Source organism: Podarcis liolepis (genome assembly GCF_965112155.1).
Source record: "Podarcis liolepis genome assembly, chromosome: 12".
Lineage (NCBI taxonomy): Eukaryota > Metazoa > Chordata > Lepidosauria > Squamata > Lacertidae > Podarcis > Podarcis liolepis.
Window position 1 is genome coordinate 21,405,776 of NC_139563.1, and position 121,869 is coordinate 21,527,644.

At 43.8% G+C, this 121,869-nt stretch overlaps 2 protein-coding genes and 2 long non-coding RNA genes across 15 annotated transcripts; 2 read left to right on the top strand and 2 right to left on the bottom strand.

Moving 5' to 3' along the window:
* Positions 1 to 3,441: 3,441 nt before the first annotated feature.
* Positions 3,442 to 4,968, bottom strand: LOC310689721. Its single transcript, XR_014517620.1, has 2 exons — positions 4,874 to 4,968; positions 3,442 to 4,426 (listed from the first exon to the last, which is right to left on the bottom strand). It is a non-coding gene; the product is annotated as an uncharacterized lncRNA (long non-coding RNA).
* Positions 4,969 to 6,602: 1,634 nt separating this feature from the next.
* ABI1 (abl interactor 1) lies at positions 6,603 to 103,600 on the top strand. 12 transcript variants are annotated; one of them, XM_083467515.1, is made up of 12 exons: positions 6,609 to 6,956; positions 43,471 to 43,638; positions 72,578 to 72,754; positions 77,284 to 77,298; positions 77,969 to 78,069; positions 81,311 to 81,451; positions 86,058 to 86,158; positions 88,106 to 88,189; positions 91,317 to 91,493; positions 94,558 to 94,644; positions 98,507 to 98,692; positions 100,948 to 103,600. In XM_083467515.1, exons 1-12 carry the CDS (start codon positions 6,840 to 6,842, stop codon positions 101,121 to 101,123), a joined length of 1,530 nt encoding a protein of 509 aa, XP_083323641.1. In that variant the 5' UTR covers positions 6,609 to 6,839; the 3' UTR covers positions 101,124 to 103,600. The 12 variants fall into 12 exon arrangements, with proteins under 12 accessions (XP_083323651.1, XP_083323642.1, XP_083323644.1 ...); XM_083467521.1 differs by lacking the exon at positions 94,558 to 94,644; XM_083467520.1 differs by lacking the exon at positions 88,106 to 88,189.
* Positions 94,651 to 96,478, top strand: LOC310689720. The gene is made up of 2 exons (XR_014517619.1): positions 94,651 to 95,530; positions 95,874 to 96,478. It is a non-coding gene; the product is annotated as an uncharacterized lncRNA (long non-coding RNA).
* On the bottom strand, positions 103,399 to 120,713 carry PDSS1 (decaprenyl diphosphate synthase subunit 1). Its single transcript, XM_083467503.1, is given in 12 exon segments — positions 103,399 to 103,878; positions 104,831 to 104,911; positions 105,375 to 105,488; positions 106,055 to 106,135; positions 107,900 to 108,009; positions 108,103 to 108,214; positions 111,438 to 111,579; positions 113,697 to 113,827; positions 113,952 to 114,072; positions 116,593 to 116,657; positions 120,119 to 120,500; positions 120,502 to 120,713. Coding segments are annotated over 12 exon segments (1,677 nt in total). The 5' UTR covers positions 120,699 to 120,713; the 3' UTR covers positions 103,399 to 103,737.
* Between the last annotated feature and the right edge of the window lie 1,156 nt (positions 120,714 to 121,869).

The following is a 121,869-nucleotide window of genomic DNA, read 5'->3' on the forward strand; positions in this document are numbered from 1 at the left end:
TTTCATTGGGATGGTTTTCGTTGCTGCCTCCTGTATAATGTTACGAGCCTCCATCCATAGTTCTTCAGGCACTCTGTCCACCAAATCTAAATCCTTAAACCTGTTCCTCACTTCCACTGTGTATCCCTGCCAAGATAACTCCATGTACAAAGACAACAGGCATATAAAAGTTATGACACTGGAAGATGAGCCCCTCAGGTCGGAAGGCGTCCAACATGCTACTGAGGAAGAGCAGAGGACAAGTACAAGTAGATTCAGAGCTGATGAAGCGGCTGGGCCAAAGCCGAAAGGTCGCTCAGTTGCGGATATGCCTGGAAGCGAAAGGAAAGTCCAATGCTGTAAAGAAAAATATTGCATAGGAACCTGGAATGTAAGAACCATGAACCTTGGTAAGCTGGATGTGGTCAAAAATGAGATGGCAAGAATAAATATTGACATCCTGGGCATCACTGAACTAAAATGGATGGGAATGGGCAAATTCAGTTCGGATGACCATCATTATCTACTACTGTGGGCAAGAATCCCATTAAAGAAATGGAGTGGCCCTCATAGTCAACAAAAGAGTGGCGAAAGCTGTACTGCGATGCAATCTCAAAAATGATAGAATGATCTTGATATGAATCTAAGACAGACCTTTTAACATCACAGTAATCCAAATTTATGCACCAACTCCTGGTGCTGAAGAAACTGAAATTGACCAATTCTATGAAGACTTACAACACCTTCTAGAAATGACACCAAAGAAGGATGTTATTCTCATTATAGGGGACTGGAATGCTAAAGTAGGGAGTCAAGAGATAAAAGGAACAACTGGCAAGTTGGGTCTTGGAGTTCAAAACAAAGCAGGGCAAAGGCTAATAGAGTTCTGTCAAGAGAACAAGCTGGTCATCACAAACATCTTTTCCAACAACACAAGAGACAACTCTGCAGCCAAAGATGGAGAAGCTCTATACAGTCAGCAAAAACAAGACCTGGAGCTGACTGTGGCTCAGATCATCAGCTTCTTACAGCAAAATTCAAGCTTAAACTGAAGAAAGTAGAAAAAATCACCGGGCCAGTAAGATACAATCTAAATCAAATCCCTTATGAATATGCAATATTACTTGTCTCTTATCCAGTCTAAACTTACCAAATTCCTTCAACCTGGCAGAAGCATGATTCAGAAATGCCAATTTATTTAAAAACAAAACAAAACCCATTTACCTCTGATAAAAATGAATCCTTAATCTCCGTTTTCCTCTATATCTGACTTACTGGCACAGAGAACCTGTTGACCTCCAGAATTTTGTTGGACTGCAACTCCCATCATCCCTCACCACTGGCTGTGCTGGCTGGGGCTGATGGGAATTGGAGTCCATCAACATGGGGGATGGTTCACTGTCCCTGTTTTGTAATAAAACATGGAACCTCATCCGCTTCTTGACTTGGCGTTTGTAGACAGATAACATTCCTCCACACAGCATATTCGAAAAGGGGGGTGGAAGAAAACCCAGAAGTGTCTAGACTTATATTTATTTATTTTAAGGCATGAATATAGAAAAGATAGGAAAAGGAAAGATTGGTACAGAGATGGCAAACAATTGCAGTATTCATTGATTAGGGGAGATAGGGCAAGTTACATAATGAAGCGCTGTCACACAGCTTATTTTTGTCCTTTCTGTTTTTTGTTCCTTCTCAGACCAGCAATCTTGCATTTATTTTTGGGCTCCCCACCAGCTTTGGCTGCCTAGCAATGCCTGGCTGGAGTGTGCTTGCTCCTGCTACTGCAAAATGCTACAGGCTGCCTAGCAACAGGCAATCAGAGTGGGCTGCCTTGCCCATTTAGAAAGCACACCCAGCAGGAAGTCAGAAAAGGTGGGCTCCTTTCCTTCCCAGGCTGGCAACCTTGAATAAGCAGAAGCTTTTTACTGAACTAGAACCCAAATCTCTGTACACTAAAGCCCTGGGGCTGGACACACACACACACACACACACACACACACACACACACACGAGAGACGGAACCGATTGCCTTACCAATACATACCTGTTCTGCAGCATTTATTGGATGAAAAGATGCAACATCGTATCAGCTTCCCCCAAGCAAATAAGAATGAATGTTCAATAAATAGCCAATCTCATCTAACCTCCCCGCAAACTTTGCACAAACTAATCAGAATGAACGCTCAATAAACAGATCATCTAGAAGTGACCTTCATTGTTGTGAAACTGGAGCTATATCTGTTATTAATGCCCTCTTATACTGCAATTTGTATTATTAGGGGAAGAGACTGATTCTTCATTTATTATGAACTCTAACTGGAGGACCCACTGAAACATGAATATCTTTATTATTCTAGTAACGTTCAGCTAAATTCCCTCTATCTTGAGTGAAAATATAAAGCATTGAGAACTCCCATTTAACCTCCCCTGTAAATTTCTCTAGTATTCTTTTTGTGTTCTGCACAGATAAAATCTTACTGATCTGTGACAGTAAGAAATTAATTAGTTCAGTTGCAGGTATCAACACACCTTTCAATTACTGCTGTGTTTTCCAGACTTTATATTTCAGTGGCAGTAATCCAGGAGCACACCAAAGTTTGTGGTTTCACCTGTCAAGCAAAGCAGGGTGTAGCTATAGACAGTACCTGTGTTTCAGGCCATGTGTGCTTAGGCTTCACGAGTGCCTATATCTAGCAGAGCTGCCAACTTTTCCATTAGTCCCCACAGTGGTGCTTTTAACTGCGGCACAATCGGGGCAGAGGAAGGGGTGTGTGGTGGGGGTGGTTCGCCCCAGGTGTCACCACTGAGGGGGGTGACAAAATGCCAGGCGGCACTCAACACGGGGCCTGCAGTGCGCCCGAGCCACGCGTCTTTCCTGGGAGTGACGCAGTGGCTTGGGTACCCGCAGGCTCCACACTGCCCCAAACGGTCTGCCCGTGGCCTCCCCCTCAGCTATAGGGTGGCTGAGTGGGAGGGGGCAGGCAGACTCCTTGGAGGCCCCGCAGAACGTCCTGCCCCCTGGCTGGCCCCTCCCCTCCCAATGAAGCTTTCTACAACTTGGAAGCAAGCATCATAATTGCTAATCCCAACCACCCTTAAAATGCAAAGCTGCATGGTCCAGCCAAAAGTTGTCAATTTTGGGCTGCATCCGCTGTTACTCATCATCAGAGCAAACCCACTGTAATGAATAATAGGCACAAGTAAATTAGGTCCATTCATTTCAATGGGTCTACTTTGAGCAGAACATAGCTGGATACAACTTCTTATTTGTATTTCTAAAATTCCACTGGTTTAACATTCTGAGTGGCTGAATGTTCCCCTACCCTGGGTCAGCATTAAGGGTCAGCACTACTGGGCAGCTGGTAAGGTGCACACTGCCAAAATCTGTACCTACCTTATCCACCTAGTTGTCACACTTCCCGAAACAATACGTGAACAGAAACAGTCATGGTTCCAAAGTCACACTTGTCTGAATTTTGTAATGCAGTTTTCCAATATATAAGTGCATCTATTAGTGAAAATAACATGCAGACTGTACTAGATAAAAAAATTCCTTCCAGTAGCACCTTAGAGATATCTGAAGAAGTGTGCATGCACACAAAAGCACACACCAGTGACAAACTTAGTTGGTCTCTAAGGTGCTACTGGAAGGAATTTTTTTATTTTGTTTTGTCTGCAGTAGACCAACACGGCTACCTACCTGTAACTAGACTGTACTACAGTAGGAGAAATAGCTTTGCAAAAATGCGTATAGTAGGAAAAATTGCAAACAAACGTTAGGAGAATTTTGCATTAAAATGCTGCTGGATTTTTATTAAAACTTCCCTCCCCCGCCCCCAAAAAGATACAAACCACAGGCTGATGTGAAAATGTGGAGAACCAAACTTAAGATCAGAAAAATGTGAATCTGAAAGGAAGTAAGGTTGTTCACCCATCCCTAAAGTAGGTGCTGTGGCACCTACCAGCTACAATTTGAAATGATATTCCTGGTTTTAGGACTGCCACGTTTAAGGAGGGTACATTGAGCTCTATGTTACACATTATTATCATCTTTGCAGTTGGCACTAATTGGCATTCTTGCTAGTGACTTCTGCAGGAAAAGAAGCAGCAGCAGAGGATTCTGGGACTGCCTTGAAACGGAATGTCCTGTCACAATCCCTTTGATGTTCTTTCCATATGAAAATCAATCAGCATGAAGCCATAAGCAAAGCAGATGGTGAGGTTTCATAATCAAGGCTTCCATCCTAAAATTCATTTGTGCCAGCTATGGAGAAGGGAGATGCTTTGCTATAAAGTCCTATAATGATGTGAGTGTCAGAATCCTCAGTGCTTTCCTCTTTCACGAAGATAACATTTTACATATTCGTACTATTATTTCTGCCCTTCTCACATACTAGCCTTCTGCAGTACATCCACAGTGTCTTTCAGGTGATCCACGGTGTGTCTGTAATAAATATTCATATTGATTATTTAATTGCATTTCTATTGATTCTTTTATCTTTATATTGCATTTTATTGTATTACAGTTTGAATTCTATGGAATTTAGATTTCAATACAATGACACCCACTATAAAAAATAAAAGTAGCAATAGAAATACAATTAAAAATCACACAGCATCTAGCCCAGTGCATTACAATTGCTACAACCAGTAGCAAAATTGTGACCTGCCAAGCAATTTTCAAGTGGCTGGGGGCGGGGCGAGCCTGGAAACCACTGCAGAGATCATATACATACATGTATATAGCTGTTTCATAAAATTTGTACACTGTTTGATTGTAAATAATAATAATAACAGAGTGGTTTACAAAAGATAAACCAGTAAAAGCAAGAAAAAATTACAATTCTACTTTTAAACTTACATGTTAAACTACTAAACAGACTAAAATTACCTCAACTTCCTAAGCATATGAGTAGGCTTGTCTGAACAGGAATGTCACCGTAAAGAGTATACAGTGGTACCTTGGGTTACATATGCTTCATGTTACATACACTTCAGGTTATACACTCCGCTAACTCAGAAATAGTGCTTCAGGTTAAGAACTTTGCTTCAGGATAAGAACAGAAATTGGGCTCCGGCGGCGCGGCAGCAGCAGGAGGCCCTATTAGCTAAAGTGGTGCTTCAGGTTAAGAACGGTTTCAAGTTAAGTACGGACCTCCAGAACAAATTAAGTACTTAACCTGAGGTACCACTGTAGTGAAGGCACCTGCTTGATTTCAATAGGCAGGGAGTTCCAAAGTGTGGGTGTTGCCACACCAAACAACCGAGTTTGCACAAACGTAGAGCCGATATTATGTGGCACCTATAGTAGTGCCAACTGCTGATCAAAGTGGTTGACTGGGCACATGTAGGGTAAAGCTATCTCATAGGTCCCAAATATTTTTATTTAGCTGTACTCCCATCTCTGTTGCAGAATGAGATGTCCTGAAAGCCCACTGATGTCAGGAGGCTTAGGCCCATCAAATTCTGTACGAATTGCAACTATGGCTGCATAGTCCTGCCCAACCCGCTTGTGTACTGTGGAAACTTCACTTTTGGAGGTTTGGGTGGGTGCACCTGGCTGTCTACATCATACACGTTGCTGTTTCCCCCCTGTAATCATAAGGACTAAAGGTAAAGGGACCCCTGACCATTAGGTCCAGTCATGGACGACTCTGGGGTTGCAGCGCTCATCTCGCTTTACTGGCCGAGGGAGCCGGCATACAGCCTCCGGGGCATGTGGCCAGCATGACTAAGCCGCTTCTGGCGAACCAGAGCAGCGCACGGAAACGCCATTTACCTTTCCGCTGGAGTGGTACCTATTTATCTACTTGCACTTTGATGTGCTTTTGAACTGCTAGGTTGCCAGGAGCAGGGACCGAGCAATGGGAGCTCACCCTGTCGCGGGGATTCGAACCGCCAACCTTCTGATTGGCAAATCCTAGGCTCTGTGGTTTAACCCACCTGTGTCCCAATCATATATATATATATATATCTTCTCTATATAGAATCATCATTATTCTTATTTATTAAATTTGTGTATCTCTTTTCATCCGTAGATCTCCGGCCGGTTCACAACAGAATCACAGAGTCGGAAGAGACCCAGAGGGTCATCTAGCCCAACCCCCCCTGCACTGCAGGAACCACAACTAAAGAATTCCTGACGGGTGTCCAGTTTGTGGGGGGATGGGCCTGGAGGCTAATATTTATATTTTGCTAGGCTTGGGGGGTGGGGAAACCACAGTATTTCCGGCACGCGCATGTCAGCACTCAAAGCTTTCTGCCTCTCAAGGGCAGCTTAAATCGGTTAGAGCGCGGTGCTGATAATCCCGAGGTTTGCAGGTTCAATCCCCGCACGGGACAGCTGCGTATTCCTGCATTCCAGAGGGTTGGACTGGTCCGACTGGATGACCTTCAGGATCCCTCCCAAGTAATTCTACGCTCCCTGAGAAACCCTGCCGGGTTCGCCCGCGCGGATCCCAGGGAACGAAGCCACTGCCCGAGCGCAAGGATCTGCCGGCGGCCCCGTCCTATTAACGTAGACTGAGCAAAGCGGGTAAGAGGAAGGGAGGGCGGCAGGAAAGAGCCGTGACTACATCTCCCGGCGTGCCTTGCGCTCGCCTTTTCCTGCGGGGCGGGGGGGGGAGGGGGACGGCGGCTGAGAAGGAAGGCGGGCGAAAAAGGAGACAGGCGAGGGACGGGCGAGAGCGAGAGTGGCTCGGTGTGGGTGGGAGGCGGGGGGAAGCGAAGTCTCTGTGGCGAGAGCGAGGCGAGGAGAAGGAGGAGGAATCCCACAATACCAGGCGGGCTTGCTGGAGAGCTTGCGGAGCTCCCGCTGTCTCTTTAATGCAAGAGGAAGCGATGCGGAGGGGTGGAAAATGGCAGAGCTGCAGATGTTACTAGAGGAGGAAATCCCTTCTGGCAAGCGGGCTTTGCTCGAGAGCTACCAGAACCTCACCAGGGTCGCCGACTACTGCGAGAACAACTACATCCAGGTAGGTAGGAGGGAAGGCAGCGCCGGCGGGGAGACCTCGCTTGCCTTTCCTGGGGGGGGGGGCGGCGGAGGGGGAAGCCAGTCGCCTCCCTTCGCCTTCACGGCTGGGGGAAGGGGGGGGAGGACCTCCCCCAGACACACACACACACTCGCCCTCTTGCGCGCACACACACACAGGAAGTGGGCAAGGGCTGTTGCGAAGGGGAGAGAAGCACCCAGCCCAGACACTGGGCAAGCCTCTCCGGGCACATTGTAGCGCCCAGCCCAGGCTGCGAGACATGGTGTCGCCCTCTTCTTCCCCCCACCCCGACCCTCCCCCAGTCCAATCCCTCGGCGTTTCCCTTTAAACTTTTGAACCAAACGAGGGCTTCCTTTCCACCCACCCAGCTCCACCTCGGGGCTGTGTTTCACTTGAAGCGCCTGGGGTGGGGTGGGGTGGGGGTTTAATGGACGGTGGCTATTCCGTCTGCTCCGATCTGAGGGTGTGTCTGTAAGGGTATCTTCTTCTACAGCCCTCCCTGTGTTTCTGTGAACGTCTGGAGGCAGAAGTGGCTGGCTGGGTGGGGGATAAATGGTTCATGGGTAAGAGCCCTGCCTGTTTACCTTCAGACTGCTTCCCCTCATATATATATCTTCTCTGCCTCTCTCCATTAGTTTCCCTTTGGGGTTCTGATCATATCTCAATTTGTATGTGTTTGTGTGCAGTTTAAAAGCCATTGAGAAAACTGGAAGTAGAAAGAGAGAGTATATTACATCAGACTTCTCTCAGGGTTATTTTTCTGAGGGGTGGGAGCGGCGTGGTGTGAGGGATATGCCTCCCCCCCCCCACTTCAAATATGTCGAAATGAATACAGCGAAATCACTTTTGAAGTGAGGCTTGTTTACTGTAGTAATGTGAAATCCTGAATTTGTGAAAGAAGGGAAGGGGGTGGGGGCAGGGCGGGGAAAAACCACCCCAATCTCACGCTTGTGTATGCATGTGCACGCCGCGCACACTTATAAATTACTTAATGTAATTTAATAATGCAAGCGAATTCTCTGTGGACGCTGTTTATTTAATATTTGGTGTGTAATTCATACCAAGTCCAAATGAATTGTGTTCCTGGCATGGTGCTAGATTGTTGAAACGATAAGTTCTGAGAGAAGGGAGCTGCAGTTATGCAGCCAGGAAAAGTAAAGCATTATTTTTTAAAAAGGATATGCTGGTTCTCCTCAAAATGGGCTGACCTGCTTATTTCATATAATTAATACATTCTGGAGTGAAATATTTAGGCTCCATGAAAGGTAACCTGTGTCTAAGGCCTCCATCTGCACTACTTTAAACAGCCATGGTTTCTCCCAGACAATTTTGGGAACTGTCATTAAGGCTGCTGAGAGTTGTTAGGAGGACCCTTCTTCCCTTCCCAGAACTGCAGTTTCCAATGTTCCCTAGGGAAAGGGATTGACTATTAAACTACACTGAGAAATGTAACACTGTGAGGGGAATGGGGGTCTCCTAACAATTCTCAGCACCCTTAACAAAATACAGGTCTCGTGATTCTTTGCAGGAAGCCATGCCTGTTTAAAGTGGCTTGTTACTGCTTTTAAATACATAGTGCTGATGGGGCCTTTACGTTACTCAGGAAAGAATCTTATTTGTTACTCCTTTTTCCAGTCTATCTACTAGCCTTGTGTATGTGTGGGTGCTTCAAATGCATTTCTACCCTTCTAAATGATCTTTGTAACTTCTAAAGGCCTTAAACAGCACAATCCTTTGTGTGTGTCTACTTGGGAGTGCAGTCCTACGCTAGGTGCTCATAGGTTTGCAGCCACTGTCCCCACTGATTATTTACACACATTTCTGTGGGGATAGTATTTAGGAAAAGGCTACAGCAACTTCACTATTTTTTTAAACTAGATAAAAGTACTGTGGAACCTGTTGCATGCTGCATATGTTTGCCTGGCTACAATCTAGGCTTCACACTGCTTCCTCCCAAGTACCTTTCCTTAGGCTTGCCTCCAGCATTAACTACCCTTCCTAACTTCTGCATGCAAAGTTATGTAGTGGTAAGTATATACAGTGGTACCTCTGGATGCGAATGGGATCTGTTCCGGAACCCCATTCGCATCCAGAAGTGAATGCAACCCACGTCCATGCGTCTGCGCATGCGCGTGACGTCATTTTGACCGTATGCGCGAGCCGCGAAACCCGGAAGTAACGCACTCCGTTACTTCCTGGTCGCTGCAGCGCGCAACCCGAAAATACTTATCCCGAAGCTACTTCAACCCGAGGTATGACTGTACAGTAGATGTCTCTCCCTCTCATACCCATTTTTTTTTATTATGGCAATCACTGAATTCGAGAGTGGTTTGGTATCACTATCTGAATGTTCTCCACGTTGCCTTTACTTGGAATATTTATCTGCATCCAAGTAACATTTTTCATTGAAACGTTGAGGCCCAAATTAGTTGTGACTATGGCAGATCTATGCGCTTAAACACTTACCTTCCCCATTCGCACAGAATGAAGGGTGTTGGGGATTCATGTTTGAGCAGCAAATGGAGTACGTGGATGAGTGCAGAACCTATGCCTGCCTGCCTCATCACAGTTTGTCCTCCTGTGGTGTTTTTCTCCTCAGCTGAACTCTTGTAGCAATGTGTGCTTGGCTAGAAGAAAAGTGTCTGTAGAGACAGGCTGTGGGGTAGGCTGGGAGGAGGAATTTGCTTTGAATGGATTTATAAACACAATTGGCAGTTCTGACACGATCAAGCTTTGGACCACCTCTTTGCAACAAGTACCCACTCATACCCAAGCTGCTTGTGCATTGTCAGTTTTCTAAAAAGCCTAAGTATATATAAAATTATATACAGAAGCATGTATATAATATGTGGTGTTTTTATGTAGTTGGATTTAACAGTGTACTTTAGGAAGCCTGGAGTGCATAAAATATTAAATGTATGACATTTTAAAGCACAAAATAAAACCCCCCACTCTTCTTACTGATCAAGGAGTGGGATGAGAGTTGGAAAAGAAACAGTGTGCAGATAAGCTTAATATTAAGATTTTTGGAAAATTTCTTTTCTACCTGTGGGAAATAAGCAGGAAGTCATCCTTTAACTGTGCACTGTTTTTCTGAAAAAGGAATCCACCATTCTAGATTTTGGGGTCAGATCTATGCTTAAACACATCAATCTGCTGTCATCAGTAGTTGAGAAAATCAAATGTGAGTTTATTAATTAAGTGCTCTTTCTCCCTTAATGTGACCAAACTTTCTGCTTCTCCCACATCACCACCTGGTGTCAAGTGAGGATAAGCAGCAAAGAATTTTCTGCTTCCCACTGAGTCTTCAATATTTTGTTCTTTAGAAAAGCATGGACTAGCCGTGTTTTAGAGGCTGTACACTATGTGATATATTCTAAAAGGAAGTTCTGACTCCCAAGTGGCTTCAGATGTTACTCATCAGGGCTGCCGGCTTTGTGTTTGTGTTCGCCCACCCCCAAAAATAAAAAAAATCAGCTTGTGGCACTTGTTGGTAACATCTAAAGGGGAACTTCTGTAGGAAACTCTGCATCTGACATACTACAAGGATCAAGTGACTGAGCCTATAGTGGGAGTGACCCGGGTTAAAATCTCACTTCTGCTGTGACTTCACTGGGTTCTGAGTAAAATCCTATTTCTTGGCCTCTTCTATCCCACTCCCAAACCCTCCACCCCCGGTAATGTGGGGATAATATTAACCTACCTTCCATGTCTGTTGTAAAGACATGGAAGACTTATGAAAAGTGCTATTAGTGGGGAAATGCGTTTTGAATATAATTCCTGTTGTTCTGCCCTGTGCAGTTGTGGTAGGAGGGGCTATAGTCTTAGTCAATTTATTTATATACCGCATTTCCCACAAATATATTATTTATTTGGATATCTAATTGGCTCTAGTGCATATCGTGCCAAGGTCTTGGCAATCCACCAACGCTAATTGGGCCCTTCACTCATGATTCAAATTGCGCTCAAAGCAGTTTGCATAAAAAGGGAAAACAAAACTTAGAGTAGGTCACCTTGCCTCAGATAGTTAAGCATTAGTTCCAAGCAAGAAAGATGCTAGACTCTCTGGTGAAGCTACACAGTGACATACAGATGCATGGCTGGTGTTCCATTCTGCAGCTAACAGGCTTTTTGCAATGATGCTCTGAATCTTCTATAACTAAGCATGACTCTCCTGAGGAAGAGCTCACAATGCATTGGGACTCTTGGGATAGCTATTGCTTTGCACCATTTGTTGCCCCCCCCCCCTTTTCTGTTGCTTCTATAAATCCTCGGGAGACCACAATTCTTGCATTAGGTTTCATAACTTCTAACGAATCCATCAACTAAAAGCTTGGGGAGCACTTATTTCATGCTGCTGATGTGCCTGCCATATGACCTTAGCATGGATCCCTCTCAGGATTGCTTGGAATTTGCTGCACATTTTTTCCACTTTAGTTTAACTTGGATCTAATTTAGGATGTGTGGGAATTCTAGAGGGGCATGGCTGTGTCAGCAATACGACTTAAGGGCAAACCATCCTTGCAAATGTACCCACATTTGTAATATTATATGAACCTTCATAGTGGTTTCCCCCATAATTCCCCATAAAAGCTGTCTTCTTCTTCGTTTACCAAGCAAGATGTAGCCTGAATATGATTTGGCATGTTGTTCCTGTTTAGACCACACTGGCGTTTACACATGAAGTGCTTGAGGAGAACAGGTTTTACGTCTTGGCACTGCCAGCAGCTAAAAGTTTGACCTGCCTTTCCACAACCGTAAGAGTTAAGCAGTTTCCTTGCCCCCCCTTCCACCTCCTGCTTCAGAGTTTTCTTGCTCCACCCAAAGAAAGCTGCTGATACAAATGCTTGAAAAAGGCGAGGTTGCTTTTACTCATGGGAAATATGACACATACTGTGGTGTTGTAACTGCAGCACATGTTTTGACCTGTTGGTTGGTGTTTGTGTATGTGTTTGTGTGTCATTATTGTTGTGGCAAACCTGTCCAGCACTGTGCTTTTTTCAAATACAGTAGCTTGTAAATACGTTTACCCCAGTGTGGATAAGTCCCCCCCCCCCCCAATTATAACTAGCATTCGCTCATATAAGCTCACATAACCTGCTTTTAAAACAGAACTGAATGTCAACAGCTGGGGGTGAATGAGGGGTGAAAAGGTATTTCCTCATGCTAAGGTGTAGAAGGAAGAACTCGTGGGTTTTTTGTTTTTTTTTAGGTTAATACCTAATTTTTCTGCTTTTATGTGGATTTAGCCCAATTCAGTATAAAGTGATAAACAAGTTGATAATACTGATTTGATTTTTAGTGTAAGGCAGAGTTATACCAGCAGTTGTACAAAGCCATCTGCTCTGCAGTTGGACTAGTGTAGAGATTACTTTGCTAGGGGATTGAATTTGCTAGTAGTGTCAATGTCTATGGTCCTGCTGCCCCAGGATTAGAGAATGTAACACACAGGGCAATGTAGGGCTATGTGTGTGTGTGTGCCTGTGTGCATACAAGCTGGGGGCTGGGAAAGAAATCTCTGCAGTTGGTGTTTGCATCGGATTCAAACTGAGTTTCCAGTGCTTGTTGAATTGCATGTTCTTGTCTCAACTTCCTTCCCTGTGGAAAGCAAGTCGTAGCAGCTCAAGATGCATGACTAAAAAAAAAGGAGGCATGAGGGAGATGCATAGTTAAAGAATACAGTGGTGCCTCGGGTTACATATGCTTCAGGTTACATACGCTTCAGGTTACAGACTCCGCTAACCCAGAAATAGTGCTTCAGGTTAAGAACTTTGCTTCAGGATGAGAACAGAAATCGGGCTCTGGCGGCGCGGTAGCAACAGGAGGCCCCATTAGCTAAAGTGGTGCTTCAGGTTAAGAACAGTTTCAGGTTAAGAACAGACCTCCAGAACGAATTAAGTACTTAACCCGAGGTACCACTGTAGATGTGTTTGCTTAATTTTTTTGAAAAATGCTTTGCTCCCACTTCACTTTAAAAAACCACACCCAGTATACCTACAAGAACGAAAGCAACAACCATAACATGTGCTTTAGTGGTTAGACTGTTTGAGTTTGTATCGGGGAGGTCCACAGTTGAATCCTTGCACGTCAGTGGAGTTCACTGGGCGATCCTAGTTCTACTTCTTGGCTTAATCTACCAAAAGAATTTCCACGTATGAAAGCTTTAAGCAGGGATGAGCTGCCTGTGGGCCTCCATCAACCTTAGCAAGCATGACCAGCGGTCAGGGATGTTCAGAGTTGTATCCTCAACAACATCTGGAGAGCTGTAATTTCCTTTCCCTGCCTTAGAGCTCTCAAAATCACGGCGTGCCTTTAAGAGAAAGAAAGCGCGGAGTGCATCCTATAGAAAGGGACTGGCTTGTCTTCTGTCGCCACCTCCATACGGCTGAGCGGATATGGAACAGGTTTTGTCTCTCAACTGTCTCCTGATCAGAGCACATGCGGATCTTCTGGCGACGCCTAACCTTGAAAGAGCCATTTGACATCTTGCTTTTCTGTGTGTGTGCATGTGCTTGGACAAGTGTGGCTTAAACCAGGCTGCCAGTTCTCATTCTGAAAGTCTAAATTTAATCACTGTAAAAGACAAAGGGCTACTACGTCCAAATCTTCTGGATTTGAATCCTATTTCTGTCTTCCTTTGCCTCCCTCCGACTGCCGAAGCTGTAGCTGCCAATATTGTATTGTACTGGAAAGTAAGCTTCTGGCTACCATGTGCAGTGACGCAAGCAGCAGCAGCCAAACAGAATTCTAGATAGTAGCCTCCCCTAGCCCTCTGGGTCAGATAAGCCTTCTAGGTAATCAGCACTTTATCTGAGAGAAATGAAAAGGGGACGATGGTGGAAGAGACTTGAAAGGAGCCAGTGAGGTTCAAAGCATGGAGGAAATTAAAAGTGTGTGTCAGCTGCTGGATGCAGAGAAGGCATGAGGAACTGAATATAAATAAAAGGAAGCTAATGCAAATACTGCGGGGATTTTAGGATTTGACTAATGGGGGGAAGATCGCACAGCTGAATTATTGCAAATCTGTCTTTAAAATTTCCAAATCTTGTTTTGTAGGCTTCACTGCTGTGAAAAAAGAGAGATAAAAACATGTCTAGATGAAATGGAGTGAGGTAATTTATTTTATAACCAGGCTGCTTTAGAATAGAGAACCTTAGCTGCTACTTCTGTGATGGACATAGATAGAGAGAAGTGGGTGTCTTGATCAGTTTTTCTACACTGCCCAGCCTGATATTCAGTCAGACCATTTGACCACCTTACTCAATATCATCCATGCTGTCTTGCAGTGGCTCTCCAGGGTTTCAGACAAGTAGATCTTCCAGCCCTACATGGAAATGCTGGGGAATGAATTTGTGACCTTCTTTATGCTCCTTTTTGCTTGTGATATATATATATATATATATACACACACACACATACATACATACATACATATATATACACACACACACACACACAGTTGTATGGATTATTACCATATTGGCCTGAATATACCATATTTTTCGCTCCATAGGACGCACTTTTCCCCCTCCAGAAATGAAGGGGAAATGTGTGTGCGTCCTATGGGGCGAATGCAGGCTTTCGCTGAAGCCTGGATAGCGAGAGGCATCGGTGCGCACCGACCCCTCTCGCTCTCCAGGCTTCAGGAAGCTATCCGCAAGCCTTGCTAGCTCGGCGGGAGTTCCCGCGGGCTCACAAGGCTTGCAGGCAGCAGCCTGCAGCCCCGGCAAGTGTCCGCAAGCCTTGCGCGCCCGGCAGGAGGTCCTGCCGAGCGCGCAAGGCTTGGGGCGGCAGCCTGTCGCCCAAAGCACGGGGAGCCCCCAGAGGGCTCCCCGTGCTTCGGGCGAGTGTCCGCAAGCCTTGCGCGCCCGGCAGGAGGTCCCACCAGGTGCGCGAGGCTTGGGGCGGCAGCCTGTCGCCTGAAGCACGGGGAGCCCTCCGGAGGGTGCCCTGCGCTTCAGGCAGGTGTGCGCAAGGCTTGGGGCGGCAGCCGCGGTGGGGGGGGGATAATTTTTTTTATTCATTCCCCCCCCCCAAAAAACGAGGTGCGTCCTATGGGCCAGTGCGCCCTATAGGACGAAAAATATGATAAACATCACTTTTCCCCAAAATTCCCACTGTGAAAAGTTAAAGTGCAGCAGCTTATATTCACAACCTTATGGTATGCAGCCAGGAGCGTGGGGCAGACAGCTGATTTTGTGGAGTGCTCTGGGTGGAAGCTGGACCCGTGTAAGTATATGTAGCACTCAGTGGATTTTCTGTATAATAAGGTGGTGCTTGTGTGTCATTATGTAGCTGCAAAATAGTGTCCAGAAACTGAGCCGCTTGTGTGGACTTGTTCTAGGCTCAAGGTTGATGGTAGATGATATTCCATCTGTGAGCAGAAGTCCTTAGGGGAATTCCTGTCTCTTAAAATACAAGTCACAATTCATCATTTTGGTCCTCGATTTCTTAAGACATGGCTAAACAGCATAGCCATTTAATTATATTAATCAGATTGGTGGCGAATTACAATTCTATGAAGATGACTTGGTTTGCATAGCAGTTTTCAGTTGAGTATTGTCTCACCTGGCTGCAGGAGATTGGGTAATATGTTGGATCCTCCTGCAACAAGTCTCATTAAGAGCTAATTAATATAAGTATAAGTAAAGACTTAAGGAAGCACTTGCCATTTCTCCCTCTCTCTCTCTCTCTCTCTCATGCTGGGCAGATGCATTATTTGCTTCAGTGTTCTGCAGTTTGCCTAAGGAAATTCTACTAATTAGATCAAATGTAAACTTAGGGTCATATTCAATTCTAGATTCAGTCGGGTTAGAATAACGTGACACTTTTAAACAGATCAACCTCAGTACATGAATGACTGCTGTTATTGGTAATACTACTTTAAAACTTGTGAATCCCTGACTCGTATGGGATGTGTATGTTCATGAATGGGGTATAGGTTTATCCAGTCCACTGTATAAATAATGAACATTAGAATTTGGGGGATGGGGCAACAACTTCCAGCCTTTTCCTCACATTTTATGAGGGTCTACAGTACTATCCTCTTACAGCTGGCTCCACTCTGACTTTTGTCATCCTTTTAAAAGAAGCATGTATGGCTAGACCATCTTAGAGGGTATCACTGAATAAATATTCTGTTTGCAGTGACCATGGATGAAGGTTTGAAAGGCGGGGTAAAAATGTTTTAAACAAATCAGGTGTGGGACACGCCTGGTCTGGCTGTGCAAGTTCCTCACACGGAGCTCACTTGCGCAGCAAATCTTTGCAGAACTCCCTGCCTGTGTACCATGGGTGGGGAGCTGAAGGCAAGCCTGCTGAACAGTAGTGCTTCAAAGCACAGCACAGGGCTCTTTGCAAGCCCTGCATGGTGCTTGAAAGTCATTGCTGTCCCCTTATGAAGTCATATGATTGAGAAAAAGGTGGTTCCACCTACCTGTCAAATTTGGCTTGCAGGGATAGGCGGATATAAAGATGTAACCTGCCAGGTCTAAAAGGCTTCCCATCAACTGCTGGTATAGGAGGAGTAGGTCCCTAAGCTATTTGGGACCTGAACCATCATCAAGGCCTTTAAAAGTCATCATTCTAGGCACTTTGAGCTGTGCCTAGAAGCAAATTTGTTATCCGTATAGCCCTTGCAGAACAGGTATTATGTAATCCGATAAGGGAGTGACTGCCAGCATCCTTGCTTCTACCTGTACTGTTGCTTTAAAAACATGGCTTGGGCTTGGGATCAGGCCAAGACCAATCTAGCCCAACACTCGGTGCTCTAAGGGAATCTGGTTATTGCCCATAGACTGTCTTCTGCTGACCCATGATGTAAGAGATGTAGAGAATATGTAAGGGAATGCTATGTTAGCGTAGAAGTCTTGGCTTTTTTGGTACGCATTCTTGTTGGTAACTCTTTACTAATTTCCCCCGACAGCATTAAAAACGCTTCACTTTTGAATCCAACACATTAATTTCATGGGGGGGGGGGAGCCCTTTCGTAGGTCAGGTCTCCTTGGACTGTGTGCAGCAGTATGGAAGGGACTGTAGTGCACTAGTGAGCAAGAGACTTCAAAAGATACTAAAATTTTAATCTAAGCCTACATTCAGTAGATTTCCTTCCTAACAACAAATCAACGTTTGTGTTTAGTATGACTCGAGATCTTTCCTCCTTCGGTATCAATGACTGTTTTATCACTAGTTTGAAAGAGAGCAGTTCATTAAGGGTACATCTGTGACAGTTCATTTTCAAATGAGCTGTCTGTGAAAAATGAGTGCAGTCGGCATCTCATCCCTTATCCTATCATAGATGATCCCTGGTTTGAAACACACACAAAAATTCCTTCCAGTAGCACCTTAGAGACCAACTAAGCTTGTTATTGGTATGAGCTTTCGTGTGCATGCACACTTCTTCTGGTTTTTAGGGCCAGGGGATGGGGGGGCTGCATTGTCTCCCCTTCATCCAAAAAATGACTTGCCTTCTTCCTGTGATATTGGAGTTGTTTTTTCCTTTTAAGTTAGATCCAGTTCTCTCTGCATGGAGAAGGGTGTTCATTTTCTTATGGGTCCCCATTGCTGACTGGCAACCAAGGGAGGGGTGAAGGAAAGCCATGCCAAGCTGATTAGGTTTGGCTAAAGCATTAATCAGAGTCTAACTTTGAAGGCATCACTGGGCATCTGCAATGGCTATCTGTACTCTAGTGGCAGCAATGTGATAACCTTGTTGGACTCTTCCCTTGATCATAATCCACAATGGCTGGGGCTGATAGAAACTGTAGTCCAACAGCGTTTGGAGGACTACAGGTTCCCTGTTCCTATTCTGCATGCTTGACTCCTGTACCTACCATCGCGAGGAAGGGCTCCATAGTTGTGTTTGCATTCCAAACTTTAAAAACTCTCATGACAGATGAACTCCCAAGGTCTGTTTATAGTTTAGTGGCAGTTAGAAAACTTGATGTGTTCTGAAGTTGGTGCAAGCTCTGCAAACAATCCTCTAGCTAATTCACAAAGTGATGCATCATCTTCCATTATTCCTAGGCACTTCCTCATGTTTTATGGTCTTAAATTATTCACATCCTTTAAATAAAATCTCCCAAAGTTTATTCCATCTAGAGTTTCAGCAAAGGTTAAAGAGTTGGTGATAAAAATGTGTGTGTAAGCGTGCCACAAAGGAGTGTGGGTTGTTGCAAATGAGTGAGGGTTGAAAAGGGTTGCAAAGGGAGCCCTGCCATGAGGCAAGGTGAGGTGGCCATTTTGAATGAGAGACTTGGGTGCTGTGAAGACTGGCAGGCTGGGGTCACCTGTGGGTCACAATCCATCAGGGCATTATCCTATGCAAGCCCCATTTGAAAGGAATGGAAACACTGGAAAAACATAATGGTGCTCTTGCCCAAGTCCTGGAAACATATGGAAATCCTCTAATGTTGGGAACCTTTGAACTATAACTCCTAGCAGCCCTAACAAGTGTGGCCAAGGATGATGGGTAGTTCAGCAATATTTGGAGGGCCAAAGTTTCCCCACACCTGCTATAAAGTATGGGCTATTTCTTCATCCAGCCCATTGTGTCTACTTTGACTGGCATTGGCTCCGCAAGGTATCAGGCAGTCTTTCCCATCACTCGCTACCTGACCTGGACACCCCACCAACTGAGCCTCGGACCTTCTCTGTGCTAGGCATGTGCTTTGCCACTAATCTGTAGTCCCTTCCTTATAATCTCATTTCAAATAATGATAATAAAGGCTTATGTATTTAATCAAAAAATTATTTATCCAACTCTTCAACCCAACAAGGCTCCTGGAGCAGCTTACAGACCAGGGAAAATAGAAGACCAGTCCCTGTACACTGTAGAATGTCATGACACAAAAGGAAAATGGGTTGAAGAGGAGGAGGGTGGAGGAAAAAGCAAACAAGGGGATGAGTTTTTAGTTATAAATTCTAATAATCAGCTTGGTTGGAGGGGTTCAAGGAGAGGAAAAGTTGCTGTTTTCTCAGCTGTGGGATGGTCCTGTATATCTTCCCTCCTCTGTGGCTGCCTGATATAATGGCTGTTGCCAGGCAACAGTTGATGGAGGGGGGAGCAGAGCTGATGATGGTCTTGCATCCCTTCTCTCCCCTTCTTCTGTGACAGCCTAATGTAATGGCTTGCATAAGGCAGCTTCCTGATGGTAGATGTTAATTGCTATGGGAGAAGTTCATTTGGCTTTTTTTATCACCCCCCCATCAAAGTGTCTTGTTCCTCCCTAGTCTGGAGCATAAGATCCTTTTCAAGAATTCTGGTACTGTTCCCATACTCAGGCTGTGTTGCTGCCTCCTGAAGAAGATGGCATTCCTTCTGATTCCTAGTGTGCTAAGAACCACTGTTCTGATGGCTTTCTTCTGGTAGGCCCTGACAATAGAGTAAATGTGGAGGATTGCACTATAAGTTTAGATCCAACCCAATTGGAGCTTAAGGTAGTCGTTACTATTCACAATGGGACTTTCTTGGAAAGCACGTGTTCAGAAAGTCACAGTGCAAACTGATGCATTTTTACTCCCATTGTATGTATTTATTTTCTGCACTACACTTATCCCACTCCCCCTCCAAGGGTAGAGTATGTTGTACCCCTCTCCCTGTTTTATCATCACAATAACCCTGTGAAGAAGGTTAGTGTGAGAACAGCGCATGACCCAAAGTCATCAAGTGAGCTCACTAAGTGAGTGGGAATTTGAACCCTGCTCTCCCAGATCCCAGCTCAGCACTCAAACCACTACACCACACTGGTTTAATTGAGCTTACTTCCAAGTAAGTGTGCCTCTGGGTGAAGCTGGAAGATACGAAATTTAAAGTTGAAGATCCTATGTGATGTTGCTAAGCCAAGGTGTGCTGGTTCCTGAAGGGCAAACAGGCATAGTAGTCGAAATAGAAAGTGTCCTTATTTTTGCCAGTCATCTAGTGAGGCCTGCCAATGTTTCTTTGTAATCACTTGTACTATAATTAATTTCCAGATGAGTAAAGGGTAAGGTTGATGATTAAGTGTGAGTCATTGAGGTTGGGAAGGGAACCAAACTTTTGATTCCTACTCCTCTTCCAAATGCCTCATATTTGGAAATGAATGTACTATCATTCCTGTTTTGAGTGATCACAGTAGAAAAACAAGCTTTGTACTAAATCAGTCATGCTGTAGCCATCTTGGCCATTTTATATTTCCCGATTGAACCTTGTACATATTCTCACAGAAATTCTCCACTCCGACTTTTTGACATTTGCCATGTTACTAAGCATAGTTTGTTCGCCTTCGTACTTGTGATGCACTATTCAGTATACAGATAGGTGCTCCTTAAGGATTTAATTTTTCATGGAACAGGACCTTTTAGTGGTCAGGGAAGGGCATTCATACTTTTTTCCAGGTTGAACAACAAACGGTAGGGCTAATGACTGTGTGAATGAATAATGTGGAAATAAATGTTCGCTGTTGCCTTAATGTAATTTCTCGGTGCTATTAACAGTTTTACGGAATTTCTTATCGTGAACCAGAGATGTGAATTTGTTACTATGCTGCACGTGTGCTCTCCCTTTCTTTAAAAAAAGGCTAGCCCTGCAATAACTAAGAATCCCAAGTGCACTGTTTCTTTTAAAAATATAAATAACGGCTAACCACACGTGTGGTGTGCCACCAATGTTTACTAGGTACAAAAAAAGGGAACTACAAAACTCAGTCTCAAATGATCAACCAAAATGCAGTCCTCAAGAGCCCAGCCTGCCTGGGCCCTGAGATCATAATCTGAGGCCTTTCATTGTGTGCCACCACAAGGGAGGTCCGGAGGGTGGCAGTATGGGAATGGGTCTTTTCTGTAGTAGCCCCCTGTGTATAGAAATTTCCCCTCAGGGAGGCCTGCCTGGCACCAACCTTGCCATCATTTTGGATCCAGGCAAATACATTTGCCTTTCCCCAAGAATTTGCGAAGCACAAATGATATGATATTGTGCTGTTTGAATCTGTTTTTTTAATCTGTTTATGTGAGTTTGTCGTGGATTTTTTTCTTTCTTGGTGATGAATTGATTCCAGACTTCTTTTAATGGGAGGCAATATATACATGTAATAAACGCTACCTAATCACTGGTGGGTGTTAGGCTGCAATGCTCGTATGCTCTGCAGCCTGTTATTAGTAACTTCATCAGTGCAAGCGCATGCTAGAACACAAATTAAATCTTACAAAGTAACCTTTAAAAGTGTCGAAATATCGCCTCGTCCCCCTTGTAAGTCTTCCAGGACAGCAGAACTTTTGAAGCTGGAATGCAGTTTAGCCTTTTCTGTTCAAAGTGGCACCTCCCCAGATAGGTTTCCAGCTGCTCCTCTGTTTTGTCTACAGAGCAAAGCAAGCATAAACAGTAGTAAAACTTATTTTCATTGGAAGTGCAACAAGAAAGGATGGGTTTGTCAGGAACGCTCTCGCTGAGTATAGAAGCAGTAATATTGGCATCACACAACATGGGCAGATGTTCTGAGTGAGGGAGTGGACTGCAACTTTCAAGACAGTTATTTACAATAGAAAATGCACCCGCATGTTGCATGATGCTGTTTGCTGCTTGTTTCCTAAACTTGCTTACAGTAGTACCTCGGGTTAAGAACTTAATTCGTTCTGGAGGTCCATTCTTAACCTGAAACTGTTCTTAACCTGAAGCACCACTTTAGCTAATGGGGATTCGTGCTGCCAGGGCACGATTTCTGTTCTTATCCTGAAGCAAAGTTATTAACCCCAGGTACTATTTCTGGGTTAGCGGAGTCTGTAACCTGAAGCGTCTGTAACCTGAAGCATCTGTAACCCGAGGTACCACTGTATTTTGCACCTTCAATAGAAAATGTTCCGAGGTAGCCACAGGTGATAAAGATAGATCTGATAGCGCTTCCAGACTGCGCACTTGATCCTTTGTGCCAGGTGGCTCGCCTGTAGCCCTGTTGGACTTCAACTCCCTACCAGGCCCCCATTCATTGTGACAGGTGTTGGGGGTGATAGTGGATGATAGGGTTACAGCCTCTGCAACATCTGGAGGTCTCTCCTGCTCTAGGGAGAATGCAGGTATCACCAGGACTGGTTGAAGCACCCACCAGCACATCTCTGCCTCCTCAGGATTGAGTTTCAATTTATTGCCCTCATCTAGTCCATTACTGTTCCTTAATACCTGACTGGCCCTTGGCTGGAACTAGTAGCATATCCCTCTCATTGGAGAGCTTTCAGTCCAGTCTTGTCAAATGCAATCATTTGGAAAAGGCAAGTTGGTGTTATCTCCTGGTTTAAGGACCCAGCTGCTATGCCTTAAACTTCTTGGTCCTATGATTGCCTTGGGGATACCCCCCATCCCAGTCTAGTTTTGGAAGGTCCTATAGTAGTTGTGCTGGCTGTCCGGGAGGGCAAGACTCCTTGCCGGGGCTCAGATGGATAGCTCAGTTGGTGGAGCATGCGACTCTTAATCTCAGGGTCGTGGGTTTGAGCCCCATGTTGGGCAAAAGATCCCTGCCTTGCAGGGGTTGGACTAGTTGAGCCTTGTTGTCCCTTCCAGTTCTACAATTCTATGATTATGTGTCAACCTGGTGCCTGGCTTTCACTGCCCCTATTTGTTAACTGCAATACCATTTTTTAAAAAACACATACACAGGAGTCAAATGGAAAATCTAAACCTCTTCTGCTCCTTTTGCCTTGTATATTGGCACAAATGCAAAACTAAATGGAAGACTTAATAGGATTCTCTGGGAATCCTGCCCCCTCCTGCCCCCCAGTACCCTTGGAGAGCAGTTGCTGTTTACAGCTATCGGTATGAAAGCAACTGTTTTGCCTGCTTTTAGAAATCTATGCCTCTTGAGCAAATCAACACTTTCTAGGGTAAAACAAACTGTGTGTTTAACACTCCTGGCAGGAAAAACACAGACACCTGTCCATTGGGACTCCTGATTAACTTTTGCATTGTGCTGGGAGTGAGGATGTTGTGTAGTCTCGCTCGCTCGCTCGCTCGCTCGTAAGTCAGGCTCCATGCATCCACATTTTGCTTTTGGGTCTGTAAGTCCCACCTTCCTTTGCAGGCTGAGGGTTATGCAGAGCCTGGAGCAAACAGAAGACTGTTTGTTGAACTTCAGTGATGGGGGCGAGCAAGTGGGGTGTGATGTACATTTTAAGGAAGGAGTGCAGCAGCAATGCTAATTGAGAACAAAATCCTGTGTCTCACGGGGGTCATTAAGCGACGGCAAAAGGCTGCAGCGGAGTTGCGTCTTTGGGAGTGGTGGTGGAGATGATGTGAAACGGAAACCTCCATAGACACTTAATGGAATGGGCAAGATTGTAGGGAGAAGGTTACAGAGACTGGGCACGGCCACATGGAACTGGGTGGAATGATGGAGTGAATGCCATGGGCCAAGCAGTTAAAATGACAAATTTCTGATGGTAAAAAGTGATGGGGAGGAAGGATAACATCAGCAACAATGAAGGATGTACCTGCAATTCCACCTAGACCTCATAACTGCATCCCTGTTTTTCTGCTTTATTTGTGATTGAGTGCCAAAACAGTTCTAAAAGTTCTGGACAGAGATTTAACCCCTTGCCCGTATCCGCGACAGTGTTTCAGTGACTATTAAAGATTCACATCTTCACCCACACATTGCTGGGGGAGGGGTTAATAAAAAAATAATACCCAGCTTCTGGTGATGGATTTTTAAGAACTTGTTTTGCTACCATGGATTATTGTTACTGTTGTAATTTGGTGGGGTTTTTTAATAAAAAAATTAATGTTATTTTAACTTTGGATTTCAATGCACTTTTTTCTGCTGTTTTCTTGTATATCGCCCTGATGGAATTTTCTTTAAAAGGGGAAGAGTGGTTGTCAGGGAACTGCCATCGGAAGGACAGGAGGTGGAGGGGCTCACAGAGGTTGGGAGAGACTCAGCAGCTGAAGAGGGAACCAGCAGGGGGAGAGAAGGAGCTCCGAGGGAAAGTGAGCGGGAGGGATGGCTCAGAGACACTTCCAGCAAAGGTAGTGGGGAGGTTTCAGGACCTCCTATAGGGACACCCACTCCGCGCCGGAAACTGTCGCGCCGTGAGGCCAGGAGACGCGTTTCCGTCAAGGAGCTTTTATGTTGGAAGAGATTCCGGAAGCAACCACTGTCGGAATCTGCCAGCGACTGATGGAGCCATGCTTAAGGGGCTCCGTTACGCACAGAGGTTTGCGGAGTTAGTCAGACTCTGAGGGACTAGGATTTTACGCACAAGTAGCTCATCATCCCATCACAGTGGTATATAAATGTTTTTAATAAATGATGGGGGGAAACAAACCATCCCTGCCCCCACAGGCTTTCACTCTTAGTAAACAGGAATGAACAGGCAGGAGGAAAGATTAGATTCCAAACACGCAGGGACTGATTCTTAAAAACTGATCCGATAGTGACCAGTTGGAGTGGCCACAGAGGAGACACGTTTTGGAGGGTAGTAGCCTAGGGCTTGCCGATCAGAAGGTCAGTGGTTCGAATCCCCGCGATGGGGTGAGCTCCCGTTGCTTGGTCCCTGCTCTTGCCAACCTAGCAGTTCAAAAGCACATCAAAGTGCAAGTAGATAAATAGGTACCACTCCGGCAGGAAGGTAAACGGTGTTTCTGTGCGCTGCTCTGGTTCGCCAGAAGTGGCTTAGTCATGCTGGCCACATGACCTGGAAGCTGTACACCGGCTCCCTCAGCCAATAAAGCGAGATGAGCGCCCCAACCCCATGACTGGACCTAATGGTCAGGGGTCCCTTTACCTTTACCTAGCCAAATGGCATTTGGACTCAGAAGAGGTTTCTGCTCTCCGTCCTCTTCCTCATAAATTCATTTTAGAAATGCAGAAGAAAGATTGATACCCCCAAACTCTGGTGTTAGAAAGCTTCAGTGATTTCAAAATATGTTAGCTGTCTTACCAGTGCTTGGCACAATGCAGGGTGCTGGTTTTGAGCCAGAATGCCCAAAAAGTTCAGGGACTGGCGTAAGGACTTCCTGCTGCCATATGATATGAACATACCTAATGGATAGGATGTTCTGTGCGCTCGCGCTCTCTCTCTCTCTCTCTCTCTCTCTCTCTGTGTGTGTGTGCTACCTCACCAGAAACAGACATTTTTCTATTATGGAACTCTCTCTCTTCAAAAACCTGCCAATCATCAACATTTAGTATTTAGGCACCAGGTTAATTTCCCCACTTCTTCCCCCTGCCCAAGCGTTTCCAGTTTTAACTGTAGGTTCGTGGTTGCCAGATTAATGTGGTCCTTTCTGGGGATTTTTGTGGTCAGATCACAGGATAAAAGTCTGACTTAAGTGGGAGGCAGGCATGGATAGCCATGCGTGGCCATGGAAAACCTAGAGATATTTTGCAAAGATGAACAGAGGAAATAAAGCAGCTGAAAGAACTAAAATGGGAGGGAGGATGAAGGAAATGAATTATTTAATATTCTTGTATCTTATTAAATTATTACAAGAATTGAACCATATAGCCAATAATGACACATAGGCAGTAAATCTAATGGAAAGGCAAGTGCAACGTCATCTTCATGACAAGGGTATAATTTTTGAGAACCGTAAGGTTCAAATTTCATAAATTACTGCTATAGGCCATCCTCACTACTTCATTGATAGAAACAAAGTAGAGGCGGAATGTTATTTAGGGGGACACCATTTATTTCTGCCAAGTGGTTGTTTGTGACTGGAAATTTGTATCTGCTTGGTGCTGATGTACTGGGTTGGGACTTAATCTGAAGTTTTTCTGCCTCTCCACTGAATTGAGAGCTTTTAATTTTAATTTAGATGCCCCTATTGTACACAAAGGGACACAGGTGGTGCTGTGGGTTAAACCACAGAGCCTAGGGCTTGCCGATCAGAAGGTTGGTGGTTCGAATCCCCGCGACGGGGTGAGCTCCCGTTGCTCGGTCCCAGCTGCTGCCAAGCTAGCAGTTCAAAAGCACGTCAAAGTGCAAGTAGATAAATAGGTACTGCTCCGGCGGGAAGGTAAACGGCGTTTCCGTGCGCTGCTCTGGTTCGCCAGAAGCGGCTTAGTCATGCTGGCTACATGACCCGGAAGCTGTACGCCGGCTCCCTCGGCCAGTAAAGCGAGATGAGCTCCGCAACCCCAGAGTCGGTCACGACTGGACCTAATGGTCAGGGGTCCCTTTACCCTTTACCTTTATTGTACACAAAAGTGACCATGATGATCAGTGGGGAGCAGAATATGTTCATTTTTCTTCTTACCACACCATGTAAGGTTGGCTGGAATTTAAAGATAGCTGCCCTCAGTGCTTAAGGCTCATCTTAGAGAAACTAAGTTGTTCTTTTGGTCTATCGAACACTGTTCTGGTTTAGATGAACATGCCATTCGGTGATGATGATCGAATGAGCGTAGGTCTTGTTCTGACACTTATGCCATCAAAGGCCCTGTTCTGATAGAAGCTGATAAATGAATGATGACCTGCCATGTGCTTAGTGTCACTGCGAGGCTCTGTAATCTCTTAACAGTGGCTCAGCTGTGCCAGCAGGCTACGGAAGTGCATGGCAGCCTTAAGGACAACTTACTCAGCATGTCTACTCTGCCCACCCCCAACCTCTGTCTGCTGTAGCTGTCTCTTCTTATTGAGCTCTGTGTAATGCTGTGGTCTTTGCAACTGTCATTAAATGGAATAGATCACAGGTAAGGGAACGTGACCTTCCAGACCAGACTTCTCTATCTGGCCCTTTCCCCCAACTCAGGCTACACCTGCTCTGTGTCATGTTAAGCTTGCCTCTTTCTTGCCTGATGAAGTATGTGTTTGTAGAAAGCGCAGACTTTTGCACGGCTGGAATGTAGACTCCTGTACAAAGGCAGGAGCCACATCTATTGCCCTGCTCACTTTTGCTTCTGGTCCCATTCACTTTTTGCTCTTCATCCCTGGCCCCCCAAAAGGTTGCACACTAAGGGAAGGTGGCCCTCAAGCTGAAAAGGGTACCCACCCCCAGGGTAGAGAGAGTGCTTAGTTAAATTGGGCCAAGTGCTTGTAACTCCCTCCAGAATACTATTATATGTAATGGATTGAGTGGCTGAGGCAACCCAGTCAGATGGGCAGGGTACAAGTAATAAATTATTGTTGTTACTATTTTTATTTATTATAACTATTGCTATTATTTGTGGGCATATGCACATGTGAAGGAAGCTGCTCTCAAGACACTGCAGTTGTGGTAATTAGTGTGTGGGTAGTGTTAACTTGTTACAAAATCAAAAGGCTTTGCCTTTAGCGCAGAGAACATAAAATATTTATTATTGTGTAATTAAAACTACAGAAACAGGAGACTCAAGAGCAGAATATAAACCACTCATAGAATATTGCTTTCAATGGGTTTAGAAATTGGTGTATTAACAGATATGGGCCATATTTCCCTATTTTTGGAAACTTACAATATTACAAGAGCTACTACTCTTTGAACATCTTGTTTAATGGGAGTTTTATGACCCAGGGTTTTGAAAAGTGAACTTTATTTTTTAGTCTTTAATTTAGCCAGATGTATGTTCTCTAAATAATATATATTGTTACTCAGGTCAGCTCTGCTAGGCTTAAAATTTTGTTTGTCTTCCATTATCAGCCAAGAATAACATGCGTAAAGATGGCGGAACAAAGCTAAGCTTATGCTGTTGCTAGTTTTTGTGATGGCTACTTGGGTACTCTTTCGGGGGAGGGAGTACGTTGCACCGTGGTTAACTAGAAGTTGAATAATCTTAAATCAAGTTTTTATTAATCCCGTGTCATCAGGGTTCGAAATTAGTAGGGCACCAGGTGCATTTTGCGCCTAAAGATTCTCCATTTACAAGCACCTCAAAAAGTCTGGGTGCCATTTTTTGTGCCTGGCCGACCCTCAAGGATTACTGAAATGTATGTGCTTTGAAGCCTTGAAGTAAATGTTAAGGATAGACAATATGTTAAGGAGTTTAACAATAAAGAGCAGGGTGTTTGGAAAACTGAAGTATGGTGCCAATATTTTTATTGTAAACACCATGTTAAACATGCATTAACAATTTCTGCTTAAAATGTGATATTAACAAGGTGCCACTTATGTGAATTGGATATTAATTCATGCTTATCAATATAATAAATAAAAAGTGTTGTTGACCACCCCCGTCCCGTGGCGACTAGACATTCTGTTTCGGCACCCACAACCCAGGACCCAGAAGTCATTTGGCTCCTAGCTCTTCTACCCCAGTTTCTAACACTGTGGGTCGTTTCTGCAACTCCACAATCAAGCCCCAGAACTTATGAGAATCTTAATACTTTTATAGATGCAAAGTGCCATATAAACAATACATAAATAATGGCAATTGCTATGGAATACTCAATTGTCCATTTTTCCACAAGAAATTAGGGCTTTGTCATACTAACATGATAAAGACTACGTTTAGTGGAAATGGACCATTACTGGTTATTCCATGGTAATTGGCATGGCTATTTTTTTATTTGTATGGCACATTGCAATTTAATCAACATTTTATACGTTCTGTTTGTATTTTGTGTGTTTTGTTACATTTCTCTGCGATTCTGCTGGTAAACCGGATTGACACTCTAGATAAACTCTGATCCTGGAGACAATCTTGTGTTATGGATGGCGGCCTGCAAGCAAAGTAAACATTAAGCTGTTTTAATTTCAAGCCCCATTAGTAACAGACAACAATGGTAACAGGAAAAAAAATAATCAATAATATCTAGACAGTCTATAGGGAAACCGTTTTGTAAATAGTCTCTGAGAAATCGCAGATGGAGAATTAAAAGTAGATGCATACATAATTAGCAGCGTATAATCCAACCTTGAGTCTCCCAATTACTGCAGGCTTATTATAAACATACCTGTTCCTGCTCAAAAGGCTTCTTTTAATAACTCTAGATCTTCTTCCCAGACCTAATTGTAAACATGGTAAGTCTGTGTCTCGCTTTCCAGTCCACTGAGACTGCTCTTGATGGCTTGTGTGTCGTCTGATGCTAGATAGTCGTGCTGAACAAATCTGTCTATAAACTGGCTGAACACAGAAGCAAGTAATTGCTTGGTAATTTGGCAATGATGGTGAATGACCATGTTGACATATTCCTGTAATAAGTGTCCTTGGTGTGCATCAGATAGTCCAACTTACCTTAGTTTGAACCCCAGTGTATATATATATATTTCCAATTGGATAAACCACTTTCAAATGACTGAAATGTTTACCACTAGATGTGAAAATTATTCTTGTAGATCACTGCCTACAAGAATAATCTTCACATATAGTGGTAAACATTTCTGTCATTTGGAGGTGGTTTTAAAAGCCTGAAGTGATTGCTCTGCTTTATCCAATTGGAAAAATATCCTTATATTTCTTTCTTGAGTCAGTCTTTGTTTCCACGGTCCTCACTTTCATTTTCTAATGTGGGTTCTCCAATTTTTTAGTAGTTTCTGCTATTCAGTAAGGAAATTCATGCAGTTCTTCATTCTGAAAGAAGTAGCAATATTAAAATGCTACAGATCCCCAATGCTGTGTAACCATGGTTTGTTTGTTTTTCCTTAACCACAGTTAGGCTTAAGGTTAAGCATTGGTTTCACATGTTACTGCATGTGTTCTGGGATGTCAACAACATTTAAGGCACCATACTATGGTTTCTACCTAACCATGGTCTAGTATTATGACACCAGCAGGCCTTATTTTATTTGGGAATAATTTCTTATTGGGAACTTTTCATGTTGGTGACACACTTTTTAGATACGCATCATTTCATAACACAGTAATTCAGTTTTGCTAGCAAACCGGAGGTTAAACTAACTCCTTTTCAGCCCTGAGAGGAGCACAGGGAGCGTTCACAAAACTCACCTACACACTGTAGCTGACACACTGACCTGTCACGACACACAGTTTGGAAGGCTCTGCTATAAGCAATGCTCTTATCTGGTGACAGTATTTATCAGGATGGAGTACTGGCTAGGCTCACACCAACCTATTAGCAACCATTTTGTGCTGGCACCCACAACACTTCACATGAAGAGCACCAGCACCTTATTTTTTTTACCAGAAAAAGCATTGCCTTTTCATGTCTTTGAAATCCATACAGTATTACTCCCATTCCCCCCCACTAAATGTATGCTGCTGGGCCTTTGTGTAACTGAAAGAGTGGTTTTTTTATGGCTAATAGCTTTCCTTCCATCCATACCAGTATGATCCTTTGTAAGACATAAAGGGGAGTACGTATAGTTCGTTGTCCCAATCTTAAGGGCCCACTAAATTAACAGAGCAGTCTCTCAACTCAGTTACACTTTCAAAATCCCCTGCCATTTTCTTTGCTCTGAATTTCCATGGACACAGAAATGGCACAGGTTGCCCCTGCCAAACTTAATTATTTGAATAACTGTGTGACTAAGATAGTTGTTTCTCTTCACTCCCCCCCCCGGACTTTGTTTATCTTTTTGATATATTATATTTATAAGTTTTTAGCCTTGGTTACTGAAAATCTCTCTATATATCGTTGGAATATAAAAGCTTACACTTCAGACTTCCATCGTTGCTTTCACTGGAGACTGCATGTGTGTTGATATTTTTTCTTGCTTGCTAGATTTTTATTAGTCGGCTCTACCAGTAGTTAGTTGCGGGGGGGGGGGGGAGGGATATGTTGAATTTTAGATTGAGTCCCAACATTTTAGTCAGTACGTTTTTGGGCAAAAAAAAGCTGTATGTAACCTAACCTTGTAGCCTCCCAGAGCCTTGGGCAATTTATGGCTTCTTATAGTCTGTTGCAGAAGAAACTCCCCACCCCCTGCAAACATGATATATTAAGAAGGGTACATTAAAAATCACATAAAGGTGCTTCTTGGCTTGTTTAGTAGACCTGGAATATGGCCAAGCAACTGTGATATTTCACCACCCACATGCAGCTCTGTTCCTGGGCAGGCTTTCCTGGACTGACTTATGTTTTGAATATTTTTGAAAACTGCACTGATGATGGGCTTAACAGGACTTTGAGCAAGGTACCCCCTGGAGGTCCCCCTTGCTGCCTAGCGATTTCCCCTCTTGTAACACACTGCCCACCCCATTTCACCTGTTACTGTTCTGCCTTCTGCTCCCCACTGGGCACCCCATTGTAGCTGCTCCACTCTCTCCCCACATAGGCTTGCCAAGCATTGGGAAGAGGTCTTCTCCCCCCCCCCCAAAAAAACACACCTTCCCATACGTTGGCTGGGCCTCTGGCATTGTTTCAAGGCCTCTGGGCAATGGATTTCTGCCCTGAAGCCCAAACCTAACCATCCATCTAGGCTCAATTTCCTTGGCTTCTCATTTGATGATGGTTCCATAGCCATGCTGCTGTAGGCCCCTTGAGCCAGTTCAGCTATACCTACTTTATTCCGCAAGACGTCTGTTAGGAGGTTTCTTTCTGGGTTTTTTACCAATTGACCGCTATGTACTCGGTGGTTAATAGCAGGAGGTTTCCAACTTTCTTGGGGGTTCACGTTTGCAAATGGGAGAAACTGTTGCAGGCACCATGTGTACACCAGGTGTATTGGCTGCAATAGATTGTCTACACTACAACTCTCAGCACCCTTAACAAACAGAATTGTCTGGAGGAAGCCATGTGTGGCGATCACACAGGGTCCCCGGGGGTTTCACCGTCTATTGATCCCTGTGCCACAACTTTATTTATTGCTGCCACCACCCAGGCCCTACCTGGTACAATACTGAGTCCAGTCAGGGTTAAATTGGAACATAAACTTCTGTTTATTTATTGCAGTTTAACAAGCGTGTGGTTTCATAAACGGTATCGGTCCATTACAACGATGGGTTGCCTGTCCAGACCTATAACTTCTGCTACGTGCTCTCTCATTTAAACCACCTCTCAGATATTTACTTGTCTTCCTAGTTCCTAACTGTTCCTGACTCAGCTTATTTTGCTACACTAACTCAACCTACTCACAGACTCTATTCCAATTCACTCCCACTCCAACCAACCACCCAACTCCCAATGAACTCCTCCCTTCGCCCCTCCCAGAGCTGGTTTTATAGTCCCTCTGACTCTGCCCCCTAGGTTCTGATTGGGTAACATGTTTAACTATTTCACCTGCAGCACTCTCATATGTTAACATAACACCATGTTGTCTATCACAGGGCTTTAAATGAAGGGTGTGAATGTGGTCTAATTTCAGTGGTGGTAGGTGAGGCTTGGTGCCAGTCCAGTTCTCTGTGGGTGCACCTTCTCACTGAGACTCCTGCCTAATAGCATAGTTCCTGCTTACCATCTCCTGTTCTGATAAGGCCAGTAGACTCCCAGCTTTGTTATCAGGCTTGAGTTGCTACTAACTAAAAAATGCAAACAGTTAAAGAACTTGGGATCTGAGATTGTAAGACACAGCAAAATAGGAGATAAAGCCAAGATCCTCAGAACAGGATGTTCTGTGTAATTTGCATTGCAGTGCAAGCTACAAATTTGATGTTTTGTGCCGAATTCTGCATCCTGTGGACTTCTTACATTATAAAAGCAAGTTTCTAGTTACCAATGGCTCTGAAGTTATGCTTGACAGTAGAAGATACTAGGAAGGAAGGATTCCCAGTTTTAACAGGGGTTAAAACTTAAGGCCACTCATTTCCCCCACCCTTTTCTCATGACTGGCAGAAACATAATACAGTAAGGGAGTGGGGAGGTTGTCAAGTTGGCTAATTTACATAATTTATGCTGATTGTATAATTAATGGTTCATGATTGAGAATTCTGCTCTACTTGGGTGCCGAGTTGTTTTCTTTTTATTAGCTGAAGGGCATAAACAGCCATGCACACAATTCTTGAAAATTACTTTTGCTTTCCCTTGGTTAATGCTGTACTTCTCTGAAATTAACCAGTGTGGAGTTAACCCGCTGTTTTCACATTCTTGTGGTCTAAATGCATATTGTTTAGCTTAATGACCTGAACTTCAGTCCTCTCAAAAATTGCAGTTATTATGAATCAGCATGACTAAGCAAATGTAATCACTCTGAGCTGAAATGTAAACATTTTCCTAAGGCAAACTTGGCATGCTTTTCTGTTCCTTTCCCTTGTCTTCCTATCTGCCTTAAACTATTAATAGTATTTTAAGCACAGAAGAATATAGAATTGTAGAGCTGGAAAGGGATCTTGAGCAACCACCATTTTGTAATCTACATTCATCCTCAAGTGGACATCAAAATGATTCTTTCCCCTGTCACATTTTAATGGTCATTTTACAAGCAGTTGTAGCAGCAAAAAGCTGGAATGTCCAAGCTGGCCTGTTGCCTCCTTCCTCCTTTCCCAGGATCCTGAGAGACCCTTTCCCACATTCTGTGGGGCGAACAAACACACACTACAAAGCAGAGCCAAAAGTGTAAATGTCTCTCTCTCATCAGATCTCCCGTTCCCCCCCCCCCCCACTCCTTTTCAGGGAGCTAAATTTTTATGTCTGGCATTTCCACTTCAAAAAGAATCTTCTGTAGGGCAGCTAGAAAAAAAATAAATCTGTGCTTGAGGCCTGAGAGATCCTTATCAGTCAGAAGAGACAGTGGGGAACTAGATAGACTAACAGGCTGGTTCAGTGGGGTGCTGGCCTGGGGAGACCCAGGTTTGAATCCTCACACAGCTGCAAAGGAGCTGAACGCTTCAAGCTCGCCTCCTTCCCTCTGCATGACAGTCCCTCCAACCAATCCTTGCTCATGGCAAACCTTGCTCAAGCTGCGGTTTGCTCTTGATCCTGACTTGCAGCTATGTGCTCAGGAACTGATCTCGTGGGCCTTTCCCAAACAACAGAATTGGTGGACCCTCCCAGCAGGATGCTGAGCTCATTGTCTTGTTTTTTGGGCCCCACCCATGTGTGGGTGGCTGGGCCATTTAACCATGACCACAGCTGCAATGGAGTTGACTTTCTCAGGAGCTGCTGCTCTTATATAGCCAAAACAGTGTTTGAAAGGTTCTGTAATGCTTCCCAGTGCTGGCAGGGCCTTCTGTCTGGATCCCTTAATCCCCCCAACCCCAGAGATCCGGTGTGGGAGACTTCCTGATATTGCAGAACTACAACTCCCATCATTCCTGGCCATTGACCAACTCCATTGCTGGAGTTGTAGTTCAGTCACATCTGGCGGGCCGAAGGTTCCGCACGCCTGCTATAGATCTTTCTCCATTATAGGCTAGGTCTGTAGTCCTCTGTACAGAGCAGAGTATTTTAAGAGCAGACTTACGTAGCTATGTTTCTGTTCTGCCTTGTTAAATATTAATCTCCAGACTGTTCCCCACGGTGCAGAGGAGTTCTGTGGCTGCTGCCTTAGTGAGTGCTGACCTGGCGTTCTTCCTTCCTATCTTATGTATTGAGGTCATGGCGGACCTGCTCCGGGGCCATAATGGCAAGAGCTGGGCTCCTGCTAAGCGCCTCTTAAAAGCTTTGTGGAAACGTGAAGGAACGGCCGGCAATATCTCAAGCCCCCCACCTCAAAAACCAAAAACCCACAACCCTCACTCGATAGGTAGCTCTCTCGTAATTATTTTAAATGACCTCTGGATTTACAGTTCTTAATCGTTGCTGCAAATTGGACTCTTGGCTCGTAGTCTGTAAACATTAGCTAGCGCAAGTGGGATAATTAAACCTCTGGGACACATTATCACAGATCACGTGTGGAAGGCTTAGACTGAGCTGAACAGGAACTCGAGGGGAGCTTGGAGAAACTGCGACCTGTTTCTACAACAAATAACGTAAATAGTTGAATAATGCCTTAAAAGTGCAGGCCAGCCTTCCAAGTTCTTAAAAAAAACACCAAAAACCAAACACCAAACATGTGAGGTGGACGGATAACACTTTTGAGCAGCCTTTCTCAACCTTAGGTTCCCATATGTTGTTGGACTACAACTCTCATCATCCCTGGCCATTGGTCCTGTTAGAGAGGCATGATGGGAGTTTTAGTTCATTGTCATCTGGGGACCCAGGGCTGACACAGGCTGCATTAGAAGGTTACTTCAAACTGCTGAGAGACACCAAGGAGTCTCTTGTGTTATATAGGGCTGCTGCTTGGAGTGAAGCAGTCAGGTCCTGCATCCATAGCAGTGACCAGCGGAGGAATGACCTTTTGGAGGAACATAGAAGAATTCCCATGGTGTATCTGCCAGTAGCGCAAGCAGACGCCTTCATCTGCCCCAGCTGCAACAAAAAAAGTATCTCCCATATCAGTCTCTACACCAGTGGTCAACAAACTTTTTCAGCAGGGGGTCAGTCCACTGTCCCTCAGACTATATTGGGGGGGGGGGAATGAACAAATTCCTATGCCCCACAAATAACCCAGAGATGGATTTTAAATAAAAGGACACATTCTACTCATGTAAAAACACGCTGATTCCCAGACCGTCTGTGGGCCGGATTTAGAAAGCAATTGGGCCAGATCCAGCCCCCGGGCCTTAGTTTGCCTACCCATGCTCTACAGCCACAGCAGGCACTGTAACTCTCAAACAGTTTGACTCCACCCCAAAAGGCTCATTCCTTGTCTTCCAAGATAGACAGATGCCAGTAACTGGCTGTATAGAGTTTATCTAACCACTTACTATAGGGAGGAGGCTTTCTCTCTCTCAGTGATATTAATTGTATATGTAGGCACTGATTAATAAAGGAAGCTAATGCTCAGTATTGGGGATTAGCAGAGGAAAGGCACTTTCCTGGTTGGTGATCTGAATCAATATAACTTCTTCTCAAAATAATTCCACGGGGAATGTTGGAAATGCCCTCCCCATCTGTGACTCCGAGCAACTGGTGTTTAGAAGCATAGTGTCTCCCAACAGTGGAGCTTAAAACATGACCATTGTGTTTAAGTAGCCATCACAATAGCCATATCTTCCATGAATTTGTCAAACCCCCTCATGCTTTTGAAGCCATCCAATATCTTTTGTGCTTCTGCAAACCTTGGGCTTCTCCCAAGTTTGCTGAGACCTTCCTCCTGTGCCTTAGTGGTGCTGTTTTGGCACTGGCAGTTAGTTGCAGCCTGAAAATTGTGGAAGGAATGAGAAATGAAATGTCTACAACTCTCTTGCTATTTCCTGCTCTCCCCCTCCTCTTTCAAGAGTCTTCCCTTGGCTGCTTACCAGATGACTCCAGCTGAGTTAGAGAGTTCAGCATCCTTTCTCCTTGCAGCCTTGCTAGACTCACAATGCCCATCTAGCAACAAATCCCTTGATATTCTTTCAACACCGGAGAGTTTGGGTGAAGCCATGCTAAGGTGCTGGTGATGATGAAAACTGCCTGTTCAGGTCTTTAGAGGCAGGAAGGATCACTCAGTTAGTAATCTGAGACTTACTAAAATCCTGGGCTTTGTTGTTGTTGATGATGATAATGTTTTTTTATTTGTACCCGGCCTATCTGACTGGTTTGCTCCAGCCACTCTGGGCAGCTTCCAGCATAGAAAATATTAGAAACATTAGAAAAACATAGAAAATATTAAATTTTTAAAAGCTTCCCTATACAGGGCTGCCTTCAGATGTTTCCTAAATGTTATCAAATTACTCCTTAACATCGGGTGGAAGGCATTCCACAGGGTGGGCACCACTACCAAAAAGGCCCTCTGCCTGTAAAGAACGCCTGAATGAGCCTTAAACCGAAAATTGCTTTCAGTTGTGCACATTTTATTTTTAAACTGCTTCACAAACCCTTAGGTTTTGCTTTCTCCAAAATATGCTGGTCAGGCACAATGGAAGTCCTTACAGCAGCCTTGCAAATTGGGGAAGCGTTGCTTTTTCTCCATGCTCTGGCCTTCTGTGGCTTCCTTTACCACCGCCTGCACCTGCAGTTCTCTTCCTACTCTATTCAGGTGAAAAGAAAAGTGTCTAGAACCGTGTCCCCGCTTTCCCCTCCTGAACCTGGGGAGCCAGGGTAGTGTAGAAGTTAAGCAGTACTTGAGGCTAGCAAGAAAAACATGCCTGTTACGGCATTTGCAAATGCCTGGCTGCACCTCGCCTGTTCCTTCGTGGTTACCCTCAGTCTTGCTTCTGTGGTGCTGCGTGTGTCAAGGAGTTGCTGCACGCGCCCATTGCCACGTGAGTGCCACACTCCCTAGTGTGACATTGAAAAAGCTAAAGTCTGTCAGGGGAGGAGAAACATGGGAAGGGAGATGGGGAGAAACTGGTGTTGTGGCTGCCTCCCAAATGGAGTCTGAACAGGGGTGAGGCCGGTGTGGGGGCGGGGAGGGAAAGCAAAATTAGCCAACTCTGGCTGCATCCTCTTCTTGCAGAAGAAGCACAGAAATAAATGAAACCACTTCTCCTCAGACACGCTTTCAGTGCCTGCCCCTCCTTGCAAAGACAGAATGAAGGTACATCCAGTAGGTGGGCACCCTGTCTACAATGGAATCCTGATTTAAGATAGCTCTTCATTTTGGAAGTGTCAAGGTCAGGGGTCAGCAACCTTTTCCAGCCATGAGCCGGTCCACCGTCCCTCAGACCATGTGGTGGGCCGGACTATATTTTGAAGGAAAAAAAAGAACAAATTCCTGTGCCCCACAAATAACCCAGAGATGCATTTTAAATAAAAGCACACATTCTGCTCATATAAAAACACCAGGCAGGCCCCACAAATAACCCAGAAATGCATTTTAAATAAAAGAACACATTCTACTCATGTACAAACACGCTGATTCCTGAACTGTCCGCAGTCTGGATTGAGAAGGCGATTGGGCCACATCCGGCTCCGGGGCCTTAGGCTGCCTACCCCTGGTCAAGATGATCAGTTTCTTGCCCCATCCTCCGAGCCCAGAAGAAAGAGGGAGGCAGCTCTGCATTCAGCTGTTAGAGAACTGTGTTCTGGGCAGGGTGAGTTTAGCTCTTACACTTGGCTCATAGCTGCACCTCTCTAACTTGGCAGTGGGCGTGTACATTTTTGGGACCCACTCTTTGTAAGCAGTTTTAATGTTGCATTTTCGATTATTGCCGTTACCTACCCAGGCACCTTAGGGTGAAGGGCAGGTAATAAATTAAAATATTGTGATTAGCAATATCGTAGTAGTGCCCCTAGATCACGGGTTCCCAAAAGTGTGGCCCATGAGCTTCATTCTGGTGGCCCGTGAAGTATCTGTTAAAATGCAATTAAAATTCATAGAGTATATAATGTAGCACATTGCAGTTTCTACAGCAGGCAGCAAAATCAATAAGTAGTCTGCCAGGACACTCAGCATTTTTCAGGTGATCCACGGGAAAACAAGTTTGGGAACCACCGCTGCTCTAGATCAAAAGTCTGTCTGTCTGGGGAGCCTTGCCCACTCAGTTGCTTAGGATTTCCCTGCTCCCCTTTTCTTCATGGAAGTGTGTGACAGGCCACATTGCAGGAGCATTGTGGACCCAGAGCTTGTTTTTAGCTTCCTCCGGGAGACTAGGCAAGTGGCTATTTACAAGTTAATATCTGAGGAAACAGGAAGCCTATGGAGACTAGGAAATGACGAGAGAAAGAGAAGGGGAACTATGTGCCCACGGCCAATGAACTCTCTGGTTTCTGAGTCTACAGCAAATGCTGCCGTAGTGTTTGCAACCTTTCTTTGCCACAATGAGGACTAAGAAAGTGCTTTTTGTATTAACAGGTGTACTAGGTTTCTGTGGATTCCAGGTCTTGTACTTTTTAAAAAAGATATAGCTGTATGCAGCATACACCTAAATATACAGGCTTTTGACAGTTCTGAGAGTGGAAACATATTGCCTTCCAATGCCCTTATGAGGATCACTTCATGTAGATAGGGGGTGCTTGAATTACACTGAAACGTTGATATTGACATAGGCCTGTCCAATAATCTGGCACATACTGAAACTGGTGGGAGTAGAATTTAATTCCTCAATCTACAATTAATGTACTGCAAGTGCTGCTACAACCTGAGGACAAACATAACTAGCTAAACTGTTCCACTTGCCAGGAAATGTAAATTGAATTCTGTAGGTTTCTCAGAAAGCTTAAGCAATAAGTGAAGTGAATTAGCGGAAGTGAATTGCTTAAATGAAAGCACGTTGACCATTGTCTTTCCTTGGCACAGTTCTGTAGGTTACAGCATCCTGTGCTAAGTAAAATGTGATGTGGACAGATTGTTTAAGTCATGTGTAAATGGATTAAAATAATCTAATTTGTTTCTCACCAGCCAGTGCTAAGTAGACTGGGCTCTATGAAAACGTATGCAGGGCTCAGTGCAATTCATTCAGCATCTTTTGTAGGCTTTCATGCATTTAAATTGTACAGGTCTGTTTATCCAAGGGGTTGTTGGAAAGAAGTTTAGCTGCAGCTCCCCCACCCCCCCTTACAACAATTGAACTGATTCCTCAGCACATTTACATATGAACATTTGTGCTGCTTTTCAGCTACACAGCCTCAGTACAGGTTAAATTGTAGTTCTTGTTGCAAAAATTATAGCAACTCTTTACAGCAACCCTTTTCAAGAAAGACTTGTTAAAAAAGCAGAATATACAAAATCATTTATTTGAACCCACAGGTATTAAACAAGATGAAAGGAAGCTTTTGAGACACACAGGGCTTCTCTTCTTGGAGCTTAAATAATTAGGAAGATAATGGCACCTGGCTGGCTTTTGCCAACAATGTTTGGAGGCATCCCTCAGTGCCAAAGTAGAGGAAGGAAGTTACTACAGAGGCCAACTCTCTCTAGTTACCAGAGAAGGTCCCTATTGCCTTGTCCCTGCTTCTGGTAAACCATTATCCTGCCATCCCCATTTCTGCCATGCAAGCATGCTTGCTTTTGGTATTTTTTAGTGTAAGTTGCTGGTAAGTTGCTTAATGTTACCATTCACCTTGTCTGCTAGTTCATTGATCTTTAACTAGTGACCAGGATCCGCTGCTGGGTTGCAGTGTCATCTAAGATGGGTCACAACCTGGAACAGCAGCAGTATACAAATCTATGGTAAATTTTTAAAAAGAAATAGGTCCTCAAATGCATGTTTGAGTTCAAAGTGGGCCCCAGATCTGAAAACATGGAAGATTAGTACACATGCGTCTCATTGTGTACCACATGAGCATTGAGGTACCAGCTTTCCATTTCACTCACTGCAATCAGTACTATTTCACCATGAAGGATAGTATTGTAGACAAATAGGGGTTTTTTTTTGGCTATTACTTTTATCATAATAACTATTACCCTCTTGGCTGCTGGACCTGTGAAGGACAGGACTGTTGTAGATTAAATGAATATAGCGTCCAAGTGATAGTATTGTAGTCATAGTGGAGCTTACTAAGTGATCTTTGACTTGAGAATAGGAGTTTTATAGTGTAGCAAATCCCTGTTTTCATCTGTGACAAGCTGGAAGTATAGCACAGGGGTATGTTGCAGCAGACAGTTAATTAGTTTGTTCATGAAGTTGCCTCCAGGGACAAAGTAGTAAATGAAAAATGTGTTTCCTCTAGAGGGAGAACTACTTAGGTGCAAGGCATGGCTATATCTGCATCCAGGCCTTGTGGGACTCTTGGAAGTGAGGGGTAAAAGCCTCATCCAAAGTACAACAGCAGTTTATCTTATCAAAGCTGGAGGTTAATGTGGAAGGTGTATAGTGTAGATGTCTGGATAGCTCACTTGGTTAGAGCATGGTATTGATAATGCCAGGGTTGCAGGTTTGATTCCTGTATGGGACAATGCATATTCCTGCATTGAAAGGGGTTGGGTGATCCCCAAGAGTCCCGTCCGCCTCTACAATTCTATGATTCCAAGTACAAAATGTATTGTCTTCTCTCTAGCTTTACTCCTGCATTATTTTGAATACTAGAGGGCTTCAACTTCCAATGGTACAAATGTGCTGAAGACATCTGCTTTACCCCTGACCTTCCTAGAAGGTCTGAAGGGGGCTCATAATAAGCGCATTTGACTGAACGCACTTGCAAGCCCCTTGTGATTGGGAACCCTGACCATGGGGAGACTTGCAAGTGCATTCAAGCAGAAGACCCTCTCAGATCTTTCTGCTCAATGCAGAAAGATTGGGAGTCCGTGGGTGGACCTGTCTCTACTCGCTAGTTCTAACCCTTGTGAGGTCTTTCAAATGCTTTCGTAGGACACCCGGCTTCCAGTTACTTGTTGGTTGGAACTTTCCCAGCCAGCACAAACATTCTTTTATTAAACTGACCATTGAAAGGAATGTAGTTATCCAATGGAAAAGCCTTGTTTGGTGTGTTGAGAAGAGGTGGTAATAGCACTGCACACTTATAATCCTGCACCCCAGCTCCTTTTGCTTCTTTGCGAATAGAAGAAGCATTTTTGCTCCATGCCTCCCTCCTTATTGCCCCAGTCTTTCGATTCCACTGCAATTTTAATAGTAGGGAAAGACATTTAGATGGAGGGGTTAATGATGCAACATTGAAAGCTCCGGTTTGCACTCACTGCGGTCAGGAAATACAAAGCTTGGTTTGAGTGCCAATTGAACACTCCATTTCCTGGCTAAGCTTGCTATTTAGGGTGTTTTTTTTTTTAAGGCTGCATAGAACCTGTGTCTGTATGTTTCTCTATGCCTTCCTGTTTGCACATTTCAGTTTGTCAATAGCAATATTTCTTCCTTTGAAAGAAGCACTCTGGTAGATATAAAGTGCTGTGCCAAACGGAAATGGTGTGCTTCGTTTAGCGTTTTGATAGCAACCTGTCTGAACTATATGCTTATCATTCCGGAAAAGCAAAAGGCTGCTCTTCCTGCATACGGCTTCCTGTGCATGTCTATCAGCTGCAGCAGGCTCTCCATCTAAGCATCATTAGGAGACTTGGGAAGTTTGCAAGTGCCACAATTCAGAGAGATCTGGAGATCATAAAGCCTTTAGGTTAGCCCAGAAGCCGTGTGTGGAAGTTACAGCTGTAGCAGTCCCAAATGCTGGCTTAGCCATCTTTGCAGGAAGATAAAGCAATTTTATTTGGCCCTAAAATATTTTTACTGTACCTGTCTGTTAGAAGGCAGGCTGAATATTGGTTCTAGATAGCTTAGAGGTTTTGTCCCTCCATTATCTTGACTGTTTGCACTGTCTCTTTTTGCTTGCCCTTCTTCTGCTTGTCCACATTCTCCTGTTTGTGAGAAGTGATGTAGAATCCTGTGGCACAGTATATAATCTGGAAACCAGAATATCCCTGATTCAAATCTCACTCCAGCTCTGAACTGTTTAATAGCCTTAGGAAAGTATATCTTATGTATCAGCCCTATATTGCAAACGGGCTGTTCATAACTGCTGGCACTGGATGCTCGGATATGTGCTCTCCAACATTTTAGCAATAGGCCGTTGAAGGTCTCAAGTCCCTGCAATATTCCACTCATGTTTGGAACAGCTGTTCTGTGGGAGGCAGGAGGATGGGACTTGTTTGATTAAGTTGTAGTTAGTGTTGCAGAGGAAGGCGAGAGAGCAAAGATGTAGCTGGGTGAAACACATGAATGGAAGTGCTTTCTTTACCCCTTACCAACATGCACAAGGAAATTTAATTTTCATAATTAAAAGTTGTGTTTTGGAGCTGCCCTTTTGCTCAAACAACACCCTTAACAGTGTGAGTCCAATGTTATGAATGCTGAGCCAAAGCTTAGAATTCGAACTTTTTGAATTTGCTGTTGAATATTTTGGAGGCTGACATTTTGTGGTGGGCAATTAAGGAATCTTCTAGTTCTGGCAAAACATCTATGTTCTGTAGTATTGGAACTTCACTCCAAGAATGGATGGAGTGGTTCCTTTAAGTTCTGGAAATCATTGAGACTGATATACTGATGTACCAGTGGAGTAATGGCATATATGTCCCAACTTTTAGGGGGAAAGAGCTTTGCTGGATTAGGCCAAGGTCTGTTGCTCCCTAGTAACTGGCATTCAGAGGCATATTGATTCTAAACTTGGAGGGAATGTGTGTATCGCTGTCTATCTATCATTTATCTAACCATCTAATCTATCTATGCACCATTGATAGACCATGAATCTGTCTGATCCAGTTTTGAAGCCATCTAAAAGAGTGGCATCAGTTACAGTTAATTCAATAAGTTAATAGCATGCTGAGCGCCTTTTTAATTTTAGTGGAACTCACAAATAACATTGGGAAGATGCTTGTTTAACAAGTTGCATTTGTAAAACAATAAGAAATGTAACTGGTTTAAGCAGTAATGATCCAATGCTGTTTTTTTCTAGGAGGATTGTGGGAAAGAGAACATCTAGCACAAGGGGGGGGGGGGAGGGAAGGAATGTGCCCTCCTGGTTTACGTAGGATTTCTGAAATTGTACACTTCAAGAATATTGGGGAGTTTTTATTCCACCATCTTCCATTCGCTGCCTAGAATAAAAGATATGGGAGAGCTATAAAAGTGTTGCTGTAGTAAATTATTAGAGGTTTTCTACTGATCCTGCAGCAGAGTTTTAAACAAGACCATATGCTGCTAGTTGCTTATTCCTTCTGCTCTCTCTGTGTTGCGGATTTCTGGTTCCACCTTATCAGACTGCACATCCAGTAATAAGGTCTTCTGGGTGATCTAAATTATTAAATAGGTTCTTCTCCCTCTCTGTGAACTTCGAAAAATAATACATCTCTCTCTCTTCGTTCCTTCAGGCTCCAGACAAAAGGAAAGCATTAGAAGAGACCAAAGCATACACAACTCAGTCTTTGGCCAGTGTTGCTTATCAGATCAATGCACTGGCCAACAATGTGCTCCAACTACTGGATATCCAAGCGTCCCAGCTCCGGAGAATGGAGTCCTCAATCAATCATATTTCCCAGGTAATTTCCCCCCAGAGATGTTAAAGATATACTTTTCTTGGGTGTTCCAAAGATGTGAGAGATTTTCTGAGATGGTTCACGTGCAATGCCAGCTCATGGTTTGATAGTAATGTAAATAAGCCTCAGGCTTGCATATGCTTTCGTTCTCTAGTGTGTTCGGATCACCTTTTGTATCTAGTCGTAGCACAGAAAGAAGAAATGCCATGGTGTAGCACAACTGGACGCCTTCATCTGTCCCATCTGCAACAAAGCACATCTCTTCTGTATCTGTTTCTACAGCCCAGGGGCACCAGTTTTTGGGGGTCTGATCCCTTTTGGGCCCTCCCAATATTTTTGGGTGGGGGCTGCACCCCTCCCATGTCCAAAGCACACGTGGGTGGAGCTGAGTGCAGCACACCTTCAGTGGCCAGCTTCTTCTCCTTCTGCAGAGGGGAAGGATGGCTGAAGCAGTGTGATGTTGCCCCACCCCCCAGTTGCCCTTGCAGACTGGCATCTCTGCTACTGACGCAGCAAGTGCTGCGATCTTCCAACAGTTTGATTTCACCCCCAAAGGCACGCCCCTCCATTGCCAACTGAGACCGACGGATGCCAACAACAGTCACTACATTCACTTGCCCTCTGAACCAGTGTTTCAAATCACAATCAAACTACAGTTGTACCTTGGAAGTCGAACAGAATCCTTTCTGGAAGTCCATTCGACTTCCAAAATGCGGCTTCTGATTGGCTGCAGGAAGCTCTTGCAGCCAATTGGAAGCCCCGGTGGACGTTTGGCTTTCAAAAACAGTTTGCAAACTGAACACTCACTTCCAGATTTGCAGCGTTCTGGGGCCAAAACATTCAAGAACTAAGCCGTTTGAAAACCAAGGTACGACTAATGTTAGATTCTGGTTTGGGAGGTAAGCAAGAGCCATAGTTTACTGAATGAATGGACTTCTTGTTACAGTTGCAGACTGTTAGCATTAGATACATAAAACAAACGGCTAAAGAGCAGATACATATAAATATACATTTTTTGGTTTTATTTTTGAAATGGCAGGACATCAGCGGGTTTGTGGATGTTGGGTGATATTCAGCTAAGTCATACTAAGAGCACTGAAATCGGTAGACATAAGTTATTGGCGTCACTGATCACCCCTCCCCCCCTAGCCAGATTGTCTTTAATCTTATAAGCTTGTTTTATATCTTACTGGCTGCTTATTAATACTAATTGTGCCATAGTCTGAATTCTCTGCTGGTACAAAAGGTGCAGCCCCTTGTTTTGTTTAGCTCTTGGCTTGAGCTGAAGGCCTTGCTATGAAGAAAGCTTTTGAGTCACCTGATACATGAACTGTTTGCTAAAAGATTGTGAACAATTAATGCTTTGTAAAGCATTTTGAGAGTATTTAGCAAGGACACTTGTAGCTCTTTTGGTCGTTAGGCCTTTTGAAAAATTAATCTCTGTTGTATAAGCCTCCCCAGACTTCTTTATAAAAGTTTAACTTATATCTAGCTCTAGCATTGTGAGGTTCTTTTTAAAAGTTAGCCAGTTGTTCTTCATTAACTTTATTTAAAAAACAGAAACCTATACCCAGGCTTTGTTTTCCACTTAGTTTACCTCTATAATAGTGTGTGTGTGTGTTGCTGTTAGAAACTGAGATATGAAAGCCAGGAGCCAAATGGCATCTTAAACCTAGGTTGTTGGCGCAACAACAGAATGTATAGGTGTGTTTTTTTATAGCAAGAATACAAAGCTGAAAATGAATGATCTGCAGCTAAAATATTTTGTTCATTTTTCACATGTTCATTTTTCAGTCCTTCCCCTGCCTACCCACCTAATATTCTTAAGAGGGTCTCTTCTCCAGTCTTCAGAGAGTAGCTGGAAGTGGGGAGGCAGAAAAAAGTCCCCTTTTCCTTCCACTCTGCAGTTTTTATCTGAAATGTTAGGTGTAGTACTGCTACCAGAGCTCAGAAACTCCTTGCACTTATGAAATTCCCTGTTGCAAAATGCACTCAGAACAAACACTGGCGCGCACACTGTCTTTTGAGTTAAGTCACTTTGCCTACATGGATAGGAAGAACTATAACTTTTTACCGTATTTTTCGCTCTATAAGACGCACCAGACCGTAAGACGCACATAGTTTTTGGAGGAGGAAAACAAGAAAAAAAGTATTCTGAATCCCAGAAGCCAGAACAGCAAGAGGGATCGCTGTGCAGCGAAAGCAGCAATCCCTCTCGCTGTTCTTGCATTCGCTTCATAAGACGCACACACATTTCCCCTTACTTTTTAGGAGGGAAAAAGTGAGTCTTATAGAGCAAAAAATACGGTATTTGCCAGCACTTTGCAGTGCAATGTGCTGCAGTGGAAGGTGTAGAAGGCAGATCTAGTGCACTGCATTCTGAGATTTTTTGAAGGCCTCTTTGGGATTTACACAAAAAAAGCAAAAACATCTGCACATTCTGCTCCATCCTCCATTTAGCAACTACTTTCCTCCTAATCTGTGGCTTGAGTGTGACTACTGTGGTTCCCTTTGAGCATGGCTTGCTCGTCTACAAGATGGAATCAACTGTTGCATTTCCAATAGCTGTTAACTCTTAAGCAACTTCCTTTCAGCAGTTTCTCCTGCTAGGCTACTATACTTATTGTTAGGTTTCCCTTGGGGTTCAAAACACTTGTCAGACTTTGCTGTTCTTCCGCATTTCAGCATCTCTACCAGAAATGTCAGAGGAAGTTGGACTTTCTGAAAGAGCTGTTGAAAGGGAAATTGCTTGCTGCTACCATGGCCTCCTAGGGTCTTCCCAGTAAGGGTTTTGCTAAGTTGTTTGCGAAATCATATGCACTACTCAAGTCCCAGATTTTCAGTAAGCCTTACCTGGGCAGTTACTGTTAGCAAAATAGGTCCCAGCTTGCTTGGTTAAGTCCCATCAATTTGGGATAATGGCCTGTACTTCAAGGTAAAGTGTGGTTTTTAAGGCACCAGTTTTCAGACTGTTTTGGGGGCTCGAGGAATTCCTTAGAAACCTCTTAGGAGTTTCTGTATTGAGGGCAAGATTCACAGAAAGGCATGAATAGAGGACAAACTTCCACCGCTATTGAACTGTGTAGCCACAGCGAAGCAGTGTGTGTGTGAATGTGTTCTAGGGCGCCCTCTCAGTCCGTGTGAGGTTACAATGACTGCAAGAGGTCTGTGCTATTCCGACATGAATAGTGCGCACCCTAGAATACATTCCCCAGAATACTCTGCAATGAGTAGGTTCTGTAGAAGATGGATGGAAGGGGTTTTTTTTGGCAGATGTATCCATGTGGAATGAAGACCATGGTTTTGTATGCTTTTATGTGTGAGGTGCGTGATACTTTATTTCAAAAACTGAGAGTTTAAAGAGTATCAGGGCATTTTTGTTTATTACTTAACCCAAATTCCCCACCACCACACAGACCATTTGGAAATTGCCGAGGGTCTCGGTGGACCCCTTTATGACTTTATTCCCCTGTTGTAATGTGCTGCAATAGACGCTGTATGGTTTTTCGTTGTATTTTTATTGCGTCTTTTATTTCTTACGTATTGTATTTTGTTGTTTTATAATTTGAATTAAAAATACAATATAAGAAATAAAAGAAGCAATAGAAAATACAATTGAAAGTCAATATAAATACTTACTGGTATGGCTGTGCCATCCTTCTCACATCTTCAACCACAAATCTGCACGCACACATAAATGAAGTTCTTCTTGTGGGCCACTGTGGGCCACAGTTTGGGAACTTCTGACTAAACCCACATGCATGGAATCAAGCAGTTGTTTGAAATTCATAGCCTTAGTGGATGTTTTGAGCGCTTGTAAAGAATTGCATGAAAACACGAAGGTCATATTCTAAAATGGTATTACCATTCTAAGCCTGGCAACTTCCAGCTACATAAGTGGGAAGCCCTTTTGACACTTCTGGAAAGATGTCTGAGCATCAGCAGGTATCCAGGAAGGAGTTCTACAGCTAGAGCTATTTCTGGAGTATTCAATGTCTTGCTTAATGCAAACTATTTAAAGCACAGATTCAGGAATAAAAACAATATCTTGTGCAGCCTTAATGCATTGTGGTGTTTGAAAGCTCCTGCTTATGATCCGTTGTTTTTTTAATATAAAAAAATAATGAATATTTTTTTCAAATGCCAGGGATTTGTAAAGCCAGAAGCTGTTGTGTTATAACTATGGAACAGACTTCAAGAGAGTTTTCTCTGCAGCGCTCTATTTTAGGATTATATTTTCAGTATGTAATTTTTGATCCATAAAAAGTTACCAGAAAAGCATCAGTTAGTGCTGAAATAGCGTAAATGCTGCTGCTATGATTAATGCACAATTAATACTTCTTTTCAAAAAGTTGCGTAATATTCAGCACTAAAAACTCTGATACCCAAGGTTTTTCATGCATTTATAGCTCTGATTTGTGTCAGTGGGTGGGGGTGGGTGGGTGTATAATTTCTCACAAAATAAAAAGCTGCTTCTGAACAATGCTTTCCTTTTTATATGTAACCTGGTATTATCAAACCACCAAATGTTCTGAAATCACATCAGACCTCAATTGTCTTCAGCATGAGATGTTCTTGATGTATGTGGTATTTGTCCTCTGGATGAATTCCAGTTTCCCCGTGCTTCTTCCTGCCCCATGATGATTAGAATCAACATTTTGAAATTGGGCACTTGATGTCGATGATCATAATATTCTTTTGTATTTGTCTTAAACCAATTTTAATATTGTATTTTTAAATTGCTGTAACCCAGCCTGGGAACTTGTGGTGAAGGGTGAGTAAGAAATTGAATGTAATAACAACAGGAGCAGGAGTTATGAACGCATTTTACAGCGACATTTGATAATTATCGTCATGTAAATGGAACAATAGCATTTATATGGTGCTTTTAGAGTGTTCAAAACACTTTGCATTGTCGTGCTGTAAGCAAGGGTGGGGGAACTATGTTTCTCCAGGGGACCACCTGTCATGCTGGCTAGGACTGATGCAATTAGGTGTCCCAACATCTGCAGAGCGACACTTTCCCCCTCCTTGCTGTAAAGTGAGGAAGATGTCGATACCATTAAACATGCTATACGTTCTTGAAGAGTATGAACACTTATTCCCCGCTCACCTCACCTTGCCATGAAATAAATAAATAAAACAACTTGGAATGAAGCTACAGACAACCAATCTCTTCTGAGCTGAGATTCCTTTAAAAGAATATAGCAGGTTTGCTTGCAAAAGTTTTGTTGGACTTAAGGTCCTTTGCTTGTTGTAGAACGGTGTGGGGAACCGTTGGCTCCCCAAATGCTGCTGAACTACAGTGCCCATCATCCCTATCCATTGGCCTTATTTGCTGGGGCTGATGGGAGTTGTAGTTCAGCAGCACTGGAAGGCCTGAAGGGTTCACACACCTGTTGTAGAACATCTCCAAAGCGGATGGTGCATTACTGTTACTTCACTGTTGCAAGTAGTTCTGAATATACAGGCATTTCCCCCCTTATGTGCTGGGAAATAGATAGATGATAGAATCATACGAGAAAATTGGGGGTGGAGTGGAGCTGGAGAATCCAGAGACCCTCCCTGGAGCCTGAAGAGGATGTCGGTGAGGTTGGAGGAAGCCCCAAAGAGACCTGAGGAGCAATAGGGCTTTGTTTAGGCCGCTCATCCTCCCTGTCTAACAGCTGAGGTATGGGGTAGCTCAGCCGTCGCCGCTTTCCCGTGCAGCCTCCAGCCAGCCCCAGATCTTCAAAGCTCTAGTTGAAGAGAGAGTTTTGTGGAGAGATGGAGAGCGAGCGAGCTGGAGAGCAGGAAAAAGAGGCTTTTTAGAGGGTGCTCCCCAGTGCTCTAAAATTCTACACTGCAGCACAACTTCAGCACAAATGCATTGCATCGGTATTCTGCCTCTGTACATACTTGGCTGTTTGTTGAGTTTAGGAATCCTGTCTTCCACCTAGTTCTTTAAGAAGAAGTTAGGCAAAACTGAGCAAATTTGCAGGGGTGGGGGTGGGAGGTAAAGGAAAGGCTTATTCAGCAATTTTTATGAGGAAAAGGTTAGATGAAGTAGGTATGCTTTCAGCGTTTGAAAAATGGAAAATTAAAACAGGAACTTAATGGCAGCCTTAACATAACACGATGGTGATGAAAGTGTGTGCTCTTGACTGTTATAACTGGAGGCACAAGAAGTAGTGAGTTTAAATTACAAAAAGGTGTGTTGAGGCTTCCTAAAGATTTAATTAATTGTTAAGACACAAACGCAATGTAATGCAGTCCCAGCGTGTGTCTCTTTGTTGTTGAGAGGGAGCAGTAGTGGAGCAGAGAAATGGAACAGGTGACATAGCCCCTTCTCTCTCTCTCCCCCACTCCAAATTCTCTCACCAGCTGCTCACCTGTCCCCATCCCTTCTCCCCACATTTGGAAGGTGGGGTGGGGAAGAAAGAAAAGAAGGCTCCAAGCTGAGAGCAAAATTGTTTTGTTGCAACAGCGTTCATTTCCCAGGCATTATATAAAGGTGACTTCATTTTGCTTAATCCTAGGCTTCTGAACTTATTACATAGTGATTCAAACTTGAAAGATGGAATGCGCCTTCTCTGGTTTTTTGAAATTTCTATTGCAAAATAAAAAAATCTGACTCAGATAGCTCAGTTGGATAGAGCATGTTGCTGATAATGCCAAGGTTGCGGCATATTCAGCGATCAAAGATGATTGGGGAGTTGGAGTCTTAACAGCTTCTGGAGCGCCAAAAATCTCCTCTCCCTGCCTTAAAGACTGCGTTAGACGTGTGTTTAGCCTACTCAAGAGAGGTGGTGTGCATGCTTGGAGATGCTGTCAAAAATTATACTTGGAGGAGCTTTTCTTTCATACTGGCATAACATTTTAAGAACACACTCTGCTGTGCAGTTATTCTGTGGCAAACCTGTGGAGAGTGTTTCACTACTCTGGCATAGCTTTTAAAAGGTCTTGCTGTGGGGATCATCTGTAGCACAGTGTACCTGAGCATGCTGCATGTCTCCGGAGGCTACCGGGCTCTGTGTGTGTGTTACCATGCTGATTGTGAGGAGAAACAATGTGCAAAGGACTAAGAGCTTTGAAATATGCGTATTTGTGTGAGAGTTGTCAAGAGGAGCCTGTTTTAAAGCAGCTTCGCTTTGGCAAGCATGATGTTTACCACAGCTTGGAAGGACTGGGCTTGAAGTAGATGACGTCATGATTTTCTATGGCTCCGTTCTGGGACTTAGCTGGTCAGTGGCAGTCATCACGTACTTGTGCCCCTTTCCTCCAAAGGGGAAAATGTGAGGTGGGTCTTTTATATCATAGTCCATGTACATGAAAACATAAGTTCCCCCCACTTTTTTTGAAGGAAGAATCATACAGCTGCTTGTGTGGCCCTTTACGTTGAGTGGCTGCAGAGCTCATCTTGTGTGTACTTCTGCCACATGAGAATTGTCACTTCCCATGTAAGCACCTACAGAGTTTATGGCAAATATGGGGAATTACCTTCACCATAGGTCACTTGTCAATACATACATACATAATTTTATTTTTATGCTGCCTTTCCACAGTTCAAACCACAGCTCAAGGTGGCTTGCCACATGAAAAAATACATAACTACAACATAGTTTAAAAATACATAGCTTCACAACGCAATGTCGTAATTTGTTTTAATTCGTTGGAAATGGGCAGCATATAGAATAACAGCAGCAGCAACAACAGCGATAGTTATGAGCAATAAATAAAACATAAAAAACACACAACCAAACTGGGCAATTTCCACATAAATCACAAGTTTTAAAACATACAAAAAACCAGCAGCAACACCCCCCCCCCCCGGAGAAACCTCTAACAACACCCCATCCCAAGAGTCTGTTCAGCTGCCTCAGCTTTTGCAGCTAGTGTCAGTCGGGGCCCTGCCCTCACAGGCCATGAGGGAAAAGGCCTGCAGGGCAGGGAACAGGTCTTCCAGGATTCACACTCACCTGACATCGTAATGGCGTCATGTGATGCCATTTTCTTTTGCCTGTGTGATTTGAAGTCCAACCATGCATGCAAAGGCACAGGGTTTTACAGGCACTGCTGATCAGCTGCAGACCCCAACATCAAATGGTAGTGCAGATGGGGGTGGTTCATAGCTGTCAAGTGTCCCTTATTTGAAGGGACAGTCCCTTATTCTAGCGCCATGTCCCGCTGCTGTCCCTTATTGATGGATGTCCCTAAAATGTCCCTTAAATGATGTCCCTTAAATTTCAAAGGAAGCAGCTCCTCTCCCTCCCTCCCTGCGGCCAACTGTGTTGCTTGGCTGTATTGCTCACCCAATAAGAAGTCTAAGAACGACTGGGGGGTGGAGCTTGCATGCCTTGTGTGTGGCTAGTTAATGCAAGCTGAGGGTGTTTTTGAATGCTGGACACCATTTTGTTGCATATGCTGCTGCAAACTTTGCAGTGCAAAGCCAGGCCAGGGAGCCATCTTAAATTGAGGCTGCATAGGCCTTGTGGTGCATGTGATTCAGATTCTATTCAGTTGAACCTCTGGTTACAAAGTTGGTTGGACAGTGTTCTCGAAGCTACCCAGCATGAGTTTGACCAGACTGCAGGAGGACAGGAAGACTGGAGTGCCTGGAACAGGTGAGGCTGCAGGTCCCTTATTTTGGCTGCTGGTCCCTTATTTTCAAATCTGTAAGTTGACAGCTATGGGGTGGTTTGGCCAAAATAGCTTCACCTCTGGCTTAGGTTAAGTTATGCAAAGGCCTGCGCTTATAACTTGGAAACATGCCATAAACAGAAAAGCCAAGTATTCACTGCAGGTAAGGACATTCACTTATTCTTATTATGCTAAATAAGTCATGGTGACATTGTAGAAAGAGCTGCTTTCAAGGGAGGGAAAGAGTGAAGTATAAATCTTGGGAGTTTCCCCTCCTTCTAATGATATGGACCATTATTTATGTGTCATAAATATTACATGATGTGCCTTTGGCAAAACATCTCAATCTGAAAATCTACCCGCAGCATTGGAGGCAGATTTTGCAGTCACTCATTTCGCTACTGAGAGGAGGTGCTCTGTCTGGAATTAACTATACCCTCGTTTGTCAGGAGATGTTACTCTGTCAAGAGTTATGTTCCTCCTGGATCGTGCAAGTCCTAAAAGTTGTCTTCTATTCTAATCTAACATCTGACAATAACTAGAAAGGAAGATATAAACAAATGGGTGGCTTTTATTATTTTGAATAGGTTTTTATTGCATGTCATATTGGCTTTAGTATCCATATCTTCTTAAAACATGTTTTTGATGCTCCTTTATTTTGCATTGCAGTAAATTTTCCTCTTTTAAGACATAACCAGATTTGTGTGCAACGCTGCAGTGTAGAATTGTACTGTAGATCTTGTTCTGCCTAATGGAGGTACATCTTTATTGCATCGCTACTTGAGGGATCATAGACTGGGCACACGTTTTCTAAAAATTGGTTCTGTTATTTCAGAAAGTGGGTAAAAAAATATTGTAAGCCATTTCAGGACGGTCTCAAGGATTGACTCCTTTTGTTGTGAATCATACACCTAGAAGATCATTAGGGCTCCCAGTGACCATAGCAATTTTCAGGTGTTGCTGCTGTAGAAATGGTATGTATCCTTACTGCGAAAGGACATAGCCAAAAGTTGTGTGCTGGGAATCCATGAAGAAATTAAGCAGTTTCAGAAAGTTCTGTTTCACTGGATGCAACTAGTGTATACAGACATGCATATTGTCTTCTAGCACATCATTCTCTCTCTCCTGTTGCCCTCCACTTTCCTCCGTGTCCTGTCCCCTCCTGTCCTTTCCCCATTTTCCTTACTGCCCTTGGTTGCTCTTGCCCAGTGTTCGAAACTTCCATTGTTCTAGGCATTGTTTTGCGACATGGAATTTCATTAGTGCGAGCAGTTTCTGAGCTCTAGGCACAGTACTACGCCTAAGATTGCAGTTAAAAACTGCAGAGTGGAAGGAAAGGAGGACCCTTTTCTGCCTCCCCACTTCCAGCTACTCTCTGAAGACTGGAGAAGAGAGCCTCTTAAGAATATTAGGGGGGTGGGCAGGGGAAGGACTACTAGACCATGTGAAAAATGAACGTAATATTTTAGCTGCAGTTCATTCATTTTCAGCTTTGTATTCTTGTTATTAAAAAAGCGCACCTAGACATTCTGTTGTTGTGCCCATAACCTATGTTTTAAGGTGCCGTTTAGCTCCTAGCTTTCATATCTCAGTTTCTAACACTGGCTCTGCCTTTTCCACAGTAAACTGTTCCGAAAGCATCTTAGAACAGACACCACTCATTATGAAATACAAAATGTGTGTGTGTGTGTAGGTTTGGTGAAGAAATCAGTTTATAAAACATTTCAATAACTTCAAAGAAGAAAACCCAGTAACTTAGCAAAAATTCAGAAAAAAACACAGTATTACAAAACAAGCACAAAGGGGGGAAAAGTTCACAGAGGATAAAATTCCAGCTGTTGGGGCAGGTCTTATTGTGCTCCAAGGAGCACCAGCAGCTTTGATATAGTTCAAAGTGAAAATTTGGAGGTTTAGGTGCCAGGGATAATCCTCAAGGGTGCATCCTCAGGTACCATATTGGTGACCTCTGGCACAGACCTAGGTGAAACCTGAGGCATTTTCCTAGTTCATAGTTTCATTCCTTTGAAAAATATAGGACTCTGTGCTCTACAGGCACAGCAATCTTGAAAGCATGTCATTGTCCTTCACTTTCTCCATGAATGTTCCAGAAGAAGCTTAAATTCATATAGCTATTATGATCAAACTGGAAATCATTCAGATATCTCACACCTTTCTTTCTACACACCGCTAGCAAATTAGGTTTCCACTGGGGGCGGTTACTCATCCATTACTGAGTAGGACTGAAGCCCCTGGAAAACACACACAAATCAGCATCTGCCACCAACTGCTGCTCCAATTAATTTAATTAATTATTTCCAATTAATTAACCTCCAATTCCTCCTGCTATGAAGTAATAAATCAATCTCTGCACTGGGTATCCGTGCCAGAATTTGTATACACTACTTATTCAGAGACTGCACTCTGTTAACAATAATTTCAGCCAGATTTTCAAGTACTCCATGCTGCTAGTTGCCTCCGGAGTACTGTGGCTGCCCTTGAAGATGATTCAGAAACTTCAGCTGGTCCAAAATGCAGCGATTAGTGGATCAGGTTAGTGGTCAGGGTTTCTTTTAGAAGTCGCAGCTGTTTTGAAACAGCTGCATTGGTTGGCAGTTCGTTTCTGGGCCCAATTTATCACCTTCATATTGGAGTTTAAAGCTCGATGCAACTTAAGAAGAGATGCCTCTTTCCATACGGACCCTCCTGCTTGCAGAGATCAGCAAAGGGTTCCATCTTGGTAGCTTCAGAAGATGGAATTCTCTGTGGCATTTCCCCAAATGTGGAACTCCTTCCCCATAGATCCACTCTACTCTCTGATATGCATTCTTTGGTTTGTTTCAAATTGTTCCGTTGGTTTTTAGAAATTTTATGATTATGTGGTTGTAACCTACCCTGGGACCTTGTGGTAACCATCGGGTAAGAACTAGCTTTAAACAAGTAAAGAAATTGGCATTTGACCAATAAAAAACAAATGCAAACCAAAACTATAAACTGAATGGTCAGATACTGTTAAAGGCATATAAAAAGCATTAATTTAAAAACCTGCCATATCCCATTGAGTCTCTTTCTCCCTATTTCATATCCAGCATACCTGGTGGTAGTCCTAACTTCTGGGCACGATTCCTTACCCTATTTTGAAAACTGCGGCTTGTATTACTTCAGTGATAGGAGATGTCAAATGTTACGCTTCATTTCTTGAATTCACTTATTTCCCCTTACTTCTGTAACTGGTGGGACCTGCCATTAATGGCTTTATGACATTTGGGTGCTGTATGAAGTAGGCTTTTGTATCATGACAATATTAAAATGTTCTGGATGCTGCTTCTTTTTATAGAGAGCAGCAGTAGAAGCCCTGAATGAGATGGTGTTCAGTGTACTTTGTGTTCTAAAAAAACAAAACAAAAGTGGCATATGGTCTGCCTTCCTGCTTATGGAAAGCCGGCATGGAAATAAGGTTTCCACCACCTCTTTGGGTTGATGATGGAGTGTTCTGGATGGAGTGGCAGAGCTGACAAGTGGGTCTTGGACAAGGCGAACACCCACTGACCTTGTGCTATTATTTTCTACTGAAGACTTGGATGAAACTTGAAAATGGAGAAAAAACAGCCCTCTTGCCTTTGCCATTCTGATTTTGAATATGCACACTTATTCACTGGGAGCTGTCTTCCATGTGCCATTAACTGTGGAGACTAGTAGGCTAGTGTTTGCCGAAGCAAGCTCCCCTTTGTTGGTTGTGCCCTGAAATAATAATAATAATAATAATAATAATAATAATAATAATAATAATATTTATATCCCGCCCTCCCCAGCCGAAGCCGGGTTCAGAGCGGCTAACATCAAATGTATAACACATTAACATAAAATCAGATAGTCAATTAAAATACACCCTCAAATTAGATCAGGATCAGAATAAAATCCAATCAGATGGCAACCCACAGATTAGGGTTGGGGACCTTAAATGCTCACCAGGCCCAACTGTTTGTGCTGAACTTATATGGGCCTGTGAGAAAAATTGGGAGGCCACTTTCATGCAAGTTCTTATGAAAGGGGAGAGGGAGTCAGACTGAACCCCGACCAAAGGCCTGGCAGAACAGCTCCGTCTTGCAGGCCCTGCAGAAAGATGTCAAGTCCCGCAGGGCCCTAGTCTCTTGTGACAGAGCGTTCCACCAGATCGGGGCCACAGCCAAAAAAGCCCTGGCTCTAGTTGAGGCCAGCCTAACCTCTCTGTGGCCTGGGACCTTACTTGAAGACCGTAAGTTCCTCTGTGGGACATACCAGGAGAGGCTGTCCCGTAGGTACGAGGGTCCTAGGCCGTATAGGGCTTTAAAGGTTAAAACCAGCACCTTAAACCTGATCCTGTACCCCACTGGGAGCCAGTGCAGCTGGTATAGCACCGGGTAAATGTGATCTCGCAGCGAGGACCCCGTAAGGAGTCTCGCCGCGACGTTCTGCACCCGCTGGAGTTTCTGGGTCAGTCTCAAGGGCAGCCCCACGTAGAGCGAGTTACAATAATCCAGTCTGGAGGTGACCGTCGCGTGGATCACGGTGGCTAGGTCAGGGCGAGAGAGGTAAGGAGCCAACTGCTTAGCTTGGCGGAGATGAAAAAATGCCGCCTTTGTTGTAGTTGCAATCTGCGCCTCCATGGAAAGGGAGGTGTCGAAGATTACACCCAAACTCTTAACGGACGGTTAAATCTGGAACTGTTTCGCAAAGGGGATCCACCTGGTGCCGTCATTACTCTCTCTTATGCTCCAGGCAGTGAGTGGAATGTCTTTAGGTTTAGGATAGTTCACTCTCTGGGTGACTGATGTATTGTAGTTTTTGCCTTGTTTGTTCGGTTCTGTTTGTGTGTTGGTCTGTTAATGGTTTGGCTGCTGGATTTTTAAAATTTTTATTTTTGGTGGTAGTTGTAGTAGTAGTGGGACGCAGGTGGCGCTGTGGGTTAAAGCACAGAGCCTAGGACTTGCCGATCAGAAGGTTGGCCGTTCGAATCCCCACGACAGGGTGAGCTCCCGTTGCTCGGTCCCTGCTCCTGCCAAGCTAGCAGTTTGAAAGCACCTCAAAGTGCAAGTAGATAAATAGGTACCACTCCAGTGGGAAGGTAAACGCCAGAAGTGGCTTAGTCATGCTGGCCACATGACCCAGAAGCTCCCTCGGCCAATAAAGCGAGATGAGCGTCGCAACCACAGAGTCGGTCACGACTGGACCTAATGGTCAGGGGTCCCTCTACCTTTTAGTAGTAGTAGTAGTAGTAGTAGTAGTAGTAGCAGTAGTAGTAGTACAGTGGTACCTTGGCTTAAGTAATTAATTTGTTCCGGAGGTCTGTTCTTAACCTGAAACTGTTCTTAACCTGAAGCACCACTTTAGCTAATGGGGCCTCCAGCTGCTGCTGTGCCGCTGGAGCACGATTTCTGTTCTCATCCTGAAGCACAGTTCTTAACCTGAAGCACTATTTCTGGGTTAGCGAAGTCTGTAGCCTGAAGCGTATGTAACCCGAGGTACCACTGTAGTAGTAGTAGTGATGCATTGGCTCTCTTTTGTTGTAGCCTTGAATTCAGTTTTGATGGCAAGGCAGCATACAAATGTAGGGTTCCTGATTTTAGACTTTCCATTTTAGGCTAGTCTGCTGTGCCTATTACTCCCTATTATAGCAAAAAGTTCTGAAGTCTCCTGGGTCCCTACAAAAGCTAAGGTTGCTGAACACCCGCCCACTGTAGAACCTGTCCAAATAGGCTGCTTGGATCAGATATGCAAGGGAGACCGCTCTGTCTCTGCATTTATGCGCAGCGTCTGCTCAACCTTCAACACTTTAAAAAAAACCGCATGCAAAAAGTCTTCAGCTGCATTTGCTTTATGGATTAAACGTCCTTGTGTTTTCCTGGCTGGCTCTACTGCACTTGTAGTTTGAGAATAAACTTGACCTTGTTTATTGAGAACAGTAGTATTGGAACAATAAGCCAATAACTAAGGCGTTTGTACAGCTGTTTTTTGTTTGAAGGGATGTTGAAGTGCATGAGCCCAAGTCTTGGTTCCTTTTATGAACTCTCTTGTTTTGACTTGGTTCGCAGAAAGTGAAACGGGCTACATCTGGACACCACCTAGGTGCTTTTCCTGTATCTTACATGGACTCACTAGTCCGTGAAAGCTTAGGCTATAAATGTATTGGTCTTTAGGACGTGTGTGTGTGTGTGTGTGTGTGTGTGTGTGAGTGAATCACACCTGTTCTTCATGTGAGCCCCATGTACTGCATGCTGCATGCCCATAATTTTGTCATCATACCCAAAAGCTGCTCCCATTTCTAAAATCCGTGTGAAATGATCTGCAATGTGTTAACTTGATTGATCAGAAACAACTTGTTTTCTCTCTTTAAATCACCACCGCCCTCTCAACCTGGCACATGTATAGAGATGAGAATGTTTGCAGCCCAGGCCTTCTCATTTTACGTTTTTTTTGGAAAATGTAACAGCGATGCCATCAGTGGAAACGTGGAATTAGGCAATTAACATGGTGGGTGTTTGCTTACCGGTACATTATATTTAATTGAAAGGGATTTGCGACTGCTGGTTGCTTAATATAATGGGAATTTCAGCAAAGAAAAAGAAGGTCAAATCTGTGCACTGTTTTCCTGTATGATCAGATGCAGAGAAAGCAGCTGCCCTATGGAGGCCAATTTCTAATGGCTGCTGCTGGTGTGTAAGGAAAGGCATGTTTGGTGCATTAATGTGACACATGAGCAGGGTTGTACCTAGAGGGAGAGGGTAAAGCCTCTTTTCCTTGAGGGCATTCCAGGCCTCATCACTGAATCAGCTACTTCTACCTTCTTTGGAAAAAATAGCTGAAATGTTTCCATAATAAGTGGTACAATTTTATATAGAGGGTGAAATCCAACTGAGTCATACTTATGTCAGTGGGCTTACTCCCAAGTACAACACTGGTTATTGCCATAGGCTACATGAATGTATGGTATATCCCGCCGGGGCTTCAGTGCTACCCTGTCCCCCTCACTACAAAACATTTGGCTATAGGCCCCATTGGATCCTGCCCCAAATCTGCAAACGGCTTTGCATGTTTAAAGCTAAAGTTAAGCTGGAATGCAGTGTGTTTTCAAAATCAACTACAGTGGTACCTCAGGTTAAGTACATAATTCGTTCCGGAGGTCCGTACTTAACCTGAAACTGTTCTTAACCTGAAGCACCACTTTAGCTAATGGGGCCTCCTGCTGCTGCCGTGCCTCCAGAGCACGATTTCTGTTCTCATCCTGAAGCAAAGTTCTTAACCTGAAGCACTTTCTTTATTAGCAGAGTGTGTAACCTGAAGCGTCTGTAACCTGAGGTACCACTGTATTTCAACATGGAAATGTTCTCAGTTGGACTATGATACGCAGCATGTCACTCTGTAAACCCTGGTTAACCTCATTTTTTCATTATTTGCAATGACTGATGGTTGAATGCAAAAATAAGATGTGACTGACAAAAAATGGGAAATCTTACATTTTTTGCCCATCATTTCAGGTGCCCGGTTCTCGTTTCTTGGTCTGTAACTATCCTGAATCTATTTTTAGGGGGCCTCCCCCCTCCCCCCCAAACCTCAGAGTTGGTTTCTTCTACAGCCACCTGCTACTCTCTTTACAATTTGCGCATATGTTTCCGTACAGAAGTTGCCTGTGGCTTTTTGGCATGCAAGCTCCTATTCACAGAACATACACAAGGTGTTCTGTTCCCATTGTGAAGCACTGCAGTGGGGGGGGGGAGTCCCAACTGCCTGAGAAGCCTTCTGGTTACCTTTGTCTTTAATAGATTTGCAAAATATGTCCATCATGTTCAAGTATAACTTTAGTATTCTAGTCATGAATGCTGGAAAACTGTTCAAAACAGAAACCATTCTGCAGCTTCAGCTTCTTGTTCCTTGAAGAAAGCGAGGAGCGTGAAGCAGGAGTAGCAAAAAAAAAAGTTGACCAGATGCAAAAAGGGGTAACTTATTAATTGACCATGGCTAAGCTTGCCATGAACTCAACTGTGCTTAAAAACCAACGTGTTGCAAATAGTCACCTTTACCTTTTTTGTAGGCTTTTTTAATGTAGGCTGGCTTGATCTACTGGGGTAAAAGCCAAGTGGAAGAACTGTTCAGTGACTCATTCACACTTTTATAGCAGCCTTTTACCTAGCACTGACTTCATGAAAGAAAAAGAAAAACAACAGGGCCCACAATTTCACTTGCAGTGCTTGCCACGGTGCCTCTTTTGGTGAGCCCCAGTGTTCCTGATCCTGGAACTGGGTAAGGGGTTGGAATAGACACTGTTCCACAGTGTGCTTAAAAAGTGCTCCAGGCACTTTGGGAAACACCACATACTGAAACGCAACAGCAAGCAGCCTTCTTGGGATGGGATCTTCCCAACAGCTGCATGGTACTTCTGAGGTGCTCAGAATAAGGTTACCAGATGTCCCCATTTCACGGGGACAGTCCCCGGATTTACATACAGTGGTGCCTCGCAAGACGAAATTAATTCGTTCCGCAAGTTTTTTCTTCTTGCGAGTTTTTCGTCTTGCGAAGCACGGTTTCCCATAGGAATGCATTGAAAATCAATCAATGCGTTCCTATGGAGACCGTCCGGGGACAGAGGGGAAGCGCCGCGCGCCTTCCCCTCTGTCCCCGGACCTGTTTAAAGCAAGGGGCAGCGGGGAGAAGATTGCTTCTCCCCGTTGCCTGCCCTGCAAACTCCGGGGACAGAGGGGAAGGCGCGCGCGCCTTCCCCTCTGTCCCTGGACCTGTTTTAAAGCAAGGGAAGGGGCAGTGGGGAGAATCGCTTCTCCCCGTTGCCGCCCCTTGGTTCAAAAGGGGTCCGGGGAGAGAGGGGAAGGCGTGCGCGCGCCTTCCCCTCTGTCCCCGGAGATTGCGGGGCTGGCAACGGGGAGAAGCGATCTTCTCCCCGCCGCCCCTTGCTTCAAAAGAGGTCCGGGGTGCGGGGGCAAGCTTCGTTTTGCGAAGCAAGCCCATAGGGAAATTCGTCTTGCGAAGCAACTCGAAAACAAAAAAACCTTTCGTCTTGTGAGTTTTTCGTCTCGCGAGGCGTTCGTCTTGCGGGGCACCACTGTATCAGTCCCCATACAAAATCCATTGAAGTTGAAAAGTGTCCCTGGATTCATTGAAAAGAAATCTGGTAACCTTAGCTCAGAAGGACTAAAGAAAAATCCCAGCCCCGAAGCAGCTCCAAACCTATAGATCAGGACAAAGTTTGCACCCAAATTTAGTGGACAAGTTGATGTGGTGCTGCTAAGATGCCCCTGTGTGGTGCCAACCCTTGTCCAGTGTCACTCCTGCCATCAGACCTCCACAGATGCAGTGGTGGCCACTCTGACCAGTCAGTCATATTCTCATTACCCCTTGAAGCATTTATCTCAGCTACAGTGATTAGTGTAGCTGTGTGGATGCTGCTTAGATCTGCATTGAGCAGGTGACTGCCATTTTAAATTCCGCAGAGCTGCACGTTGCCCCTTGGGGGAAACTAACATAGCAGCTGTGTGTCTGCAGTGGAGCAGAGTGGTACCTCCACACCCAGGATCAGCCTCATCACCACATACCCAGGTGAGAGGCGAGGGACTATAGTGATACCTCGGGTTACAGACGCTTCAGGTTACAGACTCCTTTAACCCAGAAATAATACCCTGGCTTAAGAACTTTGCTTCAGGATGAGAACAGAAATTGTGCGGTGGTGGTGTGGCGGCAGCGGGAGGCCCCATTAGCTAAAGTGGTACCTCAGATTAAGAACAGTTTCAGGTTAAGAACGGACCTCCAGAATGAATTAAGTTCTTAACTCAAGGTACCACTGTAGTTTTTTATAGCTATTTCCCCGGATATTTGCAAAAAAATTCAACACTTCTGATATGGGCTGCCATACCGCCCGGGTTTACCTGGACATTTTTAACAAGTTTCAGAAAATTCTGCCAGGACGTCATTTTGGGAGGACAAATCCCAGCTATGTCCAGGAAATTATGGGTGCAGGGCAGCCCTATACTAATATTGCCTTTATACCTCAAGCAACTTAGTATACCTCAAGGTGTACTTAGTTCTCCCCCTCTTCATTTTATCCGCACCAGAACTGTGTGGGGTAGCTTATGCTGAGGTACTGTAATTGGCCCATGGTCTCCTAGTGAGCTTCATGTTTGAATGAGAATTTGAACCCTGGCTTCCCATGTCCTAATCCAGGGGTTGCAATTATACATTCAGTTAAATGTTGTCATATATGGTACGTTAGAAACTAAAATACATATATATTCTCCTGAACACTTGAAAATGCTTTTCAGAAAGCAATGGAGTGCCATTTCCCAAAATTCTTTCTTTCTTAAACTGTTCTTTTAAACCATTTTTCTAGCCTCGAGCTCTTCTATTAAAGTGTACCCAGAGGAAATTAAACTTTTACCTGAACGTGTGATTGGATTTCAGTGCCAGATATACATGTTTAATACGCAGTTGTGAGTTTCCTGGTGCATGAGATCAGATTTTTCTTTTCCTTTTTGTATATTTTCTAACTTTATTTTTAGAACCTTATTTAATTTCCCCCATACCTAATAAACATGGGGAAAATGCAGAGAATACTTCACAAAACAGTGCCCTCAAATACATACCTGGACTTGTTTCGATTAATGTCTGCAGGAGACTTTGTGGATATTTAAGTTATAATTAGAAAAATCTTAATAATTACTCATAAAGGAAACAGCTTATAAGAAGTAAATAAGGAGGCCAGATACAGGATAAAGCAGTGGACCTAATGCATCATTGTAACTTGTCAAAAACTCAGAATTCAATCTTAAGGGTTGAAAGCAGAGTAAACCTAACTTCTAAAAAAAAAAAAAAGATGGCTGAGATTTTAGGGTGCAGACTGTGGGACTACCCAAAGTAATTATTCCAGAAAAGTTGTTTCTGTACCAGTGGCGTAGCGTGGGGGGTGCCAGGGGTGCCAGCCGCACCGGGCGCAACATTTTGGGGGGCGCGTTTGGCCGGCCCCCCTCAAGGAAGCGGGAACCTCTCCAAGGCACAGCGCGCGGTTGGTAGAGGAAAAAAGCTGCGCAGCAGCAGCAGCAAGGCACAGCGTGCCGTCGGTAGAGGAAAAAAGCCGAGCAGCAGCAGCAGCAAAGTCGGGAGGAGGAGGAGGTGGAGCGAGCCTGCTAATTCCTTGCAAAGTCGGGAGGAGGAGGAGGTGGAGCGAGCCTGCTAAGAATTCCTCGCAGCTGGCCATCCAACCTCCAGCGAAGGAGGGCCCCGCTCCACATTCCGAGGGAGCCTGCTAGGACCCCCGGCTCCCTGCAGGTGGCTCACAACCCCCGCTAGCCCGGCCGGGGCTCGGGGAGGATGGGAGCCGCCTGCTGGGCTGGCACAGCTGCGTGTGAAGGCGCGGAGGGAGGTGCTCCTAGGGCTGCCGGCGGCCTTTCCCCGCACGCGAAGGAGCAAGGGCGGCGGCGGCGGCGAGGCTGCGCAACAGCCGCTGCGTGAGAACGAGCCCTTGCCCAGCCCGGGGGACGATCCGGAGGCCCTCTCCGAGCACGTCGCGTGTAGCCAGCCTGCCAGCCTGCCTGCCAGGGTGGAGCAAAGCGGCGGAGTGGGGAGAGGTTGCCCTTCTTCGCACGCAACCCCCCCCCGCGTCACGCCTTAAATCCACCCTCCCACAAACTAGGAGCGAGCAGCTGAGAGGGAACAGCTGAGAGCCACGAGCAGCTTTTTCTGAAAATGCCCTTTTAAAAAAAAAATCCTAAAATTTATAAACCGCTTGACAGCGACAAAAGCGGTTTGCCAAGAGAATAAAACTGCCAGGAAGCAGTGGCGTAGCGTGGGGGGTGCAGGGGGGCCGGCCGCACCGGGCGCAACATCTGGGGGTTAGGGGGCGCAAATCCACGGGTTAGGGGGCGCAAATCCACGGGTTAGGGGGCGCAAATTACTTGCCTTGCCCCAGGTGCTGACAAGCCACGCTACGCCACTGTTCTGTACTCAGTGTTAGAATATCTGAAAATGTTTTCTTGGGGAATTCTCTAGAAATTTAGCTGAATTTCATTTCTGTGCACTTAGAGTGTGGTGCTTATGCTAGTTCATTGCAGAAAAAGCAACAGGAGTCTTGTGGCACTTTGTGTGCATTTTGCCTCTGTATACTTAATGTAGTTAATACCAAGTAAGAAATCCTGGCCAGTGCTGTACAGTGGTACCTCGGGTTTCATACGCTTCAGGTTACATATGCTTCAGGTTACAGACTCCGCTAACCCAGAAATATTACCTCAGGTTAAGAACTTTGCTTCAGGATGAGAACAGAAATTGTGCAGTGGCGGCGCGGCGGCAGCAGGAGGCCCCATTATCTAAAGTGGTGCTCCAGGTTAAGAACAGTTTCAGGTTAAGAACGGACCTTCGGAACGAATTAAGTTCTTAACCTGAGGTACCACTGTATTAGAAACATGGGCTTGGAATCGAGCTAAGTCACAGCAACTGAAATTCCATTGAAATTAATGGACCTAAGTTAGTTATGTTAGTTTTGAATGGATCTACTCTGAGTAGGAGTAACATTTGGAGTACACACAGCTGGTGAGCAAGCTGATCACAGATGGAGATCCGTTCAGATAAATTTGAAACAAGAGGAAGCCCATTAGATACAGTGTCCTCCTTTATTTCTCTCTCTCCTGCATGCACACATGCTTCTATTGCAGGCAGAGGGGGTTTCAGTGTATCTTGAATGGGCTGTGCATGCTCAGTATGCATATTCTTCTTTTCTTTTCATCCCAGAACCTGTCCCTCAATGTTCTTTAATGTTAAAGTCTGTCTCACTTCTGGAGAAGAAACTGGAGGCAGTTGGATTTCTTTAGAAGTTTGCATTTAATCTTTCTCTCGGAATGTGTATTTGTTCATTTATACACTGGCTTTGAAGAGAGGATCTTTCCATGATCACTTAAAAAAGAGTAATGCTTTTTTTTGGTAAAAAATGAGGCGCTGGTGCTCATATCTTGATAAAAGAACTGTGGGTAGCAGCACAAAATGGCTGCCATGGGCTGCAAAAAGAAAAAGTGGCAGGATTTCATGATGGTGAGTAGTCACGCCAAAAAGACCACTGTTTTCAGAGTAGTAACATGATAGTAAACAATAATTAAAGGGTACATTTGGATTGGAAAGACTTCTGGAACAAAAGCGTATTCACAACACTTCAAAAGAAGGCAAGGGGAATGAGAAGTTTCTCAGAGAAGGGAGTCCCCCAACTACAGTGTCAGCACTAATGGTGGTTGCCATTCTGATCCTGATTATGTGCCAGAGAGCAGGGTCACTGAATTCCTTATTAACATTTAAGTACTTTTGGTTTTGAGTCTTGGAAGACCTGCTCCCTGCCTTGCAGGCCTTTTCCCTCCTGGCCTGGGAGGGCAGGGCCCTGGCTGAGTCCAGCTACAAAAGCTGAGGCTGTTGGGCTTGGGTGTTGTTTGCCGGGTTTTGTTGGGGGAGATAGTTGCTGTTGGTTTTTTGCATATTTATTTTGGATTTTGTTGCAATTCATGTGGAAATAGTTCAGTTTGGTTGTGTAGGGTTTTTTTATTTATTGTTTACATCTATGCTGCAGTTACATTTCCCCCCCCATGTTGTAAGATGCCTTACATGGTTTGAACTGTGGAAAGGTGGCATACAAATAAAATTATGTATTCAAGTAATTTCAGAAGGGTATATCAAAGGTGAAAATACATATCATTCGAATGGGAACTTTTGCACACTGGGCATACAAGGATGTCTCTATATGTTTCCTGGACAACACGATTCTATGCTTGTATGCTGCTTAGAAGCCATTCTGGCATGTAAATGGTATATAAATCAATAATAATCAACAATAACACTATGCTATCCTGTTCAGAAAAAATCTGGATGTGCTGCAGTTAATTCCAGTCAAAGGCAGTAGAGATGTTGAGCAGTTGTCTCTGTGTAGGATTTCAGAGCTAGAAATAAAGGACACATTTCCTGTTTTCCTGTCTTCGTGCTTCAGCCACACAACGTTGACAGATTATGACATGTTCATAGACGATACCGCTCTTGCTTTCAAGAAAGCCATCTGTCTTTACAGCACTGTGTCTGACCTCCCCATTTCATATGTTTAAAGTTCCATTTCTTTGTACTCAGCTGAACTTTAGCAGAGCTCTCCCAGCATTTCAACAATGCGGCCAGGGAACAGCAGGAAGATATTCTTGGTATTTTATCTGCCGTAATATGTGTGCTTCCTGATGTAGCTTTTGTCACAGGCCAGTTAAATTCTTTCTGCACACATGTGTTGAGTTTATTGCCCAGTGGAATAAATTTCACTTAGTATTCTAGTTCCTTTTTTTGGATCGTAAACAACAAAGAACTTTATGACCCCTTAAAGGCTAGCAGATGATGTTAAATTTTAGCGTGAGTTATATCCTTGGCTGCTCTTCTTCTGCATACTGTCTCCTTGTTGGAATACAGTGGTACCTTGGTTCTCAAACATAACCCATTCCGGAAGTTTGTTCAACTTCTGAAACGTTCGAAAACCAAGGTGTGACTTCTGATTGGCACAGGCATCCTGGAAACAACAGCCGACAGCTGCATCGGACGTTCGGCTTCCGCAAAGTGTTCGAAAACCGGAACACTTACTTCCGGGTTTTTGGCGTTTGGGAGCCGAAATGTTCAAGTACCAAGGCATTCAAGAACCAAGGTTCCACTGTATTTCAGTCAGTGCTCAGTGCCTGAAGGGAAGAAGAATTCATGGAGTGGAAGGAAGGGCCCCTTCCTCAGACCAAAGGTGGGAGCACCCACATTGCCATAGCCAGGGGGAAGAGAGGGGGTGGCAGGCAGGAACTGGTGAACAGCCATGTTGGGCATATTCAGGCTTCAAACTGAGGGGTGAACACTTTGATCTCCCCCATCTGCCACCTGCGGCGAGTGCCTCAATCCACCTCATGGAAGTGAAACTCTCTACAAATCTTAAAGATTAAAGGCTCTAATCTAATCTTCTCTGCACAGGCAGACATAATTTAGAAATGTGGTTCTCAAAATGCTGAATTCTGTATCCAAAGTAAAATGTTGTACTGCACTCAGAACACCCGGAGAACTCTTGTGTAAACTCAATTTTAAGAAGATTTCTTTTGGCCATATCCATTCCCCACTGAACGTTTCTAATATTAGACGTTTTCTAAGTAAGCTGTGAAAATTAAGTAGCACATTAACAGTTCCTTATTAACGTTCTGCAGAAATGTCAGCTTTTCAGACTTAGGGAAGTGTGCAAGCTGTTGGAGAGCTGGTGACCTGCTGAAGCAAAACAGCTGTATTTATGCAAAGACTGATCTTAACGGATTTTGTAAGGCAGTTAAGAGAAGCTAGAGAGAAAGTTGCTGTGCAAAACTAAGCTGGCGCTTCTTCTGTTCTCTGTAAACAGTTGCATTCTGATCTCGGGCCCCATCTATTCATAACACTTTTGGGTTGAGTGAGTGCGGGGAGTGTCTTTGGGAGAGATGATGTTATCATATTTCTTCATCCATTCCTTCCTAATTTAGTATGTTGCAGCAATATATACTTCCATTTTACAGCTGTGCTGGTTACCCAGCAGATATGAATCTCTCTCTGTGTGTGCAGTGACACTTTCCCTTCTCTTTATCCTGTGCATGTGTTTTCACTCAGAAGCAAGTCCTGTTGACTGAGTTCACTTCTCTGTATTGAGGATTGCAAGCTGTACATGCATTCCGTTTCTGCTTTGGTGCTTATAGCTAGCATAGCTGGAGTGCAATTAACAAAAGTTCAGCTTACATACTCTTTAAAAAAAAGCTTGAATTGAATGAAGAAATCAAACAGCTCTCTTTGATTTTCATAGAATCAGAGTTTGAAGGGACCCAAGGGTCATCTAGTCCAACCCCCTGCTATGCATTTTTTTTTTTTGCATTCTGTTATGTGCTAATAAGTGGACTTACAAGAACTCAGTAGTTTATTTTTTAATGTAAGTGATCAGAGTGCCTTGAATCCATTCGTTTAAAACCCTGGCAGATGGAAGTAGATTTGGCAGAATGCTGCCTGTGTTAGCTGCTGATATTGCTGCAGGTAAAAATATTAAAAGGCTTAATTAAAAAAAAAATGAAACGCCTGAGAATTCAGCAGAGGCCCAGTATCCCAATCTCTAACTATCCCTAGTCTAGTGTAAGAATATACACGCCTAGGAAGTGCAGTTAATGGCAGCGACTGTACAAAGTTGGTTGGATAGATTGTTTTACTTTCTCGCCGGCAAAAACTCTTAACCTGCTGACATCTCTCCTGAGTGGCATTTCCCTGCTCCATGGTAACAATCATGAAATCATTTTCTCTGAGGCTGGAAAAAAAGAGAGTGCTGTACTTCACAGGCACTGCAGTGTGCCAAACCAAAGAACCATTTGGGCACATGCAAAGTCCTATTGCCCTTTCTGAATGCTGAAGCTGAATTAACTCTGACAGCATGTGCTTAGCTCTTTTGGCTGTGTTTTTGTACCCTTTTCAACTGAAGAAAGGGAAATTGCAATCTTTAAGGACAAGTGGGTCTGTTTGAGACTTCGGTTGAAAGTGCTGGCTGCGGCTTTTAGAACATGATTTTTAAACACTCCACCCCTGATAATAATAATAATAATAATAATAATAATAATAATAATAATAATAATAATACAAACATGTAAAGGAATGTGAGAGTTAAGAGTCTTCCAGGTGTAGTCTTATGCTACAGAAGAGTCTTCTAGAGCAGTGGTTCCTGATCTTCCCTCTTGAGAGGGCTGAAGATGACTGAGGCCCAACAGTTGCAAAATGGTGGGGCATAGATAGTCACAAAATGGAGGGAGAGTTTGGCATAATGAGCCCATAATTACTGATATTGCTTGCTAGGGGGCAAGGCTTGCAAGGCAGAAGGCACCACTGGGAAGACTGTGACACTGAGGCCCACTGCCTCAGAAACACTGTTCTGGGTTGAAAAAAATGGGACGCTCTCCCCCAGGAAAGCCTTCTGCTGTTTCCTCATCTCTAAAATGGGAATCTCAAGGAACTGATTGTTGTAGTGAGGATAAGTGTTACATGCGTGGTGTGTGTGTGTGTGAGAGAGAGAGAGAGAGTGAGAGAGAGATATTGCATATCTCCTTCTCTTTGGCTTCACTTTTGGCACAAGGGGCTGCTAGACCAGAAATTAGATACACGCGTATACACATGCACACTTTTGGATCCAAGACTAGGTTTTGAAACTAAGATTCAAAGTTGGTAACCATGGTTAAAACTAGCAAGGGGATACCGACCAGAGAAGAATGGCAGGCTAAACTGATGTACACAGAGATGGCGAAACTGATGGGAAAGATCAGAAACCAGGAAGATCGAGTATTCCTAAAAGACTGGATTTTCACTATATTTAAAAGACCACTGTAAACAGTTAAAATCATTGGCAGGGATATAATGACACTTGTAATGTGGAATCAGTTATGGTAACTATGGATATATAATAGATGGATAAGGGTAAAAGGTGCAGAATACTTTATTTTAAATATGGAACCCAGGGAGGGAGGGAGGTCCAAAGGTTTGAAAGAACCTTTTATTTTAATGTTTGAAATGGTTAAAGTTAACATGTGCAAAATTATGTAAAACCAATAGAAAAAATATTTTATTTTTTTTAAAAAAGACTATCAAGGGGAGTATGCGTTGGTGAGGGAATGCAAGTTCTTTGTGGCTGGCTCCTGATATCTTTAAACACATGTCATTGTTCTGTGCAGACTGCTTAGATACTCCAGGTTGAATTGGCATGCAGAGTTGTAGTTGTTCAGGGATCAGGAGTAAATGAGTCCTGAAATTTCTGTACTCTATAATTTTAAATTAAGTGATTGCTTGGGGGACTGTCCTCTCAACAGACACCCTTCACATATCCAGACAAGGATGGGGCAGTGAGAGGCAATAGTGAGATGTGGATGGCAGCGACCGCACCTCTGATATCACAACTACCCCATCCTAATGAGAGCAGCCCCACTGTTGCAAGAATGCCACTGACCCCATGTGCTCCATGAGGCCCCCACCAAAAACTGGGAAATTTGTCATTTAATAAACAAACTACGCAGGTGGCGCTGTGGGTTAAATCACAGAGCCTAGGACTTGCTGATCAGAAGGTTGGTGGTTCGAATCCCCACGACGGGGTGAGCTCCCGTTGCTCGGTCCCAGCTCCTGCCAACCTAGCAGTTCGAAAGCACGTCAAAGTGCAGAAGTAGATAAATAGCTACCGCTCCGGCGGGAAGGTAAACGGCGTTTCCATGTGCTGCTCTGGTTCGCCAGAAGCGGCTTAGTCATGCTGGCCACATGACCCGGAAGCTGTACACCGGCTCCCTCAGCCAATAAAGCGAGATGAGCGCCGCAACCCCAGAGTCGGCCACGACTGGACCTAATGGTCAGGGGTCCCTTTACCTTTACCTTATCCTCCTGTTGGTTTGCATCAGTGTTACTCCTCATGTAAGCCTCTTCTCTCTCTTTTGTACACAAACAAATATTGTCTGCTTACGGCAAAATGGGTGCAGTTCTTTGACTGAAATGGCAGCCTGGAATAGTAAAGCTTGAGTAAGACTTGATTAAGTAGCAGTGTGGTAGCCTTCTCTCCCTAACGTGATTAAAGCAAAAACAAGCAAAAACACAACCTTCCGTGGGCCACATATTCCCATTATTAGAGGCCATAAAATAGCTGTTTATGGTAAAAACATTCCCAGTGCACCAAAAGTGGCCTATGAAATCTTGTTAACTCAACTTTTACTGGAAGAGGAGCTGTGGGGTCAGTTTTATGTGTGCCAATGATATGCAAAGTGATTGATGCACCAGATTTATAGGGGCACATTCATTGCAAAGAGCTATAGAGAGAGATGGTGAATGTGGAGGCCCAGTGAAGGGCAAGGAAGATTATTGTTCTTTGCAAGCAAGTTAGAGGGTGAGGAAGGCTTCCTTGCTGTGTTGCATTTCTTTATGAAACTCCTTTGCCCTATAGACTTGTTTCAGCTTCAAACTTGTTGTCCTTCCTATGGTCTTTTGTAAGCCACTTAGCACAGCGCTCCGTCTCACTGTTCTGGCTTTGGGGACAGCCTTTGAAGCCTCCGCAGAGCAGCGGGGTGAAGGCATCCCGCTGCCCTGCGGAGGCTTTGCGCAGCCATCCCCAAGCTAGAACAGCGAGACGGAGCACTGCACAACACTCTGTCTCCCTGTTATGGCTTTGGGCTTAGCCGCGCAACCTGCATTTGCTCCATAAGACGCACACACATTTTCCCTTACTTTTTAGAAGGGAAAAAGTGCATCCTATAGAGCGAAAAATACAGTACATAGTTTGAATTACATTTTGAGATTAGTGTTTGGGTTTTCTGGTGTCAGGATTCGAGCCTTTCCAGGGTGATTCTTTGAATTCCTTGTGTGCTAGATTCTCTCTTCTTGCTTTTCCAATTCTGGAAATTTAGCATTTAGCTCCGTTAGTTGACTGTCTCACAGTTCTGTGGCTCACTTCTTGGTTTGTGTCCTTATAACAAAGAATTTATTTCCTGTGATGTATAGATTGTGTTTTGTTTTTCCCACTTTCCATGTGTATGCTTTACATAAGCTGAAAGGTACGATGCTGTAAGTATAAGTGTAACTGTACTATATAATCATGTAATTGCAAGGCAGCGTGGGGGGAAATGATATCTGAGCATGGAAATACTAGCTTCCTTGCAATTACGTGACCATTTCAGCAGCTGATTTTTAGAACTATAGTGCATCTTATGACTGCTCACCATTCTACATCCAGTTTATTTCCTTTACTCTTTTATATTTGGACCCTTCTCTGTCCATTGGGATCAACCCAGATTTTCCCAACTGAATGCAGAAAAGCCCTGAATGGTTGAAGTCTCAGGTCAAATAGGGTGTAAGAAATGAAGGATGAAACCCCATTCCTTGATCTCAGGAACCATCAATCAGAATTTGGCAGTGGCGTAGTGTGGGTTGTCAGCACCCGGGGCAAGGCAAGTAATTTGCGCCCCCTAACCCGTGGATTTGCGCCCCCTAACCCTAACCCCCAGGTGTTGCGCCCAGTGCGGCCGGCCCCCCCTGCACCCCCCACGCTACGCCACTGGAATTTGGTTCTGATCAGAGGTGTCCAAAAGCATTGCAAACACCTTTCCAGAAGATATAGAAGAATCTTGTAAATGTAGAAATAGAACTTGCTAGTTATCAAGATTGCCAATATTACCATTTATATTGGCTTTACATTTTTAATAAAATAAATGATGATGATGAGGAAAAATATATATTGTTGGTCTAAGTTTTATGTCACAGTTAGGCATGAATTTCTGACTTTTCCTCTTTGTAGACGGTGGACATACATAAAGAGAAGGTGGCCCGTAGAGAGATCGGCATTTTGACAACCAATAAGAATACATCCAGAACACACAAAATCATTGCGCCAGCAAACATGGAGCGTCCTGTAAGGTATATTCGAAAACCTATAGACTACACAGTGCTGGATGACGTGGGTCATGGTGTAAAGGTAAGAATTTAGTTCTTTTCCCAGCCCTCCTCAAGTATTTGGGGGTACCAAATGATATCTGAAGTTGCTATTCCAGATTTTCTAAAATAGCTCTTAAGTAGTTACTGCATCTGTTTGGTAGTACACCATTCTGTTGATACAGTACTGCAATAAAACTAGGAAACAGTCTTTCCTTTCCTCCTGTTTCATTGATCGTAAGGCGGAAATTGGCACAGCTTCCACTTTAACCACAGTTTAGTGTTGTGTGAACCTTAAACTGTGGTTAATTTTAACTATGTTTAGTGGAAGCAAACATAGTTAAACTGTTCTTTACATCTACATATCACAAGGGTATAAAGAAATTTATCAATCCAATTGTATTTTCAGCCAGAATTCTAGTCTTCATTTGATTTCTGAGAATAGCAGTTGCTTTCTCCTGTTTTGGTCCTTCCTGGAATAATATATCATTAGATCTTTTCTCTAAAATAAAGGCAGTCCTTTCAGTCACATCTGTGCTGTGCCAGCCAAATGTTACTACCGCTGCATTTTGAAGCTGTGATTGTTTGTGATAGTGCTATGTGTTTAGCATCTGTTTGTTAAAAGCTCTGGCAAGCTGAGAACAGATGCAGTGATGCAAAAATGGAGGAGGGAAACAAGGAAGCAGGCAGACTTCGATGGAGCTGCTCCTTTCCCTCACGAAAGCAATTTATGAAATACGTTTTCCTTGAATGCACTTAAATGCCTCTTAAATCCTCTCAAAGGTGTGTTGAAAGCAAGCAGTTGTGCAATTGTATTTAGGAGTGACCGCAAAAGGAAAGCCCTGTGTGCTTAAATTCAAATTGAAGAGAACTGACAACATAACCAGTTCTCTTCCTCTAGTGTTCTTGACATGCCTTTCCTTTGTAAGAAAAAGAAGAAATGTTGGAACAGTGCTACTTTTTGTTTTGCAGAAAAGGTTTTGGCTCTTTATAAAGGTCACTGTATGTATATTATTGTGAGTCTTGTGAAAGGGTGATCAGAACTCAGTTCCACAGTTTTCCAGTAGTGGGGCTTCAAAGTGGAGACAACTCTGTCACTCCTTTCATGACACACCAGAGTGTAAAAATGCCCCCTGCCTTCCTTACTGTTTTCCATTTTCTGTGTCTACAAAATTTGTGCTTAATAACGGAGCAGATTCTTTACAGCAGTTTCTCTTGTTGCTGCTGCTTTGATTCCTGATCTGATGATTTTGCAAGCTAGCCCATACCAAATTTTGGAATTTGGAAATGTTTCAGGAGCTCATTGCTTGTCTGCCAAATATAAAAATTGGTGTGTGTGTGTGTGTGTGTGTGTGTGTGTGTGTGTGTGTTTGTTTGTCTGATGGTGATGATAACACAATCACACTACTAGCACATATTGAGAAGTAAAGTGAACTCAGCTTGAGCTGGAAGCTTCTTAGTCCAAATCTCACCTCCTGCCATGAACTCATGGGGTGGTTTTCTGCAAGCTCCTCTTTCTTGCCTCCAGGTCCCTGATCTGCAATATAGGAGTAATACTGGGCTGTCTTTTTATGGGATGCCTTAATGATTTGTTATTTATGCATTGCCTTAATTTATATCTGACCCTTCATCACTTTCATGAGCCCAGGGTGGGTAACAGCAATCAAGAAAGCTGTAACAGTAATTAAGAATTACATACAACAGAATATTTATCATTCTTCCCAGGGAGAGGATGAATGTATTTAATTGGTGGATCAGATGAACAGAGACTATTCCAGTTGGGTTTCTGGAGCTCAATAGCTAGGGCAGTAATCAAGAAAAGACATGTCTTGGGTCACCACACAATGCAGCTTCCTCACCTGTGGAAAAATGAAAAAAGCCCCCTCCCCCTTGCAGATTTTAATACTCAGACAGGATCATATTGGAAGGGATGCTGTTGAGTTACCATTTTAAGTACTTTGAGGACTTGGGGAAAGTACAGAGCTTTATTTTCCAGGCATTGTTAGAAGGAACCAACTTCCTATGCAGAAAGCACTTCCTTGTAGAAATTGCATGTCACCCACTGGGAAAACAACTCCTTAAATTATTTTATTGCAGAAGTAGCAAACACACTGCACATCTTATGGAAAGCCTGCCTACTTGCCTCCCTGTGCAGACAAGAGATTTCTTAATCTAGCATTGCAATCCAGCACTAGTTTGTGATTAAAGAATTTCCCTCGGGTTCTCTTTCATGAGATGTATTTATGCAAATGTGTACAAAGCTGTGTGCCTTTTTTAATATTAATCCTAATTTTTAAAAGCTCCCATTGCCTGAATAGAAGATTGCCTTTTGAGATAATACTTACTTACACTAAAGTGTAATATACTTACACTAAATCCACTTAGACAAAAAAAGCCCTACGCTTAGCCTGAGATCAGATGTGGGGAACTTTGTCCCCTATCCTTTCCCCTTCCACCCTCCACAGATCAACTTGTCAAGCACCTAGAGTCACAATAATATCAGACGACCTGCTTGAAATCAAACTCTGTGTTCAAAGGTACTTTGTAAGACCTGATGAGCAGCTAAATAAGACCAGTGCACCGTGCTGGGCAGACACCACTAAAGCTCTCTAAGCTAGTGGCCAGCGCTACAATTTGTGGAATCAAATTCTGTGGGCTAACTGTGCCCTGATTGAAATAGTACTACTGTTTGCCAGTTCTGAATCTCCCACCAATCAGCTTCATTAGATTACACTGGATTCTAGTCGTATGAGAGGAAGAGGAGGAGGAGGATGGAAGCTTTTTTCTCCACACCACATACTGTATTTTTCTGTGTATAACACGCCCACGTGTATAAGACTACCCCTATTTTTTCAAATCCCAAATTAAAGAAACGGGAGATTGCCCAGGGTTGTTCAGCTTTTTTTTGGCCTGGCCGCCGCCGCCAATCACCGCCACAGCAGCAGCCAATCACCAGCAGGCCTTGCCGCAGCCACCAATCACCCACCCATTCGCCGCTGACAATCTCCTGCTCACGGCTGCCACCAGTCACCCGTTCCCCTCTTCACTATCCGTGTACAAGACGACCCCCAATTTCAACCCAATTTATAATACCCCAATTTATAATTAAAAAAACATGGTCTTACACACAGAGTAATACGGTATATCTTTTTATACTCCTCTTTTCATGTTCTCTCTGTCCTGGGAATCCAAAACGCTGCACAGTCCTAATGCATCTTCCTAGCCTCCATCTGAGATAGGTCATAAATAATTTTCATTTTACAGAGGGGTAACGTGTGACTAAGAAATTACTTGACCACAGCTACCCGGTGAATTCATATCTGATCTGACTCTTCGGCTGTGCTGACACTCGCTTTCTTTTTCACCGTCCCATTTCTCCTAGCTGGGCTTTATTCTCCCCAAGGCTCTAGCGTCAGAAGCAAAAGGTCAAAAATGCAACGTTGGGTGTGCAAAGCATATTGTGAAAGGGGCAGACGGTATAAAGGTGGAGCCATAACTCAGTGGTGCAGAGAACACGCTTTTCAGGTAGAAAGTCACAGGCCTGATCCTTAGAATTTCTAGTTAAATGTTATGCAACAACAGGCCCAGCCAAGACCTCTTTCTGGGAATTGGAAAAGCCTCTCTGCCTGAGCTTCAGAACTACTACCAGTCAGAAGAGAGAGTGCTGGTGTGGATAGTCTTGTGTGCATACAGCTGCAACAAGTATATGATGCAGACCAGTTGCACTACATGCATTTGGAAATTCTGACTCCCCAAAAGTCCACATCCTCAAGCTTGTTGCATATTAATGTATATAACTGCATGCAGAGAGGTTGCTGTGAACTAGGTTAGCAGAGAGCTGCTGATTATCTCTTTGTGTGAATGGATGCTGGCGGTGATGCAACCAGAATGACTACCATTTCCCTGGGTATATATAACTTGCAGCCCATTCGTCTTTCTTGAAGGGAATCAAAAGAGTTGGAAGAGACCTAAAACATCATCTGGTCCTCCCCATTGCCAATGCAGGAAATTCACAGCTTCATATTGCTTTATGTGGAAGAATTAATCTTTGTGTGTGCTGGTTGTGTCCGGGATGGGAAGATCAATTTTTTCCTCTTTTGTATGTGATCTCATGTAATCCACCTTCACAGGCTAGGGTTCCATTTTTTTAAGGCACCAAGCAGGCATGGACCAAAATATTGGTCTTTTGGGGTGGTGTGGGCATTATTCACCAGCTCCATCTGCCTTCACCTACTTCAGGTGTTTGCAGGCTGTTCTAAATGTATTGAATGGTTCTAAGTGTCAACCTGGAGAGCGTTTCACAATTGCTAGAGGGATGGAAAGTTCATTAAATTAAAAAAATGCTGAATTGAGACGGACAAAACTTCCTCCTTTTGTGGAAACTTGGTCTGCTTTCTCAGTGGTGGCAAATGAAAGCTATTCTCTGAACTGACCTGCAGTTGTAGATTACAGTGAAGAAAACAAATGTTGCCAATAATTGTGCCATTAGTACTTAAACCTGCCATGTGAACAGTAAGAGATTTTGCCATTAATTTCTACTTTTCTTCCTCCTTTTCTTTTTGCCAACGTAAGTGGCTAAAAGCCAAGGTAAGAAGAGTTATTTCTCATTTGACCCACAATGTCCCATGACAATAGAGGCTGCTGAGCCGTTACACCTGAAAGCTAGTCCTTTTTCCTCTTCTCTCTCTCTCCTATACTCCTCTCTTCTCTTCCCCCAACCTCATAGGTTGTTTACATGTGCTGAACCTCAGCTCCAACTGACAGTTAATATATCACTGATATATTGACAAAGTGCATTTTATCCATAGATAACAATTTAATTTTTCTCTAACATACATAGTGCTTTGCTTTGATTAGGTAGATGCTTATCTCTTATTGACTTACACCTTAGATCAGGCTTCCCAGAAACACTTGCATGCCTATGTAAATCTTGAATACAAAATAAATTCAGTGGATCTGACACGTTCACTAAAATAAGATTTGGTTCATGAGCCGTTATTTATGCTTAGCGCAGCTTAGGTTTCATTCACTGTGGGTGCAAATGTGCAAAAGGAATGGGGTGGGGGGGCTTAGAATTAAAAAGCTTAGGCATGGATTTCTCTTCTTGCGTTTAATCCCGTATGCAGCAAAAGAAGCTGTGGTTTAAAAGCTGTCTGGGAATCCTCACTTCATATATTAGTGTATTCAAGCATTGCATCGACATAACAGTTGGGGCTATTTCTGTCCAAAGAAATTAAAGCATTATTCTGGTTTTCAGCATGGAAATAACCAGCCTGCGAGAACTGGCACTCTGTCAAGAACAAATCCGCCTACACAAAAACCACCAAGTCCTCCTATGTCGGGCCGGGGAACTCTGGGGTAAGAATAAGACTTTCATTCTCCTTTTCGGTTGACAAAGAACACAGTTTGAATTGCTTGGGTCAACAGTTTTCTAGCATTTGAGGTCTCTGTCTCCTAGTGTTTGCTTAACTTGTGCAGTTGCACTTCTGTTATAAAAATACCACGGTGGTATCCAACTGAAATCGTGTTCAGAGTGGACCCATGGAATCAATGCACTCTGAAGTTTCCCTGATTTCAGTGGTATCATTTAATTGGATATCACCTTTAGTATTTTGGACTGAGAATCATTCCATGAGACTACCGCCTACACTGAATAACTGACTCAATCCGAACAGCGCTTTTTCTTATAGTAGGTTCAATAGGTTTCAATACAGCCATCTCCTTAGTGCGTGACCTTTAGGATTGCAACCTGGGCAGGGAGGCTGGGGCCGTGAATGATATTTGTCTGAGGTGAAGGGAAAAAATGGCGCACCCACCCAGTTGCACATACAGAAGCTTAGCAGACTTCAGTATCTGGTCTTACTTCAGCTCTGGTATTTACAAGAGTGCAGAAGGCTAGTTTAGAGAGTGCATTGAACTCCAGCATGTTGCCTAAGGCAGCTGCCACACTTTGCCTCATAGTAGAGCTGGTCCAGGGTGGCAGGGACGACTGCTATTTCATTCCTGTTACAGCCAAAGAGGAATTTTTTTTTAATAATAATAAAAAAGTTTCCAATGCGTGAACAGAACACCCACTCTGAAATATGTTCTGTTTATGCAGTCTGACACCTTAAGTGGATTGAATTGGTACATCGGCATTATATCAGTCCATCTGTTTTTGCCTGGTGGGTATTTTCTGTTTACAGGACTGGCTCCTCCAGAGCCCTGTTAAGATCTGCAATAGCCTTGAGGCTGTGGGAAGAGGGTGAGAAACTGAAGTCTTGTTACAAGCAAGCACATTCTACTGCAAGGGCCAGAATGAGGTCTATAGCATACCAGAACATCCCTTTTTTTTACAATATAAGTTGCTATATTGGTACAGTCTTAGACCATTCATTCCTAGGTCTTCAAACTATAGGTTGGGGTGCTCTGGGAAGGTAAAAAGCCCTAGGGAATGGTGTGGGGATGTGCTATGATTTCTCAGACACACTAAAAAATAAACTTAAAGGAGATTAGCAGTGTCTGCTTGAAAGCCCTCTCTTGGATAGGGTTGCCATATTTCAAAAAATGAAAATCCAGACACAAATGTTGTTGAGCTCTCTTTCTTTCTTTTTTGGGCAAAGTTGATGAGATTTTTTTTTGCAAAATCTCCCAAAAATTGAAGTTTTTGAGCTATTTTTAAGGAAAAAAAACACAAAAACTTCTTTGCCAAACCTTTTACTAGGTGTTACAGTTAGAGGTTATCATAAAACATCCATATATAAAAATTTTAAAATACAAAAGGTAAAGGATTCAGATTCAAAAAGGCTGAGGAAGACTGACTTGGGTAGAAGTCAAATGTTGAACCTGGAAAAATGAGCAACGCTCCAGCTTTGGAATGAGGTGTATGTGTCTGGAGGAGGTATCGGTTTATTGCTAGGAATATAGAATGTTGCTAGAATAATGCACAATGCCACCATCTTTGGGAAACATGGAAAGCCAGACTAGAGAATTTATGCTCCAGTAACCTGGCATGGAATCAGTAGTAGTTTAACAGTGTTGGTGCTGACCTTTAAAGTCCTAAATGGCTTCGGTCCTGTATACCTGAAGGAGCATCTCCACCCCCATTGTTCAGCCTGGTCACTGAGATTCAGCTCTGAGGGCCTTCTGGTGGTTTCCTCACTGCGAGAAGTGAAGCTACAGGGAACAGGCAGACGGCCATCTTGGTAGTGGCACCCACCCTGTGGAACGCCCTCTCATCAAATGTCAAGGAAATAAGCAACTATCTGACTTTTAGAAGACATCTGAAGGTAGCACTCTATGGGGAAGTTTTTAATGTTTGATGTCTTACTGTGGTTTTATAATTTGCTGGTAGTCATCCAGAGTGGGGCAACTCAGTCAGATTGGTGGCATATAAATAACCACCACCACCTGAATTATTGAACAGTAGTATCCAAATATATTTGGATACAAATATTAGATATATTCAATATCTAACAGTCGCCTGTGGTTTAGAGCTGGCTCTTTGGTTTCCCCAATGCATAGCCGACTTGTTGATTTGGGGTGGAATTGGTTTTTAATACAGAAAAAGGAGAAATTTTCATTCATGAGCTTGCTTAATTTTCCTTAGATGATAAAAAAAATCTAGGAAGCAAGATTACTCATAAAGTAGAGAAGCTGTTTTTAACAGAATTTTAAACAAATTATTTAATGAAGCATGTAGCTTTTTCTTTTTTAAAAAAGTAGAAGTTGCCAAGTTGAACACCCAGCAGAGCAGAAACTTCCTGCTTTAGGTGGAAGTTTAAGAAAAGGCAATCCCTTACAGAAACTAGCCATTGGTATTAAAGGCATTATGTGCTGTGAGTGTAGATGACACAAGAAAGGATTAGATGAGTATATAAATCCTACACAGAGCAGCAAGCAGTTGCTAGGAACTCGAAAAAGGAGCGCGAGGGTTATAAATCTAAGGAAATACCAATAAGTGCTGTTTAGTGCCGACAGGGTTGGAAGGAACTCTTTATTTTATTGAACTCTAATGCTAGGAAGGGAGAATTCCGTGATGCCTTTGAAGGCAATGAATTGCTTGGGGGTGGAAAGTTAGGTTCAGTTGCATTGAAGGGTAAGAAATGTGGGTAGGCACATATAATACGTTGCAATAATCAGACGTAGAGATTGCCGGAGCATAGACAACAGACGTTAGGCTACCCCTGTCCAGATAGGGGTGCGGCTAGGCCACCAGTCGAAGCCGATGGAAGGCACTCTATGCCACCGAGGCCACCTGAGCCTCAAGTGACAGCAAAGGAGTCAGAAGTTTTCCCCAAGCCATATCCCTGCTCCTTCAAAGAGACGGTAACTCCATCAAGCGGCCTCTCCCAGCCATCTGGTTTAGGGAGACGCCCACTAACAGTGCCTTAGTCTTACCTAGTCTAAGCTTCAGTTTGTTGGCCATGGGTCCTGCTAGCTAGGGATGATGGGAGTTGTAGTCCAACCACAGCTGAGGGACCCCTAAGTTTGAGAAACACTGTTAAGATGATGTGCACTGAACTGTGCTGTAGCTACTTGTTTCCTTAGTCAATTAATAAGCCTCCCTCTCTCTCTCTCCCCACCCGCTTTTGTTCTGTGTCTTGTTTCATCTCGCCAGACGGAACACACCTTATAAGACTTTGGAGCCTGTTAAGCCGCCAACAGTCCCTAATGATTACATGACCAGTCCTGCAAGGCTCGGAAGCCAGCACAGTCCTGGGAGAACGGCATCCTTGAACCAGAGGCCCAGAACACACAGGTACAGTTCAAGACTCTGCAGGTGGCCTGTCCTGAAACTTGATCCCAACAAAGCATGATAAAAGACGTTGGAGCATAAGAGATACGGAACAAAGAATTTTTTAGTTCAAAGCACTTCCTGTTTCTAAAGTTTGCTTTGTTTGCAACAAAAGGGTATTCAGTTGTGGTTCCAGCACAGCCCGTGGAACTCATTGATATGTGAGCCTGGTTTTTAGAATTCACTCGTGGTTTCTTCCAGTCCACAATTAAGAAACAGCTGCTTGGGAGAAAACTGAAACAGGACTTAGATCCTGACTATCACCAGGATCCAAATAAATATTGAAGTATTTCTGTGAGCCTAAGGAATATTGAGCCTGCCCCTGCCCCACCTGTTGATAACAGAATCACCCTATATGCTACGTAGCAAACTATTGATAATTATTCCTAACGAGGTTTTAACAATGAAAATACAAGGACATAATCCAGACAGCAGCTAAAATAGGACATCTCCAAAACTAAATCTTGATCCTGCCCCTAATCAATACTCTGATGATCCCTTAACAGCAGAAGCAGCCTTTGCAGCTGGAGTCAGTCAGGGCCCTGTCTTACTGGACCAGTTATAAATGGGCTAGACAGAGAGCAGGTCTTGCAGGACTTGCAGCAAGGAATGGGAAGAGTTCACTGAATTCAATGAGGCTTGCTCCCAGGAAAGTAGAAGTCAGTTTAGTTGAACTCAGTGGGGCTTATGCATGCACAGATTCCACTTAAACCCCTGAGTGTGGAAGCAGATGCGACTTGACTAGTAAATCACTTAAACTTCTCTTAAATTAGCTGAAAATACATTAAATATATTATATGGAAGTTTATTTAATATTTTTATTAAATCTACTGCTTCCTTACATTTTAAGGCCCTCTACCGCCGCAGGGAGCCTCGTCAATGCCCTCTGCTGCAGGGAAGAGTGGTGTGCCCTCCGCCGCCAGCAGGGTGGCGCAGCAAGGCCCTTTGCCACTGCAGGGAGATATGGCGGGACCTTCTGCCACCGCAGATATGTATTGTGATATATCAAGATATTGTGATGTTTAGCTGGTGATATCTTGTGATGTTGAAAACCAGATATCACCCAGCCCTAGAACCAACATGTCTGTTGCCTCATCTGGAAGGATGGCAGGGTAAAAATGTAAAACAAATATAACACTGCTGAATAACCACCATCGCTACATACCCTAAAATGGTAAAGACAAGATCAAGAGCAAATCTTCTTAGAGTGCTTGATCTTCAGGACCTTTCATTTTTATAAGTTAACCATTCCTCTATTTTCTAAATAAAAAAATCATATTTGCCAACCATGTTAACAAATGCACAAATAGCAATTTCATTCCTCCCCCCCCTTTTTTTTTTACTTTGAGAGGGAGAATTCTTGATGATAGATGGTTTAAGGAGTAGAAAATGGTTGTGCTGTCATACTTATAACTCTGAAATTAACGGTATAATGTAAGATCACACTTAGTAAGTTAGTGTGTGTGGCTCTCACATACCAGATTTCTGTCAAGCTTATTCTGTGAAGCAACGAGTTTAATGTGTTTTGCTGATTCTAGGTAGAGAAAGTGTTAATTCTAGGACAACCGCAGAAACAGATAATTATATAGTCTCGTGGTTACTAGTAGTCAATTGAAATATGAGAAATCCCACTTCAGACTTGGGGGGGTGTAGGTGTGGTAGGCAGATTACATGCTTAAATATTTCACTGTGATGTAAAAAACAACAACCCTGCTTCTGGAAATCTAGCAGTCCATCTTGGTGGATTTTAGCGCAGCCCCTTCCCAGATTCCACTGCAGGGAATATCCATTTCCTGGTAAGGGCATTAAGATCAACAAATGGAACCCGTTTAGTCTTGACACAGTCTGATAATTATTGACTTGTGGCTGATAGCTATCAGCCATAGAAGCCAGCTTTTTCACTGCTGGAGCTGGAACGCACTCTCTGCTGAAATAGGAGAGACGGTATCTGTACCTGTATTGGCATTCTGCCGGTCTTTGAAGACACACCTGTGTACACAGGCATTCCCTTCATCCTGTGACCTGAGTCTCCTGTTTTAATTGCTGCTGTGTTTTGATGCATATTTTAATGTTTGTTTAACTGGTCAGAACCATTTAGAAGTCTATTCTGACATGAAGCAGTGTGTCAATTAATTATTGAATTATTATTTTTTTATACTCCACCTTTTTCCCTGATGGGACTCAAAACGGCTTACAGATAAAAACAAGAATCATTAAAAACGCAGGGGGAAAACCAATAATTAAAAAGCAATTTAACATGAATAGAATTAAAACCATAGACATATATAAAATCTATTTAAAACATGCAAATAATTGCATATTACTAAATATAAATTACTGATAGTTTGATTGGGGAGGGTTCAGACATGCTGAGCTTCTCACACCTGTAGTTTGATGTAGTAAAATTACATGTGATTCTTCTGGACATATAATTTGGCCACTATCTGCAAATGGCATGCAAAATTTGTTCCCCCATTCTTCAGTCTACATTCCCAGACTTTTATTAGAGGTTTCTTCTGAATGAACAGAACCACCTTCTTATTCCAAATTGGCTCCCTGTGAGTGTCAATAAAACTTTGGAGAAGAATAGAACACAGCTGCTGGCTGTAGTGGAATAGAAGTTAGAATTTTCAGCACTGTGGCTTATGCTGCATTAATGGTTAAAGACATACCAATGGTCATTGTAATGAGCAGGCTGTGATTTGATATATTTTTTTTTTTTTAGCAGTGTAATGGAAGCTTATAAACCCAGCACTTGCTGCCGAGCTTGAAAAATGACAATAGTTCTATTTTGAGAGAGGCTGCAGTCACTTAAAACACTGTCTTATTTAAAACGGTTGCATAAATGTCTTTTTGTACATTCATTATTTGAGGCAGCGGAAATGGACTCTTCAGTGTCATGTAAGTGGTTTGTGGTACGGGATTCAGCTGCAGCCATGGCAACAGGTTCAAGATCCTTGGCATGCAGAGCACTAATTTTTCTGGGAATAATCTCTGATCATGGTAGCAATCTTTATTTCTTCTCTTTCATGTAGCTTTGTGTGTGTGTGTGTGTGTGCGCGCGTGCGTGTGTGTGTGAGAGAGCGAGACTGATTTTTTTATGCTTGTTGCTTGCCGCTTTGTCTTGTGATGTTTGTGGATAATTGGAAGCAGTGGGTAGTATATTTTTAATTTGTTCTTTTGTACTGTTGTCTCAATGGCTCTCAAGTTAGCCGGCAGCGTGCTTAACTTCCTTCTTTTTGTATCTGACTGGTCTGTATCCATGTGGGTCATTTTCTCCAGCTTCTGACTCACCCCAAAGCACACTGAAGCACTATTCCAATACGTAGCGAAGGTGGAGGGCCAGACTGAGACCATGCTCACCCGGATAGCATCATCATTGTCACTTTATTTGCACGCCTCCTTTGCACAAACAAAACCTTTTTCTCAAAGCTGCTACAACAGTGAGAGCGGTGACACATCACAAAATCAACCATTGCAAGAACAATTTGATAACAGCAGCAATAATGAAACAGGAAAGTGATAGCAAATGTAACGGCATGCAGCAAAAACAACATTTCAGTAGTATAAATGGAGTAATGTTATACCTTTTGGCAGCAGCATACTTAACAAGGGCGTCTCAACAGTCTCAGCTTGGTCCTAGATGCTCTCTACCCACTGCTTCTTTGCCAACTACAAATTGGACAAGGACCAAGTTGCTCTGATCAAATATCAAGGTCTCAGCTTCTCCAAAGGGTCTCTGTCCCTTTCGCATCCCTATTCAGACAACATTAAGGAGCTAAACTGGGGTCATGGATAGGTTGATGAATGCACATTATATCACTACCAGTATAGTTTCACCCAGGAAAACCTGTCCTTAGGTGTGAATTGCTGTTGCGTTAAACATCTATAAAAAAGCTCCGTTCTCCACTGTCCCCACCAGATGTGTTTAGGAGATATGTTTTCTTTCTCACTAGGTTGGCTGACAGCTTAATGAACAGAGTGTTAAGCAAAATTCACCAACACTCCCAACACTTCACCTTCTTCCGGTGCTTTTTCACAACAATCCTAATGTGTAGTGCCACTCTGATATTTTGGGAACAAGGAAACCTTTTCCAGAGTAGATGGCATCAGAGTTGCAAATTGCTTATGTTTTGACACCTTTAACATGCAATTTATCACCCTTAATTACTTTAGGGTGTCTGTAATCATTTAGGAACATTATATTAGGCTAACAGTTCTTTAGTTCTCAAAACGGTTGCTTACACTTTTTAATTAAATACTCTGATAGCTGAAACGGGGGGTGTATGTGAGTACGTAATGACTTAGCTAATTACATCTGTATCTGTTAGAATTTCGTGCATTCTTCTCTGCCGATATGATAATAAGAGGCAGGGATCTCTCCCTCCCTTCCTTTTTTTGGGGGGGGGGCGGATTTAATTTATAGCTCTTGGCTTTGTCGTGAAATGGAGGTAATTTGTCACACTATTGACCTGGATTCATTTTCAAGTATAACATGTATTAGAATAATTGTTCTTGAAAGACATCTATTTATCTGCTTGGACCTTTTGTTATTTTATTTTTTGAACAGTGGCAGTAGCGGCGGAAGTGGCAGTCGAGAAAATAGCGGAAGCAGCAGTATTGGCATTCCCATTGCCGTGCCTACACCTTCACCTCCGACTATTGGCCAAGGTATTTTCCAAGAAGCGCCTTAAACAATATCCTATGTAATAAACAGGATTAATTTAGATGCTGGATGAAGTTAATAGTTTTCAATTGTGCAAGTAAGTGAAGGGACCACCAGGACTCACTGGCTTGCTAGACAGGCACAACATAGGACTCAAGTTTTCAGTAGCACAATAAAGGGCATTCAATAAAGGTGTTGATTTCAGTTGGCTGCTACTGAAATGTGTCTTCAAATAAAGGCAAAATAAATATTCAGTGCTAGTTATCCAGACACTACTCATATAGTTATATTACAGCCTTCACCAACCTGGTGCCCTCCAGATGCTGTTGTTAGACTCCCCAACTCCCATCGGCCACTGCCGGCATGACCAATAGTCAGGGATGATGGGAGTTGTGGTCCGACAACATCTGGAGGGCCACAGGTTCTCCAGCCCTGAGTTGAATGCAAAAAAAATAAAAAATCACATTGCATTAATATGGTAAAATGCAGTTTTGTCCACAATAGGGAACTCAGCTCATAAAAACTGTGGATTTATGCAATAAACCACCTTCCTTCACAATTTAGATTAGCTTCCTCAACTATTATTCTTTCTCACGCTATCTTGGTTTGCCTAATTCAAATGATTAAGTGGGTTGAGATGGAGAATACTTTGTTCCATGTAGATTGCCCTGTCGTTCAATTGGATTTCTAGGAAGGGCTGAGAACGTGGACTATGTTAGGACCGGAAAACACAGAAAGATTGTAATCAAAGAAAAGCTTTCAGATTTCCTCAGAAAAGCAGATAGAATTCAGTCGTCTATTCAGTGGGTGTAGTTTATTTTTAAAAGAGGCCTTGAGGAAATGCTGCAGGTTTTCTTCAATTTTCAAAGGGTAGCTGAATCATCATGTTGAATTTTTTTTAACGTAGGGGTACCATGATGATCCAAGCACATGCTGGAGAGGATTGAAATGTATTAGGATGGCATTCAACTAAGTTTTGCTTGGAGTAAGCCAAGTCAGGTCCATGAATTTCAATGGGTCTACTCTTAGTGAAACTCAGCTGACTACCACTCTTACTTCTCAATCGAAACTACTTCCTTGTGGTGGGGAAACCATTCATCTAAGCAGAATCAGACAAACGTGGAACAAAATCTAAGCTGGAATTTTGTGACTTCTGCTACTGAATTGTTCATGGTCTTGCCATCCTGATTTACAGTATGCTTCCTCCTTTTTGGGTATACAAACAATTTTTGAATACTTCTTTTGCATGCACATAGGCCCTTTCCATGCAAATGTCAGATGAAATGTTAATTCAGCCTGGGGGTAAGGAATTGCAAGTCTACACAGACACGGGACCATTATCTGGGCCAAGGCTCATATTTTGTGCCCCCCATTGACTAATGACTCTCTTACTGAGTATTGTGAGATGGATTTACATGGCCGTATAGCCTTCCTGAAGTTGTAGGCCATTTAGTGTTGTGGAATGGATGCAGGCAGCTGTATTCCCTTCCCCAACCTGGTGTCTTCTGTATGTTTGGGACTGCAGCTCCCATCATCCTCGACCATTGGCCATGCCGTTTTGGGATGCCGGTGGGAATTACAGTCCAGAAATATCCACAGGGCACCCGGTTGGGGAAAAGCTAGATGTCATGGTGTCCACTTGGGAACTCAACCACAGAGTGCATGTAACCATGCAGAGAGATATGATGCCATATGTTGGAGGGGGCGCTTTATCCTGCCCTTCCTCCTCTCTTGGTTTTTGATGAGTTCTGTCTGGTGGGCATGGTAAAATATGCTTGGCCACGTGATGGAGTGGAAATGGACCTCCACATGGCTGAATCGGCCTCCCAGTGACTTCACAAGCAGCCAACACCACATTGTAAATGGGGCACCTTCATCTGCCCAGCATTTTCACCATAAGTCCAAAGGTTAAGCTCTGGATCAAGGCCTGACTTGGCAATCTATTTTAATAGCACACATATCTGCTCCTCCTCCTCCTCCTGAAGCTCCACCAGCACCACCAATGCCCCCACCTCTGGTCATGGGCAGTGTGATAGGTGAGACCTCTTGAAAGAGCTGGCATTATTGCAGTTCTTTAACAAAAATACTTAATCAACTCCCCCTTTGTTCACTAATGAATGTATACATCCTGGGTTGTGTTGTGTGCATTTGTCCTGCTACAATAATAGAAGCTTGGGGGTTTAACCAATCTAACCCCAACTAATTTTTTTTCTGTGGTGAAAGCCTCTGAAAGTTTAAATATAGACACAGGAATCTGCCTTTATAGTGAGTGTCACTTATTACAAATAGCCTAGTATTGCCTATTACAGGCATAGGCAAACACTGGCCCTCCATATGTTTAGGACTACAATTCCCATCATCCCTGACCACTGGCCCCGTTAGCTAGGGATGATGGGAATTGTAGTCCCAAACATCTGGAGGGCCAGAGTTTGCCCATGCCTGGCCTATTACGCTATTAGGCAGTACTTTCCCAAGGTCATTGTACAAGATCCTTTGATGAGGATGTACCATAGATTGGGCCTTATGGGTGCAAATATCTGCTCTGCCGTATATATCACCCAAATGTACATTGTTGTACTGGGGTGAGCTACCTTTAGTCATTTTTGTGGTTTGCCTTTAAAACAAAAACCAAGAAAACCTCTGATCCTGTGGCCCACTGCTATTGCTTAAATTGACAAAGCCAGAGTGCCTGATTTGTGTTTATGTAGTATGTATGTCTGTTCCGAAGCAGAAGGGCACCTTGCATTACAAGAATCTGAACTAGCAGGCACCAGGTGGTGTGCCAGAAATGGGCAAGTGCCTGTGATCTGTTTTCTGCTCCCCCAAATCCACATTATGCATTCAGAAAACTTGTTGGTAATGTGGTATTCAGAATAATTAAATATAACCAATTCAGGGGGGCACAGATCCTACTTCAGTCTCGTGTTCAAAAGTAACTCATGTGTAGATCATGTGTCAATTTCACACATTCTTATGTTCTTGGATATATCGCATAAATGTGATATATGTGCATAAAGCACATTGGGGTGACCCTGCCTTTTTTTGATGGCTTGCCCTGAAGTGGTGAGCAGTGCTTTTTACTACATTTAGCATGCATTATAAATTAACTCGAAACTGGACCACCAGCGTGGGTCTTAGCCATAGGTAGTCTTGTGCTTTCTTGAAACCACACAGCATTTGACTCTCAAAGTGCAACTTTTAAAGCTTGTTAACTTGAAATGTTTAATTTAATCCAGGGAGGGGAAGATGTGGCCCCCTGAAAGCTTTTGGATCCAAGACCCCATCAGTTCCCATCAACAGGGCCATTGGCCACGGATGATGGGAGTTGCAGTTTGACAACATCTGAAGGGCCACAGATTGAGCCTCCTTGATTTAACCAGGTGTACCTAATAAACAAGGGATGCGGGTGGCGCTGTGGGTTAAACTACAGAGCCTAGGACTTTCTGATCAGAAGGTTGGCGGTTCGAATCCCCGCGATGGGGTGAGCTCCCGTTGCTCGGTCTCTGCTCCTGCCAACCTAGCAGTTCGAAAGCACGTCAAAGTGCAAGTAGATAAATAGGTACGACTTCAGCGGGAAGGTAAACGGTGTTTCTGTGCACTGCTCTAGTTCGCCAGAAGCGGCTTAGTCATACTGGCCACATGTCCCGGAAGCTGTACGCCGGCTCCCTCAGCCAGTAAAGCGAGATGAGCACCGCAACCCCAGAGTCGGTTATGACTGGACCTAATGGTCAGGGGCCCCTTTACCTTTTACCTAATAAACAGAATAATGGTTTTGGTTGGGACTCTATATTCAGTAGCGCAATACAAGGCATTGACGATTTGTGTTGTGTTAGCATTGGTCTTTAGCATGCCTTTGATTTCACAAACGTTAAAAGCTGAAATAACTACTAGTTATGTAGGCACTACTCATAGTAATGCTGATTGTTTTACTGCAGCCTTTCCCACCCTTTTGCCCTCCAAATGCGATTGAACTCCAGCTCTTAGTAGCCCCAGCAAGCATGGTTGATGGTAGCAATGGGCAAAGACCATTTATAGAGCAGCAGGCTGAGGAAGGCTGCTCTGTAACAGGCAGACAGCAGGAGGATGCTTTTTGCTTTGACATGAACTTGAGAGGCTTTGACCCAGATAACATTGGTAAATGTTCTAATACTAGGTGAAATAGAGTTTGTATAACCTTATGGTATGCTTTACGGCACACATACACCTGTTCAAAGTAATGGTGTGTTTGACTGTCTTAACTAAGACAGCTTTAGCAAACGAAAGTTACAAGTTCAACTAGTGAATGTGAACTTTTACCTTACCAAAGAGAGAAAACGTGCATAGAAAGCAGATAACAACTGATAATCATTGTTTATAGCGCTTCCCTTGGGCAAAGTTTTTACCTTCTTTATTGATCTGAAACCTGGGAGATGTCAAACACGTTTTGGATTTGTACTGAGGGCTCCAATGTGTTAATGATGTAAACTCGTATGTTGGACCTCATGCCTTCTGTTTTATGCACAAGAAGAGTTCAAGGGCTAGTCCATTGAAGACTGTTTTTCAGAACACTAGTCATACTTGTAACAGCATGGAAGAAACAATGTCAGCTATTGTCTAGATAATATAAAAAGCAATACATTTATACATGAATTCAGTGTGGGTAACAGGATTCTATCTGCAGCACATCCTGCATATTTACCGTATTTTTTGCACCATAACACTCACTTTTTTCCTCCTAAAAATTAAGGGGAAATGTCTGTGCGTGTTATGGAGGGAATGCCCACGGGTGGCATGCATACGGATTTTCCTCCTCTAAAAACTACGTGCGTGTTATGGTCGGGTGCGTGTTATAGAGCGAAAAATACGGTAAATGGTTCCAGTAGCTCTGGAAGCCATAAGGATCAAGTTTAATGAAGTTTCAGAGTTTAATAGCATTGTGCATTTTCAGAAGTTAAAAATATAAATAAAGAAGAGTAAATTTCAGCCCTGCCCCTTCAACATTAAGTAGCCTCCTTCCAAATCTTCTGCTCCATCAATTTTCATCACTGGGGTCTTGGGGTTCCATATGTTTGCTATACTGTGGGCTTTGTACGTGCTCCCTCCTGGTTTTCTGCACTCTCTCCCCAAGTGTTATTATTTTTGCTTATCTCTTTTTGTTGGTTCCTTTTGGTGCCTGCTTTTCAGCTGCTCCTGGGTCAGCTCCTGGTTCCCAGTATGGCACTATGACCAGGCAGATATCCCGACACAACTCTACCACTTCTTCGGCCTCTTCTGGTGGATTTAGGCGGAATCCTTCTGTGACTGCCTCGTTTTCTGCTCAGCCTCATGTTAATGGCGGTCCTCTCTATTCTCAAAACTCAAGTAAGCTGCTGGGTTACTACAGAGCCCAGAACTCCTGGGGTCGCTTTTGTGATTTGATAGCTTTGCATTTCTCTTGATTTATCCATAATTTGGTGACTAAGGTCTGGTTCAGATGAAACAAGTCTGCACACTCCATCATAGTCTCTCTGTTCTCTTTCATCTGTTCTGTGTTTGGCTTTGACACTTCTGTTGTGGTTTAGTAAATCACTGTTTCCTGTTCCATCTGAACCAGAAAACTGTGGTTTAATCTCTTATGATTACATATCAGGATCTGGCCATGGTTTTATTAGACCAAGATTGTTACACCTGAACTGGGCCTAGAAAATACACACAGTATATTTTGCTACATAATAATTTGTTTGAAAGAAATATGTTTTTAAACTAGGAGTGAATGTGACTTGTGTTTTTTTCTTCAGCACTGAATAACCGTCCATGGTGTTAGAAGGACTTTCTTAAAAATCTTGTTTAGTTTCTCACCCTTTTAGCCCTTTCCTTGTCCCCCAGCTTCAGCTATAGTGTTTTTGTTCCTATTATGATCAGCTATAAATTATCAGGGAGCCAGGTTAGAAATCTGACCCATAACCTGGAAGAGTAGGCCTCCTTTCCCCATTCAGACAGCCACCTTTAGTGTTCCTCCCTGTTTATATGGAGATGTTACATTTGAATATGGTATAGACACTTGCAATCAAACACATATAGTTCACGATTCAGACTACTGGTTACCATATTTTGTGGAGGAGATCAGCTTTGCAATTTGGGTCTCTGCATATTGGATTGTATGCGCTGTAGCTGAATGCAGTGTCCCCATGTACGTGTGGTTCACATCAGATGTTCAGGTACACTTTTGTTCCCTTCTACGCATTGTACTGCAACATGCGGTGAGGGACCTATTGTCTGATCCAGCCCATTGTGTTGAAATGGTGAATTAAATTTGCACTACTAGTTAGTTAGTTGGCTGCCTGTCCATGTTCAGAGGTAAAGTATGTGAAAATACAGAGAAACGGTCCTGTCACGTTCAGCGGGCGGCTTTCAGTAGGACAGAAATATCCTCGTGAAATGTCCTAATCATTTTAGCATTCTTGTTTTTGTATGTGTGTGTTTTTTTTTTTTTGTATTGCAAGCTTTTGTTCAAATACAGGCGCAAGGCCGATATATGAGTAGTGTGCCATGCTTTAAACAATAGCCTCTAGCCACTAATTTTAACTTGTCAGTTGTTTTCATCCTTTTCTGAAACTTAATGATTTAACATCCCAGTCTTGACAGCATAGCTTCCAGGTTTCCCAGTTCCCTTGGACTGCATTTTTCATGCCAGGCACAGACCTAATTTGTAGCCTTTGTGGGGAGAGGAGAAAGAGAATTCAGGAGGTGGGGGGGACGGGACTGGAAGTGAGATCTCTTCAAAACAGTTCATCATGGTGTGTTTCAGTTACACTGGCACATAGGGGAGGCTAGCTTGTTTCAAAGTTAACTTGGTGCTCAGATTTAATTGTCGAAAGAGGAATGCTGAATTCCAGCATTGTTTAAAATTACTGCGTACTTGGCAGTCTAGAACCTGTTTCAAAGTTGCGATCCCGGTCCTACTACTGTGCTGAATGTGGGGCCTTCAAGATGCTTTGAATCTAGATTGGATGAAATGCTAAAATAAAAATGTTCCCATCCCCTAAAAATTCTGGCTCCGTCCTGCTGTCCCATCTAACTCCTCTTGAGACAAACATCTTCATACACAGCTTGCTCTGGTGGGTGTGTATACAAAGCTCATTTCAAAGATGAAAATGGTCCCTTAATTCTGCATGCAGCTCAGGCACTGACAAGTGGACTTTGAAGGATTAGTGGCATGGCTGCTAATGAGGTAGAACTTCTGTCTCCATCTGATGTAGACTCAACAGACTTTGTGGAGGCTTGCAGTCATGCACATGCAAGATTGGCGACTAACACACTCAGTCACACCTTGTTGGCTGTCCTCGCAAGTCCTTTAAATTACCTCTTTTCTCCTTCCCATGAACCTAAGGAAGGAAGGAAATTTGAGGGTCCCTCTGCAGAAGACTCAGAACACAGATTCGTCGCTATGGGCTTGCTTAACACGCCATTGTCGTCTTTTAAACATGGGCCTTTGCTTGGCCTTCAGGATTCTCTGTGCTCTTTGACTGCCTTGTCAGCCCAAAGATCCTTCCTGGTGATGCTGAACAGATGAGCACAGAATCCTTGCTGTAAGAAGCTGAAAACGAGGTAGCTTCATCCTTCACCATTCTGATACCCCTGGAATGCAATAATAAATGAAGCCCTTTACAAATATGTCCCATGAAGCTTGACTGATAGGCAGAGACAAAGTCATTTTATTTTTAGGGATATGCTGACATGTTTATTTGCTAGTTCACTTGAATTGTGGATTTTCTTGAATTGCAGTTCAGCAGAAAAAAGCCATCTCTTCTGAAAACAAATTGCTTTCCTAAAAGCCTTCCTGAAGGGATGCACAAAGCTGCTTCAAAATATAAAATTATAAAACAACGTAGTATATTCAGTCTTACACAGAAGGGTGGGGCTCCATAGACAAATCCCCTCCGTAACCATTGCCGTTTTCTGGCTTGTTTATTTCAATGCTCGCTGCATAGCAGAGCTCCTATTGAGCTCCTTCCCATGGCATTTTACTGTGAAAAGTATCCTCTTGCTAAAGCACAAATTGCACTTTCCCCTCACGCCCTGCCAGTTCCTGCAAGATTTTGCTGCAGGATGTCAGGACGTCTGGGTTTAAAGCAGGGAAAAGGAAGAGTTTTGTTCAAATCAACAAGTGAAACCTCGGAAAGGGAAGTGTGGATTTTAGCCTCATCCCTAGTTGCCCCCCCACCGCCCCTTAATGGAGTTACAAATTGGCAAAAAATGCCGTTCAGCAGTGGTTGTATTGCTGGGAAAGCAAACTTTGAAGGAGGTCCTGCTGTGTGCATTCCTGTTGTTCATTGCATACCTTGTTTTGTGGTCCATTGTTAATGACAGCTGCTTTTTGTTTTTGTTTTCCTTCTCCTGTATCTGTGTTTACTTCTCCCGTTTATGGCGTGTGTGTCGCTTCCAGTTTCTATTGCTCCACCCCCTCCCCCTATGCCTCAGTTGACTCCACAGATACCTCTCACAGGCTTCGTGGCCAGGGTGCAGGAAAACAGTAAGTTTGGCAGCTCAGCTTCTCCAAAGAGTAGAGCTGGTTCTCTTTCTCTCTCCTAGCATGCATGGTTGGCCAGTCAGGCTCTTTCCTTTGGTCTTTATTGGGGGGTTTCTTTTTTTGGGGGGGGGGAGTCATTTCATTTGTTTTCTTTTCTCAGTGAGATGCTAACTCCATCTTTCATTTTAGTGCCAACATGGAACTGAAGGGGAGTGCCTTCTCTTCTGGTTTTTTTGTTTTGTTTTATTTTGGCATGATGATTACTAACGACATTTTTGGAACTGTGGCTTTTCTCAAAGGGATATGTGTGTGTGTGCACCTGGTTCCCCTTGCCCCAGAAGAAACTGCTTTCTTTTTAAAGAGTTCAAAATGCAGTCTGGAGACTTGGTATGAGATTAGCTACAAGGGAAACACCACCAGGGAAGGCTGCAAAGTCGTCAAGGTAGTCCCCCCTGCAAACTGGTGAAATCCCTAAACTTATATTTTTGACTTGGGAGACTCTCACAAAAAGGCATCAATGTGAGATGCGTTGGTTTAAAAAGCCTTTATTTTGCAACCCACAACAACTATGGACAATCCTCCGCAAAAAAAAGCTCAACAACTCTGAGCCATCTCCCCCCATTTCCTTGAATTTGAGCCCCCCAAAAGTCTTGTACACAGAAAAATATGGTAGATCTCAGATGTGTCATCCTATGGTGGCATTAGGCAAGCGAAAACACTTCTGCTCACTGAAGGGTGGGCCTCTCCAATTTTCACCAATCCCTTCAACATATTGCAGCCCTCTAAACCATATCCCTCTCTTCCCCCTCACCCCTGGCTTTTCTATACTGTCAACGCTTTCTGGAAATGATAAACGAAAGGTTCCACCCTGGTTGAAGGAAGTACAGTGGTGCCTCGCAAGACGAAATTAATTCGTTCCGCGAGTTTTTTCGCCTTGCGGTTTTTTTCGTCTTGCGAAGCACGGTGTCGGGAAAGTTTTGGAAAAGCTTCAAAAATCACCAAAGTCTTCAAAAACCTCAAAGAAGGCTACCACACCGCGTGCTATGAGTTGCTCCTCAAAGTCAAGTCGCAACTGTATTAACGGTTTTAAGAAAAAGGAAACAAACTTGCAAGACGTTTCCGTCTTACGAAGCAAGCCCATAGGGAAAATCGTCTTGCGAAGCAACTCAGAAAACCAAAAACCCTTTCGTTTTGCGAGTTTTCCATCTTGCGAGGTACCACTGTACTGAAAGTCCCCTCGGGGTTTTTTGGTGTTTTTTTTTTTAGGAGTGGGTTGTGATAGTGAGATGCTTTGTGCATTTTTAAAAATTACTTTGTACTCCAGTTTTTAAAATAAATATAAGAAGTGATCACCATATCCTACCCCACAAGAAACATTCCATACATATACAATGTCAAACATTAAGCAAGCTGGTAAATAGTTTAGAATTAATTACATCAGCTGACACTTTGTGCATCTTGAGACATCCCTGCCCTAGTTTTGCCAATAATGCAACTGCAGGGTTGAGATTGGATGGATTACAATTTTCCTGGGCATTCCAAAGCTGAAACCAGCACGTGAAGCCGCAAAGGGAGCCTGTATTGGCTTATATGAAATACAGATGTGAAGAGTGCACTTCACGAAGCTTAAATTAACTGTGGCTAATGAGTTCTGCTCAGTGACATTCTAGAGATACGGAATATCAGGGCATGCATTTCATATTTCAGATCAATCCAAGCAATTAGTTTTGCATTTCCCCCGCTACAACATTTTAAAAGAATGAATGAACGGAAAACGATTTGGCATTAGTGCCATTTAAAAATTTGACCACTTAAAATCTCAGTAATTAAATGAAAAGTGGCATTGAGACTTCAGTTTATTATATGCCTTATTTGGTTTCTCTTCATTATATGCTAGCTTGAATTTGGGGTGTTTCGTAAAACACGCAGAGGCATCATTAGTGATATCACTGTATCTGCTGAAAAGCTTTTTTTTTCAGAGAAAGGGAGGTTCTGATTTAAAAGCACATGTCAATACTGAGGCTCTTTTGTGCAATGAAGATTTTCATTAGCTGGACAAAACCAAGAATGCTCTATTCTGAATGAGCATTATATTTTGTTCTTAAGCTAAAGGAAATTGTGAAATGGGCATCGTTTCTCTTTAAACCCCCTGTGCCAGTTCCATATGAAATGGATCCAGTCCGGAAAATGTTACGGTTTCATGTGCATGTCTGTCTCTCGTGCTAAATGGATTGGACCAATAAATTATGGGGTGCAACCCTTTGGGAACGTTGTCTAGTCTTGTATTGGAAAAGCTGTTGTATTGCAGCAAACACATCCATTTCAGTGTGGCTTTTGCGGCAGACGCTCCCAGAGGAACGATGGGCCTATTGTCATATAACACAGCACTGACAACAACAGCTTATACTGCTGCTTACCTACTGAAGTCAGATTCTGAACTGGGTTTAGATTTTGGAGCCCTGCAGTTCCAGCACCTGCTGCCCACCCAGATCCCTTCAGGATGCTCATAAGCAAGGCATGGAAGCGGTGACCCTCTAGCAGCTGGTATTCTGAAGTATTTGGCACAGCAGCAGTTGGGCCAGAAAATAATAATAATAATAATAATAATAATAATAATAATAATAATAATAATTTATTATTTACACCCTGACCACCTGGCTGGGTTTCCACAATCTTCTCACCGGGAGCCCCAATCTTTGTGCACTTGTGCTAAGCCATGATTAAGCTTAGTGTTACGTGAGAACTGAGCCGCAGCCACTTTGTTGTGAAATTCTCTTACTCAGAATGGCATCTGTTTGTGCATGGTGGGGTACATGATTGAGAATATGCAGGATTCTCTCCCTGCAGGGTTAGTCTGCAGAACTGCAATGAGGCTCCATAGAGAGTTAGAGGATGAAAGTGCTGGATCTTATTAGAGGATGAAAGTGCTGGAGCTCATCTTGCACGTTTACTGAGACAGGCTCTCTTCTGAAGACGAATGGATCCAGAAGAGGGTGACGGGTCTGGAAACCCAAGTCCTATGGGGAAGTTGAAAGAGCTGTGTATGTATAGCCTGGAGAAGAGGGAAATTAGGGGGCAGATGTGACGGCAGCCTTCAAATACTTGAAGGGCTGGAGCACAGAAGATATCCGACTTGTTCTCTGGTGCGCTGTAGGGCAGGCAGGACTAGAACCAATGGATGGGAACTGTAGGGTAGCAGATTTCAGCTAAAGTGTAGGGGAAACCTCCTATCAAGAAGATACTTACTCAGCAGTGGAACACCCTGTCTTGGGAGATGGGTGCTTCACTGGAGGTATTTAAGAAGATGCTGGACAACATCTGGTAGGCATGGAATGATGCCTTGCAGATGCTGCACAAATGACCGCCAAGGTCTCGTCAGGCTCTTGATTTCTAACTCTGTCCTTGATTCTGTTCTTCTTATCGACATCAGTGAATGCTAAAGGGGGATATAACCGAGCCAGGACTCTTAGCGACGGCTCTTTCTCTGTTTTTCAGGTACTTTGCTAACCCAGAGCAAAAATAACAAAATTGTCTTGAGCCCACACACGATATGCTTGATAATGGGCTGCAATATTTTGCAGCCCTTGGAATGTGTAGCTATTGAATGAATTCCCTTCCTGTTCTCCGCTAATGATGCCTTGGAGTGCCTGCGTGGAAAACGACACCTGTTGTTACCTGGCTGCTAGTAACCTGCAAAGCCCATCTATCATAGCATTTTAACACGCAGAGCTTTTGTTTCTAATCTGTGCATGGTATGGGTAGTGCATGCCGTTAGCATCTGATAGAAGATGTGGGTCCCTGATCATGTGTTTACTTGCATTTGCACAAAACCTAACAGAGGTCCTCTTTTCCACTGACTTTCCAGTTGCTGACAGTCCAACTCCACCTCCGCCGCCGCCTCCTGATGAGATGCCCATGTTTGATGACTCCCCGCCGCCGCCACCTCCGCCACCTGTGGATTATGAAGATGAGGAGGCTGCAGTCGTGCAGTACAATGACCCGTATGCAGACGGCGATCCGGCTTGGGCACCTAAAAGCTATATTGAGAAAGGTAATGGGCGAACACGCTTGTGCCTGCAGCAGATCAGCCCCTTAGCAGCAAGGTTAAAAACGAGAGGCTTAACCTCCAAATCCCAATTTCGCTGCAAACATTCCGTGCATCCCTGTATGAAGCCTTATTCTCACAGCCTCAGTGTATCCCCCCTCTCAGCCCCATCTGCAAATCTGCAGTATGGGGGACAATAATGTTGACCTATCTTATAGGGTTGTTTATACAAATTACTGAGATGATGTTATATCAAGGGAAGCACTGCGTAAAGCGCATTGCCGCAATCCCTTTTTAAAGTCACCAGTTCCTGAACTGCTGTGATCACGCTCTCCCAGTCCACAAACGGCATTTCTAGCTGCTGAGGCTACCTGGGCACCCAGTGACAAAGCGGGTTCCAGAAGCACCCCCAAACAGTGTACCTGCCCCTTCAGATGAACTTCAGTCCTGTCTTAGGCAGATAATGGATAAGTTTCTTGGGTGAGGGAACCAATCACCCACAGTGTCTCCTATCTGGGGATAAAATAGTGCCCATAGCATAAATGCCGGGGATCTGAAAAGCACTCCCCCAGTGCTGCCCTCTAGATTTGGTCATGAACTATTGCAGCACAGTGTCCCCAATTGCCTTTCCACAGAGCAGGTCCAGGAAGTTATCATGGTCAATGGTACTTGTAATGGATTTAGGGGTTGCTCGAGTCTTGGAGCCTCCTCTCCGATTCCCCCATCTGCCCCCCTTCTCCACTGGTGTTACACTGATTTCCTTCCCCAGCAGATGGGCTGCCTCTCTCCCTACTGGGACCCTCTCCTGCATCCCTCTGGAGCCTTCCCTCCGCATCTTGCTCCGATGGCAGTTCCCTGACAGTACTGAAAGCTGCAGTGAGCTCAAGAAGCTCTGCTCTCTGCAGAGGTCATCCATCAGGGTGACTAAGGGTGACTCAGTCCCATGGCCAGGCTGGAACCCAGATTGGAATAGATCTAAATAATCTGTGCTGTTTGAAATGTGTCACCATAACTGTGCTTAGGTGCTCATCTGAACACATTAAGGGTTAAGTGGAGAAGGGGGCAGAGGCACCCACTCTTTAGATCTTTGTCCGATTAGTGCAAAGGTTTGAAGATGTTTTCAAAGCATGTTTATCTCCACATGCTTAGAAACCGTCTAAGCCTTTATCTATTATCTCTGAGAATTATTGGAGAACAGGTGAGAGGAGAACAGACTGGAGGCGGGCAAATGTTGTCCCCATCTTCAAAAAGGGGGGAAAGGAAGACCCAGGTAATTATAGACTGGTGAGCTTGACATCGATACCAGGAAAGGTCCTAGAACAGAGAATTCAACAATCGGTCTGTGAGCATTTAGAAAAGGATGCTGTGTTTACTTAGTTGTTTTTCAAGAATTAGTCATGCAGACCAATCTGATTTCTTTTGATGGAATTACAAACTTGGTGGATCAGGGAAATTTCAGTAAGGCTTTTGACAAAGTCCATTTTACCAGCGGGGAAGCTAGTAAAATGTGGGTTGAATGAGGTAACTGTTAAGTGGATTTGACTGACCGAACCCAAAGAGTACTCATTAATGGTTCCTTGTCATCTTGGAAAAAAGTGACAAGTGGGGTCCTGCAGGGTTGTCCTGGGCCCGTTGTTGTTTAACATCTTTATAAATGACTTGAAGGACTTGAGGGGATGCTCATTAAATTTGCAGATGACACCAAACTGGGAGGGGTAGCTAATGCTGCAGAAGACAGAATCAGAATTCAAAATGACCTTAATAGATTGGAGAACTGGGCGCAAGCTAACAAAATGAAACTGTCTTGCATCATGTTTGCCAATGTAGCTCGGTAGTTTAGTTGGTAGACTTTTAATCTCAGGGTCATGGGTTTGAGCCCCGTGCTGGGCAAAAGGTTCCTACATTGCAGGGGGTTGGAATAGATGACCCTTGTGGTCCCTTTCCAATTCTACAATTCTATGTCCTTTGACTTGCCACCACTTCCCAAGGCATCAGACAGGTTTTCAGTACCGGGGATTGAATTTGGGACTTTGTAGTAGAGAGAGTGATCGCATTATGATTAGAATACAGAAGATTCAGTTTAAATGTTAGGTTAGTCTTTTTCATGTTGCCATTATTGTGCGCCTGCCCTTTTTGTTATTTTGGTTTGCAAGTTAGATTCAGAAGTTGCTGAATTAGCAATATAGCCCCCACTCCCAACCTCAAGTGCCTTTGTGACTCACTTACAGGAAAGTAATTTTGTCTCTCTCCCCAATTCCCAGTTGTTGCCATATATGACTACACAAAGGACAAGGATGATGAGCTGTCATTCATGGAGGGTGCAATCATTTATGTTATAAAGAAGAATGATGACGGCTGGTATGAAGGTGTTTGCAACAGAGTGACTGGCCTGTTTCCTGGAAACTATGTTGAGTCAATCATGCACTATGCGGATTAAGTTCTCTCTTCAGGTCAGGTCTTATTCAATCATGCCATAATTATTTACAAAGGGTAACTAAAAGGTTAACAATTGTCTTAATGCTCTTTAAAATGTGCCCATCCTTTCAGGCCATACTGTTTAAATGGTATGATTGAATGTTCATCTGTAAGCATTTGTCTCTGCAGAGTTTGTAAAACGAGCAACTGTTTATTACTGATTATGCTTATTTACTTATGCATTGTTGATTTTTATGACCAGCCTAAATATTCTGGGGAAGTAGGGTATATAATATTTAATGACTCATGATTCAAATTGTGCCATTATTTTCTTTTTTCAGTGCAGCATGGTAAACTAACAACTATGTTAGACTAACATTAAATCTGATTGAAAAGTCTGATAGTGCTGGTCATTTACCTTTGTTTAGACTCTTGCTCATCCTCAAACTATAGTATTTGTTTAAAAGCATGCATACAAACTTATGTATTGAATTATACTTTTTTCTCTCCAAAAAATCCAAGATGCTTCCAATTTGTTGTAATCTTTTGCCTGGAGTACTCTTTCACAAAACCTATTCCAATTAGTCCATTTGAGTCTCTAAGGTGTCCATTTGAATCAAAGATGGGTGGTCTTATGATGTATGTGTAATTTGTACCTGAGTTTTTTATGAGTAAATTTGCATTGAATTTTTCCATTCATAAATACATAAGTGAACCAAAGGTCTTGTCCATTAATTTGTTGGCTTGCCTTGCAAAGCAAAGCAATACTAAAACATTGACTTGGCAAAAATCCCCCCGCCCCTTATAAGCAGGGACAATTTTGATGCAAGTGCAAAACTTAACATCCTCCGAGATAGGAAACCAAGTTTCTGCAAGCTCGTGATGCGTAAAATTACACAAAACTATTTGGCTTTGTTCATTGCGACAGTGAGTGATAACTGCTAGACACTTGCAACTCATGTCTCTTGTTACTCTTTTAAACAGAGGATCACAATGCTAAAAGGCTTATAGGGGAGTTTGCAGAGTAAAGGAGTCCTGGGCCTGGGAAATTGCATTAACATCTCTTCCGATAGTTCTTGGATGCTAGACTTAACTGGGGACTGACACGCAGCAGAAATCTGTGCCTATTCCCAGCTATCCACATATGATCAGAGCTGTCCAGGCTGATAGTGCTGATTTAGCATTAGATGGGCAACGTCATGCCATCTAATTGCATCTTTGGCACTACAGCTACAACACCAGGAATCAACAATGCATTCTTCCCTCCACCCAGTAGTCTTTTACTCTGGCAGTGGAGCTTCCTAAGGGGTGATTGCCTTTACCAGCTTGGGTGACTGTGGTTATTAAATGAAGCCACTTGGCCCTGGTTATGAGGCTACCAAGTTTTGTTCTCCGATCTTAACACATTCCACAACATGCAGAGTTGTGAGGAAGCTTATCACAAGTCACTGTCCTATCGGCCACCTCACTTAAAACGTGGAAGGTTGCATGTCCTGCTAAGATGACATTGTAGCACTGAAGGGATTTGCTACTGACTTGTCCACATCACTGTATTTAAAGACGGTTGCTGCCACAGCCATCCACAAAATACAAGGAGCATGTGAGCCCAGGTGGAGGCAGATACTACAGGAGAGATGATGCTGGTCCAGGTGTCCTACTGAAAGGAGCTAATCATATCCGCTCACGTAGGGAAGGACACGAGCAGTCACAGCCTACTTTGCTCTTCTAAGAAAGCAACACATGCACTTTGACACCTCCATTTTGAGCACAACGTCAGGTGACTTTTTTTGGTCTCTTTGTACAAAACTTGTATTACTTAGATAATCTAAGGCAGATTATGATTTAGTAAGGGATTTTTTTTTACTGTATGTAGTAAAGATTTATTTGGACTGAACTGTCTTAATGGGTATTAAAATTAAATGATGAAAGAGCAGGTGTACTGGCTGTTCGAGTGGTTACAGTTGTTTTCTAGTGTGGCATTAAATACTGAAGCATCCCTTGCCGCCTTACCTTAAACAAACCTAACTATATTAAATGCTTTCTTGCCTTTTCCTAATTGTTAATCTGTTATTTCTGAGATCAGTTAGCAATCCGTAAAACCTATCTGTATTCCCTTTATAAATTGGAACATCTTAAAATTGTATATAACCTGTTTATTTACAAAAAAATATGTGCAGTCTTTTTATAATAAACCATACTCCTTTAATATTCTTGGTACTCTGAAACTAATAGGCAATTAGATCATTCTTAAGGTATCTTTCTTATACTCCCAGCACACACCAAGGCGTTTGCAAAAGTGATTTTCAACACATTGATTGTATTTATTCATTGTGGCCTTGGGTGTCAATATTGAACGATGTAAACAGTGCCCATGACAAAAACAGGAACCCCCCACCCATTAAAAATACAGGCACAAGGCATTGCTACCAGTTTAACAGACTGATCTTGTTTCATCATTTTTGTATGGCTTCCTTCAATAAAACATTTTTACTTCATAAACCTAGTTATATTTATTTCAGTGAGGATAACTTAAATTTTGGTAACTGCACTGGAAGCAAGCCAAGATGTTTCACCATGTAGATTTAGGCACAGTCTGGTAAATATCTCCTTCATTGCAACTCATTCTGGCAGCTGAGTCATTTGTCTCGGGCGATGACTATTTCTGCTAGTTGAATGAGGGCATCTCTTTCAGGGGATGGTCTGAGCTTGCTGATCTCTGTCATTGCTTTATGGCAGTAGCGCTGGGCGAGGTAGGTTGTTTGCTGCACGCCATGACTCTAAAAAAGAAAAAGAAAAAACACCCAAAGACTTTTAAGTAGAGAAGTTAGGAGGCCATGGAATCTTTCTTGCTTCCTCTTTTCTGTCAGATTTTGAAACTGATTCTAGAACATAAATTTTAGCAAAGGTGTTTTTAGAACTGTCCAAAACCACCATTCTGCAGAGCTCAAGGGCTCTGTAGGTTCGATGCTAGGGATTGAATCTGGGACCTTTTGCATCTCCAGAACCAACTGGGATAAACCTGCTGCCAGCAAGCCTGGAGAGCCACTGCCAGTGTAGACAATGTTAAGTTAGATGGACCAATGGTCAGATTTGCCATAAGGCAGAGCTTTTCTATGCTCCAAGCAGTTTAAAAGCTGAGGGACAAGCAAATACGCTGTCTGAATGTGCTCGACTACCTCTACACTCCTCCAAGGTGGTTATTTGTACTTAAAGCGTCAAGTAAATACATTTAGATTACAACAGAGTTGAATGCACCGGAAATGAGAAGCACAAAACTAATTTACACCAATGCTTACTGGACAGAACGTATCATGCTCACATTTTCTGCATTAAGCGTTCAGACTTGAGTGAACAGGTCCTGTTCTCCATAGGAGGTTAATGGTGAAAATCTGTTCTTGCAGTCACCTTATTGAAATATTTATACCCTGCTCAAGATAGCTTACAACAAATATTAAAACACGGGGCTTACTAAAACTTCTGAAATTTGTGTTTAAGTTGTTGGAGAAAACCACACATATCATTGATAGGTGATACCCAATATAAATTTGCTTTGTAAAATGAAGTGTTAAGAGTAAAGGCTAGAATCCTACATCAGGGCTTCAAAAATAATCATAAAACTTAATTCCAGATGAATTCCTACTAACTAAATCTATTGTACTGAACATTATTGTCTAGCAGCATTAGATACATGTATGAGCTGGTATTTATTTTAGTCTGGTCTTGTCTTACCTGTAATACATACTCCCGGGCACGTTCAATGTCTCCTGGCAAACTGAATCGCCTCATTATCATGGCATTAATTTCTGGGAACTGAGAAGGAGAAAAACATTAACTTCCCCCAAAATGCAAGAGCTTAGCAACCAATAGGAGAGACGAACTACCTATTATCTTTTCTCACCTATAACCATCTCACAAGCATTTTTATGAAAAGGCAGGCATATGGCTTGAACAAGGTAACATGAAGCGCTTCCACCCCTACTCGTCCTTAAATTTCAATATACAGTGGTACCTCGGGTTAAGAACTTAATTCATTCTGGAGGTCCATTCTTAACCTGAGGTACCACTTCAGCTAATGGGGCCTGTCGCTGTGCTGCTGCCACGCGATTTCTATTCTCATCCTGAAGTAAAGTTCTTAACCCGAGGTACTATTTCTGGGTTAGCGGCGTCTGTAACCTGAAGCGTCTGTAACCCAAGGTACCACTGTAGATGTCTCTCAAGTAGCCAGCAGTACAAGTTTAACTTGGGGTGAAGACAGTATATTTATTAATCCTACCTGCTGACAAGCAAATAAGACAGGACCAGTGGCTATACCAAGCTTAAGGTCTGCTGACGTTGGCTTTCCCAGCTGATCAGAACAGGATGTAAAATCCAGCACGTCATCTATCAACTGCAAACAAACAGACACACATTGAGACCAGTTAACAAGGATCTTAAAAAGAATTAGTTCATAACAATTATAATAATGGTATCCAGCTTTCACTTCTTTTCTGCCTGCCGAACAGGAGACAGTCTAAGCTTGCTGATCTTACTGCTTTATGGCACTGGCCCCAGTCATTTGTTGTCTCACAAGTCTAAAAGCTAGTTTCTTAGCCTATTTCCTTAGTATCTCTAAATACCAGAGATGTCAAACTGGTCAACCAGTCGATCCCCGGATGATCTTGTTCGATCACAGGATCCCTATTGATCTGCAGCAGCGATAAGCAATGGAGTGGAAGTCCTTCCCCCTCCCCACTGCCATTGCTCTTTTCTTCTGTTGTTTGAAATTGGCATTTAGCTGACGAGTTAGAAAATGAGAGTAGTCTTCACCGCTGCACCGTCGTTCTAGGTGAGTGATGTCCCCCCCCCCCCAATAAAGCTAAGCTTTCCCCCTCCCTATAAAAGCTCAACCACTTTGGCTCTGCCCCATGGGTAGATCACTTCCAGAATTTTTATACTGTGCCTGCTATATACTACCTGAAATGCTATCCCGAGGTTTCTTCCATATTGGTATGCAATCTCATGCACCTCTGGATCAGGGCAACCTAGAATGGAAACCTGAAAGGGAAACACAAAAGAATTCTGTCATTAGTATCCATTGTTTGTATATGCAGCACATTAACCGTAAACAACTGAAGAGAGAAGACAGGCTTCATTAGCTGCACTGTTGACCACCCCCAGTCCCTGTTTATACACCCAGGCACGTACAAACTAGACCTATTTAAAAGAACACAAGGCCCATCTGAACTACAGCATTAAATATATATATATATATCTGAATTTAGATTGGATATATCAAATATTCATCATGGCCAAACTTCATTGCATGCACAGGGCTTGGAGTCTCCGAGATACAGAATGATGGGCTGCAATCTGATTGTTTGCCAATTACTAATGCAATGGCAGCCATGTCATTTGAGGCAACTCTGGTCCCAGCAATTGCCAGAAACTCGAGAGCAATTTCTTCTCCACAAAAAGGGCAGCGTTAAATTCACAAAACACAATGTAAAAAGTGGACACGACGGTCAAATAGGTGATTGTTTCATGCGAAATCTGCCTGAGGCAGCCATTTTCTGCACTGAAGTTGCTACAAGCTGGTCTTCACGTGTGTGTGTGTGTGTGTGTGTGTGTGTGTGAGAGAGAGAGAGAGAGAGAGGTGGGGGGGGGGAGAGAGAGAGGCTATAGTGATCATGTCTGATGTCCCTTGGGAAGCAACATATTCAGGAGACAGGTACACCATGTTAAATCCCACCCCCCAATGCAAACAGTTGCATGAATTAACACATCTAGGACATAGCACTAGACTAGGGCTGCACTATACATTTAAAGCAGTACTGGACCACTTTGAACAGTCATGGCTTCCCCCAAAGAATCCTGGGAACAAGGTTTGACTGTTACATCATTGGCAACTGCAGCTCTTGTGATGGGGACGGCGTATAGGGGCACTGTGACAACTGGCAGCATCATTTTCAATCAATTCCTTTCTTAATAGTTCCCAGTTCTTTTTCACTGCTGCTGCACAAGAGCTGATGTTTTCAATGAACTATCCACCACTCATTATCACTATCATGGTTATTCACTCCTTTGTGTACAGACCTCATCGATGCATATAGGTGAAGTCACGCATTTTTGTTCCAATGTGCATCACTCTATACACTTAAACAACCCTAGAAGTCTGCTAATAGCAGTAAGAACGAACAATACTAGGGAACTCTGCATCCTAGCTCAAGTGTCTCTAGTACAATTTAAGCAACAGCACAAGTGAGTATCTGAAAGCAATATGGAAATCAGCCATTGTGACAAAGGAAGAGCCAAACCAGGATTTAAAATGCAGCTTTATACCCATTGAAGTTTTGGCAATATATTATTTGGACATTTTAGGCTGCAGTCCTAACTCCACCCACTTGGGAATAAGCCCCACTGAATTCAACAGGACTCATGTCTGCTCAGAACTGCACTTTAAGTTAGGAAGTCTTCCAAAATAGATGCATAAAAGAAAGAAAGATGACATTACAACAAGGAATGGCAAAGTACAGCAGCCACCAATGGCACTAGCCATCAAGACATCGGTTTTTTTAATATCCTCCTTTGACTCATTTCCTAACATTGTGAGACTGAGATAAGCAAAGAGTGCTAAGTTACTGATGTGCTTCACTTCTTTCAGCATGAGACACGTACTGGAGAGGCTTGCAGGACTTTGGGCCCCTTAAGCCTGAAGAGCTAGTAAGAGAAAGCTGTGAAAAGGCTGCAACCCCCCCCCCCGCAAGTTTCCCACTGATGCATCATGGTATATGAACAACAAGAAAGACGGAACGTACATACTGCTTTACAGCTGTTTGCTATAAGACTCGCAGTCTTCTTAAAGGTCTTTTCGAGGTAGTGAGCAAATCTCTCGTTTTCGTTTTCTTTGGAACCCATCTGAAGAAATTCGCCTAAAAAAAGATGAAGAGCCCAACACTGTCATTCAACTGCTGCCTAGACAAAAAGTCTCAGTTGCTTCTAGAGATTTTGTTAAAATGCCTTACCATGCACCAGATCCTCAATCACACATGTTATCACAGAAACAATGGTTGCGCTTCCAATACGTGCTAATGCTAAAGAGGCTGCAGAAAGGATGAAATCACCAGCTAGGACTGCCTGGAAAGGAAGAATTTGTTTTAAAAGAGAAGCAGCATACATACAATACTGAAATTGATTTCTCTTTAATGCAGCAGGAGGAGGGGAGGGGGAAGAGAGGCGTTTTCAATTTACAGTCATTTTTGTGTGATTTATTTTTTTCTCCGGATTTATTCAAAGGTATTCTCTTTACAGATACCTGAATGAGAGTGAAGTCTTACCCTGGCACCAAAAATATGTCGGTGTCAATGCCAAGCAGGCCTCAATAGCATGAGCATTTCACAGGTGTGGGGGCCACCACTGAAAAGCCTCTCCATGTTGCTGCCCCTCTGAGCCTCTCTTGGCACTAGACAACTCTTGTAATATCCAGCTATATTCTTAATGGGAGAAGCAGTCAGTCAGAAGTTTTGGTCCCAAGCCATATAAGGCTATATAAAAGGGGTGGGGTACCTTTTCTGGGTAGTGGGCCAGATTGTTATCCCTGGCAGGGCTTCCCCTGTCAGTCACTATGATGGCAAGTGATGTGCTTTGAAGTCCCAATTGCTGGGACCTTCAATGCTGTTTGAAAGACTTCTGCTATTGGAAAGGGCTTTCAGACTGCACTCCTGTTTGATCCTCTGGAAGCTCAAATGGGAGCGGGTGCGGGGAGGGGAACTGTCTTGACAATCCTTTGATCAGGTGATCATGAGGACAGAAAAAACCCCACCTTCTGGAAGGACTGGCTACTTGCAGGGAATCCCCTGCGTAGCTGATCCTTTTAAAAAGTAGCTGCTTCCCAAAGGGATGCTTGCTTTGGCTGTCCATGCCTGTTCCCAGGACGGGACTCAGTGAAACTGAGTTCCTTGGAGGCTACTGCACACTGCTTTTTCAACTTCCAATTTCAAAAGTTCAAAGAGCAGTGCTAGGCAAAGGGAGTGGTTTCGACAGACTCTTGCCACCCACCAGCAGAGGAACAATCAGGAGACTACTTGAAGCTTCTGAGAGTTCCTTTTAAACCCTGCCCTTATCTGCCCTAATAAGGTGGGGGGTGCCGTCCCCCTAACAGTCTGGCAGGCTAAAGAAGCCTGAAGGGAAGCCTGATGTGCCAAGATTGGCCAGCGCTTCACCACTGCTGCTTCACAGGTTAAAACTAGCACTCTGAATTGGATCTAAAAAGGTGTAAGCAGCAGCTGCAGTTGTGCTAATACTGGTGTAATACGGTCCACCTCATCAGCAGCCTGGCGACTGCTCTCTGCACCAACTGCGGTTTCCAAACAGCCTTCCAGGGCAACCCAGTGCCCAGTGCATTGTGGTAATTAACCCAGAGATTACCACAGTATAGGTCAATGGAGTTAAACTATCCCTGTCCAGATATGGGTATAGCTGGGCCACCAGCTCAAGATGGTAGAAGGCACTACACCACAATGTCTGCTCAGGGACAGGATAGAACCTCTAAGCCAGGAGTCTGCTATTATGCTCACTAGCAGTGTAAAGAGAGGTCAGCTCAGCTGCTACATATGATGATTTTATTATTTATTTGAAAAGCCATCCTGCCCTTTCTCCAAAGGAGCCCAGACCAGCAGACAAAAAAACCAATACAAGCATTTAATAAAAAAGAAACAAAATATCCCCAACAGCTAAATAATTTCAAGGCTGCCATGAACAATAACTTTCAACCATCCTATTTATTACTTGAAATGCCAAGTACAGCTTTTAATTGTTCAGACCAAGATAATTTTCCATGGCTGCTTTTGCTTACAGAAGTTGAAGGACAGGGCTAAGTCCACGTCATTCTCATGCCTCCAAACCAGCTGTGAGTTGCACGCAGATGAGGAGGCCCTGCCCAGCCAGATCAACAGGTGTGCTTACCAAGTCAATGGGGCCTGAAAGAGCATCGGTGTCAGTTACGCACATGAAGCACCATTGCTGGATTAGATTAAATTGGAACCAGCAGGTGCACCATTAAGATGTGCTCCTTTCTTTCCCACTGGATATCAGGGAAGATTGTGACACAAACACAGCAAGATCTCGGCACAAAGAACCCCTTTTATTAACCTAAACTCTGCCCCAGCTGACACATACATAGCTGAACTGCCCTTCCTGCTCTGTTATCTTGTCTCATCTCCCCACTACTACTGCAATTCCCACCCATAATTCTAGCTCACGTGTTTCAAGAATTCAAGGACAGTGGAAGAGGTGAGTGGGCAGCAGGGCTGTAACAAGCTGGGGCCAAAAGACAAAGGGTGGGGAGGACATTCTGCAGAAGAAGGTGCTGGATCGGGCATGGTCAATGTGGTGCCCTCCAGATGTTGGTGGACCACAGATCACCCTTGATCACCGGCCATATTTTCTGGCCACTGGGAGTTGCAGTCCAACAACATCTGGAGGGCACTGTGTGGGCCACCCCTGGATAAATTGGGTTTCCCCCCCTCATCACTCCACCCACAAGATAAGGAAAGGGGAAGCAGCACTCCAAGAATTCAAGGTATTTGCCCAGACGGGTTATTTTATCAGCTTCTCTTCAGATAATTTCCTGTTTTTCCAGCCTTCTGCTAAACCTGCTTCTCTGGACTAATTCAAAGATTCCATTTTCAGGAAAGTATGATGGGGCACCTCTTGCACCCCCCTCCCCCGACTAAGTGTCAAAAGGTCCTGGGAGAATATCTCAAACTATGCTGCAAAATATTTAAGCTTGGTTAGAATTACTGCTGTGTTTGTCCCAGAGAATGATCATATCCACTTAATTGCTTGAGCTCTACCCAGTAAAAGTTAAGCATTTTGACGTCCCATTGATCTCAATGGGATCGTGAGAGGCATGTGCTTAAATATCTCCTATTGGAATGAATGGGAGCTTAAAGTGCTTAACTCTGTGTAGAAAGTTCTGAATGTGACCTACAATGATATAAAATATGATCAGCTTTTGTTGGCAAATTAGGAGGCAGGCCTTCGGGTGCAAGGAACACTTTTGCCCCTTCATTTCAGGAAGTGCTCAACTTTGGCTAGACTATGCTGTGCGCAGAACAAATGTATTTAATTTTGCATGCCAAGTGTTCTGTGCAATTCAAAAGCATGCAAGCAATTAACATAAACTGTTGCAAATAAAACACCTGTAATTATTTAATCTTAAAAGCAATAGATAAAACCTGCCTCGTTTGTTTTAGTCATCCTCACAGCCTGTATACTTTCCCTACAGCTTCCCATGTAAACATCCCTCCAAATACAAAAAATAAATAAAAAATCACTGCATCGCTACAAACACACTCACCTTCCTTTCCCCCCAAATGTGATTGACTGTTTGTTTTCCTCTCCGTGAATTTGCATCATCAATAACATCATCGTGAAGGAGAGTAGCTGTATGGATCATTTCTGTAATTACTGCTATAGAACGCTGGCTTGCCTGTACTTCCCTAAAATCGGAGTGAAAGAGACAGCGGAAGCTGAGCAAACCAAGCACGCTAGGACACGTTCACCAGCTCAGCAGTTTTGGATAGCAATGACCTGTTCTGCATTTGTGACAAATAGTTTGGAACCCAGTGTCTCTGTAGTTCACTTCCTCATCCAAACTTAATCCAATTCTTCTCCAGCAGCAGCAGGCAGTTGGTTTTTATGGGCAGGTATGGGGAAGTCAGAAGTTATTACCATCATCATCATCATCATCATCATCATCATCATCAGACCACCTTCCTTACAGACTGTCTTGGGTGTTAAGATCAGCAGAGCGGCCCCTGCCCTAAGAATTCTTTTTTTTTGGGGGGGGGGTGGCCCAGGAGAGCATTCCTTCCCTATAGAAGGGCACCTGGGTAATAAATTTAATAATAATTTATAGAAATACACAGTGGTGCAGGACAAATGCATGAAGAGAAATTATTCCCTCTTGTATGGAACGTAAGAACTTGGTCAGCTAAAGAAGCAAACTTGAAATTATTTATTCATAAAACACAGGAAATCCGTTTTTTTTTACAGAAGGTTGGGCTGGCAACTAAACTAGCTTTTAAAAGGGATTATATATACCAGCCTTCCTCAACCTCGTGCCCTCCAGATGTTTTTTATGACCACTTCCATTAGCCCCAGCTACCATGGCCATTTGGGCGGGGGCTGATGGGAGTTGCAAACCGAAACTGAGCACCAGGCTGGGGAAGACTGAGACAGAATATATTGTTGAATATTAGCGATGGAAGAAAAAATGGAGCTCTCATGTTCCGTGGCAATATGCCTCCAGGTGACAGGAGCAAAGAGACAGCTATCTCCACCAACCTCTGCGAAACGCTTCCTTGCAGAATCCAGCCGACCATGACAGAAACAGAACCCAGTGCTAGATTATCTAAAGACCCACTTCGAACATTTTGTCAGTGAAATTTAAAACACTTGGCCAGTGAATTTCCCACAGCACCAACAGCAGCAGCACTAAGGGGACAAGATATTAACTTGTCCTACTGAAACCCACGCAAAAAACCCCAAAAAACCTTTCTATTAGCCAAAAGCTATAACGTGGGCATCAAGTCAGCCTGTGGCTGTGATCCTTACCCCACTTACCTGGGAGTAAGCCCTGCTGAATTCTACAGGACTTACTCCCAAGTAGACATGGTTAGGACAGCACTGTAAGGTCTAAGTTTTATTCAGAGAGGACCCACTGAAACTAATGAACATGATTAAAGGTAAAGGGAACCCTGACCGTTAGGTCCAGTCGCGGACGACTCCGGGGTTGAGCGCTCATCTCGCTCTATGGGCCAAGGGAGCCGACTTTTGTCCGCAGACAGTTTTTCTGGGTCATGTGGCCAGCATGACTAAGCCGCTTCTGGAGAACCAGAGCGGCACACAGAAACGCCATTTACCTTCCTGCTGGAGTGGTACCTATTTTATCTACTGGCACTTGATGTGCTTTCAAACTGCTAGGTAGGCAGGAGCAGGGACCGAGCAACAGGAGCTCACCCCGTCGCGGGGATTCGAACTGCCGACCTTCTGATCAGCAAGCCCTAGGCTCTGTGGTTTAGACCACAGCGCCTAAGTTGGGTCTATTACAGTAGGTCCAGTCCGAGGAATACCACTGTAAATCCCACACTTCCTTTCCTTGCCATACGGCCACTTTAGACTCACCTGGAGCTGTGCCTGCTGCTCCTTCCCTCGCTTTTTATACCAGTTTCCTAGTGCGTCACATATGAGTGTGCCAAAGAACACTGGGAGCAACTCCTCTGCCACACTACAATTTGGGGCAAAGGTTTGCCCATACTATGCTCAATGCTGCGGACACTTTGTGCCAACAATTCTAGATATTTATATATTGGGCTAATGGAATTCTGGCCTTTTCCTTTCTTGTTTTTAGAATGAAATTGAGGGGAAGAAGGGGGACAATGGCACCCTTTGCAATGCTGTGTACAGTTTGGGAAAGATATTGAAAAATGCATAAATTGTGCAGTTGCAAACATGCTGCTTAACTCCTGCTGTTATTGCTAGCAAGTGACTTTTTTTTTTTAGCCAAGTGGATTTGAAATTGTAAGAACTTTAAAAATACAGGTTAGGTATTTACCCGGAGTTATTATGATGAAAATTGCACGCTCTAGCCATTAGCACCACAATCATTGGTCGAAAAGCCTTCCCTTTGCCATCAAAGTAATATTCACACATTTCCTTCAGTTCTGTAGTAGATACCCATAATTCCTGTAAACAAACAAAAATGCAGTTTTAAAGTTGAGCAGTAAATCTGGAAATAGGCTGCTGCAATGTTATGGCTCTTTGGAAGAGAGATGACAGCACTTCACACCAGACACCAAAGAGCCCTTACCTTTTTAATATCTTCATAGAGATTATTCAAGTCTTTGCTTCCCAGTTTAAAAGGATCCTTATATTTTTCATCACTAACCGCTGTACCACAGCTGTACAATCGCAGCGTTGTGTGGTGAAACCTGGCGACAGCATTATTTGAAAGAATTTAGAGAGGTAAAATACAGGTTGGATTTGTGTTTCATTTTACAGAGCATACAAAATACTGGCCTGATTTGCATGTTGTGCTAAGCCAAAGCTAAGGCATAGTTTATTAAACAAACTATGCTTAAAATCACAAGTTGCCCCACATGATTTGTTCTCTAAAAATTTGGTTTCTTTCTCTCCTCCCCCCCCTCACTCATTTCTCACCTACTTTGTACTTGCCACCCTATATCACAAAAGCCTCTGCAACACCTTGTACTGGTGTTCATGTCTCCATGCCCATTCCTACTGGGCAGCTGCAAGAGCAGAGCTAGGGAAATTGTCCCCGAGTTCTGTGCCTGCTCTCATCCATAACAGATTCCCACCCAAATTTCTCAGTGGTTTCTTAAACCTTTCCTTTCTTAAACTTTTATCCCTGCACCTGCCAGTTCACCTCAACGTCACTCTGTTACACTACCCCCTCTCCTTAGATGGTACTCAAATTAGCCACTGAACTTAATGGGGTTCACTTGTGAGTAGACAAATGCTGTAATGTGGATATAGGAGAGGGCAGGAAAGAAAATGGTATTTTGAAAGGGGTGGGGGGCAGGAGATAATCCCCTAATTGGCTGCTGGTGGAGGGAGAGCGTAAGATAAATTTGTTGAGGGCAGATTGGCACACTGTACGTAGTTTAACAAGCTGAGGCTGAAATATTTTTTCTTACTTTCAGAACATTTCTACAAGCTCCTTTAGACAGCTATAACCTGTAAAATGCTATCAACAGGCTTTCAAACAGTAAAAATTTGAGCTTTGCAGCAAAGGTGGGGCAGGACAAAACAGAGGTCTCATTTAAGATTTCATCTGCACTATGTGCTAGAGCTATGACATGATATTTCTTTTTCTTTTTGGTGTGTACACATAAATAATTACAATAAAAATAGCACAGCACCAGCTCTTTCATTAAAAGCAGTCAGTTTCCAAACATCTAGTTTGGTGGTCAAAAGATAAGGATTTATTGTCTTGCTTTATTACACCCTACACGATAAATGGTAATTATAGACTAATGAATATTTGCTGCAATCAAGACACTCAATATGTAATTGAGTATCTGGTACTACTCTAGTTCATTTTGTTTACGTGGAACTTGTGCATGCAAGCAAGCCTATTTAAGCTTATAGTACGGGAGCAGTGGACCCATATTGTACCCACACTAATCTTGTGTCAAATGCGGAAGAATTCTTGCAGCAGCTTGTTCCAAATAACTCAAACAGTATTCAGAAGAGGACAGCTGGGCAATAAATCTCAGGAACATGGATACAGCTTGTACTCTGTCACCCAGAAGTGAAGTGAAGACATGTTTGGAACACGCAACTAGGTATGCAGAAAGACTCGCTGTGCACTTAAGAAATGTGGACTCTTCGGCAAGATGTGCTTCAGAATGAGGTGAATACTGCAACTGGTGCACTTGATGGGGGCCTTCCCTTCAATATGTAACACTGGGATAAGAATCCCTACCAATCGGTAGCTGAGCCAGGGAAACTTCCTTCTCTTGATTCTGAAGTGACACATTTTACCTCAACCTAAGTATTGTTTCAACTTAAGGAGCATGTTATTGGCCTGACATTCCTACTGCACTTACCGTATTTTTCGCCCTATAGGACGCACTTTTTCCCCTCCAAAAATGAAGGGGAAATGAGGGTGCGTCTTATGGGGCGAATGCAGGCTTTCACTGAAGCCTGGAGAGCGAGAGGGGTTGGTGCGCACCAACCCCTCTCGGTCTCCAGGCTTCAGGAGAGCCCCAGCGCCAGCCCCACAAGGTTGGGGGACAGAGGGAGGCGGAACGCCGCCATCCCGCTGTCTCCCGAAGTGGTTTGGAGGCTGACGGCGGGGAGAAGAGCGCTTCTTCCCGCTGCCTGCCCCACCACTCCGGGGACAGCAGGGAGACGCGCTGCGTCTCCCTGCTGTCCCCGGACCTGATCGCAAGGCGGGGGGGGGGGAAGAAGAGCGCTTCTCCCCGCTGCCTGCCCCACCACTCCTGCCCCACGGTACTTACTACATCTTGCCACTGGTTCTTCAGCTTCCATTTAAAAACAGGAGTAAAGTCGCTTGGTGAAGCTTTTACATGTTCAAAGGCAAAGCAGGTTGCTGTCCTAGAAGGCTTGTACAGGAGGACCTTTTAATAGGATATGCTCCAAATATGGTAGCTATCCAGCCCAAAGACGTTACAATATGCAAGGAGGAACTCGAAATCAAATCAATGTTATGAAATAGAAGATGAACACTTATGTCGTATAAAACAAAGGGGAAGAGAGAAATAGCTTGATCCCATACCAGTTAGTTTATTGAATGTATAAATTGCTTCCCTGAACCTGCTTTGGTTATATTGTATCAACATACAGCATTATATAGATCATGATAGCACCCATAACTGCAGGACTTCTAAAAATATTCACCCAGGTTACCTAAAACCCACTCCTATACAATACAATACAATACAATGGCAAGGTCTTCAACTTACCGCCAAAATATGCTACGAATTTTTAAAATGGATAGAGCCGAACTTCTCCCAAGAAAATCAGGTCTCTGTCCAGAGGAAAAAAGAAATGAAACATTAGTGAGCATACATTTACAAACCACATTTCACCTAACTTTTATTTTATTTTAGTTGAGTATTTATATTCTGCCTTCTGCACTACTTAGGACATGTTACAGCATTCTAAATTATAATTTCATTAAAACAATGCAGAACGATTGCAAAAAGACAGTGCCAACAGTTAAAAGAATTGCAAGAATATTGTCTAACTTGCAAGAGCCTCTTGGAAGAAAATGGTTTTCAATAACTACAGGGTTGGAGGAGTTGTGAGAGGGGACCAACCACACTTCATAGGGCAAGGTGTTCTATAGTCTGGGTGCAACCACTGAGAAGGTCCTTTCTCTTGTCCCACTTAGCTGTGCTTCCACCCTTGTGGTTGCAGACCAGAAAAGATCCTCTACTTCTGATCTTAGGATTAAGATTGTTTCAGCCCCAAGACCTCTAATCATTTGGTTTACCAGATAAAACTGTGTGCCTGGCTCCACACCAGTGAGCTTCTTACCCATTTAAAGTGAGAAAAGGTTGAGACAATATTGGGGAGAATCCAGGACAGTATGGGAGGAAACAATCCCCAATCTATATAGGACTTAAGTCATTTAGGGTTTTAAAGATAATGACCAAACACTTTGAATTATGCCTGAAAGCAAGCAGGTAACCACTGCAACTGTTTCAGGGTAGGTGCAATGTGATCCTGTGGGTGAGAACCCGCCAACATGTTTGTAGCTGCATACTGGGTGAACAGAAGCTTCTGAAGCAAGGATTGTTGAAAGTTAGCACCATGTAGAGTGAGTTGCATTAATTCAACCTACATGCAACCAAGGCAAGTGATAATGTTGTCTTGTTTCCAAGGCTGCATTAATATGTGCCTTGCAAACAAGACAGCAATAGTTACTGGCTCCCACGGCTTGAAAAGTGAGATGAGTGCTGCACCCCATAATCACCTTTGACTGGACTTAACCATCCAGGGGTCCTTTACCTTTACCTTACACCACTTTGGCACTTCATTTGCATTCAGTCATAGTTTCCTGTTTGATTCAAACTGATGAACCCTTGTTGAATGTCAGTTATGTTGCTGATGTTATGAATAGGCTTTTAGGATTGTGCAGAATGGTTCTTAGTGATTGTTCCCAAGATCTCCAAGCATCCATCTTAAAGGAATCTTTGGGGAGCCCATGGTTCTAAAGCAGGTATGGGGAACCTGTAGCCCTCCAGATGTGTTTGGCCTCCAACTATCTTCAGCCCCCAGACAACATGTCAGGAATGATGGGGTTGTAGTCTTCAATATTTGGAGGCCATGAGGTTCCCAATGCCAGTTGTAAGGGCTGCTTTAGATCATTTTTTTAACTTAACCTTGAGTACACAAGAACATGCCTCTACTTAAAAAAAAAAATTAACATCAATATCCTGCCTATTCTGCAAAGGCACGGCAGCAGCTAGTAACATAAAAGAGCTAAATATAATAATTAAAGGTATAAATCTAAACAAGCCACAAACAGCAAATTAACAAATAATAATACAGAAGAAAAAGCCACCCCGAATACAGCAGCTCAGAATCCCAAGTGCCCTCTGAAATGAAGCTGCTTGCAACCAAAGGCTGACAGCAAAGCTGGAAGGATGTTCTAGCACCTCTGTGTGGAAAAAGGCCTGCTCTAGATCAGGGCGGCCCACCAGTTCATACCAGCGTTTGTCCTCAGACAGCTTTTCAGGCCATGTGGGCAGCATGACTAAACGCTTCTGGCGCAAAGTGGTGTATAAGGAGAGGTGTATAAGGAGAGGAGAAGAAATGCTTGGCCCGAACATTCATTTCCATGGTTTATGAAGATACAATCATCAGAGCCAATGAACTGTACTTTCCCCCAAGCCCCTTCAATGGATGAGTATTGACTTGTTCACTGTTGTTCCTTCTCACAACTCAAAATCTATCACTCACACACTGCTACCAATATTCTGAAGGGCTTCATAATGCATCTTGCATAAAAGCACAGCAAATTGTGGGGCAATAATTTCACTCCCTGTCCCCACTGAACAACTTCTTGAATATTGCACACGCAACCAAATATTACACAGATAAAAGGCTTCTATTCCAAGACCGCCATCTGAAAGGGACTTTACACTGGTGATGAATGGCCCAGCTGTTCTATGTATCCATGTTACCTGCACTGACCCAAGGACAACACTCTCTCCTCTTGTGTTTCTCAACAAGTGGCATTCAGAGGCATACTGCTTTCAACAGCAGAGGGAATAGTAATCAAGCTGGTAGTCAGTGACAGCCTTAGCCTTCGTTATTTTGTCTAATCACTGAATTGTAGAGTTGGAAAGGGACCCTGAGAGTTATCTAGTTCAACCCTTTGCAATGCAGGAATCTCAACTAAAGCATCCATGGCAGATGGCCACCCAACTTCTTTTAAATCTTTTAAAGCCATCCAAGCTGGTGGCTATCTCAACAGGATATATGAATGAAGTAAAAACATTCCTCAGAATTGTAGAACCATAGAGTTGGAAGGGGCCATGAGGATCATCGCGGTCTAGATTCATCTCTAGACCAACCCCTTGCAATCCAGGAATCTTTTGCCCAACGTGGGGCTCGAACCCACAAACCTGAGATTAAGAGTCCCATGCTCTGCAGACTGAGCTATCCCCTCAGGTTTGTGCTCATTTTTTTAAACTCCCTACCCCTACCTTTCCTTTTAAAAAAACAGCCCCTTATCTTTCCCAAGGTTTTGTGTACATGAAAAATCCCATGCTGCCTCAACCCAAAATGTCAATCTGGTCAAGCATCAGTGACCAAAGCAGCCCAAAGTACTGAGGGCAAGAGACCTACTCCATTGCCTTAAATATCCAGAGCAGTGGTTCAGGGCAATTTGATTTTTAAGGGGGGCAATTCAAGAATGAGTTATTTACAGTGAATGGCCTTTTAGGCTTCCTCCATGTGAACAGGATTTCATTTTTTGAATAGGAAGAATTATATGTTGGGGTGTGTGTGTGTGTGGAATCAGGATTTTAGAGATGCTTAGGTGGGGCATGGCCAAAAAAGGGTTTGTAACCACTGCTCTGGAGAGAGGGGGATACCCCTGAAGATGCAAATGCAATTTAGCTCGCGTGGACAGTAGCCACGGACAGATGCATCCTCCGCGGATTTGCCAAATCCCCTTGCAAAGCCCTCCAAGCCGAGGCCATCATCCCTGCACCTCCTCGCAGCAAACGCAGCAGGAAGTCCTTTTCCTCAGTCCTGAATTTACTGCCCATCATTTTAAGGAGTGTGAGGAGGGGTGAAAACACCACCAAAACCTCCCCAATATTCTCCCTTTATTCCCTCGTCATTTTACGGACCCTTAAGCATCTTCTCTCCCCTCCCTGAACCTGAAAACGAAACAGCCCGGAGATCCCGCTAGCGTTTCCTCACATTCATTCCGACGTGACCTCCATTCGCCCCGGCGCGCCGCCGACTTACCTCCGCCTTCCACGCGGGCGCCGCCGGCCCCACAGCCCGCCGCTGCCTCCCGGCGCCGCTAGCGGAGGAGCCCAAGGCCCGCCCGGACCCGGCGAGCCACGCCGCCCGGGAAGAGCCGGCGCAGCGACAGCAGCAGCGCTGCCACCAGCCCAAGGCCATGGCCGCGTCGTCCTCGGCGCCAGGCCTGCTTCTCCCGCCGCTGCTCAAGGGCCGCCTCCCCTCGCTGAGCAGCTGAGGCGACCCGGACGCGGAAATACCCGGCCTAGGCAGCGCGGCGGGAGATGGGCGAGAAAGGAAGGCTGCCCACGCCGCCCTCAGGCGCCGCCCCGGCCTGCAGCCCCGGAGCGAGGAGTGGGACTCTCCTGAGGGAGTGGCCGGAGGGCGGAGGGCCGCGCCTGCAGTGTGAGAAGGAGCCCGGCTTAGAGAGAGAAGGAGGGAGGAAGGCCGCCTTGCGGGACCGCGTGTCTCTCCAGAAGAGCCGCCTCTGATTTTGCCGCGTTTCCTCCTGCGCCTTTAAGCAGGTGCGGCCCAGGCAGAGGTCCCACAGGTGAAGTTGATGCCCCCTACATCCCTCGGGCATTTAAAGGTTCTTCCTTTGTGGCCATTGCCGTGTTCTTTATATCTGAGGACAAGTAGGGACTTATTCCATATTTATTTCCCACAGGTGAAGTGGTCCTCGGGCGCCTGTGCTTTGGTGGCAGGAGGTGCTGATTCGCTCACTGAGTTTCCCCTGCCTTGTTGTGCAAAGAGCATCACAGAGCCTAGGATCAGAAGGTCGGTGGTTCGAATCACCGCAGCGGGGTGAGCTCCCGTTGCTCGGTCCCTGCTCCTGCCAACCTAGCAGTTTGAAAGCACGTCAAAGTGCAAGTAGATAAATAGGTACCACTCCAGCGGGAAGGTAAACGGCGTTTCCATGCGCTGCTCTGGTTCGCCAGAAGCGTCTTAGTCATGCTGCACACATGACCCGGAAGCTGTCTGCTGGCTCCCTTGGCCAATAAAGCGAGATGAGCGCCGCAACCCCAGAGTCGGCCACGACTGGACCTAATGGTCAGGGTTCCCTTTACCTTTACCCGACCGATATGGCTGGGTTTCCCCAGTCACTCTGGGCAGCTTCCAACAGGATATTAAAAACAAAAAAAATTAAACATTGAAAACTTCCCTAAACAGGGCTGCCTTCAGATGTCTTCTAAAAGTCAGATAGTTGTTTATTTCCTTGACATCTGGTGGGGGGACATCCACAGGGCAGGTGCCACCACCGAGAAGGCCTTCTGCCTGGTTCCCTGTAACCTCACTTCTCGCAGTGAGGGAACCGCCAGAAGGCCCTCGTAGCTGGACCTCAGGCTGAATGATGGGGGTGGAGATGCTCCTTCAGGTATACTGGGCCGAGGCTGTTTAGGGCTTTAAAGGTCAGCACCAACACTTTGAATTGTGTTTTGAAATGAGGAGAGTTACAAACATCCTTTAAAGGTTCTTCCTTTGTGGCCCATTGTCTTGTTCTTCTATTTGAGGACAAGTTGGACTTTTATTCCATATTTATTTCCTTTTTTGACGTTCTGCCGTTTCTCCCAAGACAGCATGCATACGTATATGGCTCTCTTCCTACTTCATTTTGTTCTCACGACGACTCTTGTGAGTTGAGTTAGACTGAGAGAAAATGGATTACCTCAAGGTCACCCAGTCAAGCTTCATGGCGAAATGGGGGTTTGAACTCAGGCCTTCCCACTCCCAAGTCTAGCAAAAGTTGCTGGTGG

What these genes read in the sequence shown, in the direction of transcription:
- ABI1 (XM_083467515.1), top strand. Translation starts at nt 6,840, where the DNA reads ATGGCAGAGCTGCAGATGTTACTAGAGGAGGAAATCCCTTCTGGCAAG. An exon ending in CAGAGGCCCAGAACACACAG is followed by an intron (nt 81,452 to 86,057) that starts GTACAGTTCAAG and finishes TTTTTTGAACAG; the next exon opens with TGGCAGTAGCGGCGGAAGTG. An exon ending in GGTCATGGGCAGTGTGATAG is followed by an intron (nt 88,190 to 91,316) that starts GTGAGACCTCTT and finishes CCTGCTTTTCAG; the next exon opens with CTGCTCCTGGGTCAGCTCCT.